At 47.8% G+C, this 105,483-nt stretch overlaps 3 protein-coding genes across 6 annotated transcripts; 2 read left to right on the top strand and 1 right to left on the bottom strand.

Annotated features, from left to right (window-relative positions):
- The first annotated feature begins 19,385 nt into the window (after positions 1–19,385).
- LOC126526291 (B9 domain-containing protein 1-like) lies at positions 19,386–105,107 on the top strand. Of its 4 annotated transcripts, none has more exons than XM_055068123.1 (8): positions 19,386–19,479; positions 60,269–60,418; positions 63,262–63,330; positions 79,459–79,570; positions 80,164–80,260; positions 93,555–93,685; positions 104,242–104,371; positions 104,652–105,107. In XM_055068123.1, coding segments are annotated over exons 2-8 (597 nt in total). In that variant the 5' UTR covers positions 19,386–19,479; positions 60,269–60,361; the 3' UTR covers positions 104,653–105,107. The 4 variants fall into 4 exon arrangements, with proteins under 4 accessions (XP_054924098.1, XP_054924097.1, XP_054924096.1 ...); XM_055068122.1 differs by lacking the exon at positions 19,386–19,479 and adding an exon at positions 55,569–55,648; XM_055068121.1 differs by lacking the exon at positions 19,386–19,479 and adding an exon at positions 55,591–55,746.
- LOC129381477 (uncharacterized) lies at positions 69,626–73,443 on the top strand. The gene is made up of 3 exons (XM_072290120.1): positions 69,626–69,857; positions 71,590–71,736; positions 72,001–73,443. Exons 1-3 carry the CDS (start codon positions 69,626–69,628, stop codon positions 72,798–72,800), a joined length of 1,179 nt encoding a protein of 392 aa, XP_072146221.1. The 3' UTR covers positions 72,801–73,443.
- On the bottom strand, positions 73,101–75,658 carry LOC126517657 (uncharacterized). The gene is made up of 3 exons (XM_050167453.3): positions 75,056–75,658; positions 74,255–74,821; positions 73,101–73,976 (listed from the first exon to the last, which is right to left on the bottom strand). Exons 1-3 carry the CDS (start codon positions 75,362–75,364, stop codon positions 73,101–73,103), a joined length of 1,752 nt encoding a protein of 583 aa, XP_050023410.3. The 5' UTR covers positions 75,365–75,658.
- Positions 105,108–105,483: the final 376 nt, after the last annotated feature.

The following is a 105,483-nucleotide window of genomic DNA, read 5'->3' as shown; positions in this document are numbered from 1 at the left end:
CTTTCCCACCTTCTTCTTTTGCCAAGTTGCTACAGAGTGGAACAACCTGGCCCACCAAATCAGCGTAATCATTTGACCTTGTGCTATAGTGAGCAATATGAGAGTAGCCCCGAGAGTAGCCAATATCATTTTCGCGGACCTTTTAGCAGCGCCTTAAAGGCTGCCGGGAGGGACCCCCTGGTGATCGTGGGCAATTGCAACGCCCGCAGCACACTCTGGGGATACGCGCGTGAAGAGAAACGTGGACGTAAGCTGGCGGAACGTATGTCCACGCTGGGCCTTACTCTCCACACCGACCCTGCCCACCCAACTGGCGTGGGTAACTCCGTGAACTGGGACACGTGCCTGGACGTTACCCTCACCAAAAACATTAAATATGCAGACTGGGTCAACACCGAGTAAACCCTCGGCAGCGACCACTGTATACTCAATACAACCATTCGCACCCATCCATTGGCAATACCTTTCGCACAGGCAAAATTACCCGATTGGATCAAATTCCGACAAACATACACCAACTCGGCCCCCATTCAGGAGCAAAGGTACCATGTCTCGTCCCAGCAATTCGTCTCCACCCTTCGCTCCGCGGAAACCCAAATTCAACTCTCAAAGGCGACCACGGAGGAGGACAACCACCTCCTTCACCTCTGGGACGCCCAACACAGCCTTGTGCGCTGATGGCTCCAGCAAAAGCACAATCGGAAATTCAAAATTCGCATCGCCGAGCTCAGCCAACGAGGGGCAGAGTACGCGGCCGGGCGACAAATATCCAGCCGGAGTACGTGGCGCCTCTCTCGCGTCCTTATCGACCCTACCCAAACTCGAGCAGAAACACAGAAACATCTCCAACGAGCGATTCACAGCTTCGATGGAGACATCTCAAAATTGGCATGCGAACTCCGAGATCAATACCTCTGTACACAGCAGGACGAGGGTCCGCGTGCTCGTATGAAGGTTCCGAGAACGCGGTGATGGACCAACCGTTTTAGCGACACAACCCTGGAGGCGGGCCTAGAAATAATGAAGCGAGGAATGGCACCAGGACGGGATAAAATCACAGTCATATTACTTGCCAATCTGCCCGACTCTACCTGCTCCACACTCCTCGCTTACACCAACTCCATTTGGATCGGGGAAACACCCCTCCCAATTTATTAGAAGATCACTCTGGTTACCTTCATTCCCAAAGCTGGTAAAGCCATTAACACAGACAACCTCCGCACCATTTCCCGTACTTTGTCTGTGGAAAAATAATGGAGACGATGGCGCGCGACAGGCTGTCTGAGTTTCTGGAGAACAAAACTGTTTTCGCAGACGCCATGTTCGGGGTCCGCCTACACCCGTCCGCACTGGATGACTTGCTTCAATTTGACTGAGAAATTTTCAATCCGTCGATTTTCCCCTCAGTGACAAAGTAGTACTCGCTTTGAATTTGAAGGGAGCCTTCGACAACATCACTACGAAATTATTCTAACACATCTTTCTCAAACGAATTTCGGCCAAAACACCTTCAACCACATTAGGCAATTTCTCACGGACTCACAGTCACACATTCGGTTTCAGGACACCGAACACGGCCCATACCAATTAGGCACGCGAGGAACCCCGCAGGGAGCGGTCGTCTCGCTCCTCCTGTTCAATATGGCAATGATGACCTTGCCAATGGCGATGACAATGATGATCCAGCACGCGCTGTATGTCGACGACGTCACCATCTCGGTAGGAGAAATGGAGTCCAACCTGCAGCAAGTGGCGGACATCGTGGACAACTATACGCCCGTCGCTGCGGCATTCAGTGCTCCGCGTCCAAATTTGAATTTGTGCACAGACGCCTCTCACCAAAGTGCACCACCAAAATCGACCTCTCCCTTAACAGTGGACCCATACCCGAACACGACGAGATCAGAGTACTGGGGCTATTTATTAACAAAAAAATCGCAGAGCGCACACAACATTGGCCGAATTACGAATGGTGGGGATCAGGTGGGCCGGAAGGTCCACCGGGTTTCGAACAAGTGCGAGGGGCTACGATGAAAAGGCGCCTTGCGGCCGGCGCATTCATTTGTAACCAGTCGAGTCCTATACTAGGCTCCATACCTCCACCTACGCAAATTTTACGAGAATGCACTCGAAGTCATTGTCCCTAAAACATACAAGCCTGCGCTCGACCTCCCGGTGAGTACGTCGAACGAGCGCCTCCTGGGTCTGGGGATGGTAAGCTCCTTTAAGGAGTTGCGAGAGACACTCTTGATGGACCAATACACGAGACTCTCTAAAACGCTGTCGTGTCGCCGCCTTCTTGCCCGACTACACATCCATCATTCAATACATACGGAAGAGCGCGTACATATCCCATCACAGTGGAGGTATGCCCTGCACGTGCGCCCTCTTCCGGTCAACATGACACGAGAGGACCATAGTGGCAGACACCTCGCTCAGGCGGAAGTTTTGGCTCGCCACTACGGACGCAAACACGGAGTCTTCAACGTGGACGCCTCCGGCCCGCACCATGGGGGTTGGTACAAGGCCGCAGTCGTCTACCAAAGCACTGCAGTAAACGGACTCACTTTCCATGCACGCACCATTACACACGAGGAGGTGGTTGCCATCGCGCTAGCCGCCTCAGATCAGCATTTGCGGGCCATAATCACCGACTCGAGGGGCGCCTGCCGCAATATTGAGCAGGGGTACCGCACTTCGCCTACAAAATTTTGCAAAACAGCGACTATCTCGGTGCCCCCTCTCACCGGACGATTATCTGCACTACGGCTCACACGGGCCTCCAGGGAAACGAGACGTCCGATGTCGTCGTCCACGCGCTCGCTTTCCGGGCACCACCCTCGTCCCCCACCGATACGGACCTCGAACCCAATCCCGCCTTTACTTTCAAAGAGAGCACTCAATTCTACCAATCCTGCCATGCCGTCAGGGGCGATATGATGGCGGCAAAATTGCGAATGAAGCGTCTGAAGTAGGAGCACAAACCTACGAAACTGCGCAATTCTTTGACGACGTTGGCTTACAGAACTCGGCGACGGCCCGACCGGGGAGAATTTCATCCTTGTATATGACGTAACCTTGAATTGTCAGCTACCGAGCACCAAATCGACACAGTTAGAAGCAAAAAACAACAACGTCGTCAAGATAACACAACCACGTGTGCCACTTCAAGCCGCGCAGAACAGTGTCCATCATGCGTTCAAAAGTTGTGGGCGCAATACCAAGCCGAAAAGGCATTACGTCAAATTTGTATAAGCCGTCGAGTGCTACAAAAGCTGTCTTCAGCCGATCGGCGTCTGCCGTGGGTACTTGCCAATAACCTGAACGCAAATCTAGAGATGAAAAAAATTTTGCGCCTTGTAGACTGCCAATCGCGTCGTCTATGTGAGTCCTTGCGAGTGATCTTGTTGAGGCGCCGGTAGTCCACATAGAGCCACACAGAACCATCTTTCTTCGTAACAAGGACGACAAGGGATGCCCAGGGAATGTTGGAAGGTCTTATCACCTTGCGGTGAAGCATGTCGTCGACTTGTTCATGAATTACACGACGTTCTGCAGGAGATACGCAATACGAACGTTGCCGCAATGGCGGTTGGGAGACAATGTTGATGCAATATGTAACATGAGGCACAAAGGCTGAGACCGCTGAACTGGTGTGAAGTCATCAGCAATAGATGAACTGAACACATCACTGGGTGATAGGTCACACGTAGAAACAGCCCTAAGCGCACTGGAACTAGCACAGTAATTGTCATCGGGCCCATCCATAACTTGCACGTCTTCGATCGCTTATACATTGCCAAGACGTTTCCCTCGGAGCAGCATCATGGGTGATGGGAACGCACTAGAAACGGAAATGGTGCTGTAGCCCTGTGAGATGTCCACTGTCAAAAGAAAGTAGCAGCAGACCTTTCCGAGTGAGAAAGTGGTCAGATGGAGACAGTGGTGCAACCACCTGTGATATTCCACTGCAGGACATGCACACAACCGTAAACACGTTGGGAAGAGCGTGGGTGTCGGCTTGGACAAGTATTTTCCTCGAAAGCGAAGAATTGTCGGTGAGTGGCAAATATAACAGCGAAGAGCGTTCTATTTCGTCCCGTGCGCAATGGATAACGGCAATGTGGCGCGAGAGAACATCGCAGTGGAGGATAACGCGATGAGAGCACGAGGAAAGGATGGTGGACTTTATGGCGTATAGAACGTCGTCAATGGCAACACGAGCAGTGCAAGCGGCCAAGGGGTGAATATGCTGAGCACTGCATGTGCGCAGGGATAGCTCAGAAAGCGGCGTCGTGACTTTCCGAAGTAAGCGGCAAAGCTTACCATCCATAACATATGCGGCGGCTGCCGAGTCCAACGAGTGCAGACGCGTGAACACCATCAACAAACACTTGGATTACGTTCGAGGGACTGTGTTAAGGACTTTGACAATTCGACGGTGTCGCAGCTCTTGCCTCTTGGACTGCGACGACTAGTTTTCCTCGTCCCGAGTTACGGGGCGAGGTCGTATCGGTGACAGAGACCGACGGTGATGACAGGCTAAAGGGACCCGCTTATGGAATGCCATCTGTAACATGAGATACACACTGTTTACCTACCTAGAGCACCCCACTCGGATAGGCAACAGCGTATCTCGTGACGCCTGCCCTGACCTTACCTTCGTGCGTAATACTGGCCCAGTCGTTGTGCACGGGCCTTTAGAGGAGCACCTTGGTAGTGACCACTACATTGTGGCGACCACCTTGTCATAACGGGGAGCGCAGGCCCGAGCGAAATGTGCGTATAACGGATTGGGCGAAATTCAGGGAACGTCGTCAGGACCCACCTGAGCTCCAAGGGTACGAACGCTGGCTTGACTCTCTCGCACAAGATCTAGAGGCCACCACGAGCACACTGCGCACCACAACCGAGACACCATACATAGACCCGCATTTACTTCATCTTTGGAACGCCCGCAGAGGGTCGACACGACGATGGAAACGACAACGTCTCAACCGCAAACTTAGGAAACGTATAGATCAAATTACACGGGAATCCCAGGAGTATGCAGAGATCCTTACGAAAAATAACTGGCGAAGATTTCGCGATCGCCTCTCAGGCACATTGAGCACAGCAAAAACGTGGTCGATTCTTCGCTCACTCACAGATCCCACCACAACAAAGGGAAAAACATTTCAACAGCTGCACACCCTAATCCACGAGTACAAGGACGATGTCTCGACACTCCTCAGAGAGCTAGAGAAGCATTTCATACCCACAGGCCCGCCGCCGCAGTACCCTGACTATCCTTATGTAGGCGAGACGAACGAATTGCTCGATGCAGACATCACATCTGACGAGGTGCGGGCGGTCCTACAAGACCTACGCCGCAACACGGCACCGGGAGCCGACCACATTCGATTCGCCACCCTTCGTAACCTCAGTGACAAGGATATTAACCACCTCACCCATATCTTCAATGATGGTTGGCGCAAGGGCATGCTTCCCCAAGCATGGCGATGCACCGACATCACACTGATGTCGGCGCGTCTGGGCAAGCCTGTTAAGGTTGAAAACTTCCGACCCATCTCCCTAACATCCTGCATCTCCCTAACATCCTCATGGAGCATGTACTTTTGCGGCGTCTGCAGCCCTTCCTCGAAGAAAAATCATTCTTTTCTAACTCTCAATTCGGATATCGGGCTCATCTATCGGCCAAAGATGTGCTTTTACAATTGCGGGATGAAGTCATAGGACCTCCGTCGTCCGCCCAAACGAGAGCACTCATCGCCTTAGACCTAAAAGGGGCATTCGATAATGTTGAACATGACCTTATCCTTCGCAATGTTGCACATTCACACTGTGGAATTCGTATGTACAACTATATCCGCGCATTTATTCGAGATCGCACAGCCACCGTAGGAATGGGACCGCATCGATCCGGTACGATTCGCCTTGTGGGACGTGGGACACCCCAGGGCTCAGTTCTTTCCCCTACTCTATTCAATATCGCGCTCGCAGGGCTCCCCCGACTATTCGACCAGATCCCTGATGTCACCCACGCTATTTATGCGGACGACATTACTATCTGGTCGACACGGGGTTCCGACGGAGCCATCCAGGACCGACTGCAGCAAGCAGTCGATACAGTTTCCGAGTACGCGAGAAAATGCGGCTTATGATGTGCTCCCGAAAAGTCGGAGCTCATAATAATTCGCCCCCGGGACCGTTCCTCTACTCCCCCTATCACTGTGCACGTGGATGGCACACTGATACCACAGGTTAATCGTGCTCGTATCCTCGGCCTACACGTCCAAGCGGATGGCAGGTCAAACTACACTGTTTCCCTTCTATCCAGACAGATTGAGCAAATTCTGGCCATGATCCGGAGGGTCTCCAACAGGCGCTCGGGACTTCGAAAAGAGGACCCGCTGCGCTTGGTGGAGGCATGCGTGATCAGCCGCCTTACATACCATCTCCCATTTCAGCGGTTGACCCAAGGGCAACAACTTCGCATAGACGCAATGATTCGCAAAGCGACGAAGCTGGCCCATGGCCTCCCGAATTATACTTCCACACGCCGTGTCCTTAACTTAGGGACACATAACACACTAGGCGAGCTGCTAGAGGCACATTGGGTCAGCCATCGCCAGCGCCTCCTACTCACTCCTACTGGCCGCCATCTTCTCACACGGCTAGGATACTCTGTCCCACCCCTTGAGTCTGAAACCCGTCCAACGATCTTGTCGTCAGCGATACGCCAAGCACTAAGTATTCATCCATTGCCACGTAATATGCACCCCGAGCATGACAAAGGGCGGCGCAAAGCCCGTGTACGATACATTGGCCGCATGCTTGCAAACATCCCGGAAACACATACTTTATACACGGACACATCACGCACTCAAGAGGGCTATACTTCGGTAGTTTTGCATGGCACCGAATACATGAGAGACTCTGCTGCAATGCGCGGAACAAATGCCGCTTACGGAGAAATTCTCGGTGTTGCTCTTGCAATTCGATACGCCATCCGTGTTCCTGAGGAAGTGTATATATTGACGGACTCGCAACAGGCATGCCGGGCGTTCCTATCAGGACATGGCATCCCGAGAGCGGCGGATCAAATTCTCAAACAGATCCCGCAAAATACACCAACCACACCTCCCCGCATCCACTTACTCTGGACCCCTGGTCATACCTCGCTGCCGGGTAACGAACGCGCACATGCGCTTGCCCGAAAAATTTCCCTCCGGGCGACTCGGCGTGGTGAGGCGATAGTTTGGAGTGGGCGATCCCTTGCTCCGTTACAAAGATATACTCCGTCATTATACACGCATTCGTCGCACCACGCCACACCACCGCCGTCTTTCTAGCGGGAGGAAGCAGTGGCATTACGCCATTTACAAACCGCAACTTTTCCAAATCTTGTCTCTCTCAATAAATTCTACCCACACTGTGATGCAGATCGTTGCCCTGACTGTGGCAGCTCGCCCACAATCTTCCACGTCACGATTGAGTGCACTGCAAACCTCTTTCCTCCCTTGCCAGCTCTCCTTTACCCCCTGCGCAACAAAGAGCTGTGGGACGATGCCCTCCGCGACGGACCTCCCGAGATTTTCCGAGCTGTGATACAACGGGCTCGAAACATCGCCGGAATCATCTTAGGGACCCTGGACTGAGGATTCCTCCTACACTGCTCTCGCCATTCAAATATTGTTAATAAAGATGTTTTACTCTCTCTCTCTCTCTCTCGGCGAACGGCGGGTGGTTGGCGTCGGGTGCAATGTCGGGGACATAGCCGACGGGAGGGAGTCGTAATATAGACCGCTTCGCGTGTCCACGGGAGAGCGGTAAGTAATTTAGCAGGAAGTAAACAAGATGCTCGCCAGAGGCATTGTTGAGCCCTCGTCTAGTCCTTGGGCGTCGCCGGTCGTGCTCGTCCAAAAGAAAGACGGCACGTGGCGTTTCTGCGTTCATTATCGCCACCTAAACTGAATCACTAAAAAGGACGTTTACCCTTTACCACGAATCGACGACGCTCTTGATTGTCTTCACGGTGCCAAATACTTTTCGCCCATCGACCTTCAATCTGGTTACAGGCAGATTTCCGTGGATGAGCAAGACCAAGAAAAGACCGCTTTTGTCATTCCAGATGGCCTCCACCGATTTAAGGTTATGCCGTTCGGTTTATGCAATGCCCCCGCCACGTTCAAACGGATGATGGACTCTCTGCTTAAAGGTTTCAAATGGTCAGCTTGCCTTTGTTACCTCGACGACGTCCTTGTGTTTTCTCCTACACTTGAGACGCACCTTGACGTCTTCCGCAAGGTTGGGCTCCAATGAAACTCATCGAAGTGCCACTTCGGGCGACGACAGATTACAGGGCTAGGCCATCTCGTTGATGCTTCCGGAGTACAACCCGACCCGGAGAAGGTTCGAGCAGTAACGGCTTTTCCTGTAGCTTAGTCTATAGAAAGACGTCCAGAGTTTTGTGGGGCTCTGTTCTTATTTCAGACAATTTGTGAAAGATTTCGCATCAATCGCTCGACCACTGACTGAACTTCTGAAGAAAGACGTGCCTTTTACGTGGGGTTCCCCTCAGGCTGCCACATTTTCACGCCTTATCACGATTCTCACCAATCCACCGGTCTTGGCCCACTTTGACCAGTCAGGCACCTACAGAGGTCCGAACCGATTCCAGTGCTTATGGGATCGGCGCCGTCTTATCGCAAAGCCAACACGGACACGACCGCGTTATAACCTACGCTAGCCGGCTCCTGACAACTGCAGAGCGCAACTATTCGATTACCGAGCGCGAATGTCTTGCTTTCGTCTGGCCTGTTTCAACGCCCCGCCCATATTTATATGGCAAGCCCTTCTCAGTAATGACCGACCATCATGAACTCTGTTGGCTTTCGTTGCTCAAGGATCCTACTGGCCGGCTCGGTCGTTGGGCCCTCCGTCTACAAGAATATCCCTACACAGTGACTTACAAGTCGGGACGCCAACACCAGGACGCAGATTGCCTCTCTCGCTATCCAGTCAAAGACGCGACCTCTACGTCTGATACTGACACCGACGCCTGTACTCTCCGTTTTTCCAATGATCCATGTCGCCGACGAGCAGCGCCGTGACCCGTCCTTGTGTATCATCATTGACCGCCTGGAATCGTCACTTCCCGACAGTTTCCTTCGCGTATTCAAACTTCAAGATGGCGTACTCTACCGCCACAACGTTCACCCCGACGGCCCTGCATTACTCCTTGTGATCCCTAAACACCTTCGCTCGGCTGTTCTCCACGAACTTCACAACCTCCCCCCTGCCGGTCACCTGGGTGTGCCACGTACTTACGACCAGATCCGCCGACGCTTCTTTTGGCCAGGGCTTTCTCGCTCCGTTCGAAGATATGTAGCTGCGTGTGAGAAATGCTACTGACGCAAAATACCATCGACGCTCCCTGCTGGGTACCTTCAACCACTCGACATTCCCGCGTAATCATTCTTTCCGGTTGGTTTGGACTTACTTGGCCCTTTTCCGTTTTCTACCTCTGGGAACAGGTGGATCGCTGTGGCCACGGATTACGCCATGCGCTACGCCATCACCCAAGCGCTTTCTACAAGCTGCGCCACAGATGTCGCCGATTTTCTTCTACGCGACGTGATTTTATTACATGGAGCTCCGCGACAACTTCTCACAGACCGTCGCCGGACATTCTTATCAAAAGTTATCGCGGACATCCTGCAGCCCTGTGCCACGAGCCACAAGCTATCCACGTCATACCATCCGCAAACAAATGACCTCACGGAGCGTCTCAATCGCACTGTCACAGACATGCTCGCGAAATATGTCTCTTCAGACCACACTGACTGGGACCTCGCTCTACCGTTTGTCACATTTGCTTATAATTCCTCGCGCCACGACACAGCCGGTTATTCCATATTTTTCCTTATGTTCGGCCGAGAACCAGTGCTGCCCGTCGACACAACCCTCCCTGTTCACGCGGCACCGACCAGAGAATATGCACTTGACGCCATCGCCCCTGTGCCCCCGCAAGGGAAATTGCCCGTGACCGCCTTCTGAAATCCCAAGAGAGTCAAAGGCGTTTGTACGACCGGCGACACCGAGACGTGCACTTCCCGCCTGGTTCTTTGGTGCTTCTATGGTGTCCGTCACGTCACGTCTGCCTGTCAGAAAAACTGCTGCCTCATTACACAGAAGGTGGAAGAGCTCATTTTTGAGCTCTTCCATCTGTTTGACAAGCTCTTCCAGGAAAGCCTCCATTTTCTGCAGCCTAGTATCGACACCACAGTGTGTACCGGTTGACTCGATTCCCTCTGCATTCTCATCCGTTCCCTCATCTGCCTTGAGGGACCCTCCGCGCACTGCCTGCTTTTCCGGCTTTCTTGCCATGTATTGCACGGCTTTTTCTGATGCAAATACTATAATAGTATAATAATGCAGAGCACGTGCCTTTGAAAAAACCAATACGCACAGGATCCAAATCCTCAAAATGTCGCAAAGCAACACTCACCACTGTTTCAAAAGCAATCAATGCCGCGGAGACCCAAGGTATGACACGCTGTCGCACGCACTCAACCACGAGGTCACGCTCTCACTTTCCAACCAAAACACGCACAGTAAAACAACTAATAGCTATTATTCTTGCCACCTCCAAGCTACCATTTAAAGGCTACAAACACTCAACGTCCCACCCGGCTGCACGTGTTGAAGCACGTGGCGCGAAAGGACGCTCTAACCATACTGCAAAACCAAATGTACACGAAACACACCCGCGCACACGAAATACAAGAGAAAAAAGAAGAAAAAGGGAAAAAAAGAAAATCACTCACTTAATATTTAAAGGGAAAGAAAATCAGCAAATCAAAAACAGAAGCAAGCTCAAAGCATGCACAAGAACATTGATTTCGTCGCCGCCACGGAGCCCCGAAAAGTACGTTCATTCGCCACAAAATCTCAAGTAAATACAGCGCCACCTAGCATGAACATATTTGTACATTTTTCACCTTGATCTTGTTCCATGTCTTATACATTTTACACAAAAGTGCCTTGAGAAACGTGGACATAAACAAGTGCAAGCAGTAAAGATAGATTGCCACCGCAAGATCGATTTTGCACAACTACATATCTCGGAAGCTCCTATGACGTGCAGGAGGCTTCATGCAAGAAATTTCGCACAAGAGACTTCACTCGCAAGCATTCACTCAAAGGCTTCCGAACCAGAGCAAACACTAAGCATAACTTTCTTGAGCAAGTTACAATGAATGATGGAGCGGAAATGCACAGGACGACAAAGATACACGTCATACACAGGCGCTCGGGTCCCTTGTTTCTGAAGCGCCAAAGTGGTTTTCATACTTGGAGAAGAACAAAACAAGAACCACACAATTCACGTACAAAAATGGGCACCCTAAAAAGAACTGCATTGGTTTGTTGTTGCCATCGTAAATTATGGCACTACCCTTAGTAATACCAGCTGTATTAACTATATGTCGTTCTGTTCTTCTCGCGCGCCTTTTCTCGTATTTTCTAAGAATGCATGTCATATTGACCGCAAACAAAGACAGAAACAGCGGAAGAGAACACAAAAACAACACGGGTTTTTGTGTTCTCTTCTGCTGTCCCCGGTATTTATTTGCGGTCAATATGATTTGCAGTAAACACCAACTAGGCCAAACTGAAGTTCTTCTGTTTCTAAGAATGGTTGTAGCGTATTGGCTTCCAAGCTGTGGCTTAGATTTGTTTCTTTTATTTTCTGCTCCCATCTTCTCATATTGAAGCTGCGTCTGTCTGACCAACGTGCTCTGAACAGCAGCTTACTGCACATAACATAAGTCACGCAAACAAGGTGCCCACGCCGATGGTTTTTCATACGCGATTCTCGCTTTCGGTCGGTCAACGGAAGAGATTACTTGTATCGAGAAAGTTCAGATACGAATGACCCCAACCAGTAGGATCCCCGTCGAAGCACCCCAATGCTCCGGTTTATTGCTTTTTATTGGATGGATGTATGCTGGATGGATGGTATGAGCGTCCCTTTTGGAATAGGGCGTTGGGTTGTGCCACCAAGCCATTGTTATGATATTGCCTTAAGTCCTCCGTATCTTCGTAAAAAACACAAAGAATTCTCTATCAACAAACTTTGAGCGCTCAGCGCTAGCACCATGTGTGTCACGTGCCGGCCCCTACAATCCCTTTTTCAAGATGACGCGCGACACTTGGGGCTGCACTCAACAGTTTTTTTCAAGTGAAGCCTCATCGGAGTGTTTATGACATTGCTGAACCTCGACACCTTTGCACGATGAGCTCAAGCAGGTTGTCCTCTTCTGACAAATTTCCGCCGGACCCAAGTACGTTGCTACTGGCGCGGTAGGGGTTGCTGTCTTGTTTTGCCTCCCATTCACTGCCTTGGTTCCCGAAGTCCCTGCAGCCCGTCGACTGTCACTGTAATCTTGTTAGAATGGCCCCTGGGATTTTCACTTGACCTAGTTCACCGCTGGCAGAAGCTTGTCTATCCAGAGATATTTCACTGGTTGGGTCAAGATGTCTTCGGTTGCGCTGGTTCGTACCATTCGAAGTCGAAACATACGAGCGCGGGCGATATGCACGGGACAACACAGTTTATTTCACGGACACAAACTTCCTCGACAGTCTCCAATTCTCGAAGAGCAGAAGCCGCATGTCTTCTCTTGTGCTCTTTTCACGTGTTTCTTCCATTCAGTTTCATCGCACTTGACAAATGCTAGAGCTGCTGACCAAGCAGGCTTAAGCCGCTTGAAGTCACCTGGACTAGTCTTCGACACGCGCCTACCCAAGAAAAGCTGCGTGCAGGGCTTTTTCTGTTGATGCATGGAGTGTCCCGATAGGACAAGAAGGCCAAGTAGAGATATTCAGCCTATTCGAGGAGGTCTCTGTCTGTCCTAATCTTACGTTTAACTTCACAATTCGACTGCGGAAAGACGGGGCTGATCAGGCGGAGATACAGGATTTTTTCACGAATAGGGAGGGGGGGGGGGGGGGCAGAGCGAAAAGGGTCTGACCATGAGATAGAGATTGATCATGATGACTGCATGGATATTTACGATCAGTAATAATAACAATGTTATTCGCACATTCCAGTCACCATTCTAACTACTGATTTGTTTTTAAACAAGAAGCGCTGGCATCCAAGCATGCCGCTTCACTTTGTGCTGACCTCGGGGCAACTGATTTCCTGAGTCATACGGAGACAGTAATGATATAGCTCTATGTCAGATTGCGCAGGATATTAAAGGAGCAAAAATATTTTAAACGCAGTGTATCCACCTACCGGCAGTTTGCGCTTTAGTATTGATGGATACGTACTTAATATACTGAACGTCAAACAGGATTTAAAACAAATAAACCATATGATGGCCGACTTGCGACATTAAGCACACTTTCTGTTAACGGAAATACAACTTACTTGCGGCATCAATAATAACAGAATCTTGCGTTAAACCTGACAGCTATGCCGGGCGCCATTCACCTAAGACAAACGCTGGCATGCAAATAAGCATTTCATTGATTTATTAGAAGAAGAAAGACACAAATCTTAAAGGAAATACATTTTAATGAAGGGGGGATGGGAAGGGTCAGGAAATCAGGTCTTCGCCCCTGAATCCGCCCATGTGGCTGCTAATCGTATGACGGAAACCATAGGAGAAGGTAAAGTGAGAAGGTGAAATCTTTGGCTACGAACTGAGGCCCGTTGTCACCGCGCACCAACTTTAAAATACCACAGCTTATGAACACGCTTATACAGGCTTATATGACTGCTGGTGGATTAGTAGAACGTAGGCTTATGACCTCAGAGAAATGTGACTTGTAGTCTACGATTAGCACGTACCTCTCGCCATATAAATAAAACAGCTGAATTCCAACGACTTCCCAAGGCTCTCATGTCGTTCCAGAAGCAAGCATGGGTTGTGCTAGCTAACTCCTGGTCTCGGCACATTTGGTACAATTCATCAGCAACGTTTCAGTTGGCAAATTTATGCCTCGCAATCAAACGTACTCCCTTGCCAGCGCCTTGTGAAGAAGTTGCAACATGGGATGCCGGTAAGATGCCGGAACCACGATGCGAGCACACTTCCGAGGAAGATCACAGATACTGAGATCTTCCTGGTTTTGCTAGGACTTCTTGACACGCATCGGCACATGGTGCTTTTTTCGCCAGCCTTTCATACAGTACCCTTGACGTAGGAGAGTACGCATTCGGGCTGGTTGGTTCATAATTAAGAGCAGATAACAGCGCTAAGCAACAGGACGAAGAGAGGGACACAGCGCTGTGGCCTGTTTCCCTCTCTTCGTCCTGTTTAGCGCTGTTTACTGCTCGTAGCCTTGAAGTAGGCTGCATTCCCCAACCGCTAGCTTGGGTCTTGAGAGAGAAACGTGGAGGGAAAGGTTTCACAACCGTATTACTGGAAGGACAATGTTCTGGTCAGGGTCTGGCCGAGTAGATTTCTTTGATTCTAGATCACTCAAATCTACAGAACAGCGTTACAGACAGACCGAGAAGGAGGCTTTAGCTGTTACCTGACTAGTCCGAAGACATTGTCCATGGTTTACACGTTTTCCACGGAACCGATCATCAGCCTTTGATGATCTGTGGTGTTTTATGGCGCAAGGGCCAGGTTTGGCTAAAGATCGCCAAGCCAATCGTAATGAGATCAAAGTGAGGCGATAAATTACGAGAAATGAATGTAACAGGACTGTAAAGGGGCCTAAAAGACGGTCACTGTAGAGTGTGTAAGAGGTACATGTAATAAAACTATGACAATGACTATGAAGCTTGCCAAGGGCGCGAAACATGCACAGTAAAAGAATTACAATGTGCTAAAATTGGTCATTTGGATAAAATTTCGAAAAGCACTACTGCCCTAACAGAGTCCTTGAAGTGCAAGGACATGAAGGCGTGTGCGGTACAAGGACTACTATCACAGCAGCATCCTCTAGAAAGAGGATGCGCTAGGATACTATTGGGCTCTTAACATGTAAAACCACATCATTCAAGAAACCTAGGACAGGTTTGGTGGTAAAAAGAAGTTCCTTACCAAGAAACATACCGGGATGGAGAGGGAGACAATACCGGTATGCTAGAGGAAAGTGTTTCCTTCTTTCTCTTTCGGCTTCCCGACACTCCGCGAGGGCGTGGAGGACGGGGAGCCTTTCACCACATCTACCACATGTAGGAGGTTCGTTGACATTAAGCAGAAAATTGTGAGTACCATATGTGTGTCCTATTCTGTGTCCACAGAATAGGACATCAGTCCGTCTTGTTATTGTAACGGGGGGCCAGAAACCTATCCTTTGCTGAATGAAATGCAGCTTATTATTAGTTTCGTTGTCCCACATGCATTGCCAGTAGCTTCGAAGTTTCGTTCGCAAAAGAGGCTTGAGATCGGCGGCAGGAATAGCAGTGGTGGAATTACCAGCTTGAGGTGTACGTAATTGATGTGGCCATTCGGTCGGCCAGCACATTACCTTCAATGCATCTATGACCAGGGACCCAGCATATTGTCACATGTCTACGAAACGAATAAATCTTGCACACGAGAGAGTAAAGCTCAATGAAAATATTATTTTTGTGTTTTCTTAAGGACATTGGTACTTTTACAACACTTAACGAGTCCTTGTATGTTATCGCTTTATCTAGTTTTAATTTCTTTATACGTTTTACCGCAGACAGTACTGCGTAGGCTTCTGCAGTAAAGATGCTTGTATGGGGGTTCAGTACAGCTGCTTCAGAGAAAGAGTGTCCAACAGTCGCGTGAGACACACCAACATGCGATTTTGACGCATCGGTGTAGAATTCCAAACAACAGTACTTCAGTTGGAGTTCATGGAAATGCATTCGTATTTCGAGCTCTGGTGCGTATTCTGTAACTCTTGCAAAATATATGTCAAATTCTATCACCTGCCAATCTCAAGGCGGTAGCTGCTTCGATGGAGGCATTAAGCGGTGTTCGAAGAGTGGGACATGCATTTCCACGCTAAGCTCCCTCACACGGAGTGAGAAAGGCTGTCTCACAGATGGTCGATTACGGAAAAGTGCAGTATATGTCGAATCGTTAATAGTTTCACAACACGGATGTTCAGGATTAGAGTGAACTTTGAGGAAATATGTAAAGCTGGTGTAAGATCTCTGCAGATTGAGTGACCACTCATTCGATTCTACATACAAGCTTTCAATGGGGCTAGTTCTGAATGCGCCTGTGGCCAGACGGATACCCAGGTGATGGACGGGATCCAGCATCTTTAGTGCACTCGGGGTGGCAGAGTTGTGTACTATGGCGCCATAGTCTAACCGTGATTGAATGAGGCTCTTATAAATATTCATTATACAATTCTTGTCACTACCCGATGTTGTGTGTGATAGTATTTTGAGTAAGTTAATTGTTTTTAAACATTTAGCTTTAAGATATATTATGTGTGGGATAAAAGTAAGCTTAGAGTCAAGTATTATACCTAGAAATTTCTGTTCTTTGTTGACAGGCATTTCTTGTCCACACAGTTCCATGCACGGGTCTGGAGCCAGGCCTCTCTTTCTTGTAAAGAGAACACACGTACGTTTGTGGGGGTTGATTTTAAACCCATTTTCGTCTGCCCACTTAGATATCCTGTTCAATCCCTGCTGTACCTGTCTTTCGCACACTGCAAGGTTACAGGATTTAAAACCTATTTGTATGTCATCTACGTAGACGGAATAAAATATAGCTGGTGGTATTGAAGCGCGGAGTGTGTTCATCTTAACTATAGATAGTGTGCAGCTGAGCACACCTCCCTGGGTTACACCAGTTCCCTGTATAAATGGACGTGAGAGTACATTCCCGACTTTCACGCGGAAGGTACGATTGGACAGATAACTTTCTATCAGGTTTAGCATATTGCCACGGATGCCCATTCCCGACAAGTCTCGCAAGATCCCGTACCGCCACGTTGTGTCGCACGCTTTCTCCATATCGAGGAACATCGATAAGAAAAACTGTTTGTGTACAAACGCGTCACGACTATTCCCCTCAATGCGCCCGAGATGGGCGGTTGTGGACCGACTCCTCTGAAGCCACACCGGTAGGGATCAAGTATTTTGTTCATTTCAAGGATATGTATGAGTCGCCGGTTAACCATTTTCTCAAACAGCTTACAAAGGCAACTCGTGAGAGCTACCGGGTGGTAGCTTGCCGCTGACGAAGGATCTTTACCTTGCTTCGAAACGGGGACCACGATCGCTTCTTTCCATGCAGGTGGAAGATATCCAGCAGCCCAAATAGTATTAAAAAAGTGCAAGTAGTGACAATTGTGTGTCAGTGTGTACGTTCTTAATCATGTCGTACGTTATTCTATCAGGTCCCGGTGCAGAGCTGTTGCATACGATCAAGCCAGCTCTCAGCTCGGCAATGCAGAAAGGACGGTTGTATGGTGCGTTTTGTGGGGATTTCCGCTCAAATACCTTACGCTCTTCTATTTGTCTGTACTTGACGAAGGATTTTGAGTAGTGGATTGAGCTTGACACATGCTCAAAGCGCTCCCCTAGTGTCTGCCTGTTCTCCTAGGGTATTCCCTTGATCGTTCACCAGAGGCAACGGATTTATTTGCTGCCCTTTTACCTTCCTTACGCCATTGCAAACTTTCGCCTCCTGTGTGTACGAAGTTATACCTGAAAGGAACCTCGCCCAGCTTTCTCTCTTCGCCTGACGTCGTATCCGCCTTCCCTGCGATCTTATGTGTTTAAATTCAATAAGGTTTTCTGTATTCGGTGATCTGCGGAATATGCTCCATGCCTTATTCTGCCTCTATCGCGCATCTCTACAGTTTTCATTCCACCAGGGAACACGTCTTTTATGTGAACCACCATTTGTTTGCGGGATAAACTTTTCAGCAGCATCAATAATAAGAGCAGTAAAATATGCGACAACATCATCTATAGTAATATTGTTTATAAAATCGGGTGATAACTGAGTTGATTCTTTAAAATGCTCCCAGTCAGCTGATGCTAATTTCCAAATGGGAAGACAGGGAGGGTTGTCATGCTGCGTTATTATGTTTATTGTTATAGAGAAGTGGTCACTTCCAAAAGGATTATTGATCACATTCCATTCCAGATGAGGCAGAAGAGAAGCAGAGCCTATGGCTAGGTCTATGGATGAATAAGAATTGTGTTGGATGCTGCAGTATGTTGGCTCCTTCTTATTAAACAGGCAGGCACCAGATGTAGGGATGAAATTATCAATGAGTCGCCCTCTTGCATCGCAACGCGCGTCTTCCATCAACGTGTTGTGGGCGTTAAAATCCCCCACAAGTATGTATGGTTCCGGTAGCTTCCGGTAGCTTATTTATGAGGTTATACAAATCGTGTTTTTTTTCGAGGTGATAGCTTGGGGGTATATATATGGAACAGGCAGTTACCAACTTATTGAAAATAATCCCTCTAATTGACACTGCCTCGAGGGGTGTCTGTAATGCCACCTGGCGACAAGTTACGGACTTGTCTGCAAGGATTGCTACACCGCCGGACGAGGTGTTAGCCTCATCACGGTCCTTGCGGAAGATGGTGTACTGGCGAAGAAAGTTTGTTTGTGTGCGTTTTAGATGTGTCTCTTGAACACACAGCAACTTTGGATTATGTTTGTGTAGGAGTTCTCTAATATCGTCAATGTTATGGAGAAGTCCTCTAACATGCCATTGTAGTTTTTGTGTATCCATTATGCTACTTGTGTTTAGTGCTGTGTGTTTAAGAGACGAGGATTAGCTCACGGGCCCTTTACAGGCGCCGTGACGGGAGTTTTGTCTTTTTCGGAGCGGTCGACAGATGCTCGGCGCTCCTTAGGCGCTGGTGGCGCCGGCTGGCAGGTCGTTGTGTCCATTGCCTATTGCGAGGCGCTGGACACGCGCTCTTCCAAACGCTTTGTTTGGCGTGAAGGCCTCGGCACGTTGGACGAGGCCTTTGAGGCCACTTGCCCGGAGGTGGATGGTCCCTTCTGCTGGGTTGGCGGAGCAGCGCTAGCTGCAACCGCCGCGGGGGCAGATGGCGTAACTGCCGACTCACTGCTTGTGGGTCGGACAGCCGCCGAAAGCCGTTGTGTCACTGCCCCCTGACGCGTCACATCGGTAAAGCGGTTCTTGGGCAGGTATGAAACCCGCCTGCGTGCCTCCTTGAAACTTATGTTTTCCTTGACTTTGATTGTAACAATTTCCTTTTCTTTTTTCAAGGATGGGCACAACCGCGAGTACGCGGTGTGCTCCCCATCACAGTTTACACAATGGAGAGTGTTCTCGCAAGCTTCAGAGGTGTGTTCATGGGCACTGCATTTTGCGCAGGTTTGGCGGCCCCGGCAGCTCTGCGAACTGTGGCCGAAACGTTGGCATTTGAAACATCTGAGGGGGTTGGACACATATGGCCTAACACGGAGCTTGATGTACCCGGCCTCGGTTGACTCGGGCAGGACACTCGAACCGAAGGTGATTATCAAGTGTTTGGTTTGGATTTCTTTGCCATCTCGCCTCATCTTAATTCTTTTCACATTTATAACATTCTGTTCACTGAAGCCCTCCAAGAGTTCAACCTTAGTGAGCTCCAGCGAATCATCATCCGAGACAACGCCGCGGGTGGTATTTATCGTGCGGTGCGGGGTTACTACTACTTGGGTCTCCCCAAATGATACTAGTTTAGGCCTTTTCTCAAATTGCTTCTGATCGCGGAGCTCCAAGATGAGGTCATCGCTAGCCATCCTCGACGCCTTATACCCTGGACCAAAAACTTCGGTACAAGGAATGGTGAGATTGTTCGCACTGGTTTAGCTGGTTTTTCAGAATGGATCAAGTGGATACGAGGGAAAGGTTCTTTTTGCCGACCAAAAATTGGAATACTTCATTGGAGTGCCCTCTTTTCTGAGGGCGATCAGGGAATGAGGGGTAGGAGTTAGCCATAAAGATGTGTGAGGTTTCGGCAGTAACGCCAGCCGCTCACCGTGGAGTCCTACAAGGGGACGCTGCAGGACCTGTGAAACACGGCCTGCAAACGCCTGCTGTACATTACCACTATAACCAAATATGATATAATCTAGGTTGGCTATTCACACAAGGTTAACCCTTGCTGCCTGGAAAAATTGGAAGTAAAGGGAAGCCAGAAGTAGACAGGAAAGGTGGAAAGTAAGGCAAAGACGAAGGTTGTAGGGAGAGAGAGACAGGAAAAGGCAACTACCAATTTCCCCCGGGTGGGTCAGTCCGGGGGTGCCGTCTACGTGAAGCAGAGGCCAAAGAGGTGTGTTGCCTCGGCCGGGGGGCCTTAAAGGTCCGAACACCCGGCATCGGCTCAACCCCCAGGATCCCCTTTTCCCTGGACACGGCTAAGCCGCGCACGGTTAGACGCGGGAGGGTCCAACCCTCGTGTGCTCGGGTACGTGGTGTCGCAACGCACCAAACGCCTGCTGACGCAGACGCCACTGCGGGGCATCAGCCTCTCGTCACACTGCTCGGCTCTATGGATGTGGCAGAGTGTCAAAGGTCCTCGAACTTGAAGCTTGCCTTGACGTAGTGCGCGAGAGCGTCTCAGCTGTGGCCGACTGCTTCCCGGTACGTAGAGCCCTCGGTAAGAGAAGCGCATGAGCTTCGAGCAAAAGCATTGAATTGTTGGTGGCAGCAGGTGTACATCCATAGAGCCCAGGAGTGCCACAAGAGGCTGATAATCGGTTTCGATGAAGAAATGAAAACGACCGCCGAACTACTGACATCGCTACGGCACCTATGTTAGACGCTATAGCCTGATTCACTTTGTCGTTCTGATTGTAACGCTGTTAAGTTGACATGGGCGACATTGAAGCAAAGGCAGCTGCTCGGCATTCACCAGAACGTTGCTCTTGCAGTAATAGAGCTCTCAAACCAAAAGACCTTGCATCAGCAGGCACAGCGGTCTTTTAGGCTGTGTTGTACTATGCGTTACAATGGTCTGCACGTAGCAACAGCTTTAGACTTTTGAACGTAGAGTGCTGATCAAGCCTTCACATCCAAGGGTAATCTTTGCAGAGCAAGGCGCGAATTGGAGATGTCATGGGAGACGTGCGGCAGAAAACATCTATTGTGACTGATGAGTCCCAGCAGACAACGAACTCCAGAGAGAACTTCAGGAGGTGGCATACGCTGCATTACTGCAATTTCGTTTGAACCTGGAGACATACCTAAAGCGCCGACAATGACGCCCAAAAACTGCACGCTGCTAGCCGCGGAACAGCATTTCTCCCGATTCAGCGAAGCGGCTGCCTTTGTAAGCCGAGCAATGACTTCCCACTGACGCTGGTTGTGTTCCTAGCGTGTTTTTCTGAAGACCAGTACATCGTAAATCATGTTCAGAACTACTGTTTGGCCATTAGGAACTCGAGACATCTGTTATGTCATCCACACGGGTGCTACCACAATCTCGAATGGCAGTCAGCGGAAGCAGTACTGTCTAAACAGGGTCATGAAGGTTGTGGGCTCTTGGGGCTCGGAGGAAAGCGGTTAAAACTTGAGGTTCCGTCCAACGTGAAAAAACTGGTTTCAGCCAGCATCCCAAGGCATCGTTCCGCGACAGGCAGGACATGACGTTCACGAAGGACCACCTGGTTAGACGCGCCAGATCTCCGCCGAGCCCACCGCTTTGGGTGCGGCGATCAGCGCAGAACACCAGTCCGTCGTGGTGTCGAGGGGGCGGATCATCCGAACAGCTGGTAGTTTGTCCCGGCAGCCTTTCACCGCGTTGTGAAGAGGGAGAGAAAGAGGGCGAGAGGCGCTGGTTTCGCATCTAATTACAGCAGGATTTTGTACACTTCAGGGAGCTTACCAAGCTCACTGAAAACGCCAGTGCCTAGGTGAAGGTTGCTGGAAGCTTACGGCCCCTCCGAAATGTAATACACCAAGTTGCAGACGCCCATGGCTTGTATGCATGGCCGGGAAGTTAAGAAACCGGACTGTCTGGCCTTAAAGGCCTAAAACAGCTGCGTGGTGTCCCATATCTTCCGAGTCCGAGCTACGTACGATGTTCCGAGAACTGAGAAGTGCTGCTTTGCACGACCCTTGAACTCTCCCTCGGGGTCTTGCAAATTAATTAGCACGCCAGGGGATGTGCTAGAGTTGACAAACTCTGGCGCCCGGGTCGACCACAAAGGAGGCAACTGTTGACGAGTATATCGATGAACTTGGCATTCCGGTGCGTCGCTTCACAGCATGAAGTTCGAGGGAGCTGGCAGAGTACTTTCATTTCTGCTTGTCGGTGACTGGTTTCATCTGATAGACAATCTCAAAGTAGCCGTCTTTGCCACTAAAGTTGCAAGTTACGCGACAAGCCATGCAATCACCGTGTCCATGCGATGCGTGGCCGCAATAGCCGCATGCATCCCTCTGCTGTGTTCCTAGAACATACTTCGTGCGACGAAAGCTAGTAGGGCCAACAACGAGCTGAGGTACATTTTTCATTGAACGTGTGTCACGGTCCTTATCGGCAACTTCGTCTTGGTGAGCATGTGTGAGCGTTTCCTGTAACGATAACTTCAGGTTACGACAAAGCTGGTCCGACAGCTTGCTGTTGCGCAGACCAACGAAGAAACTGTCACGAACAAATCTTTTTTACACTTCACGTGACCTGTAGTTGCAGCGCTTGACTTTTGTACGCAGTGCAAGAAAAAAAAAACTTCGCAGGCCCTTGATTGTGGTGATGGAAACGTGTCGATTCACAAGCTTCGTTCAGCGGTTGAGAAAAGGGATCGGTAAAGTCCTTTTTCACCGCCGACAACTCCTGAAAGGCGGCGTGTCCGAGTAGTGTAGGTGCGCGCAAGATTCTCGCTTGAGAGCCCGTGCCATAAAGCATAGGGCGTATTTGCACTTGGTGTTCCACGTCGTATAGCCCCGTGGTGAAGGGGTAGCTTTCATACTGCCGGAGCCACGATGACCAGTCTAGGCGTCACCGACGGTCGGCATCGATGACTGGACCCACAGGCGGATGCTTAAGCGATGGCGACGGTACAGCGCTGACGAAGCCAGATAGCGATGCTGGATCATCGTCGTCGTCGTCGTCGTCGTCGTCGTCACCATCATCATCATCATCATCATCATCATCATCATCAGCCTGTTTTATGTTCACTGCAGGACGAAGGCCTCGCCCTGCGATCTACAATTACCCCTGTCCTGCGCCAACCGATTCCAACCAGCGCCCACGAATTTACTAATTTCATCGCTCCACCTACTCTTCTGTCGTCCTCGATTGAGCTTTCCTTCTCTTGGTACCCATTCTGTAACCCTAATGGTCCAACGGTTGTCTAACCGGCGCATTACATGACCTGCCCAGCTCCATTTTTTTCTCTTGATGTCAATTAGAATATAGTCTATACCCGTTTGCTCTCTGATCCAAAGCGTCTATTTCTGTCTCTTAACGTTATACCTAGCAATTTGCGTTCCATCGCTCTTTGCGCGGTCCTTAACTTGTTCTCAAGCTTCTTTGTCAGTCTCCAAGTCTCTGCCCCATATATATGTCAGCACTGGTAAAGCGTTCTGTACTCCTTGATTACTTAATGCCTCTATGACTGTTGGTATCTCTACTGAATCAAATGCCTTTTCGTAATCTATGAAAGTAATACAGAGAGGCTTATGCTGTGCGGATTTCTCGATAGCGTGATTAATTACATGGATGTGATCCATTGTAGAGTATCCCTTCCTGAAGCCCGCCTGTTCCCTTGGTTGACTAAAGTCCAGTGTTGCCCTTATTCTATTGGTGATTATTTTGGTAAATATTTTATGTAATACTGGGAGTAGGCAAATGGGCCTATAATTTTTCAATTCTTCAACGTCTCCCTTTTTGTGGATTAGTATAATGTTTGCATTCTTCTAGTTTTCTGGGGCCCTTGCAGTCGATAGACATTTCGTATAAAGAGCCGCCAGTTTTCCAAGCATTATGCCTCCTCCATCTTTGATTAAATCGACTGTTATTCTATCTTCTCCTGCCGCTCTTCCTCGTTTCATTTCTTGCAACGCCCTTCTGACCTCATCGCTAGATATAGCACGAGTTCCTGTATCCTCTTCATTACTGTTGCTAATTGAGGTATCCTGACTCTTCTCGGTACTGTAGAGGTCAGTACAGAATTCGTCCGCTGCTCTTACTATATTTTCGGGATTGCTGGTGATATTGCTACACGCGTGCGGTATTTGATTGTGTGAACGAGGCGCGTGGGCGCCATCACTCGAGAAAAGAGGACGGACAAACTGGGCTCGCGCTGTGAATCTAACCGGTACTCGCTGCAACCGCTGTTGTAAATATAACCTGTAAATAGTTGCTCGTCTTACTGACTCGTCCTTCGCGTAACATTGTGGTGGAGGTGGAACTTTGCAAGTCCTCCGCACAGAGCTCCGAAGCGGCCGCACCGTCGTCTTCTCAGCTATGGCTTCCGATGGAACCACCCTGTTGCCACCTACACCTGCGGCGCCAACAATAACGTACGTTATGGTTACTAGTGTCCGTGATCCTGAGACATCCTCCGCCCAAAATGGCGTTGACGTCGACGACTGGCTCAGCATGTATGAGCGTGTTAGCCATAGTCTCCAGTGGGACCCTACCATCATGCTTGCCAATGTGATCTTTTATAGGGACGGGACACCACGTGTCTGGTTTCGCACCCAAGAGTTCGAGCTCTCCAGCTGGGACATTTTCAAAGAGCGGCTTCGCGACCTATTTGGGAACCCTTCAGGCCGCCAACAGGCTGCGCGAAAAGAGCTTGCCAGCCATGCCCAGTCGTCGACCGAATCATATGTCTCCTACATACAGGAAGTGCTCGCGCTTTGCCAGAAAGTCGACGAGCACATGACCGAGGTTGACAAGGTGGACCATATCCTTAAAAGCATCACGGACGACGCCTTCGATTTGCTCGTCTATCTCTTCTACAACGACGTTTCTACCGTCAACGCCATCGTCAAAGAATGCCGCCGCTTCGAGGTAGCCAAAAGCCACCGCGTCGTCCCACAGTTTTCCCGGCTCCCAAACAACCCTGCCACGTCATCTTGCTCCGCTCTTACCGCCACACGACCATTTCAAGAGAAGGCCACACTTATCGTTCGCCGTGAGATTGAAGCGGCGAGTCCGGCCCCCCTTCATCTACGACCCCCTAACTGTACCTTTGACCAAGCGGCACCCACTATTTCCGTTATTCAAGCAGTTGTGCGGCAAGAAATTGCAAACCTTGGCATCCCTACCGCCTGCTCTGTCTCCCGACCTAATTCGGCACCCATTCCCATGTCCACACCCTGTAATGACCGGTATTTCGCACCCAGACCACGCAGTCCTGCTGAATGGCGAACCCCAGACGACAAACCGAACTGCTTCCGCTGCCACTGCGTTGGTCATGTATCCCGCCACTGCCGCACCACTTGGATACCAACGTACTGGAGCTCATTCCCTGCTTTTCGCCCATACGCCGACGCTCGCCGTTATTCACCTCGCGGGGGGATTATGCTACACGCGTGCGTGCGTTATTTGATTGGTTGAACGAGGCGCGTGGGCACCATGACTCCAGAAAAGAGGAGGAAGAACAAACTTGGCACGCGCTGTGAATCTAACCGGTCAGCGCTGCAACCGCTGTTGTAATACAACCTGTAAATAGTTGCTAATCTTACTGACTCGTCCTTCGCGTAACATTATTACCTTGCTTATCTTTCAGTGCATCATCTTGATTTGTCCTACGCCAAGTTTTTTTCTCACTCATTTCAGGCTGCGTCCATTTTTTACCGCTTCTTGCATCTTTCTCCCGTTATAGTTTCGAATATCCCTTATTTTCGCCTTGTTGATCAGTTTTCACAGTTCCGCGAATTCTCTCTTGAGTTGGACATTTTCATTTTTTGTCGTTTCTTCATTAGGTCCTTTGCTACTTGGGAGAGCTTGCCTACTGGTTACATTGGTGCCTTGCCTCCCACTTCAATTGCTGCCTCTGAAGCCAACCTAGTTACGGTTTCATTCATTAGCTCTGTGCCATCATCATCTCTCTGTTCTAAGGCTGCATATTTATTTGCAAGTACCAGCCTGAATTTGTCTGCTTTTGCCCTTACTGCCTCTAGGTTGACTTGTTTCTTCTTGACGAATTTCGCTCTTTCTCTCTTCAAATTGAGATGAATCCTAGCCCTCACTAACCTATGATCACTGCACTTTACCCTACCTATCGCTATCCTACCTATCCTGAACTATGCTGGGATTATATATATGAAATCAGTTTCATTTCTTGTTCACCATTAGGGCTTTCCAAGGTCCACTTTCTGTTGCTACGCTTCCTGAAAAAGGTGTTCATTATTCGAAGCTTATTCCTTTCTGCGAATTCTACTAGCATCTCTCCTCTAGCGTTCCTAGAAACGACGCGGTAGTTGCCAATTGCTTGTTGACCAGCCTGCTTTTTCGTCGATTTTGCATTGAAGTCGACCATTACTACAGTATACTGAGTTTGCACTTTTGCCATCGCTAATTGAACATCTTCATAAAACTGATCTACTTCTTCATCATCGTGACTGGATGTTGGAGCGAAGGCTTGTGCTACCTTTGATCTATGCCTCTTATTAAGTTTGATTACGATTACAGCTACCCTCTCATTAATGCTGTAGAATTCGTCGATGTTGCCTGCTATTTCCTTATGGATTAGGAATACTACCCTGTATTGCTTCTTATCTAGGATACCTCTATAGCAGAGGACATGTCGGTTATTCAGCAATGTGTAAGCCTCACCAGTTCTAATCTCACTAAGGCTGGTGATATCGCAAACAATGTCTGATAATTCCTCAGATTCCTGCTAAGCTAGCCTCACTCGAGAGGGTTCGGGTGTTAAACGTTGCAAGGGTCACTTTCCATTGGCGGCCTGTCCGGATCCAGAGATTCTTAGCACGCTTTGCTGCGTTGCAGGTCTTACCGCCGCCTTGGTCAGGTGCTCAGCAGCTGCTGGGGACTGAGGGCCATAGGGTAATTGAGTGAGCCATTTGGGAGGGAATGGCGATGCTGGCTATTCCGGTAGTGCTATCGCAGTTCTGAGACCAGGTCAAGATACTTCTGGTCTGAAAGGCGCCAGTCAATATGATCCCGGGCGGAGCACCCTAGTGCTCCTGTGTATTGCCTTTCTGTGGAGCCCCCAGCGCAAATGTCATCTGTGCGACGGGTCGGTCACTACAATAAGTGTTAGTTTCCACGAAGCAGAGACATGGGGCTGATGTCGCATTTCTCGGCCATATTTGATTACAACGAAGGCGCCAAATAAAACAACGGACGAAGGAAGACGACACGAGAAAAGCACGTAGGCGCACTAACAACTGAGCGTTTTATTTCTTGACACAGGAATTTCACTCCTGGCCAGCTGCTTCCAAGAGTGAAAACAACATGAAAAAAACAGTGCCGTCATCTGCATCTCGCAGGTATTATGGAGATACGCATCACGCAGAAATCATGTATAACCAACTCGCCCACCAGCACGTGCCCGGCCATATTTGTTTAAATTATTCGACACCATGGCACCTTGTTATGTGTTCGACACCATGTTATATGTTCCACCAAAGTGGAACATAACATGCTGCTTTGGCTTCATAATCTCAATAACAAGTATATTCGCTGCCTACCATTTGGGAAAGTAAGCAAAACGAACCAAAAGAAGGCGTTGTCTTCAGCAGATGTATTAATACACTTTGACGGGAAAGCGTGTTTTCTTAACTTTTTCTACACTACTCGCGAAAGAGTCTATGCCACCCACAGATATTTGCACGCGGCAGTAGAATAAATCAGACTCATTTCTTTCGTTGCCTACTGGACGGCGCACTTATGTTAAACTGGCTGTATTAGGATTCCAACACAACGTTTCTGCACTGTTTCATTACTAAATTGCGGTTTTGTAGCCAACAGCCTCCGCCGATTGTGTCTCGCAGCACGCAATACACTGCAGTCTTTTGCATCACGAGTATTGTAAATTTTGTGACGACTCCTCAGGAAGCCGTCCGTACTAACAGACAATGATCTGGTGGGCTGGTTGGTTCGTCATACTAATGCAGCATTGCAGTAAGACATAAGATAAAGGACACAGGAAACGTGCAACAGAGATACCGCCTGCATTCGCTGTCAAGCGCGCATAATTTTAGTGCAGAAAAGAAAACATTCTGAATCCACCGAACACATCATTGCCTCCGGTATACGCATGCTCGATAATAAATACATTAACACATGCAGTGGCAACCAAATGCAAGCTCAATAAAAAGCACAACAAGCGATAGGCACATCAGACACGCAAAAGTCGCAAAAAATGCCGACAATTCAAATACTTGGGTAATTTCTTCACCACCTTCGGCGTGAAGGAACTCCCCCTGGAGCTCATCAGCGTCGCAGTGCTCGTCTTTGTCGTTGAATGGACTCAGTGCTGTCTCAAACAACCTCTGCAGCAGGTGGTCATAGGCTCGAGCGAGACGGTAGCCCTTCGTTGCAGGCATTGTGCCAAGAGCCAGGTTAAGCGGCTCTAGAGACTCGACGAAGATGAGTTTTGTTAGCTCGGCGCCGCAACCCTCCAGCTGACACGTGAAGCATGCAAAACCCGGCTTACTGGCACAATCGAAGCAACCCTCCTTAGAGTTAAACATGTTGGCAGTCCCTTTTCGATGAAGGCGAAATGCCTTCTGGAGCTTGGAGAGTAAGGACTCGTTCCTGTACGGAACGATGCCAGCGATGTTGGCGCTCATGCAGCCGTCTCTTACGACGCAGGGCTGAAGGTCTCCTTTGTCCAACGCCTGCTCCAGCTTTTCCAGTGTGTCCATCTGGTCAGGCGGAACGGTAACCGTCAGACGCGAAGTAAGCTCGCCGCGAAAGTAAACCGACAACGGAAGTATGGCCAGCATCCAAGCAGTCAAGGTGATCACGCGTGAAAGCCTAGGGCTGTGCCCGCGAGTTCTGGCATCTCCCATGGGCACTGTCGCAGAGTTGGCGAGAAAGGAAGCGATCAGAAACATTCCAGAGTCCAGGACTGGGTCCAGGCGAAACGCGCCGATATGGTAGTAGTCGCGCACACTCATTGCCAGCCACATGACGATCGTGACGGCCAGAAGAATACAAAACCCTTGTTTCGAATCCCGCAAAACCGCGAAAAAGGACACTTGTGCGCTGCGTAACTTCCTCATAGAATAGAACGTGTCGTGCGTGTACCTGATAGGACGAGCGTATGCGAAGATTTGCATAAGTTCCTCGTCTTGCTTCGAGAACGCCATGAGAATGTCCGCGTCTCCGTAAATTACTGCGGAGGCTGCTGCGTCCAAATGTTTACAGTGCTTGAAAGTGAGTGTCGCGTTGTAGCTACGAAGTGCTCGCAGTATTCCGCGAGCAAAGGGCGTGTAACAAGTGTGGCTTCCGGAATCCCTCACTACTCTTAGTGGCGTACAAGCGATAACTATGTGCTGTCCACTGAGCGCCGCTGACAACCGTTTCTGTTCGTCACTTTGGGGGAACCCGCGTTTTCTGAACAAGATACTCGCTCCTTCCAAAGGCACACATACTTCTCCGTTCGATGACAGCCCCGCCAAACTTCTGCAAGACGTAGACAATACGTACGGGGGCACCATATTTATGGCCTGCCGCATCGAATCGCCAACCCCCAAAATGACCCAGTCAGCCAGGTGTGTCCCGAGTACAGCCTTTTCTGGGAGCTGAGAACACAAATGCTCCTCGCCCAGACCACTCAGTAGCAATACAACCATCGAGACACCTTTAAAGAGGTTCTGTTTAGCCCATCTATAGAAATGCTCATCGGGATGAGACCAGAGCGTCCTCGCTTTCGGAAGAGTGCGTAAGAGAGGGTGCTCCAAGTTCTTGCGATGCTTGGTGCAGGCTAGAAACGTCACTTCATCGTGAAACCCCATCCAGTATTCTAAAGTGGCAGAACTGTTCTGAGCGATTCCACGCCTGTGAAAACTAGAGACTGTGACCGCTTCCCGAAACACTGCCCCTAGGAAACAGATCATGAATGTAGAGAAGTGCATTGTATCGTGACTGTATGGCACCAGTAGAAACAAGTTTCTTTGACGCAAGCTGTCGTTTTAGAAATGCGCCAAACACTGAGGAGCTTCGAAGAACGTACGACAATACGACGGCAAAAGGATTCAGAAACTACCAAAGCATGTCGCGCCACAAAAGTGTGAAAATGATTGATTTGTTGATTACATTTACTGCAATTCTACGCGAAATACTGAAAGATAAAATCGAAATGGTCTAAAGCTACTAGGTGACAAATATTGTACACTTAAAGCATATGACCCGAAATATTTTTCACACACCTTGTAGAACTCAAAACCGCACGGAAATGTACTTATAATCGTTCACAACAGCGTAAATAACCGTATACAATCAGCTTTTCAATGCAAATTTGTTACAAACATTCACGTCTCACGAAGCAGTAGCAAGATAATTGTTCTCTTTTTTATCCCGCGTGAGTCCTTCAACCCTGCAGTCACTTTGATAACGAATTCACCCACTCCACATAGCAGAGAAAGATCACCATATATTACTGATGCGTACACACATCAGAAGAAAAAAATCACTGATAAAGACATCCGAAGTAGCAAACCAAAGTTCGAGATGAAAATGTCCACTTATGAAAGTCACGTCCGCAGGAATTCAGTCGACATACTGAGAGGCTCTGAGGCGATCAAGTCGTCAATACAAATAAAATGAAAATTAGTTCGTTGTTACTTTTTGTAATGGCTTCGTTGCCATGGTTTCAACGTTCTCGAGATTCGCGTGTTCTGTTTTCTACATGCAAAAATAAGGATGCACAATAACACTTACAACAGTAAAAAGGACTCGTCCGTGTAATCATACGCTTGCGTCACCTGACGGTCCGCGCTTTCTTATGGGACATCCAATGGTCGCACTAGAGTGCTATTCAACAAGCATGAATAGGAGGCAATTATCGACGGGATTAGAAAGCGATGATGCGGTGGCTTCGCGTGCCTGTGTCGGCCCACCGTTTGAAATTTGCAAACTCGTCAATCGGGGCCTGCATTCATAAATTTCTGTGGAAAAGAGTAGTCCTCGTGGGGATAATTAGGCATAAGGGCATCCATAAAATTATTGAGAGTGCTTTCAAGCGTCGCTTGGGTTATTGCGACAACGTTGCAATTATCGCGTGTGTTGTAACGCTTTTCTGTCACGAAGCCACTCCCCCTCAACACTGCTGTTTTCATAAAAAGTGTCTGAATGCATTAAAAATACTGCGCATACCTGTGAAACTCGTAAACACGCACGCGCAAAAAAAAAGCGCTTAACGGATACACGCCTCATTGTCACATCATTTGGGGCAAGTTCGATTCAGCCAATCGCAAGAAAAACTGGTAAACGTGTGAACCCCATAAAATATGATCACGCAAAAGAAAGATAAATTACTGCGGCCTTTTCAAAAAATCAAATTATTGGGTTTTACGTGCCAAAACCACTTTCTGATTATGAGGCACGCCGTAGTGGAGGACTCCGGAAATTTTGACCACCTGGGGTTCTTTAACGTGCACCTAAATCTAAGTACACGGGTGTTTTCGCATTTCGCCCCCATCGAAATGCGGCCGCCGTGGCCGGGATTCAATCCCGCGACCTCATGCTCAGCAGCCTAACACCATAGCCACTGAGCAACCACGGCGGGTTACTGCGGCCTTTTATACACAACCAAGAAATGGTTGTTTGTGGGGAAGCAATTCGGCACGCCTTTAGGATAGAAGCTTGGCCTTGCAGGATGGCTTCTATTCCCGTTTAGAGTGCCACTCTTGCGCTCCTCAATATAAATGTTAGCCGCCTCAGAAATTCTCATCAGTCAATCATGACGGTCTGTCAATAAATGTGTCAAAGGTTTTTTAACTTTAATTAGTTAAAAGTTCCTTCAATGTAGATATTGGACAATTCAAGAATTTTATCTAAAGTGTTCCCTGAATCACAGAGTGCCTAAATTTTGAGTTAGCATATCATCAGTCATGTATCGCAATTGAATCAGTCACTTGAACTACACGCACTAGTGAATTATAGACTGCAGGTATTATCAGGAAGGAATTACATTTTGTTCACCTTTCCCAACAGAACGCAGGAAGTTGAACATTCCTTCAAACATGTTTCAGTAAATTACTCAGGTGTAGCAAAACTCAGCGCAACGAAGGGAAACGACACCATATCGACTAAGCAAAGGATTAAATTAATGCCCATGGTTTCTTTCCTGCCACTACTGGGTACATTTAGTCGCGTAGACAGACGGGCACTCTGTGAATCAAAGGGTTAAATGTGAACTTTATGCTTGTTTTTTTTTTACTCAGGATCAAAATAAACCGGGGAGTTGCTGTCGCCGTTTGCTGACCACGGCTACCCCTGTTCACTTGGTTAAAAATATCTGAAAAAAATAACAATAAGAATGAATCATTGTATTAAGTCACACGTAAATAAATAATAAAAATGTGGAATATGAACACAAAATGTAAAAGCTAATAGTCTATATCGAAAACTGAACTTTACATCTTTTCGTGATGTGTTTTTACAGCAAAGTTCAGAGTTGTGAAGTTTATAAATAAATTCTCCTAAATTTCCTCATTTTAGCTAGCATTGACGAAGTGGTTCTGCGGAAACACGCAAGGTGGAGAGAAGTAATTAATAAAGGGAAAATCAGACATCCACCCGTTCGTAGCAATAGCTACAAAGGAAACCTATACACGGGTTACTCGAAAGAAAAGCCTCAGAGTTGAAGAAAAATTCGTGTTGGTCCGGGACTCGAACCCGGGACCACCGCCTTTCCAGGGCCGCCACTCTACCATCTGAGCTAACGAGGCGACTAGCAGATGGTGGGGCGAAGTCGAATTTGTCGACAACACGAAGCAAAGGCAAGTGTTTGACAAATTGATTGTCTAAATCGTTACTGTGCTCCAACAGAAACCAGACGAATACGCTTTCCTTAACTTCAAAGACAAGTCGTCTATGCTTCGTTTCAATCTGCTTCGTCACTCGAAACATCAGCAACACCGGTTAGATGTTTCCGATGACCCATCTTGGTTAACTGCTCGAACAAAGACATAGCGTGGTGCGGATAAGAACAAGTGAAGGCTGAGCTGGACTGAGTGCTAAAAGCGTCGTAGTTTTGTTTCAGTTGGCGTAAGTGCATAACGCCCAGCGTCTTCCGCTCGACAGGGATTTCTATGAATCCAAATAAGAAAGCCCAGTGATTCACTGTCTCTATAACTAGAAAGATCAAATTAACGTCGCTTGAGTATAGCATTATTATTTTATCACTCAGGTAATTCGCTATAAATCATAATCGCAGCACTCAGAACCCATTCATGTACTCGATCGTATAATGCGCATCCACGCTGCGACATGCTTGACATCACGCTAATACACGCATGCAGTTCGCTACGTGAAAGTACTAGCTGCTCAGAGTTCAAAAAGAACTGACTTGACTTTTTTATTCCATTTTTTTCACGTGAAATGATTTTAAACAGGTCAAAGGGGGTTGCTTGCTAAAACATATTGTTGGAATCTCGGCGCTGACTCCCGTTATTGCAATCGCACCGCTAGCACGAGCTGTTGCAAATGGGTCGCAAGCCCCAAGGGTAGCGTTGGCCTGGCGGCCTGGGGCACAACTGGAAGCATCCGAAGGTCCCGGCAAAGCATGAGTCGACTGGTAACAGAACAACTTGTTTATTCTAGCATCGCAAAAGAGCGGGCGGTCAGGTCGACCGAAGTGGAGAGACGGGAGAGCACGTTACTCTACAGAAGAAATCGGAGCCTCCCTCTTGGCGTCCGGGGGCAGCTGCTCTTATACTCTCGGAGTTGAGGGCAAGAGGAAGGCCTCGTGACGAGGCCACGTGACGGCGGGGCACGGACAGGCTGAGAGACACGTTGAGACGAGTGGAGTGACGCATCCGCCGGGCTGGCGCCGGACAGACCTCCTCGCTTCACACTTGGGGAGTTCCTCTCCCCGGCTGGCGCGCTTTCACAAGCGTGGGCACCACTATGCACACACACACACACACGCACACTTGAAGACACGTGGCATCGAAACATGCCTGGACGCGCTTGGCGGGGAGGCTGAACGGGCCAAAATGTCCGCCGCTTTGAGCGAAGCCCCGGCGTCCGTTGCCTCCGCGCCGGCTATACCGCGCGTTGTAGGCGAAAAGTAACAGACCGCCCCGCCGGGGGAAGGAGATCCCGATGGTCAGGGGACTGCATCCGCTGTCCGGAGGGATGTCGCTCGATGATGCTCATAACCGAAGTCGGGCGTCCTTCGGCGTTTCTTGAGCGCAGCGCACAGAGAAGGCCGCGTTCTCTCGTTCAGGTTCACACAGGACACTGCAAAGTGACTTCGGGAGAGTTGACAGTTTTGTTCTTGTTCCCGGCAAGCGTTAGAACTACGCCGAAACTCAACCGCTCAGTCAGCAAGCACGAAACAACCCTCACTAAGCCATGCCAGGCTCTTTCCCCTTTTATACTACTGCCTAGTTCCTTACAGTAGTCTAGCAGCACTCAGAACGCGTCCACAAATTGGAAAATTGCACTAGAAAGCACGTCATCACTTTGAAACAATAAACAAAAGCAATATGTTAAAAATCCTGCCTCAGGAAGAAAAACATCAGTAACAAATAACTTTGAGGCTGATTCTTACGTTAAGGGCTTCGACTTAAGCCATCGACGTTACCGTTGAGACTCCCCTTTTTGTAACGCACCTCAAAGGAATATTGTTGCAAAGCGAGGCTCCAGCGCAGGAGGCGGCCATTTTTGGGAGAGATGGTCTGCAGCCATTGGAGAGGGCAGTGATCCGTCTCAATGATAAACCTCGAGCCGGCTAGGTAGCATGACAATTTCTGAACGGCCCACACGAGACACGCACACTCTTTCTCGGTGGCGCTGTACGCCTGCTCACGACTGGTCAGCCTACGACTAGCATACAGGACGGGGTGTTCCACTTCTCCATTTTCCCGTTGGCACAGTACAACGCCCATGCCTCGCTCACTAGCATCGAACTGAACAACGAACCCTTTTGTGTAGTCTGGCGATCGTAGCACAGGCTGGCTTGTTAGGGCGCTCTTTAGGGCGCTAAAAGCTCTTTCCTTTGTCTCGTCCCAGACGACTGTTTGGGGCTCTGTTTTTCTTAGAGCATCCGTCAGGGGAGCCGCGATATCAGAGTACCTGGGGATGTACCTCTGATAGTAGCCGGCGACACCTAAGAACGACCGAATATCGGTCTTCGTGCGCGGTTGCGGGAAGTCTCGCACAGCGGCCACCTTTATTTCAGAGGGGCGGCGACGACCCCGTCCAATCACGTGACCGAGGTAGACAACCTCGGCCTGTGCTAACTGGCACTTGGGAGCCTTGACTGTCAAGCCCGCATCGCGCAGGCGGGTTAGCACTGCCCGCAAGTGGGCCATATGCTCAGGCCAGGATGCGGAGAATATCGCTACGTCGTCTAGATACGGTAAAGCGAATTCTTGCTGTCCCCGCAACACTTTATCCATGAGGCTTGAAAAGCAGTATGGCGCGTTCTTCAAACCAAAACTCAAACTTTTAGGACGGAATGTCCCCATTGGTGAAATGAACGCCGCATACCTACTAGCCTCTTCTGTAAGTGGAACCTGCCAATAACCCCTGACAAGATCTAGGGTGGAAATAAACTGAGCGCTACTCACTCTCTCAAGGCGCTCCTCGATGTTAGGGATCGGATAAATTTGATCCTTAGTGATGGAATTAAGCCTGCGGTAGTCGACGCAAGGACGAGGTTCCTTGCCCGGTACCTCAACTAAAATCAAAGGGGAGGTATAATCACTCTCACCCGCCTCAATAACACCGAGCTGTAGCATTTTCTTTACCTCAGCCTCCATAATATCGCTCTGGCGGGGTGACACCCGGTACGCCTTGGATCGTACTGGCTCTGGGGAGGTAAGTTCTATGTCATGAGTAAGGACAGAAGTCCTACCAGGCCTCTCAGAGAACAGACCTTGAAACTCTTGTAAGAGCTGGTGTAGTTCGGTTTTCTGCTCAGGCGACAGCGATGCTTTACTGATTAAGTCACTAATGACTTGATCGGTGTCTTTCCTGTTCGTCACTGAGCCTAGTCCCGGAAGCTCGACCGGAAGCTCTTCGGGAACGTTTACCATCATGCACACCACTGCTTCCCGTCGTTTATAGGGTTTGAGCAGATTACAGTCGTAAACTTGCTGTGCTTTCCGCTTTCCTGGCAGACTCACCACGTAGTTAACGTCCGACAGTTTTTGAACAATCCGTGCTGGGCCCTCCCACTGCACGTCGAGTTTGTTCTTAAGCGACGTGCGCAATATCATGACCTCATCGCCCACCTCAAAATGACGGGCCCTGGCTGTCCGATCATAATAAACCTTGGCCCTCTGCTGGGCCTTTGCCATTGCTTCACCTGACAACTCCTGTGCCCTTCTTAAGCGTTCGAGGAGCCTAAGCACGTACTCCACCACGACTGGGTCGTCGCCCCTGCCTTCCCACGATTCTCGAAGCATGCGAAGCGGAGACCGCAGCGAGCGACCGTACACCAGCTCAGCTGGCGAAAACCCCGTAGCCGCATGCGGCGCGGTCCTTAATGCAAACATCACCCCACCCAGACACAGCTCCCAGTCAGTTTGTTGTTCAAAACACAATGCTCTCAACACGCGCTTCATGACGGAGTGGAGCTTCTCAACGGAATTCGACTGTGGGTGGTACACTGAGCTGTGTAACAGCTTTACCCCGCACCTTTCGAGAAAGGCTGTCGTCAAAGCGCTAGTAAACACTGTGCCCTGATCTGATTGGATTTCCGCAGGAAAACCAACTCGCGCAAATATCGACAGTAGTGCATTGACTATCTCAACTGAGCTGAGTTCTTTAAGCGGCACTGCTTCAGGGAACTTTGTCGCTGGGCAGATCACAGTCAAAATGTGTCTGTACCCCGTGGCTGTTACCGGCAGAGGTCCCACTGTATCAATAACGAGCCGTCTAAAAGGCTCCGTAATGATAGGTACCAACTTCAACGGCACCCTCGATTTGTGCCCTGGTTTGCCCACCCGCTGACAGGTGTCGCATGTCCTCACAATGTGGTCTGCGTCCCGAAAACACCCTGGCCAATAGTACTCTTGCAAGAGACGGTCCTTAGTTTTCTTAACTCCTAGGTGTCCGGACCACGAACCCCCATGCGACAAGCGCAACAGATCCTGACGGTAGCACTGAGGCACGATCAGCTGATCGAACTCCACTCCCCTGCGGTCTAGATACTTCCGGTACAGGACCCCACCTCTTTCCACAAAGCGAGCATTTTTCTTGGCGATACCTTCCTTGACAATGCAGCGTATGTTTTCTAGGCTGCCATCCTTCTTTTGCTGGGCTATCAAAGCTGCCCGGCTGACTTTTAGCAACCTATTAAGTCCGTCTGACGTAGGCGCGATGAGCAAATCTGCAGATAGCTCTTCTAACTTTACCGTGTCAGGCATTTCCTCTCCAGTATCTGGTGCCTTCAACGCTACAGGCTCAATTTTATTCAGTTCGGACGTGCTCTGAATATCAGTTTGCTGCGCCTCTGATCCTTTCTCATTGTTCGACAACGTCGGCCCCGCAACTACCGCCTTTGCAGCGAGCTCCCGAACCTTCGATCTGGTTAAGGCCTGAACGCTAGCCTCACCAAACAAAAGCCCTTTCTCGCGCAGGAGGTGATCGGACCTGTTCGAAAATAGGTACGGGTACTGGGGGGGGGGCAGCATAGATGACACTGCGGCCTCCGTCTCAAGCGCTCCGAAAGGTCCTTCAATAAGCACTTTTGCTACGGGCAGACGCACGCTATGAGCTTCCACGGCTTGCTTGATCCATGCGCACTCGCCGGTGAACATATCGGGTTCTACGTAAGAGGGGTGAACTACATCCATCGTAGCTGCGGAATCGCGAAGCACTCGGCACTCTTTCCCGTTCACGAGGAGGTCTCGCATATAAGGCTCGAGAAGCTTCATGTTCTCGTCAGTGCTGCATAATGACAAAAACACGACTTTTGTTTTTGTTTCCGGACACTGCGCCGAAAAGTGACCCGGCTTCTGGCACGTATAACAAACGCGCGCTTGCCTCGTCTCGAACCGCTTTCTGCGTTCGGCTTCGGCTGCCGCCGTCTCCTTAGGTTCGGTCGGACTGCTTTCACTCGCATCCGCACTACGTGTGTTCCCCCTTGCTCTCATGGGTGTGAACTTCGGCCTCTCAAACTTGGAGCCAAATTCACCCTTTTGACCGTCCTTAGCTCCGCGAGCCCGACGCGTCACAAACTCCTCGGCTAGCTCAGCGGCTCTAGCCACCGTACTAACGTCTGGCCTATCCAAGACCCAGTACCGCACGTTCTCAGGTAACCGACTATAAAACTGTTCTAGCCCGAAACACTGCAGAACTTTCTCGTGGTCACCAAAGGCTTTCTCTTCTTTGAGCCACTCCTGCATGTTTGACATAAGCCTGTAGGCGAACTCTGTATATGACTCACTTCTGCCTTTCTCATTTTCCCGAAACTTCCGACGGAACGCCTCCGCTGACAGCCTGTACTTTTTTTTAGCAGACTCGATTTCACTTTGTCGAAATCCTCTGCCTCCTCTCTATTCAAGCGAGCTACTACGTCGGCTGCCTCGCCGGGTAACAAAGTGAGCAAGCGCTGTGGCCACGTTTCCCGAGAGAACCCCTGCCTCTCGCACGTTCGCTCAAAGTTAACCAGGAACAAACCAATGTCCTCTCCAAGCTTAAACGGCCGCATCAGGTCAGTCATTTTGAACGATACTCGTTCTCCTGCACCGTGTGCCTGACTTCCATTACGAGCGCGTTCCATCTCTATCTCGAGACGCTTCATTTCCAAAGCGTGTTGACGGTCGCGCTCCTCTTTTTCTTTCTCTTTTAGCTCTTTTTGCGTCTTCCTCTCCTCAATGGTCTCAAGGCATTCCGACAGCTCGTCATCCTCAGCTTCTAACTCAAGAATAGCCCTTAGCAGTTCTGGTTTTCTGAGTTTGTCTGAGACATCCAGACCCAACTCTCTTGCAAGCTCCAGCAATTTCGGTTTGCGCAACGACTTCAAATCCATGGCTGCTCTGAATGCTGCTTTCTCTACTGCCTACTATTGTCTTGCCGCAAACTAACCCGGCAGCAACGACAACCACAATTACCAGCTCTGTTTCTGACACTAACAAAAGCCTGGCGAAACTCAGAAGAAGAAAGTCCCGCACTCACCAAACCTCGCAGCCAAGAATTCAGCGCAGTCGTTCCGCTGCAGGCAACCAGTCATCACACAGGGCTCGTTGCACTGCTCCCGGATGGTCGTTGTGCTGCTCAGCCTACAGTCAACCGCATATCTTCGCTGCTGGCCTCCGTTGTCGCGATCTCACCGCTACCAGCCAGTTGTTGGAATCTCGGCGCTGACTCCCGTTATTGCAATCGCACCGCTAGCACGAGTTGTTGCAAATGGGTCGCAAGCCCCAAGGGTAGCGTTGGCCTGGCGGCCTGGGGCACAACTGGAAGCATCCGAAGGTCCCGGCAAAGCATGAGTCGACTGGTAACAGAACAACTTGTTTATTCTAGCATCGCAAAAGAGCGGGCGGTCAGGTCGACCGAAGTGGAGAGACGGGAGAGCACGTTACTCTACAGAAGAAATCGGAGCCTCTCTCTTGGCGTCCGGGGGCAGCTGCTCTTATACTCTCGGAGTTGAGGGCATGAGGAAGGCCTCGTGACGAGGCCACGTGACGGCGGGGCACGGACAGGCTGAGAGACACGTTGAGACGAGTGGAGTGACGCATCCGCCGGGCTGGCGCCGGACAGACCTCCTCGCTTCACACTTGGGGAGTTCCTCTCCCCGGCTGGCGCGCTTTGACAAGCGTGGGCACCACAATGCACACACACACACACGCACACTTGAAGACACGTGGCATCGAAACGTGCCTGGACGAGATTGGTGGGGAGGCGTATCGGCGGCGCTGAACGGGCCAAAATATCCGCCGCTTTGAACGAAGCCCCGGCGTCCGTTGCCTCCGCGCCGGCTATACCGCGCGTTGTAGGCGAAACGTAACAATATGTAAAGAAAACGTGTTATTGCATTGTCTTTGCAACCTTATTAACCGCGTTCCTTATATTGGTATCCTCGTGTAGAGCCGGGGTCGCGAAGTTTTTGGCGAGGGGGCCGCAATGGCCACCCGTGGTGATGTCGAGGGCATGACAATAAATAATGAAAGAAATAATAATTAAAATCAATCTGTAAACAAAAATTACGCTACGCGTCGTAGACTCGAAGCTTTATACGAATGATTCGACGTGTTTTTTTTTTTATTTTACTAAATTTTAGCTTACTAGTTGCGTTCACGTTCTCGCGTAATATCCCCAGAACGAGCGAAATAATTATTTTCTGATAATTTCATTTTTATGGCAAAGCCTCCGTCATCGTCGTCGTCATCGTCATCATCATCTTTATCATCATCATCATCAGCAGCAGCAGCAGCAGCAGCAGCAGCAGCCTATTTATTTCTGCTACAGGACGAAGGCCTCTCCCTGCGATCTCCAATCACCCCTGTCCTGCGCCAACCGATTCCAGCTAGCACTCACAAATTTCCTAATTTCGTCGCACCACCTAGTCTTCTGCCGTCCTCTACTGCTCTTCTCTTCTCTTGGTACCCACTCTGTCACCCTAATGGTCCAACAGTTATCTAATATGCGCATTAAATGACCTGCTCAGTGCCATTTTTCCTGATGATGTCTATAAAAATATCGTCTATACCCGTTTCCTATCTGACCCAAACCGCTCTCTTTCTGTCTCTTAAAGTTATGCCTAGCATTCTTCGTTCCATTACTCATTGCGCAGTCCTTAAATTGTTCTCAAGCTTCTTTGTCAGTCTCCGAGTCTCTGCGCCATATCTCAGCACCGGTAAATTGCACTGATTGCATACTTTCCTTTTCAATGATAACGGCAAGCTCCCAGTCAGGAGCTCACGATGTCTGCCGTATGTGATCCAACCCATTTTTATTCTTCTGTGAATTTCCTTCTCATGGCCAGGGTTCCCTGTGATTAGTTGACCAATATAAACGTACTCCTCCACAGACTCTACAGGCTGACGCGATCTTGAACTCTTGTTCCCTTGCCCAGTTATTTATCATTATCTTTGTCTTCTGCATATTAATCTTCAGCCCCACTCTTACATTCTCCCTGTTAAGGTCCTTAATCATTTGTTGTAACTCGTCTGCAGTATTGCTGAGCAGAACAATGTCATCCGCAAACCGAAGGTTGGTGAGGTATTCGCCGTCGATCCTTACTCCTAAACCTTCCAGTTTAATAGCTTGAATACTTCTTCCAAACACGCAGTGAATATCATTGGAGAGATTGCGTCTCCTTGTCTGACCACTTTCTTCATAGGTAGCTTCCTACTTGTCTTGTATAGAATTAAGGTGGCTGTGAGATTTTCCAGAGTAGTTATGGAAGCGGTCTGTACTCCTTGATTACGCAATGCCTCTATGGCTGCTGGTATCTCAACTGAATCAAATGCTTTTTCGTAATCTATGAAAGCCATATAGAGAGGCTTATTGTACTCTGCGGATTTCTCGATAACCTGATTAATGACATGGATGTGATCCATTGTAGAGTATCCTTTCCTGACGCCAGCCTGCTCCCTTGGTTGACTAAAGTCCAAAGTTGCCCTTATTCTATTGGAGATTATTTTGGTAAATATATTATATAATTCTGGGAGTAGGCTAATGGGCCTATAATTTTTGAATTCTTTAACGTCACCCTTTTGTGGATTAGTATAATGCTTGCATTCTTCCAGTTTTCTAGGACCCATGCAGTCGATAGACACTTCGTATAGAGAGCCACCGGTTTTCCTGACATTATGTCTCTTCCATCTTTGATTAAATCGACTGTTATTCGATCCTATCCTGCCGCTTTCCCCCGTTTCACGCCTTGCAAGGCCCTTCTTACCTCATCTCTATTTATAGTAGGAGTTTCTGCATACTGTTCATTATTGTTTCGAATAGAGTACTCCTGAGCCTACTGGGTACTGTACAGGTCAGGCATAATAATTTGATATACACTCGAGGTGGTAAATAAGGTTATTCCCGTCTTCAGATAAAAAGCAGTTTCTTTGCTTGTTCGCAGTTATTCTATCTTCACCAAGCAGACATCTACAATACGTTAAAGTGGTCTAGGAACCATCGCCGTTCAAGCAAGGGCACTTTCTTTTGCTGGTGTGTCGTTACCGCTACAGCTATGTATTTCTACGACTTCGCGTTGACTTTTATCCACAGTGTTTACGTTTCAATAGCGTACATAGAAACGGAGGCCAGTAGGTGTAGTAGTGTCAAGACTAAAACACACAAAGGACGGAGAGAAAGCATATTTAGCGCCAGCGACCAAGGACAGAAGGGAGACGACGCCACAATGCGCTAACTTCAACAACTTTATTTTCAAGAAAGAACCACCTGTTTAACCGCTATTAACCACCTATTAGACTGTGTTCTCGTAACCTGTCATTAAGACGCCTTCCTGTCTGTCCGATGTACATCTTCCCACAAGACAGCGGAAGCTCGTAAACAACAGCTTCTATGCAACCCACTAGTGCTTTACGATGATTCGTAGAGCTTCCGACAGCTGGCTTACGGTACGGGTCCGCTAACCGACATATTTTCGCGATTTTTTCTGGCCGTGAATATGTGCCGCTCTATACAGATAGGGCACTCCCCTATCTGCATGGTATGGTATGGTATGAAGAACTTTATTTGGTCCTGAAGGTCAACCCTAGGTTGACGCGGGCCGCTCCCACGTTGGGACTGTCAGGCCGAGCCCTTCAGCCACATCGCGGGCCTTCTGGACTGCCCGTAATTGGTTGCCCGTAATTGGTGCAGCAAAAATGCTGCACAGTGATTCACTGTGCAGCATTTGCCGCCACCATTCTTGTTCCTTGTCACAGTCTGTGAAGGCCGCGGGGCACTGCCAAAGCATGTGGTCATCTGCATAGAACGGCACATATTCACCAGCTGTGAAATGATGACGCCGCCCCAAAACATCCAACAAGGACAGGCAACTGCAAAGCGAACCCCACAACACGGCTCTGCGCAAAAGAGGACGTATCTTCGACCTCACTTTAGACTTGCTAGGCTTCAAAGAAAACATAAGCGCACAAACAAAAAAAATGCTGCATTAAGCTAATACCATTTGGAAGGAATTTCGTGCTGACAAATTGCGCATTCATAGAGGGAGTCCTGCTAAATGAGAGGGGATCTTCTTGGCTTAACAAAATTAACAATGCCAACCCCAAAATTTAGGCGGGCTCCCTAAACGCAGAATTCAAATTAACCTGCTCAAACCATCCGCATTGCTATGCAACTTTCCTTTCTTATATCTAACGGAGAAGTTGTACTCTTGGAGAGTGAGGCTCCATCGGAGCAAGCGGCCATTTTTGTGTGACATTTGATTGAGCCACGTCAGAGGACAGTGGTCGGTCTCGAAAATGAACCTCGCTCCGTAGAAGTAACACGACAACTTCTGGGCTGCCCAAACTAAACAAGCGCATTCCTTCTCTGAAGCGCTGTATGCTTCCTCTCTTACATTTAGTTTACGGCTGGCATAGAGGATAAGATGCTCCTTGTTATCGTCGCCGACCTGACTAAGTACCACGCCCATACCTCTGTCGCTTGCGTCGCATTGAACTATGAATTCCTTTATGTAGTCTGGCGCGCGAAGCACAGGACGAGAAACCAATAGCGTTTTCAAACTTTGGAAAGCGTTCTCTTTGTCCTTATCCCAGTGTACGCTACTCGGTGCTCCCTTTCGGAAGGCGTCAGTTAATGGACTTGCCATTTGCGAGTAATTCGTAATGTACCGTTGATAGTGCCCCACAAGTCCCAAAAATGAACGAAGGTCCGTTTTCGTGCGCAGCTGAGAAAATTCTCCAACCGTAGCTATTTTCAGCTCGGCCGGCCGCCTCGTGCCCTGGCCGACAACATGGCCCAGATAAGTAGCCTGTGAACAACCAAATCTACACTTTTCCGCTTTCATCGTTAAGCCGGCTTCTCTCAACCGTGAGAACACCTGTTTGAGGTGCGATACGTGTTGTTCCCAATTGTACAAAAAAATGCTAAATCATCAAGATATGGCAAGGCGAACTCCTGCAAATCTTTTAAGACAATATCCATTAACTTAGAGAAGCTAAACGGTGCGTTCTTCAGCCCGAAGCTGAGTGCGAGAGGGCGAAAAGTGCCTACAGGTGAGATGAATGCGGCATAGCGGCTGTCACTTCCTGAAAGGGGAACTTGCCAGTACCCCCGCACGAGATCTATAGTTGAAATGTATTTAGCAGCGCTAACTCTTTCAATTCGTTGCTCAATGTTGGGTATCGGGTACAGCTAATCCCTAGTGATGACATTTAACTTCTTGTAGTCAACACACGGACGAGGGTCCTTGTTATGGGTTTCTACCAGTATTAGCGGAGACATGTAGTCACCCTCAGCAGGCTCAATAACTCCCAACTCTAGCATGCGCTGTATTTCTGCCTCCATAATTTTTCTCTGTCGTGGAGACACCCTGTAAGGCTTTGATCTTGCGGGTTCAGTTGATGCCAGCTCTATTTCATGCGCTATTAGTTTGGTTCTACCTGGCCGATCGCTGAATCTGTCGAGATATTCCCCTAACAGCCCTTTCAGCTCATCTAGCTGCTCAGGTCTAAGAGCGTGCAAGCTTCCCAATTGTTCTACTACTTCTCCTAGGCTGATTTCAGAGTTGGAGGTCACCTTATACTCATTAAACTTGGTACTAGTGCCATCCTGCTCTTTGATGGTACAGTTAACGACTCCGCTCCGCTCTACGTACGGCTTCATCAAATTTCAGTGGTATATCCTCACCTCCTTCCTGCGACCAGGCATTTTCAGAGCATAGTTAGTTTCTGAAAGATTGTGCAACACTTTAACGGGCTCGTCCCAGTGAACTTCAAGCTTGCTTTTTCTTGAAGGTTTGAGGATCATTACCGAGTCTCCGGCGTTAAACGTACGAAGCCTCGCATTCTTATCGTTATAGAACTTGGCGTTCTTTTGAGCTACTCCCATGTTCTTTTCGACTAGTTCTTGGGTCGCACTTATCCGTTCCAGTAGGTTTAGCACGTATTCTACCACTGTTGGACTCTCTCCTCTTTCCTCCCACATCTCTCTTAACATTCTCAGTGGAGAACGGAGTGTCCTCCCATCAGTGGCGTAGCTAGGTCATCTGGCACCCGGGGCCCTTAGCTCTTCTGTCACCCCCCCCCCCCCCCCGGGTGTAGTCGAGGAAGGCTAGGATATCGACAATTTTCGGGTGTCTTCAGACGTATGTGATACCCCTCCCCCTACTGGCACCGTGCACCCGGGGCCACGCCCCCCCCCCCCCCCCCCCGTTGCTACGCCACTGCCTCCCATACACAATTCTGCTGGCGAGAACCCTGTAGCCTCATGGGCAACCGTTCGCAAAGCAAACAAAGCGGCAGGAAGGCAATTCTCCCAGTCCTCCTTGCGCTCGTAACAAAGCGCTCGCAAAACTCGCTGAAAGGGAAACTGAAGCGCTTTTAAATTTCCATGAATTGCTGGGGTTGGGAAGAGCAGACCTATTCATTTACGGTTCTGAAATATTTTTTTTGTATTGTCAATATAAGGGGCAGAAATCGCTTTCTAAATCCCCCCCGCGGACACGCCCCCATCGCTTCCCGGAGCGCCGGGTGAGGTGGTTGCCAGAGGAGAGAACCGGCGAGAATGACGTCACTCGCGGGGACCGTACAGCCGGACCGCCGTGCTGGCATGTGCTGGCAAGTTTCTTCCCGTCCTGCGCTTTACTAAACGACGCTACGAGAGATTTGCCGCCGCTGACGTTTGTTTTCTTTTGCGATTTTCGTGAACTGGTGCTTCCTTTCTGTGCTGCGTGAGTGCCTACAACCAAGGGCGCCTAACCTGCCCTCGTTCTGTGCACATTCGGCTGTGCGAAAACAGACGGCCGAGACGATGTGGTGTTTCACATGTTCCCGAAGGACAAGAAACTTGCAGCGCAGTGGGTCCGTGCGGTGAGGAGAGATAATTTCGTGCCGACGAAATCAACTGTGCTGTGCTCGGAGCATTTCCGCGACAGTGGTTATCATCGGAGCTTGACAGCGATGCGGGCACTCGGTATTCCAATTGAATCGGCGCGTCTGAAGCCCGGCGTTGTTCCGTCTATATTCTCCCACAATACAAACACCTCGCCACCTCCAAGAGCGGCCTTTGCCAAAAGGAGAAATGTTGAGGTAAGGATTTTAATGTGCACACGGGCAATGTTTTAAACAGATGATCACCTGAGTGTCGAACAAACGGCCTTACAGCGGCCTTTGACGAAGCGAGGTGGAGGCACAGCCGGGAATATGCACGTGCGTGCAAAGTGCTTGCCATTTTCATCCTGTTTTTCCACTCCGCATTGTCATGGAACACTGTACTACGGCTGTTTGTTCGGTGCTGTTTTGATACGGTGAAATAACTGGCCGGGGGTATGCTTGCGCATTCAGTGATATTTGCTATTCGTCCGACCACGCGGTGCCCGCAGATTTAGCTGTTCAGCATTCGTGTTCAAATCGCACGACATAAGGCGTTACGGTAATATTTTGATGCTTGCGTTAGAGTAGTTGAACTCGTCGTGTGAAAACTTCGTCCCGTTGATTTTGCACTCACAGCTTGCTACCAGCAGCGATATGCCGCAAAAACGAGCGTCGGCACAGCCGCGCCCATGGCAAGGTGAACGGGCTCAAATAAGGAAGTAACGTTGTGAGGTATTGAACTTGTCAGCATTCGACGTTGTCTAGCCCAATACAGGTATCGCTTCTGGACAAAAAATATTTTCTTGCCTTTGTACCTAGAGAACTAGCTATGTATCAGGCATGACAAAATAATTATTTGAAAGTAATTATATTACATTACTCATTACTTTCTTATTACAATCATCGATATGAATTACATTACCGATTACCGCTTTCCAAAATGGTATTACTTTACGATTGCTTCCAAAAAGTTTTCATGCATACAAGAAGCAAAAAGCAAAGTTTAAAGGGACGCCAACCTTTCTTCAAGGTAACGTACACTTTCCAACATTTCATGCCCTCCCCCCCCCCCCATGTTCCTCCACAACACCTCGCGACACTACCAATGTTGTGGCACCGTACACAACTTACTCGTGCATATTTAATGCAATTAATAAATTACTTCAGCCATGAAATTAGACACCAAATAATTCACATGGCTAAATCACTAGACAACTAATCCATCACATAAATTACTGAAAAAGTATATCAATTACTGGAAGTAATATAACTGTTGTCATGTTTGCTGATATGCATGATATGCTGAAATTCATGACATCCATGCCTTGCACTCTTTCAGGTTCTAGCAGAGCACCTAGAGAACCGAGCCCCTGATGAACCTGTTCCATTACCATCACCAATCGAAGAGTTTGAAGCAGCCAGTGTGACACAGGCAGATAATGTTGAAGAGCTTGAAGTGGCCAAACGCGGCACTTATGTTCGCGATCGTGTACCAACATGCAAAAAACAACGGAACTTTAGACAAGCAGCGGCAAGGTGCTTGACATCGCGTAATTGCACCCGTGTTTACAATCTAATGAGAAGTTAGTGCTTCGGCATTCTTCCAGCAGCAAGTTCCCAGTGACACTTTAGCGCATTTTTTCTCCCGTCATTGGAAAGTGCAGCTAAATGAAAAAAAATACGTACCAGCTAAGATTTCCAACGCGCGAGAAGGTGCACACATCGCTCTCGCTGTAGGCACACTCAACATCGTCGTTGCCGCCATCGTTTTCCGTATCAGCTGTCGGTTCGAACATGTACGGCGAAAACACAAGCTGTCCGAGACAGCAAGAACGTTCCATAATGCTTACAACTCAGCCATAGAATAAAGAACAACTTTGACTCAGCTATGAAGCCAGAACAGAACAGCGTGCTATGCTCTGAAGCGGCGGCGCCGACCGGCGACTGCCGCGAATGACGTCACAGCGGCCCCGACCAATCACGGGCAACAGCGGCGTTCGCGCGATGCCCTGAGGCGCTGGTGCGCGTTTTCTTGGAAAAACAGCCGTTTGCGTTTGTTTCCGCCCTTTTTGAACCAGATATTCGTGTTCAGGGGACTTAAAACTGTAGAATGCAGCAGAGAACTAATTTTTTTTTTCGAAAATTGTTTCAGCTTCCCTTTAAACACTGAATGCCACCTCTCTACACTATTTGACTGAGGGTGATAGACGGAACTGTGCATCAACTTTACCCCGCACTTTTGCAAGAATGTGGAAGTCAGTGCGCTGGTGAATACTGACCCTTGATCCGCCTGAATTTCGTCTGGTAACCCAACTCGTGCGAATACTGTCAAAAGCGCGTCTACTACTTCAGTGGAGCTGAGCTCTTTCAGAGGGATTGCTTCTGGAAACGTTGTAGCCGGACACAGCATGGTAAACAAGTACCTGTAACCCGACTTTCTCTTTGGTAGAGGCCCTACCATGTCTATCACAAGTCGTCTGAAAGGTTCTGTTATTATTATTCTGTTCTGTTGCTCTGTTGTTATTACTATTCTGCTCTGGTGTTACTACCTTTAGTGGAGCTCTCCATGTTTCTCCTGGTTTACCCGAGCGCTGGTAGGCGTCGCATGATTTTACAAAGTTTTCTACGTCTTCGAAATAGCCAGGCCAGTAGTATTCCATAAGCAATCTTTCCTTTGGTTTGTTTCTGCCTAGGTGGCCAGACCACCCATTTCCATGACAGAGACTCAAAAGGTCCCCCCTGTACTTAGTAGGTACCACTAACTGAACTAGAATCCTACCCTTTCGGTTTCCTTAGTGCCGATACAACAATCCTCCTCTCTCTTGTATCGTCACGTTGCGCCTAGCAACGCCTTCTTTAGCTGTGCGATGTAATTTAGCTAAGATGTCATCCTTCTTTTGCTCGGCTGCCAGTGACTCTCTGTCACAAGTAAGAGCTGATCAAAGTTCTTTGAGGAAGGTGATAGTAACGACCCTGTCTCGCTTGCGGGTGCGTCAGCTAGCTCTTTTTGCAGGCGTGAACTTTGACACCCTAGGGATCCGCTCTCATTGAGCTGGTCAGCTGGCAGGCTTTCCTCAACAGTTCTTTCGTCCCTCGAGCCTAGCTCGGATTCGGTTATTGAAGTTATCTCTTTTGCTACTTCCGCTGAAGCAGCTTTTGCATTTTCAGCCGAAAGCGACGCGATTTTCCGATCTTGGTGTCGCGTCAACGCTTGTACTACGCCCTCTCCCAGTTTAAGCTCTTTGTCCCGCAGTAACTGATCCGAACGATTCGAAAAAAATGTAAGATTATTGCAGCGACAAAAATTTGGTAACTGCAGCCTCTGTCACTAGCTCCTCGAACGGTCCACTGATATTTACTTTGGCCATGGGCAGACACACGCTGTGTTCTTGTACAACCTGTTTGATCCATGCTACTTCTCCCGTGAAGTCATCTACCGTCACGTAAGACAGATGGACAATGTCCATAGTGGCGGAACTGTCTCGCAGCACCCGGCAACGTTTACCATTACCTTCCAGGTCGTCAAGATATGGGCTTAACAGTTGCGTATTCTCGTCTTTTTCATCCACGTAGGAGAAAACTACGCTGGGCTTCCCGCAGTTTACCGCGATATGTCCGAGTTTGTGGCACTTATAGCAGCGGATCGGTCTAACAGATTCGAACTTTTTTTCTGCTCTTTTTGTGGGGTTTCCCCGTTTGATTTTTCCTCGCTCTTTTCTGGGGGCTTTTCCTCCACGTCTACAGGCTCCGGTCGTCTAGTCTGCGAACGCTTTTTGAACGGAAATGGTTTCCGCGGTCCATTTCGACCGTCCCAGTTTCCGTCCTCGGCGTTCAACTTTCTACGCGTTGCGCACTCTTCAGCTAATTCAGCCGCCCTTTCCACAGCGTTAACATTCCCTCTGTCTTGCACCCACAGTTTCACAGCTGGGGGGATGCTTTTGTGAAACTGCTCTAGACACATGCATTTGATGATCACGTCTCTGCTCTCATACGCTTCCGCACTTTTCAACCATTCGACTAGGTTGCCCTTTAAGCTATATGCAAAATCCGGATATCCCTCGCTATCCTTCTTGCCTGTGCTTCTAAACCTCTGCCGAAAAGCTTCGGCTGAAAGGCGCTACTTGTTCAAAAGATTAGCCTTAACCTTTGCATAATCATTTGCATCCGGTGCACTGAGTCTGGCAATCACTTCCGCACCCTTACACGCCAACATAGACAGCAACCACTGTGGCCATCTACTCGGACCGAAGTTCATCTTCTTGCAAGTCCTTTCAAAATTTCCTAGGAACAAGCCTATGTCATTTCGTACCTCAAATGGCTTTAACAGCCTGTCCATGCGGCATGATTCTGCCTCACTTGATCGTCCCAGAGCCCCTTCACCTCCTTGAGACAACTCCAAACGTTTGCTTTCAAGTTCAAGTTGCATTTTTCTTAACTCGCTATCTTTCTCGCGGTCCTCTCTCTCTCTGTTCCGTTCTTCTCTGCTCCGTCCTTCTCTCTCTCTATCCCATTTCTCTCTTTTCTTAAAAAGTTTCAACCTCATTTCAATGTCTTCCTCACTGGCCTGTTCGGAAATTAGCTGCAATAATTCCGATTTTAGCATTTCCTTGCGTATCTCTAGGCCCAGTTCCTCACCAACAATCAACAATTCGTCTCTCAGCAGTGTCCTTAACTCCATGATTGCTGCTTTACTGCCTTGATCCTGCTCGGTAAACCTACCTAGGAAAACACAACCTAGCTAACAATCAATAATCTAGCTTCCCTACTGTTCTAAACAGAACAACCACAAAATGAAGCCTAGAGAGTCAAAGCAAGAACCAAGCACTCACCGCAGGCACAGCGCCACGTCCCAAAGTCCGTGTCGCTGCTGTCAGCCAGTTGTAATGGTTGGGGTCGGGCATGAAATAGATGGTAGCTGGCCCATGCCGTCGTCAAACTTATCCACGCTGAGGACGTTGTTGAAGGGAGAGACTTGTTCTCATCGAGAACGAGGAACATGGGTTTATTTACAGTATTTACATGAGAACGTTACAGTTCATCAGTCTAAGATGACTGAAAGAGGAATGCATACTCAGCAGCCGCACCACAGCTGCTTATAAACACTCTGTCTTCTTTTGATCCCTAGGTGAGGGAAAAATGGCCGTTGAACCTGCTACCAACTCGGAGCGTTCAAAGTCATCGTAGGCGACCCGCCTTTGAGGGGAGGGGGGTTCACAGACACACATTCCGCACAGTTTTCACTGACCACGCCGAAGTGAGTGGGTTCTCGGAGACACGGTGCTTGACCCGAGCAGGCGCCTTTTAAACCCAGAGCTGACTTCGCACAGTGGCCACCGCAGCTGTCCATTATCAGGCGTCTTCAAAGCCCCGTGAGAACGCAACGCAAAGCATCTCCTTCCAGGAATTCCCCCTGCTTCAATCGAACCGTGAAGGCGTTGGCGATTCTACTAACAATACTTGGTCCGCCGAGCGCGTTTAGTCATAGCGGCGCCACGAGGGAGGGGGTGTTGACGTGGCATATCGTCGTATCATTAGTAGTAGCATTATTACAGTTGTATCAGTAGTAGCATTATTATAGTATTGTAGTATTTGCAAAAAGCCGTGCAATACATGGCGAGAAAGCCGTGAAAGCACGCAGTGCGCGGGGGGTCCTTCAAGGCAGATGAGGAGACGGATGAGAATGGAGAGGGCATCGAATCAACCGACACACAATGCGATGTCAATACTAGGCTGCAGAAAATGGAAGCTTTCCAGGAAGAGCTTCTCAAACAGGTGCAAGAGCTCCAAAATGAGCTAAACAGGGAGCGTGATGCACGAAAGATAGTTGAAAAGAGACTTGAAGCAGCCGAGGAAAAGCTGAACAGGGCTGCTATCGTGAACGAGAATGTGCGTGACAATGGAACGCAGACCCCCGACGCGACAAGAGAGGGAGTGTCAGCAAAGTACGTGGAATGCGTGCAGCGTGATGAAGGGTTAGCTGGAACCTACCTTGAGGCCGCCGCGTGGAAAAAGCAGGAGCCCAGGGGACAATGCCCCTTGTCGAGTTCGAATCACACAGAAAAGGACAAAGGGAAGCAGGGAGAGGTAGGAGAAAGTGAAAGGGTGATTATCGCCGGTGACTCAAACCTGGCTAGGTGCTCAAAAGCAATTGTGGAGAGGGCGAAAGACGATAAAATAGCGGCGGTAGGGACATTTCCAGAGCGGACACTGGGTTCTGTGATGGAGCGAGAAAAGAAAAGCTCGCGCAAAATGCCCACGTGCGCAACCTTGTCATAGTAGCAAGTGGGCTAAATGACGTCCTAAACAAGAAAGGGGCAGGACTAGCCCAGCGCTTGGCGAAGTGGGTGGACGACATGCGCGAGCTATCCCCTGGTGTCCAGATCGTGGTGTGCACGGTGCCGGAGGTGCATGTACGTGACAGTCACGTACAAAGAGCCGTAGTGGCTGCTAATGAGGCGATATGGAAAATAAGCCGAGAGAAAGGCTTCGAGGTTGTCGAAGTAAACAGGGAAGTGAGAAGGTGTGGTGATATTAAACGAGGCGGGATCCACTTCAACTACAGGCTGGCACGAGAAGTGGGCTGGTGCGGCGGTCGAATTGCCGGTTCCGCATTTCCAGTGTCTTCTCGATGCTCGTCGCCTCACGAAGAAACTCGTCGGCGGTCTTCGGTAGACTTCTTACCATTCCGGCGAAAAGTTCCTTCTTTACACCACGCATCAGTAGGCGGACTTCTTTCTCCTCGGACATTTCCGGGTCGGCGTGGCGGAACAGACGGCTCATTTCCTCAGTGAAGATCGCGATCGTCTCATTCGGCAGCTGCGCTCTGGTCTCCAGTAGAGCTTGGGCTCGCTCTTTTCGCAAGGCGGTTGTAAATGTTTGCAGGAAGCCGCTTCGGAACAGGTCCCACGTCGTCAAGGTGGCTTCTCGATTCTCGAACCACGTCTTGGCGGCGTCTTCCAACGCAAAATAGACATGTCGCAGCTTGTCGTCGCTTTCCCAGCTGTTAAACGTAGCGATCCTCTCATACGTCTCCAGCCAGCTTTCTGGGTCCTCAAATGTGGAACCACGGAACGTCGGTGGTTCCTTGGGCTGCTGAAGAATTATTGGGGCCGCTGCGGCTGCCATTGGGGATGTATTCTTGGTCGTTTCTGGACGATCTTCTTGGACTGTCTTCTTGGTCGTATCTGGTAGAAGACCGTGTTCCGGGGGCAGCTGCTGTAGCCGGCGGCTTGCTCGATGTTCCGGGACGACGTTGGTGTTGTCTTTTCGGTCCGGGCTTGGATTACGGCTTGTCGGGGGCGTCCGGTACATGAACGTAAAGCACCTCCACCAGATGTCACGTGGTGGTGACGTTGAAGAACACAGTAGCAATACTGTGAATGACAAAATTAACTTTTATTGGGCGAACCTGTGCCCACAAAACAGGCTACAATTATAGCACAACGATAGCGGCGAACACGGTCGGCGATCGTCGAAATTCTGATCAACGGGTCAAGCGCGTCGGCTTTTATACATCAATCGTCGAATGTTCCAGACTAATCGCTGGGACCCGGGCGTCTTCCACAAAGTTCTACATTATTCGCGTCGCACACACATGCAATCAGTTTTCACAAGGTTCGGTCACAGACAGCAGATGCGACCATCGATAAGATTCCAGAAACTTCCGATACATGCAGGCGCGTCCTGCGCCGTGCGATAACATTTGTTAGGCGGTGAAACGTGTCGCGAGATAAAGACAAGTACACGTGTCAATATGAATAGGATTCTGGGATTTCTTCGTTTCCCTTGACAGAAAGCTCGCCTTCCCGGATGGCGTTCGCAGCAAACATTTCTAGCAACACTTTCATGAGAGCCCGCCTAACAACTGATTTCATTTCTGTTGTGATTTTTGCCACGCATATTAGGGCTCCCGAAGAGCAGCGTGAACACAACGAGCGGTGACGAGAACAACGTCAATACGCACAATGGCGTCGTTCTCAGGTTAGGCAGGACGCAACGGTTCCTGCCCATAGCACAGTTCCTGTATTGATTTAACTTAATCTACGAATCTCTCCAAAGTAGCAACGGAAAACCTCAGTATTTACCACAGCGATCACAAAGAAGTTATCAATAGCGTTTCATAGAAATAATGCTTTGGTAAAGTACATTTAATTGTCTTGCTGTCAATCATTACACGTAGTGCATTGCTCCATCGTTGAAGGCTACGTCACATTGGTCTACCGGATCCTGTGAAACAATAGCTTCGCTGGCCCACCACCTTGACAGCGTGGATTACAGACCACTTTCTTTAAGAAAACGCGGTTTTATGCACTGAAGCACAAAAGTAATTGCAACGCCAATGCATTTTGCCATCAGACACTCTGACTATATTTATATCGAAACTGGTGTACTCCTTAGAATTTGTTTCATATATTGTAACAATCCGTTACAATGAGCATTTTCATGATGCATTAGCTAGTATTGTATTAGCAGAAATATTATGAATGTACTCCTAATCAAAACAATGGTAGTAATTTTGTGTTTATTTATTTCCTGCATTAGCTAACATTTTATTAGCAGGAACATTGTAAATGTACTGCTGGTCACGTTTTGATATAAATTTTTGTACTTAATTATTCAGTATTGGATATTTTTACTCACACAGTACCCACTGCCCTCTTTAATGCCCATGGGGCCATGAGGACAAGTGAAATAAAGAAACGAATAAATAAATAAATAAATAAATAAATAAATAAAGTGGGCACGCCTTGGGAACTTACAGGCTACCATTGGTAAATTGAAATATGCACCGTAAATTAAATAAAATTTTAATTAGTTTAATTGTGTTATACAATCATGCATTTGTATTTTCTGTAGAAGTAATTGTCGCCTCAACTAGTAGTTTACCTCAAGTGTTAGAATTCTGCAATCTCTACCACAGGCATTTTTTCTTAATTTGGTGCAGGTAGAAAAAAAAAAGCATCTGCTATTATGTCCTTTCTTAGGCATCTACTAATTCTGGTACAGTTTCCGCGATGGCCCTTCCTCATTGCTTTACCTGTTACCGACTTTCTGGCCGCTGCACGAATTATCTAGCTAGTTACTTGACTAGCTTAAGTACTGCTCTCGATGTTCCTTTTGATAATACTGTTATTTTTATAGTAATTATGAATAAATCCCACTCATGCTGGTTCAGTGGCCACGATGTTCTGCTGCTGTAAAGAAATGATCGTTTACCGAGATTTGACTTAACGCTGAAAACCTCGAGTGTTTGAAAATATCTCCAAACCCTCCTGCGCAGCGTCACTCAAACACCCTGTATTTCATTGTGACGCTGCGCTACCACGAACCAATCCGTTATTTTCATATCCCAAACGCGCGCAACCAAAACGCACGTATTGGATCAATAATTTCGGACACGATCGCCAGATGGCGGAAGCGCATCAAACGCCGAGAGCGCAGCCCTCCTCCCCGCGGTCTACCGCAGACCGTTTCTATGGCGACGCGATTGTTGTGTGCGTCTGCCATTCGCACGTTGTCCGCGCCGTGTGACGGGACGGTTAGCGGTGGCAGCGTCATTCCCATCTGGCAGCTGAAAGCGGTGAGCGGCCAACGAACAGCATTCAATGCCCTCGTTGAAACGCGGACAGGGTAGGATTTGCATGCCGTTAGCAACACGATTTCGGCATGGCCAAGTTGGTGAGACGTTGCTTTCTATTTGGCGTGTGTGTGTGAGCTTTTCTATGGGACGGAACTGAACGCACGAGGTGACGTCGATTTATATATCGCTGTTCAGCTGTAAACGCTGTAAACGTTTAGTATTCCTAAGAACCACAGAGTGATGAACACGTCTGAGAGTGTACGGGCGAGAACGGTATACTGTCTAGGAAGACTTGACAGTATACGGGTCTTCGCGCGGAAAGTGGCAATTGGTTGTATACAAAAAATGAAAGGAAGGTAAATAAGCTACTGCTGACTACTCTGTAACTGTCTATCACAATTTTCTGACAGGGAAGGAAGTTGTAGGAGGCGGCGCGGAGAGGTAGCCGCCGTGGCCGCGGTTTATTTCGGCCGGCCAGCCGTGGTGCAGCAGGATCTCGGCCTATGCCGATACCGCGGCCGAGCGCGCCAGCGTGTGATCGCGCTACGTGCACGTGAGCCGTCTTCTTCATCGGCTGTGGAGGCGGTAGTCGCGCCGCTGCAGAAGTGAAAGGGCCGTTCGAAAGAATGGCAGGCAGGATAAAAACTCCAGGTGTTTCCAGATAACGCATAAAAATTAAGATGCAGGAAAATCAGTTCTGCCCCCAGGACTTGGCAACGTTAAAGAAAGTTCACGTAAGGAAAAAAAGAATCGTCATCCACCTCGTCATCCACCAGGAATGTTGGGGGAACAAAAAGTTAACCGGGAAATCAATTTACATAACGTACACAATCCACAACGACAAGTGCACGGTGGGCCGGCCAGACACTGCATCGTTGTTTTCTTCAGCACTGAGCCGCTCGTGCTCTTGTTCCTCAATGACACGCAGAGCACTTTAACAATTTCTTGTCATTTTACTAGAATATGCCATTTCATTCTTTCGTTCCATTGTCAATGTCTGCTCAATGCACCCACCATTTTCAGATGAGCTATTTTCTTCAGCAGCACGTGATTGGCGGTTGACGGCATGCCTTTCTATAAGACAGTTCGTGAGATTCTTTTGTTGGTGCAGTTCTCGAGACAGTTCTGCAAACAGATGCTTCGCCAACTACAATGAGCCCTAATGACTCTAAATGACTCTAACCATACATCATCGCATTCTTACTTTCCAGTTACGCAATTCACTCTTCTGCTCACTATCCCAATTATTTAGCTGCTGCAAAATAACACGTGTCTCTGTACTTTCACAATTAAACCATGAAGTGCTTTGATAACAATACCAAACAAGAACTTTTTACGATCAACGCAGGAACCACGGAGCGAATGGAACGGACAAAGCGCTATTCGTGTTATGCTGTACCGACATGCTTTACATTTTGCCCTTTCAGGAACCTGCATAAAATATTTCCTTCCAATATCCGCTCCTTATCTTCTAACTAAACACTGCTTCCAAGGTAAGGCTGTAACTCAGTTTCATAAAATTAAAAGCGCTAAATGAGTTTACCGCTGGCTCAGGCACGTACCCAGGATTTTTTTTCGGGGGGGGCCCACCACCTCCATCATCATCATCATCATCATCATCAGCCTGTTTTATGTCCACTGCAGGACGAAGGCCTCTCCCTGCGATCTCCAATTACCCCTGTCCTGCGCCAACCGATTCCAACTAGCGCCCGCGAATTTCCTAATTTCATCGCTCCACCTAGTGTTTTGTCGTCCTCGATTGCGTTTCCCTTCTCTTGGTACCCATTCTGTAACCCTAATGGTCCAACGGTTATCTAACCGGCGCATTACATGACCTGCCCAGCTACATTTTTTCCTCTTGATGTCAATTAGAATATCGTCTATACCCGTTCGCTCTCTGATCCAAACCGCTCTCTTTCTCTCTCAACGTTATGCCTAGCAATCTTCGTTCGATCGCTCTTTGCGCGGTCCTTAACTTGCTCTGAAGACTCTGCCCCATATGCCAGCACTGGCAAAATGCACTGATTGCACGCCTTACTTTTCAATAATAATGGTAAGCTTCCAGTCAGGAGCTGGCAATGTCTGCCGTATGCGATCCAACCTATTTCTATTCTTCTGTGAATTTCCTTCTCATGATCAGGGTTCCCTGTGATTAATTGACCTAGGTAAACGTACTCCTTCACAGTCTCTAGTGGCCGACTGGCGATCCTGATCTCTTGTTCCTTTGCCCGGCTATTTATCATTATCTTAATCTTCTGCATATTAATATTCAACCCCACTCTTACACTCTCTTTGTTAAGGTCGGCAATCATTTTTTGTAACTCGTCTGCATTTTTGTTGAATAGAACAATGTCATCGGCAAACCGAAGGTTGCTGAGATATTTGCCGTCGATCTTTACCCCTAAGCCTTCCCAGTTTAATAGCTTGAATTCTAAGCACGCAGTGAATAGCTTTGGAGAAATTCTGTCTCCCTGTCTGACCCCTTTCTCTATAGGTATCTCCCTGCTTTTCTTGTGTAGAATTAAGGTAGCTGTAGAAGCTCTGTAGATATTCTTACGCGAAGGACGAGTCAGTAAGACGAGAAACTATTTACAGATTACATTTACAACAACGGTTGCAGCGCTGACCGGTTAGATTCACAGCGCGAGCCCAGTTCGTTCTTCTTCCTCTTTTCTGGAGTGTTGGCGCCTACGCGCCTCGTTCAAACAAACAAATACCACACGCACGTAGCAATATTTTCCAAGCTTTTTACGTAAGCGTCCTGTACTCCTTGATTACGTAGTGCCTCTACGATTGCTGGTATCTCTACTGAGTCAAATGCATTTTCGTAATCTATATAAGCCACATAGAGAGGCTTATTGTACTCTGCAGATTTCGCGATAACCTGATTGATGACATGGGTGTGATCCATTGTAAAGTATCTCTTCCTAAAGCCAGCCTGCTCCCTTGGTTGACAAAATCCAGTGCTGCCCTTATTCTATTGGAGATTATTTTGGTAATTATTTTATATAATACTGGGAGCAAGCTAAGGGTCCCATAATTTTTCAATTTTTTAACGTCTCCTTTTTTGTAGAATAATAGAATGTCAACATTCTTGCAGTTTTCTGGGACCCTTGCAGTCGATAGACACTTCGTATAAAGAGCCGCCAGTTTTCCAAGCATTATGTCTCCTCCATCTTTGATTAAATCGACTGTTATTCCACCTTCTCCTCCCGCTCTTCATCGTTTCATGTCTTGCAGGGCCCTTCTGACCTCATCGCTAGTTATAGGAGAGTTTCTGTATCCTGTTCATTACTGTGTCTAAGTGAGGTATCGTGACTCCTCTGGGTACTGTATACAGGTCAGCTTAGAATTTTTCCGCTGCTTTTACTATATCTTCGAGATTGCTGATGATATTATCCTTCTTATCTTTTAGTGCATATATCATGGTTTGTCCTATGCCAGGTTTCTTTTTTTACTGATTTAAGGCTGCGTTCATTTTTTACGGCTTCTTCAGTCTTTCTCATGTTATAGTTTCGAATATCAGTTATTTTCGCCTTGTTGATCAGTTTTGAGAGTTCCGCGAATTGCGTAACGCTGTGCGGCCGCCAGTCCCATACAACCGCGTAGAGCGCAGGAATCTGCGATTCTAGACGTACTGCCCTCACGGCGAAATGTTAGAAAAACACCCACATAAGCACAGCAGAGAAGCGGCTACGTGAGGCGGTTCGACCGATAACTGTAGAAGCGTCATTCAAAACAAGTAATTGTTCTCCACTTCCGGCGGCGTTTTCTCTATTTCCTTTTTAAATAAAAAGATGTTGATCCATAAATATTGTCATAAACAACTGTTAACCTTTTTATTATTCGCTTTTCCTCGCAGTTTGGTTGTTGCCTTGGCTCTCTCCCTTAGTAAACCGCTTAATTTCTCAACTCCTTGCGATTTTTGTTTCCAGTTGCCAATTTTGCACGAAAAGTGCTATACAATTAGGGAAAAACAGACGAGGTAACGGGCAACAGTCATCTTGCTTATGGGTTTAAGGGTTATTGCAGGGTTTCATGATGGACGCTCTTTCACATAATTTTCTTTCCCACCTTATCTAACCCATATCACGTGTATATGGTTCCGGGCAGCGCTTCCGGCGCATCTGCCAGCGTCGCGGCGAGCCGTAACTCAAGGAAATAATGAAGCAAAGGGATAAGTTAAACGCAACTGGCGTTTTCTTGACTTCTTTCTTGCCACTTGACTTCGGGGGGGGGCCCGGGCCCCCCCGGGCCCCCCCTTGGGTACGTGCCTGCGCTGGCTGTTAATTCATCATTAGTGTTGTCTTCTTAGCTTTCGTAAGTTTCTCTCCTTGCCGCCTCACGTGAGTTCTGCGCATGCTTGCACCGTCTACTCTGTCAACCACCCTCACGGCTATTCCCGAGGCACTAATAATCCTTTGCGAGCTCTGCCGGTTTAACGCATACGTCACAGTTACATCATTATTCGACGGTTCGTTCAGAGATTCTCTCTCGAGTGCAACAAATGCTCCTCTTGGTACAGGCTTTTAAACATTTAGCAGCAGCAGTGCTTTTGACATCAACATTCCCAAACAAAGTTGCATTTATATATACTTTCTTAACTCACTTTGGTTTCAGGATTGTTTCGCTACGTATAAAGTTACTCGGAGCAGCGTCTGACAGCCTATATTTAAAGGCATTCCGATCTGTACGGCCCGAGACAGTACCGAAATGGAAGCAAACGCTGTCTTCATGCTGAGCGTCAACGGGCAGATAGAATCGGCTCAGGTAGGTACTTTCAAGTTATTTCTTTATGTGGGATTCTGTACGGATGGCGCATGCAGAATTTTCTATACATAAGAGGGCCAGGTGTACATGACTCTTATAGCGGAACCCTGACGGACCTCCGTTCAAATTTAGTGCCGAGGTAGCACTTTCTATGGTTTTAATATATAATGCCATGTTTGGAAGCAGCACTTGCCAGCTTCGCTCTAATACCAAAGTATGCGTCGTCTGGAGTGACGGCACACAAAAACCCGAGGGCACCTAAGCACTTCTTTTCTGTTGGGAATTCGAAACCGGTAATGTCTAATTGAACGCCACTGAGCGGTCCTTCGAGCTTCGACCTTCGATCCTGCGGTGCCAATGCCGCCAATGTCCTGCACGCCCAGAGACCGAGGAGGCCGCAGCGGCCACCAAGGACGCGGGCAGGCGCGAGCCGCACGTGTCGAGGCGAGCTCTTGACGTGGCGTCGCAGCTAATGGCAATGGGAACTTAGGCGCCGTTTTGCTGCTACAGACGACAGGTTTCGGGTGTTTCTCTCAATTGGCCATTTGATGCGTTCACATGAAAAAAATATATTGACCTTACCGCAATTAGTATCCTCGTATAGACCGTTTTTTCGTAGGCGCCGCCATATTGTGAACGCAGTAGCGCCGCCTATGAGCAGCGCCATACTGGCTTGGGTGAAAGCGGTCTTTTGCATGGCAGGTATACGCTCGGCGGTAGGTTTTGGCGTTTGTTTTCGCGGTCGTGCGGTCTATTTAGTATGACGTGCGTCTTCTACGTGGTAAACGGTTCTGTGAGACGTGCCGAAGTGGTTTAAGGCGTCATGGCCGGAATTTCTGCTGGCGTTGAGCTGGACGGAACACGCAGCGCGATGGTGTGCGCGCATATTTGAGCCTACAATCAGCTTCGGAGATCAGTTGTGTATTTCTGAATGTTCCAATCACTAATGTGACCTTATTTCAGTATTATCCTCTTTTTATAAGTTGCGGTTTATGAGCCATGAAACACGCGACGATCTTAACAGCGTGGGTACCATTCTGCTACGATAGGAGCTGTGCTGTTATACTTTGACAAGCGTTCAAACTGTTCGCTGCAGGTTACATTGCGGGACTACTTGGTTGGATGGATGAGGCTTCCACCCATGAATAAAATAGTTTTGGCTAGTAAGAGCAGCATACCTTAGAGTCTGAATTAAGGTTGTCCAGCAAAGCGACCGTTTACGAACTGCGCGAGCGTCCTAAGCAGTATAGGTGCTGGATTACAGATATCTTTGTTCTATATAGCGCATGGTCCAAGCATACGGCATCAGCGGTTATATATTTAGAAACGTTGTACGGCGTTAACCCATTTTCTCTTGCTTTTTAGAGAAAGAGGATAATAACAGATTTTTTTTTTCGGTTGTGTTCGTTCACTTCTCTACGACGCGCTCACACGTATTACGGAAATTTTGCGCTCAAAAATAGCCATCGTATTCTTTTTATGCGAACCCTCTCATATATTATGGCTGTATACAGGCCAAAAAGGCAATGCCGAAGCACACCGCTTATGTATGTATCGTGCTGGCTCACCAACCGCAGTGATCGCTGTGTTGAGCAGCGCCATGGGCCTCATGCAGCAAAGCTAGCGTAGACATATGGTAATTTCAAGCATACTAGACTTAAAATGCGGGAGGACGATGCCAGTGTATCACAAATATTTGATAGCGCCTGCCGCTCAGATGTTTTGTGGTTGCCTTAGGTTGGCTGTGCACGAGCATGCGCTCTTATGTTTTATGTTTTACTGCCTACGCCAATCGATCAGACAGTGAGCTGATTTACCATTTAATGCTGGCAATACAGAGACGCTGGTTTTCTTTGTTGAATTAAAATCGATATAAGCAAAATAGTAAACAACACATACACGCACCGCGACTGATAATGTGCGTACACCGCGGCTGATTATGCGCGTCACATTTTTGCGCCCTCAAGACATTTTTCTGCCTACAGTATAGCTACTGATGCACCGAAAGGCTTCCCTGATGACCTTATATGAACGAACATGGCGTAAATTTCACAAAGTTAGATATAAAACATATCGAAATCGTTCCGCAGCACGTGACAGCAATACTTTCAAGCAGCGCCGCGCCGGATCGCCCAAGCCAGAGAGGAGGAAAGGCTCTCCCCGCGCCCTATCCTCCTCGCCCGATGAAACGGTCTATATGGAGCGTAGTATAAAAGAACATTAGCTGCAACATAAAGGTGGCGCCATCTGTCACCGCCATGGTGTAACGGCGCCTGTCATTGCAGCGGTGAAAGATGGCGCAACTAAAGCCGCTCAATCAGCTTACGATGGAGGGCTTTAGGCGTAACTATACTATTGAACCAAAATCAACAGTTTACTGATTGCCATCGCCACAGAACGACGTGCACTTGGAATATTTAAAGTTAACCGAACAACGGTGTACACTATGAATAACGTAACAAACTAAACCCACTGCCCATCTGGAAGAAATTTGGGCGGCAACGAGCCAACAGTTTAGCCAGAGCAGACAAGTACACCTGGCGTTCTTATATTTATGCAACACTCAGTACATATTGGGCCAACGATCGGAACAACGTTGGTAAAAAATGTTTCACACTGGTTTGCCAGGTGGCCAGAATCCTTATACGTGTGCATAAAATATAGTCTCTGTCAGCTTGCTACCTTTCGTCCTCAATCAGTCTCACATAAAAGCAACCGCCTCGCCCAATCTTCCCCTTAAAGCCATATCGAGACGCCTTTGTGATTAAGGGGATATGTGGTAGTTGGTGACACATCGGGGACATTGTGTTCTGTTATTTTGTCTGTTTTATTCCTTCTTGCAGTGCACGGGATTTGACGATATCTACTGCAAGTACTGTTTCGTACATGGAGCAGACTGGGTTGTCGCAGCGGTAAGAATGTTGCCGTTAATATGGGTAACTAGAACATTATGCTGCTTTACAGCGAAGCTGTATACCTCTACCGTCCAAACAAATTGTTGTGTCGTTGTAAGCAAAAAACTCCCCATACGGGGGCCGATCCCGAAGATAGTGCAATGCCGGGTCCACCCACGATGGAGGTGAAGCAGGCGTTAAGCACTCCCCATACGTGGGCCGATCCCGAAGACAGTGCAATGCCGGGCCGACCCGCGGCGGAGGTGAAACAGACGCTATAAGCACTCCCCATATGTGGGCCGATCCCGAAGATAGTGAAATTCCTAGCCGACCGGGGCGGAGGTGAAGCAGGCGTTAAGCACCCCCCATACATGGGCCTGCCACACTGATCTCGGGGCCGTGCGAATGTTGGGAGAGATGGAGTCGTGAGACGCAGGCGAGCATAGCAAACAGACTTTACTAAGAACAAACTCAAAATAAAACACAGTCAAAATGGAACTCAAAACTCAATTGACAAAGATAAAACCACACTTGCGCAGCCTACATATGCCCTTATCCTCCCCTACGTTCGACCTTAGCGCGTTCCGTGCGAAAGTCCGGCAACCCTGGCCTATGGCTGCACGCTAACAAAAAGGCACGCTCTTACAAAGTTCCCATGTCGCACGTAATTCCAAGTCCGATGTGCGCCGGCTCTTGATCCCAGTCGGTGCTCCTGCCGACTTGCAAACTTTGTTGTCGTGGCATCGACCGGCCAGCTCCTCCGTCTCGGATGTCGGTGCCCCGAACTATGTCGGTGACATGGCACTCCGGCCTTCCTGGTTAGGCCTACCGCCGGGCTCCGCCGCTACCTCTCCGAGTGCCGGCTGGACGCCCCGGGAACTACTGTCCGTGCTGGTCTGCCGAAGAAGGGGGATCCAATTCCTGGAGTGCCCGGCACTGCCGTGGGAGGCTGCAGCAAGTCCAGGGAGCCTCGCTCGAACGTTGCCGAGGTCGACGGCCACACCCTGGGTCGCCAGCGTCACGGGCCAGTACGAACCTCCATGGCTCCCGTCGCCAGTGCGAAGCTGGCGCTCCAGCCTTCTTGTCCCATGGCCACGTCCATAATCCCAGCTTGGCGCCGCTTCTCCTCCGATCACACCTCGGATCACGCGCCTTGAGGGCTCGTGCCGTTCGGACCGGTCGGCACACATCGTCCTCTTCTTTTCTTTTTGTGTTCCATGCCTCTTACATATGAGATAGGCCACCTTTTCAGGAGTTTCTTTCCTAAAAACTGCCTTCTGTCGGTATTCATGGTGGCGAGTTTGACTCTCCCGCTCTGACTTGGGTGCTTTTCCTCGCGTCGTCGTGGCTCACAACACATCACCACAGTCGCACACGTTTCACCACATGCACAGTTCACAACGTTGGCGAGTTCATTGTTCTCACCACTTTACACATGTACACTCAATCGTCCGCGTTACACTCTTGACATTTCATCACTCCAATGCTCTACTCATGAAATCCGACCTACTACTATTATAGCTCACACCGCACTACTCCTGTCCGCCCTGGGAGGTCTGCAAACACTTCCTCGAACTTATGAATCAACTCCCTTAACTCCTGTACTTGTATTGCCGCTAGGGCTTTGTTCAACCTAACCCTCTCTACCCCCAAGGTCTTCTCACTAATATAAGTGTGCACCTCCCCGCGGTCTTTCTCATCGGCAATCTCCATGCAAACTCTAGACTTCTTGTCGTTCTTCCCCCTTTCCATCTCCTTTCTCTGTTCATACTTTTTTACACTTCCCCTAGCCACTGTCTTCTGACATACGTCACATGATTTGACATACCGTTTCATGTCGCTCTGCACCCCGATCCAAAAGAACTCTTGTGTGACCCTTTCTAGCGTGTTCTTTATTCTTTGATGACCTGCGGTTACACTGTTGTGCCCTATCTTTAGTACTGTGTCCCTCAGCTCTTTCGGGACCATCAACTGTAGTACTTCCCTACCTGAGCTAAACACACACTTCCTGTATAGTAGGTTGTTCTTCTTTACAATCTCCACTACTGTTCTGCTCCTTTTCCTACGCATCATTTCTCCGACCTTTAGTTCACACTTTCCTATTGATTCGTCCTTGTTCAGTAGTTCCTTAAATTCTGCAGCGGTAATATTTAATCCCTTAATGGCTGAGACCTGCAACGCTGTCAGAGGTTTGGTGCCACTACTGCTTGCTCACGTTTGTACTGCAGCCTTTTGCGTCCCCTCTTTTTGCGCTTCTGAGCGTCCTTTCGCTTCCACGTCCTTCCCTTTCCTCTTCCAACTTGGGTCTGGGTCATCTGCCTTCCTCACCCCAGGTACATTTCCCACAATCAAATCATAAAGAGGGCCCTCCACACATCTAGCTGTGACTAGCCCTGTAAAAAGGTGTCGATATTTGAATCCGTGCCTCTGGAAGATATTAAATGGGTTTATCTACCAAGATTACTGGCTTAAAGTACCCGGTCATGCTTTCTGGGGGCACTAGATCCCTCCTCACTAAAATGGTATTGGCTGCCGTGTCTCTCAAGACCATAGCCTTGCGTCTTTCTACCTCGCCTTCCACTACAGGCATGTCCTGCTCTATCTGCCCATCCTCTCTTGACGTCATGATACATGCCATCTTATCCACGGCTCCAGTCCTGCATTCGTCTGCCTTGTGACCTTTCTTTTGGCACAACTGGCGAACCACCAGTAGGGCTCCGCCGCTACCTCTCTGAGTGCCGGCGGGACGCCCCGGGGACTACCGTCCGTGCTGGTCTGCCGAAGAAGGGGGATCCAACTCCTGGAGTGCCCTTGTTACTGCCGTGGGAGGCTGCAGCAGGTTCAGGGGACCTCGCTCGAACGTCGCCGAGTACGACGGCCACACCCTGGGTCGCCAGCGTCACGGGCTAGTACGAACCTCCATGGCTCCTGTCGCCAGTGCGAAGCTGGCGCTCCAACCTTCTTGTCCCAGAGCCACGTCCATAATCCCAGCTTGGCGCCGCTTCTCCTCCGATCGCACCTCGGGTCACGCGCCTTGAGGGCTCGTGCCATTCGGACCGGTCGGCGCACACCGTCCTCTTCTTTTCTTTTTGTGTCCAATGGCTCTTACATATGACAGGGCCGATCCCGAAGATAGTTTAATACCGGCCCAACCCGCGGCGGATGTGAAGCAGGCGTTAAGCACTCGCCATACGTGGGCCGATCCCGAAGATAGTGCCATGCCGGGCCGACCCGCGGCGAAGGTGCAGTTCACCATTAAGGGGCCCACATACACAGCTTCGCTGGTCATCTTTCATCACAGAGTGGAAGGGCGCTGCGTTTTTTTTCTCCTATCGATCTGGAAAAGGTAGTTTTGCTCCGAGGCAGTGAATACGGATTTCATTGGTCGATCTGGGGCGAGTTCACGTTTTCCACTGGCCGTTTCGGATCAACTCACTCCGGGCCGGATCGCTCTCACTTCCTCCGCTACCGAGGCGCGGATTTGGGGGTAAATAAGATGCGAACAACAAGCGTAAGACAGCGGACATAAGGAACTATAATATGGATAGAATTGAACAGGCTCTCAGGAACGGAGGAAGCCTAAAAGCAGTACAGAAGAAATTAGGAATAGGCAAGAATCAGATGTGTGCGTTAAGAGACAAAGCCGGCAATATCGTTACTAATATGGATGAGATAGTTCAAGTGGCTGAAGAGTTTTATAGAGATTTATACAGTACCAGTTACACCCACGACGATAAGGTGAGAGAGAATAGTCTAGAGGAACTTGAAATCCCACAAGTAACACCGGAAGAGGTAAAGAACGCCTTGGGAGCTATGCAAAGGGGGAAGGCAGCTGGGGAGGATCAGGTAACAGCAGATTTGTTGAAGGATGGTGGGAACACTGTCCTAGAAAGGTTGGCCGCCCTATATACACAATGCCTCATGACCTCGAACGTACCGGAATCTTGGAAGAACGCTAACATAATCCTAATCCATAAGAAAGGGGACGCCAAAGACTTGAAAAATTATAGACCGATCAGCTTACTGTCCGTTGCCTACAAAGTATTTACTAAGGTAATCGCAAATAGAATCAGGAATACCTTAGACTTCTGTCAACCAAAGGACCAGGCAGGATTCCGTAAAGGCTACTCAACAATAGACCATATTCACACTATCAATCAGGTGATAGAGAAATGTGCGGAATATAACCAACCCTTATATATAGCCTTCATTGATTACGAAAAAGCATTTGATTCAGTCGAAACCTCAGCAGTCATGGAGGCACTACGGAATCAGGGTGTAGATGAGCCATATGTAAAGATACTGGAAGCTATCTATAGCGGTTCCACAGCCACCGTAATCCTCCACAAAGAAAGCAACAAAATCCGAATAAAGAAAGGCGTCAGACAGGGAGATACGATATCTGCAATGCTATTCACAGCATGTTTACAGGAGGTATTCAGAGACCTGGAGTGGGAAGAATTGGGGATAAAAGTTGATGGAATACCTTAGCAACTTGCGATTCGCTGATGATATTGCCTTGCTTAGTAACTCAGGAGACCAATTGCAATGCATGCTCACTGACCTGGAGAGGCAAAGCAGAAGGGTGGGTCTGAAAATTAATCTACAGAAAACTAAAGTAATGTTTAACAGTCTCGGAAGCGAACAGCAGTTTACGATAGGTAGCGAGGCACTGGAAGTGGTAAGGGAATACATCTACTTAGGGCAGGTAGTGACCACGGATCCGGATCATGAGACTGAAATAACCAGAAGAATAAGAATGGGCTGGGGGGCTTTTGGCAGGCATTCTCAAGTCATGAACAGCAGGTTGCCACTATCCCTCAAGAGGAAAGTGTATAACAGCTGTGTCTTACCAGTACTCACCTACGGGGCAGAAACCTGGAGGCTTACGAAAAGGGTTCTGCTTAAATTGAGGACGACGCAACGAGCCATGGAAAGAAGAATGATAGGTGTAACGTTAAGGGATAAGAAAAGAGCAGATTGGGTGAGGGAACAAACGCGGGTAAATGACATCTTAGTTGAAATCAAGAAAAATAAATGGGCATGGGCCGGACATGTAATGAGGAGGGAAGATAACCGATGGTCATTAAGGGTTACGGACTGGATTCCAAGGGAAGGAAAGCGTAGTAGGGGGCGGCAGAAAGTTAAGTGGGCGGATGACATTAAGACATTTGCAGGGACAACATGGCCACAATTAGTACATGACCGGGTTAGTTGGAGAAGTATGGGAGAGGCCTTTGCCCTGCAGTGGGCGTAACTAGGCTGATGATGATGATGATGAAGATGCGAAGCACATGTCACCTTCGCTCACTGTGGGACGGCAAATTTGGTTTTCATGGAAGTAAAAAGAGCGGAAGTCGGCTTGTGTGATCTGTGCGCACCGACTTCCGCTATGACCCACGTGGAGTACGTTTGCTCTCCGCTTGCAGGTTCGGAGTGGTGAAATCCGAGCGCTCGCTAAAGTCGGATACAACTGAAGTCTGCAGTGAAGCCCCGCCGACGCCCTCATAACCGCCAGCCACTGTTTCTTCGCGAGGCTGCAAATAGTTCGTACTTCAAACTTTCCCTGTTACCTAAATAGCGCGGTAACCGCAAAAATAAAATTATAAGCGCGTAATGTTGTATGTTTTCAGTCGTCTATTATAGCGTAACGGTGAAAGCTGAGTGCTTTGTTTAGCTGAAATAAAAGGCTTGCTTCGCTGCAACTATTAATTGTGAAGCTTCACTTCAATTGGCTGTGAAGTTTCACCAATGAAAGAGGCTTAGCAGTGAAATAAACTGTACCTCGGACCTTTGAAGAGTGAAATGCTCAGACTCCATACAGTTTGTCCATGTTTGCTGCACACTTCGTCGCTTTCGCCCGATGAATGGGCTCTTCAAGAACAGCAGACGCTCCGGAGGTATCAAGTACGACGCCATTTTGAAACAGCCGCATGCTACGATTTTGTTCGCTTCTGTGATTGGCTGACGGAGTAACAACCCTTTGCGGTCTGTGGGCTTTGCTTGCCAACTGCTGTTTTTTCAAGTTGTATCCTACTATAGGGAGTATGCACTGAAACTCGGCCGCAATGTGGCGCTGCGGTTCCCCGAGCCCGGCGCCATGTTTGTGGTTGTGCCGCAGCAGCCGACGCATGCTTGCAGCTGTGTTCCGTAAGTGTTGTGTGGTGTTCCCTAGCATTTAGGTTTCTCGTGTGTTGCATGTGGCGTTGGTTGTTTGCAATACTGCTGCGTTGGAAGCTTCCTCTACGGATACACGCTGTAAAGACTTGGAAAAGTGCCCACACCGGAGCACGTTGTTGCGCGCCGAGCCGCAATGGTGAACTGCGCCGTCTACGGTTGTTCCAACCGGTCAAAAAACAAACCCAACGATGAGAACTTTCAACCGCTGGGCTTCTATGTCGTGCCCAAAGTCAAAGAAGGACAGTGTCTTAGGACAGCTGAGCTGTCTTCAAGGCGCAGAGCTCTGTGGCTGAGCAGAATTCGTCGCAAAGACCTGGACGAATTGGCGACGCATTACCGAGTTTGCGGGGCGCATTTCATCACAGGTAAGCACGGCAGCGGCATTAAAGCTTAGTTTTTTAGCGCAATTCTTTGCATGCAGCTCTGTAACGTACCAGTGGGCTATATTTTTCAGGACGACCAGCTTATTTGATGGATGAGGCTAATCCCGACTGGGCGCCGAGCCTCAATCTCGGCTACAAGTCCACGACGCACGCTTGAAGAAGCGCAAGCGACAGGTGCAAATTAATTTTGTACGCAGTCAAACAAGTGATTATGAACTAATCGAACTAATTTTTTACAGGTATATGCGACTCAAGCAACGAAGGCGCGCGAGTTCTGCAGCCAACGCCTTTGAATTAAGGCAGCGACCGGAGAGCGCGAGCACGAACGCGGCGCCCATCGCTGCAGGAACGGCGGCCGAGGAGATTTCTTTCAGTACGAAGGCGTCACTTCACACTTACATTCTTCTACTTTAATTTGCATATTGCACTGGACCAACCTTAAGCTGTCCATTATTGAACCTTGTGTACTGCGTCTGTGTAATTTAATATACGCGAGCCAGCACGCATTTACTGCAGTGCACAACATTAAAAAAAAAAGGGGGGGGGGGCGAGGGTGCCGGGGGCAACGTCCAGTTTACGCTCTTGCTTTCACATAAATTACAGTGTTCATTTCTTGTGCAGGTGACGAAGAATCCCCCTCATCAGAACAAACTGCAATGCAACACCTTGTAGGCCATGCATGTAAGCTAAGTAAACATTTATGCATTCGTACTTAAGAGAGTATGGAGCTCTGGAGCATGGCAATTGCTCATTTAGGCTTCTGTGTTATGTGCGCAAGGACGTTTGTCTTTGAATTCTCACAGCTGATCGAATACTGCGTTTGAAGCTGTTAACAGTAACGGTGCATGCAGATGCAACACAAAATAATTTGTAAATGGAGAAACCATTTAGTCAGCCCGTTAAGACTTGCGCACGCAAGCAAAGTGTTTTGTTGCGAAGGTTCCACTGAAGACTGCTTTTTTTCAACTAGTTTGTTTCCTTTCTGCGTGCTTTCATTTTGCAGCTCCCGAGGAGCCTTCATGCTTGGAATGTCCAGTTCTACAAGAAAATCTAGCCACAGCTCAGTGCCACCTGCAAGCGGATCTGCAGAATAACCAAGCTTCTGCATGCAAGTATCGCACAGTTTTGTTTCTAGGGCTTGCAAATCCTGTGTTCCTGCATGTCCTGATTTTGGCCGAAGCGGTGTGAGCAGACGTAAAGTCTTCAATGTACTTGATTAAAACACAATCCTTTAAGCTGGAAATGTTTCAAATATTTAACAAAAATTATATTGTTGGTGTGGAAAAAACACAGGGAATGCGGGAGATGGAAATTCAACACGATGAACAAAACAGGATGAAATCAGGAGCCATTTCGACAAGTGGACTTGTCTTCTTCAAGGCAACATATCACTTTTAGAAAGGCAAGTCCACATGTCGGCACATTGGCTCCGGCTTTCATCTTGTTCTCGTTTTGCTTATTGTTGGTGTAGGTGCGATATGTGCAGTACAATCTGACCATTATGGGTGTGAAAATTAGGGATGCGGTTTCTTTTGCACTGAAAGCTAATCGTATAACAAACAGTTCAGTCTGACAGGCAGATTCAAGGTCATTATTTATTACAATAATAAAAATCCTCATGTAAAGGTGCTGAAACAAGTAACATCATTATACATTGTGTTGACACCAGTGCTTTCCCTTCATATGGTCATCACACATTCAATTTATCATGCAGGCATGATAGACAAAGAGGTGACAGCTGACCTGCTGTCAGCCCACATCTCTTCACTGGAGGAAGAAAACCACCGCCTTCAGCATGACCTGGATATTGCACGCAGTCGCCTGGCAAAGGCAGCCCCTGGAGACAGGGATGTGCTCCGCAGCAACCCAGACATGGTTGTTTTTTACACAGGGCTGCCAAATTATGCAGTTTTGGAGGCTGTTTACATCTTAGTTGAGCCTCATGTAAGGCATACATTACGAAACCGCCTGAGCAAATTTCAGGAAATGGTCGTTTTCCTAATGAGGTTGCGGCTTAACGTCCCGTTACAAGATCTTGCATACAGGTATTTTATTCTGGGCAACAGCCATACCTATATTCATTTGTAACATTAAGGTTCCTGCACTACGCAGAACTGCAGTTGAGCATGCAATAGCCATTTTGTGCTGGTGAACTTTATTGCATTAGCTTCAATAACACTTACTAAAGCACATAACAACTCAGCAGTTTTATCTTACAGGTTTGGCATTCACCAGTCAACCGTAACGAGGACAGTAGAAAGGTGGCTTGATGCTGCTTACATTAGGCTCAGCAGTCTGATCAAATGGCCAGAACGTGAAGATCTTCAAAGAACGATGCCAATGGCATTCCAAGAAACATTTGGCAAGAAAGTAGCTGTGATTCTGGATTGTTTTGAAGTCTTTGTGGACAGACCTTCAGCCATAGAACCTAGATCATTAACATGGTCTACGTACAAGCATGCAAACACCGTGAAGTACTTAATTGGCATCGCTCCACAAGGTGTAATTACGTACATATCAAGAGGGTGGGGTGGGCGTACCAGTGACAAAATGCTGACAGAATCGTGTGGCATTCTTAGCAACCTGCTACCTGGCGACTCTGTGCTGGCTGACAGGGGTTTCTTGATCTCTGATGCCGTGGGCATGTGTGGAGCGAAGCTGGAAATCCCAGCCTTCACTAAAGGGAAGCCGCAGCTTACTGCATACTCTGTTGAGGCAACACGTAGGCTAGCAAATGTTAGGATTCATGTTGAAAGAGTTATTGGGTTAGTCAGGAACAAGTACTCCATTCTCAAAAGCACTCTTCCCACTGAATTTTTGGAGCCGAAGGTGCTTAACGGCATAAAAGTCAGCGCACTTGACAAGGTTGTATTTGTGTGTGCCGCACTTACCAACCTGTGCGACTCTGTTGTACCATTTGACTGACATGTGTCCTTAGTGCAAAGCATCTAGTAAATGTACAGTACTTTTTTTACACCCGCCGTGGTTGCTCAGTGGCTATGGTGTTAGGCTGCTGAGCACAAGGTCGCGGGATCGAATCCCGGCCACGGCGGCCGCATTTCGATGGGGGCGAAATGCGAAAACACCCGTGTGCTTAGATTTAGGTGCACGTTAAAGAACCCCAGGTGGTCGAAATTTCCGGAGTCCTCCACTACAGCGTGCCTCATAATCAGAAAGTGGTTTTGGCACGTAAAACCCCATAATAAGATAATAAGAATACTTTTTTTACGACTTCTTGCAGTCATTACAAAACCATTTCCGCGATTTAGGTGCCCTCTTCAAATTAACACACTGAAAGTGAAACCATTGTCGACTGCAATGCTTCCCATCACACCTAATCATGTCTCCATATTCTGGCTGCTGACAGTGGCAATATTTATCATCCTGACTGCCTGCACTTTGCTCCACTACTACTTCTTCAGCAGCAGTGGTCCAATAACGGAAACAAAGTTCAGGCAGGAGAACTCGTTCAAAATACAATGCACACTTATCCACAATTTCGTTGCAGAACTCCTTATCAAACATTACTCTTTCAATAAAAATATCTTTCTGTGTCCATACTACAAAATCGCAGTAGTTTCTTTTGCAGACAAACATCTGCATCATTACTTGCTTGAAGTAATGATGGTTTCTCAATAACTTTGCATCATTGCCATCAACTACAAGATAAGATCGTTGCCGCTCTGGAATTTCGCAAATAAGTGCATCTTTTGCAGAGTATGGACATTTTATCTTCAGAAGGCCGTCTCCACAACAATTGCAATGTACAAGGCCATCAGGAGTTGCAGCCAGAAATGGTCGCTCTATGCTTATGTGGAGGCCAGACATTTCACACTTAAAGCCTAGATGGTGCTTCTGCATTGCCTCTATGTAAGCTGCCCTCCCAGCAGCTTCTTTCTTCTTTCCCCACTGAGTTGCTGCAGTCTGGAATTTGCAGTCCTCTGGGTAGCACAGTCTCTTCAGCAGGCTCTTTGAAGGCTTGATCAATGAAGTTGCAAATACCGCTCCTGCATTTGAAGCTGTGATGCGTCCAGTCCGAAATAAATGCCACTTCTCGGATGCAGATTGGGCCTTTGTCTGCTTCTCGATCAGTACACACACCTGCAGGAAATTGCAATTCATGTGCAAACAAACACAAATATTTATCCTTTCGATTGTTTTTTAGTTTTGCTGTAATGCTTTAAGGATGTTGTAGATTCATGACAATATTGCATACATTTGAAAAGTGCCCAGGCAGCATGTGCAGGTTTAGCATAAATTATAATTGTGAACAGATGCTGACACATGGATGCACGGCACATTACAACAACAACCTGCACAATTAGTTTTTTTGGCAAGGTATGGCTGTAAGCAAGCTACAAAGAGACGAAGAAACTTACATCAGGCTCAATTGAGAGGTCCTGCAAGACATTACGGCATTCTGCCTGTACATCCTCCAAGGAAATTGGGCACTGCTTCCTTTGCAGATTGCGGAGGAGGAGCTTAGGGTACTTCAAGCCCAAGGGAATGTAGGGGTCAGCAAATTTTTGGGCAAGCGAGAGAAGTGCTGGCCTACCCTCAGATTTACTCAATGACGAGAAAAACTTTAACATCTCGTCCTCTCTCGGCTTGGGCATTTCAACACTTGGTGGGTCGCGGGGGGCAGCCTCAGTGTCGTCCAGGCGGCGTTTTTTCATTGCGGAAGACGCGAAGTCCATCTCTGCCACCGGTCGGCATTCCAGACTGACGAGATGAGGCGGTAGCCATGCATTTTGCCCATCTGTGCATGATTGACCATCCCGGCGTGTCACAACAGCCTCCAAATAAAAGAGCACTGCACCAACGTGTGAGCACGCCTCCCCGAGGCCGGCCATGCACGTACAGTGCGCGCACAAAACTTCCCCGTCAGCTTTAATCAACAGCCACGGCAGCAGCAGCTTATCTCTGAACGCCTGAGAGTGGCGGACCTGCGCAGGGAGAAAAGATACATCACAGTGTTTAGCTTACGCGATTAGACACTGTGAACACGAAATCAGGCGTATGAAGCACGAACAACATTACAGCAACTTCACCGACGATCTAGCGACAAGTGCGACGGACTGGGCGCCACATACATTGCTTGCTCCATCGCTATATTTCTGGACGACTGAAAAAATGCCCCAAGCCGCTGACATGCGGTACATTATATAAGTACAGCCTACCTTTCCAACGACGACGACGTTGCCATCACGAACTTTCACTCTTGGTGGCTCCACGAGACCACTGGTGACGTAATTATGAGCCTCCAGGGATTTATAGCTCTTTAGCTGATCCCGCGTCACGAAGCTCGTCCCGTGGACTAGATAGTCTCTGATGTCCGCACGGTCGACACTTGGATAAAAAGCAACATCGTTCGTAAAGTGGTCATCGGACAGCGCCAACGGGTCATCTCCGCCGCATTTCGCGATTTTGATGATGTATCTGCTGCGCTCGGGGTCAGGCAGCGACTTTGCGTAGTCGCTGAGTTGCATGTTACACTGCAGTCGCGCCGAATGAGACGTACACAGCAGCTTTTTGTCGCGCAACAACGTGCTCCGGTGTGGGCACTTTTCCAAGTCTTTACAGCGTGTATCCGTAGAGGAAGCTTCCAACGCAGCAGTATTGCAAACAACCAACGCCACATGCAACACACGAGAAACCTAAATGCTAGGGAACACCACACAACACTTACGGAACACAGCTGCAAGCATGCGTCGGCTGCTGCGGCACAACCACAAACATGGCGCCGGGCTCGGGGAACCGCAGCGCCACATTGCGGCCGAGTTTCAGTGCATACTCCCTATAGCTAGTTAACTTTTATGTCGCCCTTATATGAGTGCGTTGCGCAGTGGAACACTTCGAAAGAAAGCCTTGGCGTTGCGGCGTTTTTCACTGCTGAAATTGCTGTAGAACGCAATATTTGTAGGAATTTTCTGCGATATATTAAGCAAAACAAGCGTTCCACGCCTTCGGATACAGTTATCTGACGGTGCAAAACGTTTCCACCAATGTTTGAACAAGATTGAAAAAAAAACTGGATTTCCGTAATATAGCCGCGTATATATGCACAAATCAAGTGACAGTTAGCAATATTCCTAGGCTTGTGTGTTATGGATAGGTAGCCACGTTGTCTTCTCGCCTTGCAAACATTGTTACCCTAAAAAATGAAAGTCCAGAAATTATTACTAAAGATTTCTAGTGCGTCCAGTATTCCGGCAAGGGCCGGCGGTTAGCGCGGCTGAGCGCGAGTGTAAACGTGAGCGTATAGATTGGTGGCGCCACCTGGAGGCGCCAAGCTCAACCAGACAAGCACAAAGCCAAGTACATTTTTCTTCGCTACATGACGTCAATTTCTGACAGCGGCGTAATGTGTTCACGATTACACCGCTGCCGATAATTTCCACCAGCAAGGAGGAATATACTTGGTTACTGTAATATTGGTTCTACGTTCCTCTGATGGCACACTGCACCACCAGGTGGCTGCACCACTCCAACCGCTCACGTTTACGGCCCGCGTCTGTGCGAATACCGGAGACGCTAAAACTCCTTAATAGAGAATTTTTACACCAAAAATTTACGCCATCAGCGAAGTAGAATCCACTTGGTAACTGCAGTAATAGCTTCGCGTTTGTCTGGTTGAGCTCTGCACCACCAGGTGGCTGCACCACGCAGGCTATTCTAGGGTGCCTCGGTGCACTCACTCGCCTCCGCGCATCGAGGCACTCTAGGCTACTCTAAGGTGTCTCAATGTCCGCCTTGCCCGCAGCTCGGCGGGGGAGGAGTGCGCATTGAGGCACTCTACGGCACTTACGTTTACGCCCCCACCCATGGCAAACCACCCAAACTTCCCATATTTGCTGGTACATCGGACAAGTTAAAACTCTTTATTATGAGCTTTATCACGTCTTTTAATTTTTAATATTTTCTTTCTACTATGTCTCCCAGAAAATCTTCTAATCTTCCCCCTTTTCTATGTAGAAAAATGCGGCAGTGATCACAGATTTTAGCGTATGCCAATTAACATAAAACATGACTACACCCGCCTAAAGAAGGCAATGTTGCACAAGGACGCATATATGAAGCAGTTCAATAATTGCGAAGCTGCGATTTTCGGACCCGCAAATCAATTCAAAATAAAATATTCCTCCCTTGTAAGTTTATGTGAGACTCCAAGGTTAAATGATTAACACAATACACCAGGTTATCGAGATAGTGTACCAGTCACTATGGTGTCTAAAAAAAAGCCGCAATTTCACCCGAAAGGCGAAGCATCAGCTGCGTTAGCAAATTAGTGAACAGCTGTACGAAATAAGGATAGCAATTTCGTCAGCCGCATAAGCTTGTAAACATAGGCACACTAATTAAGTTAACAAGCATGGTGTCACGCGCGCACAAGCAGACATGAACACATCTGACTCGATTACCGCGAAAAGGCGCTGTCAAAACGCTAGCGTGGGTAAACGCGGCAGCAGCAGCGAGCGAAATGACATTCGTGCGGTGTATCGCTTCAACGATAAGTGAGTGCCGAGAACACACAGCACGCACAAAGCTACGAGACGCCGACGCACCTAGACTCTGCCCCCAACACTGATCGCTCACAAGATACGGCCGGGTGAGCGCGCGCAGCCGCCACCTGCGCACTTGCAGCCAGAGTAGAACGCCGCCCCCCCCCCCCCCACCACCCCACTTTCCCCTCCTCTCCCACAGCCTCGCAACGTTGGGTGCCTCGCGCATGGCGGGAGACATTGCGCTTTGATTTCATCTTTTTCGCGCGGGCGAGATAGAGCCGCGATCGCCGACTCACACTCCTTTGCTCGCACATACAGCCTATGGCGCGCGGCGATGATGTTATCGCCCTTGGACATTATGCGGAACCTCACTGCGACGCCGACGGCGGAAATGTGCTGGGAGTGTCCCTATATAATTTCTATCGCAATAAAATCCAATTTTTCTTGCATAGAAGTTGCCCTATGCTGAAGAAATGGAGCAAACAAGGTTCACTAGCCATCTGACTCATTAACGGTTCGTTGTAAAAATAACTAAATGCTGCAACATATTTTTCTGAACGTAGGTTCTTACCTTTTTTGAAAGGCAGAAAAGATGAAAGTCTTCAGCTTATGTGCCGCTCAGTGCTAACGGGATGTCTACCACGCTCGCATCACGTATGTCCTCGTGGTAGACTTTTCTCGCCAATTATACTGACAATTATCGAACATCCACACCGTACAAAGCCTAATGATTCACTCGGCAGCACAGCATAGGATAACATCTTTGTATCTCTCTCTTATCCCGATCATGAGACTGAAATAATCAGAAGAATAAGAATAGGCTGGGGTGCGTTTGGCAGGCATTGTCAGATCATGAACAGCAGGTTGCCATCATCCCTGAAGAGAAAAGTGTACAAAAGCGGTGTCTTACCAGTACTCACCTACGGGGCAGAAACCTGGAGGCTTACGAAAAGGGTTCTACTTAAATTGAGGACGACGGAACGAGCTATGGAAAGAAGAATGGTAGGTATAACTTTAAGGGATAACAGAGCTGGTTGGGTGAGGGAACAAACGCGAGTGAATGACATCTTAGTTGAAATCAAGAAAAAGAAATGGGCAGGGCATGTAATGAGGAGGGAAGATAACCGATGGTCATTAAGGGTTATGGCCTGGATTCCAAGAGAAGGGAAGCGTAGCAAGGGGCGGCAGTAAGTTAGGTGGACGGATGAGATTAAGAAGTTTGCAGGAACAACACGGCCACAATTAGCACATGACCGGGGTAGTTGGAGAAGTATGGGAGAGGCCTTTGCCCCGCAGTGGGCGTAGCCAGGTTGATGACGATGATCTCTGTCCTTCTCTCTCATTCTATTTCACTGTTGTCTTTCTGTTCTCGAGCCTTCCAGCGTTCCCCAGTGTAGGGTAGCAAACCTCCTTGTTTCTTTCATCTATTTTTATTTCTCTCTCTCTCTCGCTCTGTGGGAATTTAATTTTCGCTATGAAGAAATTACTTGTAACAGTTTCGGGCAGCAGCTCTTGATGAGACTCAACAGGAGGCACAATTTTTGATATATTTAACAGTGTATCTCATGCATACCGACCGCAGCGCCCTAGACTTAACATGTTCCAAACCATAAAAGCAAGGATATATCTTCTGGCATCGGCAGGCTTCCTTGTTGTGTTGTTTTTCTGGCGCCACATTGGTTTCATTATTAAAAGCAGGAGCCAACTTCTTTGAATAAAAGTGACTGGAGTGAATATTGTCTGTTTTCACCAATGTTTTGTGTTTTGAGAAATTTCCCGACAGTTGCGTACTATCATAATTGTTGCTGGTGGTAGACGCTGTGACTTAGTTTACAATTATATTGTTGAGGAGGCGGAGGCTGATAGAACTGCAGATAAGTAAATCAGTCATGGTAATTGCTTCTTAAAGACCCATAACAATAAATTTTTGTACTGCCTGACGCCCTAGACACTTTCAGTTTTGTAGAAGGGGCTCGTTTGTCAACATGTAGGACTGGTGAAGAAATAAATAATCTTTCCTAATAGTTGTTGAACTTCATATGACGTGTCTCACTAAGTTGTGCTTGCTCTTTACCCAGGGTGTCGAGGAGGGTATATCACAGGTGGCGAGAAAAAGCCGTGATGCACGCCGCCATTTTGTCTGGAACTTCCCCATCGAGATCACCTACAAGAGCTCCAACGTTTCGGGCTGTAAGTAGAGGGACTAAGGGCTCATTCACACCGGCGACTTGAGGAGGTCGCGCGACCATTTGCGACTCGCGATCAAAAAGCGACCGAACGCGACTGATGTTCACACCGGCAAGCCCGGCTGAGCGAGACCCGCAAGTCGCGGTCCCGGAGATTATCGTTCTCAGCGAGAACTCTCGGAATCTACGCGGAATTTGCTGCGACGCGGGAGTAGGCCGGATGTAGACACATGAAAGATCACTTCCGGTGCGCCGCTGATTGGTTTATCAGTTTTGTGACCACGGTCGCGCGACTGAAGAATCGCGCAGAGAGCGACTGGCCCAATATGGTCGCTTTTCGAGAAAAGCGACCGTTTGCGACCATTTGCGACCAACTTGGTCGCGCGATCACTGTCAGTCGCCGGTGTGAATGAGCCCTAAGAGCTGCTGGATTAGTTAGTTCACGATGAAAGCTTAAGAATGGTGAAAAAAAAATACGGACGCGAAAAACAGGATAGCCGCCATTCCTGTCCCGTGAAATCGTTCTTTCCACAGGATTCAATCATGCAGTGCAAGTGAGCGGGACGACGCCTTTATTTCTTGTCCATCGCTCCGCAGGGCCACAGCTATGCCTGGCAGTGTACGGCTTGGACGCCTTCGCTAACGACGTCGTCCGTGGTTACGGCGCTGTGCACGTGCCTCCCATCGCCGGAACGTAAGTGCCAGCCATTGCCACGTGGTAGTGGTGGTCGAGAGAGAGAGAAAAGAAAATTGATGCAGATCCCACGGGAATCGATGTAAGCGAAGCTTTGTCTGCTGTTTGCGTTCATCGAGATTATTTGGCGGTGATACATTGACGGCGAACGACAGTCGTGACGGGATGTGAAATGTTACCTTGCCTGCTCCACTTGTGTTTGTTGTTCTTGCTTCGCTCGACCCTTTCTGCGAGCTTTCGTCTCGTCGGCACTAAGTGCACGCTTCGGCGCCATTCTGCGTTGTAGAGTTGTAGCTCACAAAACTGCCTGCTCTCCCTCTATTTTCTCGGTGAAATTCCCCCACCTCCTCCCAGTACTGTGGTTGCTGTTGCGGGTGAGCACGGAGGCAAGCGCGGCAGCTCCTGCACAGCATTCGAGAGGGCTCACGCCTAGTTATGTGCCCAGAGGGCATTGTGCGGATGCGACGCGGCGTAGATCTTGACACGAGCTTCTCTGGTCGTCGTTCCTTTGTGCCGCACTCCTGTCGTGCACTAACGCGACAGCGTTAAGGACCCCGTGTCACAGAAAATCCGGTGTCGTCGCCGCGGGCGACGCTTGGCGAATAGTCATTCTGAACCACAACCGTGCAGGCCTTCCACGTGGCGCATACCTTGTCTTACATTCTTTACGAAGTTATTCCTCGGAATTTTGAGAATTACAGCTCCCAAACAAATGCCAGGGAAGAAAACACCGACAGCGCATGCCTTTTATGTTTTTGTGACATGGCCACGTCTCGACCACTTCCCGACGCGGCCGGGGTTAGCGGCGTGGCGGATAGCAGCAGCCGCAACAGCAGTGGGAAAGTCGAAGAGGAAAAGGAAGCTTCGCCTTGATAAAAACTGCGAGTCATGACATTAACTTTTTATTGGGCGAACTTGTGGCAAGAAAAGCAAGTGAAGCTTAATGCATAATGATACAGGCGATCCCAACCGCCGGTCGTCCGCAATCTCATCCAGGGGTCCAGTGCGTCGGCTGTTTCCACATGACTCCACATAGGTTCGAGCGAGCTTTCCAGAATGTACAACAATGTCCCCGTCGCGCATGCAGTCTGAGTAGAGAAGGTTCCCTCTCTTTATAATCAGCGACAGCGCTCGAGAGAGTTCTGATGCATGGACCCGTGTCTCGCGCTCGGCGACAACATCATAGAGGTGCTTGGCTAGGGAAAAGCGATAAAAGAATTATACGCGTGCCACTATTTACCTGTTCGGTTTCTTTTTAACTTTAAATGAATTCTGGGGTTTTACGTGCCCGATATTTCGAGGCACGCCTTAGTGCCGGACCCCGGCTTAGTTTCGACTACCTGCAGTTCTTTGACGTGCCCCCAGTGCAAGCTACGCGGGCATCTTTGCATATCGCCCCATCTAAATGCGGCCACCGCTGCCGAGGTTTGATGAACCCCCGGAAGGGGAACGCAAGTTTTGGTTTCAAGGAACATGCGCGCCCCAAGCGGTTGCCGGACATCCCAACTTATCTTTTTTATTCCTCTTTTTGTGAATTTTAAATCTGCAGAAGCGCGGGAAGTAGTTGTCTTCGCGCGTCCGTCGTGCTTACCGCCGCTCATCCTTGCCACTCGCTTAGCGATATCACAAGTCGGATCGCACTTGGTCATCTGCTTCGGTTGTCGTCCTAAGTATGAAGATGGGAAAGATAAGACAGATAAGCTTGATAAGGCGTGCAACGAATGGAAGACGCAGGAAACCAGGTCAACAAAGCATTAGATGCATGCAGATGGCTAATTCGCGGCATCACATGTGTTGCGCGGCTCTGTGGTGTTCTCACACGGGTAATTCCAGTTCTGCGAAGTTTTTCACGTTTCCTAATGAGAGCAGGTAAGCACAAGTATTTCACTTTATTTTCGGAGCAGGTATTCATTTTGCATGAGTAAACCAGTTCTGTGCAAGCCTGAGTGGACTGACATAGGAGCAGTGCCGCTCCACCCATTCGTCATGATGGCAGCCCATCTGCTGTCGGTCAAGTACTAGTACTGAATGGCTTGAGTACGTGTTTGTGGGACTATACATTCTGTGCGTCCTTTACTTTCTCGACACATACAGCCAAGGCTAAATTAAAAAAAAAGAAAGACACAGCCGTGATGTTTTATGAAATTTCAAGAGCAATGACCGCAAAAGGATGCACCCACAATTTCTTGTTGGGTTTTGATGCACCGTTACCGAGATATAATACTGAAGAAGGTTTAAGCTCTTTATTTTACCAAAATTTTGAAGCGTAGACGGTGCCATACGCTCAGTTACCTTGCTTTAGGCTCAGCTTCGGTGTGTACAAGTTTTTGAGTGCCTGTATTATAGATGAGGCGCAATGTTATTTGTGTTGCCGGGAAGATGTATTTAATAATACAAGTATTACAAGTATAGACTATTTAATGCTAATTAAGTACGAACTGGTAATCCCCCTTGCGATGAAGGGCGTTATTAAGCTTATTTTAATGAATGGTTGGTTCATTGCGTTGCTGTTGTGTCACAATGGTGTCCTAATACTAAGGGTGCTTTTCTGTATACAGGAATATGACGCAAAATATGACGCCAAGCAGCTTACATGCGCTTGTACGCACTATAGAAATATGCTCCCTCATTCGGCATGTAGTTCAAATAATGAAATCAATTATAGGCTACTTCTGGTTCATGCAGATGCATGTAGCCAGTTTAAAATTTTGCGGGCCCTTACTTCTCATACTCTCAATGAAATATATGTGTTGTACTCTACCTTCTTTCTGTAAGCCACAAAATGTGTCGCCATAGTAAAATACGTGATAGTCAAGTTCCGTGTGATTAGCCCGTCATGGTTAATTTTCGCATTGGTTTGGATCTTCTGGAATCTATGTTCGCTCATTATGTACAAATTTCATTTGTGAATAAAAATTATATTATGGGGTTTTACATGCCAAAACCGCTTTCTGATTATGAGGCACGCCGTAGTGGGGGACTCCGAAAATTTGGACCACCTGGGGTTCTTTAACGATTACCTGAATCTAAGCACACGGGTGCTTTCGCATATCGCCCCCATCTAAATATGGCCGCTGTGGGCACGATTCGATCCCGCGACCTTGTGCTTAGTAGCCCAACACGATAGCCACTAAACAATCACGGAGGGCGCGAATGAAAATTGCTTCTGTAGGTTGACTTTCGCACTGCATGGAGGTCAGTCTCTTTAGAGTAGATAATGCGTGAAAAAAGCGTTCAACTTTTAGTTTTGTTGAGTTTCGGCTGACTGGGAAATCGGCCAATTTTAGTTGATCCTCTTCACAACACACAAACAAACAAGCCCACTATATCTGTGGGCTTGTTGAACTGTAGCCATAAACGTAACCACAAGTTAGGAATTTTAAAGCGACAACTTTCGCGAAATGACAAAACGTAATATATTACCTGCAAATATTGGTAGTTAACGGTGGCTTGCTATATAAATAAGTTTTATTATAATTGCTTGGCACGGTGTGTACGAGCGCTGTCCCAGTGCTTTAAAATGGGAATAGAAGATTCCAACGCAAACGTGGCAGAAAGAAAAAAACGCTTCGTAAACACGGCGCACTTCAACGGGTTCTGCTCTGCGATTTGGAAAATAACGCCGCGCGGCCGGCAGAGTGGAGAAATTATCCGTTACAGTACGGGTACAATGGATACGTCGCAATTCGCATCCCACACAAGCCTTAGTGGATGCAGCGAGCCATAACAAACCTTCGCGTCCACTTCAACTGGCCCCCACCTCTCCGGAGACAAGGCTCCTCGCAAAAAAAGAACACCTTCGGCGCGCCACGCGAGCACTTCTCCCACCGTGTGGCACCGACCTGCCTGGCGGCCTAGCGCGCTGGGAAGAGGTCTTGTTACGAAGGTTACGCCTCCGTGTCACCCTCACTCCTGCGATAACCTGGTCGTGGTCGGCACAATACCGTGCCTCCATCAGCGATTCCTGCCCCTTCTGTCCCGCTCCTGTCTGCGAGGTGGACACTGGGCACCTCCTCTGGACTTGCCCTTCCCTACATGCCCTCCGCCAGAAACACCTGCTTCGATGTGGACCACCCCCAGGTCGGCCGCCAGATGTCGAAAGTTGGATCTTGGGGCCCCACCACCGGGCATTGCTGGACTTTCTCCGTGAATCCGGAGTGCATCTACATGTTTAAATATTTCTTTATGCCAGAAGGCACGCTGTCGCAATAAAAAAAAAAAGACCTGCAAGGGAGCGCGAAACACCCAACACCCTCTAGAGGTGTTGACGCAGCCCGCTTGCATGCAAAGTGGGAATGGAAGGCTTCGCGGCAAGCCTCCTCCTTCCTGCGGCGGGCCCTCTCCCTCTACCTTCTGGCCGCGTCAGTGACGTCATGGATGCACTGTTTTGTTTGTGTGTTATTTCCAGTTGGATATCCGGCAACCGCCAGTGGTGAAAGCGGCGCTGCCACCGCGTGTCAGCAAGAGCTTGGTGGCGATAGCAACAGCTTGGTGGCGCAACCCAACGCCCCATTCCAAAGGGGACGCTCATAAGATCCATCCATCCATCCATCCATCCATCCGGCATTTGAGAGGAGTCCCTCCCTTGGGCCCGAGTGTCCCAAGGGAGCGAGTTTCCGCACCCTGATTTGATCCCGTGTGCTCGGGCTTAGCGGCGCAACGCCGAAGGCATTACGCCGCTACGGCGGGTTTCTTGTATTTGTTTTCTCTTTTTTTAGACGAACAAGTACATAGCTCGGCGCAACGCTAGGTTTGCGTCGAAAAGTCCTTCATTCCGAACTCTCAATGCAAGAGCTTGTAAACCCGCATTGCTGCTCAAGCTACCTTTGAATAACCTGTTGAAATGCAGGTGACCAGTGGACGCGCCCACCTCTATAATTAATACCAGAAAAAAAAATCAGTGCCCTTGCACTCTGTGATGAAGGATGACCAGCGAAGCGGTGCTTGTGGGCCCCTTGATGGCGAACTGCACCTCCGCCGCGAGTCTGCCAGGTATTGCACCATCTTCGGGATCGCAGCAGGTATGGAAAATGCTTAACGCCTGCTTCACCTCTGCTGCGGGTCGGCCCGGCATTTCACTACCTTGGGGATCGGCCCACGTATGGGGAGTGCTTAACGCCTGCTTCACCGCCCCAGCGGGTCAGCCCGGCGTTGCACTACCTTTAGGATCGCCCCACGTATGGGGAGTTCTTAACGCCTGCTTCACTTACGCCTCCGGTCGGTCCGGCGTTGCACTACCTTCGGTATCGCCCCGCGTATGGGGAGTTCTTAACGCCTGCTTCACTTACACCTCCGGTTGGTCCGGCGTTGCACTACCTTCCGGATCGGCCCACGTATGGGGAGTGCTTAACGCCTGCTTCACCTCCGCCCCTGGTGGGCCCGGCATTGCACAACTTCGGGATTAGCCGACGTATGAAAAATTGTTGGTCTACGCGGGGACGGGATCCGAAGAGGTGTGGCAAACAAAACGTGTGAAAAAAAACTGGAAGTGCAATACATGCAAACATGGCCACACTGTGGAAGATGGAAGTGAGAAGCTTAGTGCAGAAAAGGAAGTGTTAACACGTTTGCTCAAAATTGAGGCTAAACTTGACGCTCTCCAAACCTTGCCCAAAAGAATTAATGAATTAGAAGCCTCAGTGCAGCTTATCTCAGATAAGTTTGACGAATTTCAAAACCGGCTGACTGATCAAGAAAAAAACACCAAAGAACTTTGTCAGCGTGTAGACAAACTTGAGAAGGCGGACTCGGCAAATGAAATTGCTCACCTAAAGCGTGAAGTCGAAAGCTTAGAGTGGCGAAGTCGCCGCTTAAATCTTGAAATACATGGCGTTTCTGAGTCCGTCGATGAGGACCTACTAGAAAAGATAAACGAAGTGGCTACCAAACTGAATGTACCGCATGTAACAAGGAAGGATATAGCTGCCGTGCATAGGCTGCCAGCGAAGGCCGACAAAACGCCAGCTATTATCACTCGCTTTTTGAGGCAAGAGGACCGTGACACTTGGCTGGCAAACAGACATTTGCTGCAAAAAGAGAAAAGCTTGTTTATCTGCGAAAATATCACGCGGCTCTCCCGCACATTGCTAACCTCGACAAAAGAATGGGCAAAAAAGAATGGCTACGCATACGTTTGGCATGCTAACGGAAAAGTTCTGCTGCGGAAGCAGACCGGCGACCCCGCTTTCGTCATTCGCAGTGAGCAGGATTTTATCAACTTGCAGTAACGTGCTCTTGTAGCACCCACGATGTGGGCGTTCTTTGTGTTCTTTAGTGCAAGATGACGCACTCATGTTTTGACGTTCCTTGTGAACCTGCTTTCTTAAAAAAAAGACACACTTTCTTTGTTTCATCTTAACGCTAGGAGCTTAAAAACTAAACTTGATGAGGTAGACTTATTTCTAAATGACCTTAACTATTCTTTTGACATTCTTTGTTTCACTGAAACGTGGTTTTCCTCTGATGATGAGTGTGCTTTTCTTGATGGTTACGACTGCATATCCGTATGTCGCGCTTTCAAACGTGGTGGTGGTAGTGCGATGTATATTCGCTCACACTTCAAGTACAATGCACTCACAGAATATAATATTATAAATGAAAACATTGAATGTGTCGTTGTACAACTTTATGACATCCTGCTAGGAGTGTTTTATCGCCCGCCATCTGGATCCTTGAACCATTTCTTGAACTGTATGGAAGAACTGTTTGAACTAAGTCTTGAGTTAAAACTACAGTGTGCTTTTGTTGGCGATTTTAATCTCAATGTTTCATCAGATACCTCCGGCTATTCGCGCCTACAAGAGCTGTTTGTGTCATACGCGTGCTGTAACTTAATAGATATGCCAACTAGGATTACTCCTACCTCTCAAAGTATTTTAGACCTTTGCATTACAAGCTTTCCGCCTGACGTTGTCAAATCGGGTGTATTGAAGTGCGATTTAAGTGACCATTTGCCAATCTACTGCATTTTACCTCACAAAAGGCCTAATTCAAATAAGCAACCAGTTTTTATCCGCCATTACTCTGGAAAAAATATCAGCAAATTCAAATATCTTCTCTCAAATCAAAGGTGGGACTCCATTTTAATGGAAACAGATGCAAATAAAGCGTACGAGGCTTTTCTTTCCTGCTTTATGGCTGCATACGAGAAGTGTTTTCCCCTCGAGCTATGGGTAAAACGAAAAAAGATAAGGAAGCCTTGGATCACTCATGAACTGCATATGAGAATCAAACAAAAAAACAGGCTGTTTGAAAAATTCCTGAATACCAAGCATGAAAATGACTTTACACTGTTTAAAAAATTTCGAAACAAATTAAATGCAGATATTAGAAAATCAAGATTTGAATACTACATAACAAAGTTTGCAGACATTACGGGTAACTCACGGCTAATGTGGCAAACCGTGAGGGAGGTACTCTCGAAAAATTTCCAGCACAAAAAGGTTCCGTATCAAAACGATGCTATGACTGACAACGAAGTCGCAAATTTATTTAATGACCATTTCATTGCAGTCGGATCATGCGATGGGAATTCAGTTGATTCACCGTGCGAGCAGTTCATTGCATCAAACGCCGCAAACACATTGTTTTTAGCACCCACTGACGAACGTGAAGTGCTAGATATTATTCTGACACTAAAAAATGGCTGTGCTCCAGGAGCAGATGAAATTAAACCGAAACCTCTAAAGGCTGTAGGTGAAATAATCAGTTGTCCGCTCTCTCACATTTGCAACATTATTTTATCTACAGGAGTTTTTCCGCAGAAAATGAAACTGGCCAAAGTGACTGTTGTGCACAAGGGTGGCCCAGCGAACGAACTAACAAATTATAGGCCTATATCAGTACTACCAGTATTTGCAAAGGTAGCCGAACAGGTTATAAACAAAAGATTCGTCCGTTTTCTCACCGCGCAAAATATTATAGCCGATGAGCAATTTGGCTTTAGGAAAGATAGATCAGCCGAAACCGCACTCCTTGGGATAAAGGAAAAAATTCTAAACAACATTGAAGAAAAGGCACACACCCTGGGAATTTTCCTCGACTTCAGAAAGGCATTCGACTGTGTTCAGCACGATGTTCTAATAAGAAAGCTTCCACTTTACGGATTCCGTGGCGTGTCGTTGACCTTAATTGAGAGCTATTTAACGTCAAGAGAGCAGTTTACTGTCATAAATGCTGCAGCCTCACACGTAAAAACAATAAAATATGGTGTGCCTCAGGGATCTATTCTCGGACCTGTACTCTTTATTTTATACCTGAATGATATTGTGAATATACCAGGCAGCGAAAACCTAGTGTTGTACGCTGATGACACTAATGTCTTTTTCTCAGGTATTGACCCCTATGCGCTCGAAAGAAAGGCTAACTATTGGTTGACCGGCTTGAGTACATGGTTAAAACTAAACAAGATGCAATTAAATACTAGTAAGACCAAATACATTCTCTTCAGAGCAAAAGGTGTAAAAGCTCCTGACAACCTAAACTTAAACTTTGAAAACACTCAGCTGAAACAGTGCTCGCAAATTCGTTTTCTAGGTGTTCTGTTTCAAGAAAATCTCTCATGGAATTCGCATGTTGATCAGCTTCGAAGTGATCTTTGTCGGGCGGTTGGCATTTTAAACAAATTGAGATATCTCCCGGCGTCCATAAAACGGCAAATATACTATTCATTAATACATTCCCGTTTAAGCTACTGTTCCCTTGTATGGTTAACGACGACAAAAACAAATCGAGATTCCCTCTTTGCAATTCAAAAGCGGGCGTTACGAGCTATTGGGAAAATACAATTATTGCGCAGCTGCTGGCCCTTGTTTAGGTCTTATGGAATACTAGAAATAAGTAAACTGCACACATACAAATTATGTCTGGAAATATTACGCCAGTACAAACTAGACAAAATAACCTTCGAAACCACCTATCACACTAAACTTAGCACATACGAACTTAGGAAACAATGTATGGAAACACCTCGTGTACGCACTAATTACGGTTTTCAGAGGTTAGGATGGCAAATTCCTGACTTAATTAATCAATACCCTATTATTCTGGATACTGTACGCAACACTCCCTCTATACGTAAATACAAAATGTTAATTAAAGCAATGCTCATAAATGAACCTTAAAGGTGAAAACTGAACGTATACCTATCACTAGTGTGTTTTGTAAATACTGCTATGGTCGAATTGTGTTTTGAAGTATGCTGTTTGTTTTTCCGCCGAAAGCCTGTGTTTTGTAAGGATGTCTTATGTATTGTGTAAAAAATATTGAATGTGTGTTCTATTATGTAATGCTCTTTCTTGATTTTTGTAGCCTGTGGTGCCGCCTGTCATCCGGGTGGCGTGGCCTCGTCAGGCAAAGTATGCCTTTTGCCACGTCACCCTGGACAACCTTTTCGTTGTCTTAAATAAATTCTGACTGACTGACTGACTGACCAGATCCTAGCCATAAACAGCTTTGCTTTAAAAGTTAACGGCAGAACTCATCTTACGATGGCTATGGACGGTAATGCGGATAACAATTGAGCAATGTCGCGACAGACCATGTTCCCGAAGTCCCGTTTATTTATGACACGTAGTGGTAATCTAATACTTTCGCTGATTTGGTGATGCCACATACTCTGATATGGTCCCCCTTTCCTATGGCACCCGTTAAGGTCGTCCATGAGCATGGATGCATAACGATGACTATGACGCTGACGTAGTAACGATAAACTGAGGAAGAAGGAATAGTATAACTGGAACGACCAAGGCGTGTAATGGCCATGACGTGACCACAATGAGATCTCGATTGCTAATTTAGGACGATGGTATAACAACAACGTGAAGGCGACGACATAAGCACAATGAAATTACGATGATGACAGTATGGTGACGGTGACACTATGATACCAACCGGATGAAGAAGCGGGAAAGACAACGACCGCACGACTGAGACGGCATCAGGACGATGGTGCGATAACGGATGCACGGCAGCTTGCGTCTGTGTGACGACGACGCATTGACGGCGATGCCATGACAACGACGGTGTAATCACGGTTGAATGGCTACAGCATGATGACGCTAGAATGACGAACTGGGAATGACGTTGATGGATCGACTAAGGTTCTATGACGACGACTGTATGGGCAAAATGGGATCACGTTGCTGAAGTGATGACAAGACAAAAATGATCGTGCGACGACGACGACGACCTGATGACAGTCGTGGGAAGACGATGGCGTGACGACCGCATGACGAGTGTCGGATGACAAAGTTGGAATGACTACGACGCAATGACAACGACGGCATCACGACCCTGAACATACACCTAGTGACCCAAACTATTTGGACCCCTTGGTCGGTGTGACAAAGACAGCATGACGAGTCAGATATCGAAGCTTGAAGACGATTGAACGACCACAACGGCATCACGTGCACGGATACATACCTACCGGCCCAAGCTATTAGACAATTTGGGCGAATGGGTTGGCGTAGAAGTCGTTAACGACGACGGAATGACGAGCGTATGATCACGAGGCTGGAATGAGGACACTGGGACGACACCGACGGGATCGAGACCAGGAGCACATACCTAGAGGCCCAAGCAGGTAGAGGAATGGGGCCACTGGGTTGGCGTAAGAGGATGGATAGACAGATAATAATAATAATAATAGTAATAATAATAATAATAATAATAATAATAATAATAATAATAATAATAATAAATTTATTGGTAAACATACAGAAAATTACATGTGCGTAATATACATAAAGAGGTCCCATAGTCAAAGACTGTATCGGGACCTTCTGCTAATGACACTTATAATGCTATACGATGTTTAAAACAACCGTAGTACAAGGGAGAGCTAAGAGTAATATCAAAACATGTTTATAGAATATGAGTAATAAGAACACTTGTTAACAGCGTGACAATATAAAGAAACGATAAAAATAGGAGAAAAGACATGCACAGTATCAGTCTAGTATTTAATAATAATGCTTTTAGTTCTCTTTTAAATTGGTATAAATTAATGCATTTTTGATTATATGTGGCAGAGTATTCCAAAGCCACATCGAGAAAAACTCCGCACTCTGTTTACCATAGTTAGTTCGCACCTTAGGTAGACGGAAATTATTATTGACTGCGAATCTAGTGTTACTATGAGCTATCCGATCACAAGGTGAGAAGCAGATCGATCGTAGGTCCTTAGTCATATATTTGCAGAATAAAATCCGTAGATTATATTTGATGAGTTCTGAAATGGTTAGGATGTTGTTTTCATGTACGGATTTTCTATTTGCAAAGCGTGAACTGCTTGTAATAATTCTCATGGATGGGTTATGGATTACCTGGAGGGATGCCGGGAATATATATATATATATATATATATATATATATATGTATGTATGTATGTATGTGTGTGTGTGTGTGTGTGTGTGGCGGAAGCTGCTGAATTAGGCAAGTAATGCTGTTCACATTAATGCTATCTCTTAATAGTATTCGTGTAAAGAGAAGCAGTGCTGTGACGCTGGATAAAACAGCGCCTGCTTTGTGTTTACTATTAAGTACAGGCAGCGAACAACGTGAAAATGCACCGAATATCCTTATTGAAGATCGTCATCAGCCGTTTGGAATAATAATCATTGGCTGTCAAAATACATTGTTATTAATAAGTACTGAGAGATTGCAAATTCTACATTTTTGATCACATAATTATCGAGCACGCAAGCAATAATCCAAACAACCAAGCGCAATTAACTCTTTCAAGTTCTCGATTGACGTTACACGCCATAACAGCTAGGGTTCAACTTCCTGCCTCGGTAGCTGCATTGGCAGAAAGCGATAGACACATTAGTTTTTGCGTCATTCTAGTAACCACAAATGACGGTAACTCTGACGGAGCCTTCCGTTACACGAGATTATTAAAGGGATGCTAAAGGGAAACATTATCTCAATTTATACTGACGAAATATTATTTCGGCACTGTGCTTTCATTGATTTTGTAATAACAACTTGATTAGTAGAAGAAAAAAGTGAAAGCCAAAGTTTGTTTTGAATTTCGCACCTAAACCACACCACTGGTACGTCAGTGTGACGTGACGCAAATCACAAATATATTTCGCGTTTGGCCGTTGTAGCGTTGCAATTGTTCATGACATTTTCAAGATTTGGTCTTTGGGCTCTCATGGAGCACAGTGTAGTCCATTTACACAGAGATAAAGTTAGCTAGGCCTGAGCGGACGCCGTCGACATCCGTGACGTCACAGAAGGGTTGGTGCAGGTGCCATCCGTTTTAATTCGAAAGCATTATATGTCCCATGAAGCAGAAAAGCCGGCGCTGTACGCAACGACTGCTACCAAAGAGCAATATAACATCAACTGCGTCTTGCATGAAGTCAGTAGTAAAAGAAAAGATAGTAATTGGTTTAGCAACATTATTCAGTAGTAATTATGGGTCACTAATGTGAGTTAAAAGAAATTAAGTTTAATTAAAGTGAAATACAGGGAATTAAAGTTGGAACAAGTTAGAGTAAGGTGACTTCAAAATAGAGCTAGATGGATTAAAGTTGATAAGGTGGATTAAGCTTGGTAGAAATTAGAGCAAGGTGGATTAAGGTAAAGTTGGAAAGGACGCGTAACAATGCATGACTTCGCGTATCACGCCCACATGTTAATTGGAAGTGAAGCTTATTCTGAGACGCTTATGTATGACGTCACGTCACTAGTCATGTCATGACGTCGCATCAAGCCACCTCACGCCATGCGCTACCATTGGTCCACGTGCAGCATCATACGATGCAACGTGTGCACACATGTATTGCACATGTTGGGAAATGGTAGTAGTGAAGAGGAGGAAGCGTCGCTACTGTATACAAATGCCACGGCATGCGGCTTCATCAGTCGGCCAGATGTGTTTTGGTTGGCAAAAAAAAAAAAAATCTTTTATTGTGATATCTTAGAGACGTCCTGATATTTTCGCATTCAGATGACTTAAGAATAATTAAGTGACTGTCAATGTTTTTGTTCTTGTGTTGTTTTTGGGTTATCAAGCCAGTTGTCACTGTAAGATTGGCTTTCTTTTTGCATTGTAGGAAGGTAAGTTGCTAGTCATGGCTCAACATTTCCTGTAGTGTTCCTTTAAGCAGAAGCGTAGCTTTCAAATGCTTCAAATCAATCGGCTTGCATGGCTGGCGGTGGTGCCCGTAACCTGAGCGCGGTTTCCTCACTGCAGTGATTGGCGTAACTCCAGCACTGCCAAGCCCCAGTCCCCTGTCTCTCAGTGCAAAACTCGATTGTCGTCTCTGTCTCATTACAGGCATCGCAAGAGTGTCGCCTTATTCGTGCCGGATTCGTCGTCGACGATGCACAAGTTGACCAGCTGGTTGACGGGACGACGACCCGAGTTCGTCGACCCCAAAGTGGTGGCTCGCGGCGAGGGGCGAGAAGGTACCGCCGATATCATTTTTAATTTTTCTGCTTTTATCTGCCTGTGAGAATAAGCAGCGCCAGCGGCGTCGTTATCTGTTCCGCTTTCATGGTTCTTGCGGAATCAAAGAAACAGAAACATAATACTGAACCGATTACTTTTAAAGAATAGCTTTCTTTGGCTGTTCAACCAACTTTGCAGTTTGTCAGTTTCTAATCATTTATGGTCAACTTGGAGCAGTGGATATCGCTAGTTGTCACAAGAAATAAATTAAAATACGAAATAAAGATGTCCGACGGTGGCTAGCCATTAGACCGGGGGCGCATGCCTCAAAAGGCAGAAGAATAAACTCGTGCAAGCCAGCCCTAGAGACGTGTAGTACACTATTGTAGGCAAGGTCAATACACGTGGTCGCGAAGTCGAGGGTGAAATGTGGTTCCAAATCAGCGACATCAATTACGGTCGTGCGATTGAAGCGCGACTACATCTCGCGGAACAAAACATTAGTTGATGAAAATTAAGCATCCAATACGTCACCAATGCAAACATTTGAAAAAGTACAGACAATGTAATTAGAATAAGAAAATGTAAAGTCGCAGGCAGTTTTCTTGCAGCCACGAATAATTATGAGTACTTGACTGTGCAGGATTGCTTAAGTTTGATCGAGGCGATGTGCTGAAATATTCTGAGTTTGTATTACCGTATTTAGCATTGTACTTCCTTATTGTAATTTCCTTATGCGTAGCCATGAAAGGTAATTAAAATATATATGGTATAACCTTTTAAGATTCGATCAGTAACTTTATTTTATGCCTGCCTTTTCACTAACTGTTAAGTTTTTGTATGTATTCAGTAATATAAGAAAAACTACAGGTGGCACGCGTGTTGTGTTAATGAAGAATAAAGTGTGGCTTTTGTGAATTATTTCAATGCAATGCTGACTTTATCTTAACGCCAAAATAACATATGTGTGTTTTTACTACGGACATGCGCATATGGTACTTAGTTAAAAATCTGGGTGAGCCCATTCCTATGTACCAGTGTAATGCGTGCCGTTATAGAATGAGCTCTATATATACAGATGGGTGTATCTAGGTTACATTGCGACGCGATGTTACGGCAAATATTCTCAATTATGCCTCACTTGTGCTGTTCTGTGCTTTGTATATGTGATGTGATGTTAGCTGGCTCAATAGACGACTTGGCCAACAAGTGTCGAACGGCAAATTGTTTTTATTTTTCCGGCGAGTAGTTGGCCCTGCGAAATGTAGCTGGCGCTGCCATGCATCCACCAGCCAGTGAGCAATAAAACAATAACAGTGAAGGCGAAGAGAAATGCAGCCATAATGAAGCACAGAGCACTATGGGGATACAATAGGTATGAGGTGCCCCGAGGTATGTGAAAAGGTGTAATGGTTCCAGGACTTACTTTTGGAAATGCGGTTGTTTGCTTTAAATCAGGGGTACAATCAGGGCTCGATGGGAACCAAATGTCAGTGGGTTGCCTCGCATTGGGCGCTCACGGGAAGACTACAAATGAAGCTGTGCAGGCTGATACGGGCTGGACTAGTTTTGAAATCAGGGGAGCTCGCAGTAAAATTGAGTATGAAGAACGATTGAGGAATATGGAAGGAAGTAAATGGGCTGGGAGAGTGTTGAGGTATCTGTAGAGGAAAAACATTGATTCGCAGTGGAGGAAAAGAACTAGGAAGCTTACCAGCAAGTATGCGCCCTGTAGGGTGGGCAACACAGCAACAAAGAACGTCAAGCGGAAAGTCAGAGAGACTGAAATAATCTCATGGGTGGCGGCACTGGAAAAGGAACCTGCCATGAGTAAGTACTTAAGAGGGAAAAACGAGATCAGGAAAGAAACAAATTATGCTAACTCAGAGGGAAGCTCATTACGTTTCGGGGCAAGATCGGGATGCCTTAGAACAGGCACCTATAAAGCGAGATATAAGAAGGAAGAAGTATGTGCTTGCTGCGGTAAAGCTAGGAAAACTATGGAGCATGTTTTATTAGAATGTGAAGGCGTCTACCCAGCGGTCGATTTAGGCACCACTGGCCTCCTTGGAGCGCTTGGGTTCAGCGCGAGCAGTGTAAAAGTAAACATATCCGCAGTAGGGATTAGTAAGCGGCGATTGGAGGATAGGTGGAAGAAAAGTAGGGAAACGACAAAAAACGGAGACGTACAAAAGCACAGTTATCAATAGGGGATCAGAAAATTTGGTTGTGGGAGTTCATAGTGTTTATTTTTTTCTTTTTTATTGTTGAACCTAAGTAGGACATTAGGCAGTATAATAGCAAAAGCTTGGTGGCGCAACCCACCGCCCCCTTCCTAAGGGGACGCTCATAACATTCATCCATCCACCCAAGCCGCCATTGCAGGACGTATGGACTTCTAAGGCGTCTTGGCTACCATGTGTTCATATACCTTGTACTAGGCGCGTAGGAACAGTTACTAATTTAAAAAAAGTTGTAGTTTCGCCAGAAAGGCAAAGCATCGATTGCGATAGCAAATCAGTAGCCATCTATACGAAGGATAGTAAATTTATCGGGCGTATAAACTTGGAAACATTCGCTTACTATCTGAATTAACAAGCGAGGTGTCAACGTGCACAAGTAAACACGAATACATCACACTCCACGAGCGCGGACAGTCGCTGTAAAAACGCTGGTATAAGCAAGCACGGCAGCAGCAGCGAGCGAAGTGACCTTCGTGCTTTCTATCGTTTCAACGCAAGAGCAGAGAGAATACAGCCCGCGTAAAGGTATGAGCCATCTGCAGATCCCTTTCAAGATACGGCGCGCGCGACGGCGCGGTTGCACAAAGTACGCACTTGGCGGAGCCGAAGGCGCCTCCCTTCCCTCCCTCGCGACCTCCCCGCTTTCCTGCCTATAACGTGTGAGGTTGAGCCGCGATCGTCAGTTCACCTTGCGCCCGGTCGCGAAATGTGCAGTTGCTACTACAGTCACTGCAAAAAATTTCAGAGTACCGCATTCGTTTTCCCCGCGCCGCCGACGCGTTCATTGGCCCAACCGTACCACGTGACTTTGGGGTGCCATATACCTTCCGAGCGCCGGGCGGGCCGGCTGAGTTAGAGCGCAGGCAGCGCAGGTTCCCAATGTTTTTTTTGTGTGTTCCGATTGTCGCGCTCGCGTTTGAATGCAAGGAAATCATGCCTGGCTGCTGCGCTTTCGGATGCAGCAACCGAGCCGAGTCTGGAAAGACTTTTTTCTCGATTCCGACCGGGAAAAATTGTTCTGCGTGGTTGCACAGAATCGGCCGGGAGAACTTCAAACCTACAAAAAACACCCGCGTGTGCGAGGTATAAGTACACCTTGCTTGTGCTTTTCGGCACTGTTTTAGAAGATATTTAAGCGAAGTGCACGCGGTGTTAGCGATGCTACGAAAATAGGAGTCCGTTGCAGGGATCGTTCGCGTCTTGCACGCTTGACGCGGGTACACATGTACGCGTTTGTTGCTCAACACACGCGGTTATTCCGTGCTCGTGGCACGCGAAGGCACACTTGTCGCGCGAGAATTCCGCATCCTCACGTGCACCAGGTACTCGCATGATTTCTCCGCGCGCGTGAGCGCGCTCTCGCCTCGAGTCACTCGACCCATATGGCACTTGTTTTTCGCAGATCGTGACGATCGCAGTCAATAAAAACATGGTCAATACGAGGTCCATAATGCTTCCTTTTTTCCTCTTATCCTTTGCTCATTTATACATACGCATTTCGAGCTTGAAACCAATATCCAGGTGATATTCACAACACATGCTTCAAATCTTGAGCTTGTAAGCCGAGCACATGCAATGAACTGAAGTCAGCATACATATGTTTTATGTTGAAATGCTACGGTGCATACCCAAATAATGTTGTGCTTGATGCATAACAAGAAATACAAAACAACAGAACACCCAGCAGCTTTAGTTGCACTCTCTCACTATGCATGCTACATAAACCGCTCTAAAAGCGCAAGAATTTTATACATCGCCCATGCAACTTAGAAACTGTGTCACCAGCGGGCGTTCCTGCTTTTTTTTTTTTTTTTTTACACAGGCAGCAAATCTTGGCAGTCTAAGAAAACAGTCAAAAATAAGTTGAGAAGAGTAGCCGCTCATGAACGCACTAGACAGCCGCGTTCATAAATCGCAATGTAGCAAACTCTCGCTCATTATCCGTGTCCAGAAGTACATATAGGTTGCTGTAATCACGCAAATGGCTCATATTGGCCTTCCACAAGATTTACTGCGCAAAATGGTCATCGAAGTTGGTTTTTACACCTGCTGTGCACCGATCGTCTTACGATCACGGCCAAATACCGGTGCGCACACGGCAGTCGCAGTGTGTCGTGCGTATACGGCGGACGAAGTCGCCCGGCAGAGTCGAGAACGCGCGGTGTCCGTTTACAAACTAAATTTAATGTATCCGATTTAGCTTGTGAAATTATACAATGAACGTACGTGCCTGTGACACTGTCAGGTGTTAGTTTCGTCCTGCTTGGAAACATTCAATAGAAGCCGACGGCGGTCCACGATGTTCATGCCCAAAAGCACAAGCTTGCCTCATTCCGAATCGAAGTGACGAAATGTTTCCTTCGTAGCTCGCTCCGCGGAAGTGGAAAAAAAAAAACGCGTGCATAAGCTCCCGATAGCAGCGCTAAGCTGCTGCCCACAATCGAAGCACAGTTCCAGCAGTAAACACGATCGGCGTGCAAAACAACCGTCGCCTGCATTACTTCGCACAAAATAACATTTTACTTTCGTTCTTAGCAACCATTATCTCCTGGCACAAAGTATTTGTACTTCAGTAAACACTCAACCCGATGTGTCACCGAATATCAATCTCTCCCAACACGGCAGCCTTCCCGCGACGCAGTCGGCTTGGAAGGTATATGGCGGTGGCCGCTCAGTGTTGCCAGTCAAATCCCGACCTTTGCGGTACTCTGACATTTTTTCCAGTGACTCTACGGGAGGAAACTTCAAAGCGCCGCCTTGCGTACATTTCTTTTCGTAAATTAGAAAGACGCCGTTAGAATTCTTTATTGTGTGAAAAGGCATTATACTTGATTACAATAGAAATGCAACAGCGAAAAGTGAATAACGTTGCAGGAAGTTTGCAATGTTCAAGCAATATTATTTCGTACAAACGCGTTCTTTTAAAAAATGATGGCCCCAAACACAAATGCCAACACCCCCGAGAGCGATGCGAATACTATGAGCACGCGTTATGAACAAAAGATTTTCATGGCGCCAAACGACGAGGAAAATGTGGCCATACGCATTCCTCTCGGCTGCCATTGCATATGGCTGCTCATTATCATAATTCGCGCGGCTCGTCGCACCACAAATTATGGCGGAAAATCTCGGCCACATTCGCACGTCACGCATCGTCACGCATCGTCAAAATGACGTTTACGAAATTTACGAATTGAAGTTTACGTTTATGAATTGACGTTTACGATTGGCTGAAATTCCTTCGGCCAATCAGCAAGATGGCATGGCGCATATCTTGGATTGCCACCACATATTCGCGAAATTGCAGATGCATTACACTGGCTTCTGTGCGCTACCGCTCACATTCTTTTTGAAGCGCTAACGTCGCAATATAGCTGCCAAGGACTAAAAAAATGTATTATTCCATAAAATTTGCAGCTCCACGTCACGTTTCGTCATCTTGATGAAAACGCGAAATTGAATTTTGTAAGACTTCCCTTTCCCTGCACAAATTTCAAAGCATGTGACCTCTCGACAGCCAATCAGAGAGTAAACATGGCGGATAATGACGGCCGTGCAGCCGCCATGCGTGTCGAGAATAGCGCCCCAAGTTTAGCGAGCCATCAAAATCAGCGCAGCACTGCGCGATAAGGAAACTACTGAAACATAAAAGCGCGGGTGGCGCAGAGTATAGCGAAAACGAAACCTTTCCACCGCCCGCGTCGTTGTCAAGGGTAAAATAAAATAGCAGTGGACAAGTAGCATTTTCGTCCTAAATTGCAATACAATGATGTTTTTATGACGATTGGTTCAGTACTAGTCACAGAATTTAACTGAGGAGTGCTTTGGTCATAATGCAAAAAAGAAGTGATGCGTGCAGACAGGACAGAAGAGTAGAGAAGTGGACAGCAGAAAGCAGTAATAGCAAAAAAAGAGTAGTGGCTATTCCGTACACTCATCCAGTGTCGCACAGGCTTTAAAAAGTCGCAAGTAGATATGATGTGAATATTGCTTTCACTGCTCCCAATAAGCTAGGTAAGATATGCGCTGCCGTACACAGGAAAAAGGAGCAGGTAAAAGGTAAAAAAAGAGCAGATATTTGTCCAGTGAAGCACAATAAGAACAACAGTTTTACTGCCTGTCGCATGGGTGCGGTTTATAAAATTCGCCTTAGCTGTGGCCAGTGCTACGTAGGGCAAACGGGACGGTGTATCAATCAGAGGCTAATGGAACATAAAAGGTCGTTAACCGGTGGATCGCCCTCTAATCTTTCCCTGCATTGCCAAGATTGTAACTGCACGCCAGAGTTAGATGAATGCGCGATATTGTACAGGCATAAGAATGAAGATACGCGTCTTATGGTAGAGGCATGGCATATATAGCTATAATGGTGGAAGTGCATGCGTGAGTCAGCCTTCGATTACTTGACATAAGGAAGAGATTAAGGGCCTTAACAGTTATCTCTCACGTAGACCGGCACTTGTACCCGGCTGACACGTGATGATACCATTCCTGAGCTTGCGCAGATGACTTTTGTGTCTTCTTCCTTTTTTCGCCTCAGTGCTCCCTTCAGTTGATAGTCGGCGTTCGTGTTGTCCACTTCTCTACTCTTGTGTCCTTGTCTGCACGCCTCACGTAATGAATCCTTACCAACTAGCTCAGCTTTCTGTCGTTCTGTGCTTTGGTCATCGGACCCTTGAATACCCCGGGGGAGACTCTCGTGTCTTGCATTTACCTCAATGCCTCGATTTCCAAGGCTCTGTTCACGGTGATACGGACGCTTTATAGATTTTCGAGCACTAATCTATCACGTTACCTTGACCTAATATTTGCCTTTAGTCTCCCTTTAAGCAGAGGCTACAAGCGCTCAGCAAAGCGAAGCGAACAATTCGTACATTCATCGAAACGCCCCATGCAACACACAGAACAGCATACGTTTCAATGAAGAACACGCTCAAAACAAGCATCCAGACCATCAACAAAACACTGCTTACGCCCCTCGGAAGTACGCCACGGCCGAGGATGCTTGCCAAGCGAGAAAACAGGTGCGACGTGCGAAGCAGCGGGGGCAAGCCGTTCGAGCGCGAGTGCTGCTTTCCCCCGCTGAGAGGACGCGACGTGATCTCGTTCGGCTTGTGTCACGCATTTGTAACACTTAGTGGCGACAAGCTTGCGGTACATTTAGGTAGTGCATTAAGTGCGCGCATGTGTCGTTGAGGAGGATCGACCTAAAGCGGTACACGTGTACTGCACACTGCCGCTCGTTATGTCTCGCAAGAAGTCTGACCTCGATAGCGTAACGCATTACCAGGTGTGCAGCAGGCTTTCGCCTTCGCGTGTTACAGGAGTGCGGTCGAACTTTTTGTTCGCTATTGAATATCCATTTGACTATAACACGCCCCTGCAATATTTAATCAATGTACGATTCTGTAAATATGCTCGGACATTTTTGAATATACAGCTTTCGCCGTTGACATTTTTGGCGTTTACATTTGTGTATTTCAGCAGTTACTATTACTGGTTGTACCAGGTATTTAACAATACACATTCTTATTCAATTCAATTCACTTTATTTTAACACCAAAATGTGTTGTGTCATAGTCATTGTGTCACCATAGTCATTAAAATTATAAAAGCGTTTTACATTAAAATCTCAATATGGTGATATATTCTTACTATGTGCCTATCAGTTCTCATATCGTCTTCATAAACACCTATTTTCCCAGTTCCGCAGTTTCGTTCAGAGGTAACAGCTTTGTTCGGAAAGCAGACGAAACACAACCAGTCGTATACTCTTCTCCAACGGGCCACAGTGACTATTCTACTATTAGACGTCCTCTGTGGCAAAATGGCCGCGAGAGAGGGTACTTGGTGGCTGCTCATATTATCTGCTTGTGCTTTGCATGAAAACACGGAGGTATGAAAAGACGGACAGACTAATAGCGCCCGCCATTCGTTTGTCAGGGGTCACAGGGAACGCCCGTTCCCTCAGGATCCTCTAGTGACCATGATGAAGTGGAAACAACTATCGTAAACACACACACACACACACACACACACACACACACACACACACACACACACACACACACACACACATATATATATATATATATATATATATATATATATATATATATGGTGTCCAAGCTAACTTAGACCAAGATTTTAAAAATACGCAAGAGCTCTAGAGAAATCGTACCGACTGCATAGTAGCCGTAGTCGTATGTACTTACGGCCAGTATTTTTTTCATCACGAAGTATTACTTAATTAATTACTTTTCATTAGAAGAAGAAGAAGAAACTTTAGTAAAGAATAGTACGGCAGTTCTTGTGGTGGCCTCAGGTGACGGCTCGAAGTTCTGGGACTCGAGCGGCATCTTCGGCTTGCCGGACGGCCCAGAGCTGGTCTGCCAGCTCTGAACTTCTGATAGCCGCCTCCCAGCGGCGGCGACGCCTACGGAGAAGGTCCCCGGCGGCTCCCGCATCCGGGGCGTCGTCGGGAAGAACGGAGCTCGAGCCTTGTCCTACTCTGGCAACTGCCGCGATTGTGGACGCGTCGCCAACGGAGCTGCTTTGATTACCGTTGTTGCCGGCACACTCCCAGAGCATGTGTCGCAGCGTTGCTCTGTGTCCGCATGTTTTACACGCGTCTGTTGGATACAAACGCGGATAGCAGTGGTGTAAGATAGCGGTGCTAGGGTAGGTGTGTGTCTGGAGCAAGCGTAAAGTTACGGCCTCGTTCCTGTTCAATTTATCGTGCGGTGGCGGGAATGTGCGTCTTTCGAGTCTGTAGTGTTGGGTGAGGTCTCTGAACGTGGTTAGGCGATCGCCCCACGCCCAGTGTGTTTCTTGTTGCTGTGTTTCTGTTGTAGTGTCCCGATCCGGCAGATCCGATGCCCCGCTCTCGGGGGCGGCGACCACATAATCAGCGGCGGCTCGGCGTGTGAGACCTCGAGCCGTGGCGTGGGCCGCCTCGTTTCCCGCGTGCGGAACATCGGTGTGTGCCGGGGTCCAGGAGGAAGACCGTAGAATTTTGGGGTTGCGAGGGCGATGACGAGTCGCCGTCGTCAGAAATTTGGAGTATGCGGGCCGCTTCCCGCGAGACACGACCGCGCGCGAAGCCGCGGATTGCCGCCTGCGAGTCGCTGATCACGATCGCAGCGTTCGGCACCGCGACGAGTGCTAGGGCTATCGCGGCTTCTTCGGCAGTGAACTTTTTAATTATTGTTTGAATCGCAAACATATCAATTACAAAGATGTTGGGCACCTCAAATAACCTACGAATCAAGGATTTGTTTAGTGCTTAGCTTTGCCTCGTTGGTTTTTTGCAAGAAAAAACAAAAGCGCGCGAGACATCCAAAATACGAAATAGATAGGCGCTCGCGCGCCGCTGCTCAAGCGCTCCCAAGCGAATAGCCACGGATACACGGCTTTGCTAGCGGCGGCAGCTCGATACACGGCTTCACGCTATGTGATGGTCGCGGTAACCAACAGAACACGCCGCTGGCGCATTGATAAGCGTTACGGAGCCTTGTACGATGCGGCGATAAGAGAATGCAGCCGTGTATCTTACAATGGTTGCTTGTAAGCGGTCGAGTAGCGGCGTGCGAGTGCGCGTCTATTTCGTATTTCGCGTATTTCGCGGGCTTTTGTTTTTTTTTTTCTTGGAAAAAACAGCCAGGACCTTTCAGCACGATATAAATGCTTTATTCGGAGGTTATATAAGGTGCTCTACAACTTTGTAATTGATATGTTTGCGATTCAAAGCAGTAATTAAAAAGTTCACTAATTACACGTAATTGATTAAGTAACACTTCGTGATTAAAAAAATGCTAATCGTAAGTACATATGACTACGGCTACTATGCAGTCGGTACAATTTCTCTAGAACTCTTGTATCTTTAATATCTTTTCCTAGTTAGCTGGGGCACCCTGTATATATATGCACACACACATATATACACAGGGTGTCTCAGCCAGCTTTAGCCAGAGTACATGCGGATGCACTCTAAGACGACGCGACCAAATGCATGTTGCTGACTATTGTATGCAGTAAGTCACACTATATTGTGTATTCTGCTTAAGTGCATAATTATAGTAAATATTAATTAACCAACTTCTGAGGTAACGAAGTTATGCAATAAATTCCAAGTAGAATGTTGTAGAGCGCATTGCACAACGTGTATATATATATATATATATATATATATATATATATATATATATATATATACGTTTTGGGTAGCCAAGCCCATCCGAAGCAGATGGGCTATATCAACATGCATGCCAAGCATATACTTGGTGTCACAATCTAGACATTTAGACAAGCCACTTCTCTCTTTGATGCAGTTACGAGAACGACATCAAACGGGACGGTGATCGTGACGTTCAACGTCGTCACTAAGGACATGAAAAAGTTCGGCTACAGCGTTGGGAGCACCGGCTCTACGCAAAACTTTAATGTTGGCCTGCCTTTCTGGTAAGCTCTTGAACGACTGTGATACGCGGGCTGCTTGCAGTAGGAGGAAGCAGTCAGCGAGCAAAGAAAACTTACGAATGCTAATTTTAGAGGTGTCTGTAGGGACCAATGAACAAAGTGACTTCGTGAAAGTGTATTTCCAAGAAGAAGCAAATACGTCAATTTCGAAAGAATGCATGAATCATGCAAAAGGAGTATTCTCTTGCATGTGAAAACATGCTGCTTGATTGGTTTGTATGTGTTTAATATGCCTTGGACTAACAAATCGGCTTTCTTTCAGATGCTGAAATTCGACACGATTACAGACTACTTGAAGACGTACAAAGCTGAAGCGCTAACATCTGTTTAATACATTTTTTTTTTGTAATTACGGAAGAAAGAAGCCGCACGATATTTCACAGGCGAAGCACCGCCGGCCAAGATAAGTGGTCGCTGGCGGTAAGCCGTAGGCATTGCGCTCTTACACTGCGAAATATCATAAGAAAGAATTCAATTGAGCTCAAAATGCACATGCAGAAAGGAGCTATCTGTGGTAAGTTGGTCAAGAAGCACCAAGGCATAAGTACTTCACAAAGATGACAGGAATATTTCAGTGGAAATCGAGCAGCAATACCATATGCAGCAGCTGACAGCAACCTTCACCGGGATTTACCTGTTTTATAACACATTTGCCAAGCAACCACAGTGTCTATGTCATTAGACGAAACGAATAAAGCTGTCAAAAAAGCACTTTCATGTAATCATTCTGATAAAACAGAGCGTGATTTAACCCTGCAACGAACGAGGCGAGGCGGAAACTTCGTGCTTAAAAAAACAATAACAGTTCTGTGTGAACCACGTGACGACATATCCAGGACCACCTGTTCAGGCCGGAAGAGTTCGAAACTATTGAGGTACAACTAGCCAAAGCGGGGTTTACGGCCTCTGCCAGACACACACCCCGGAAAAAATGCGGGTGCCAGACCAGGGTCACGTCTGTACCCGGTTTCTTCACCGGTTGAGTCTCCGGCGGTGGGCTTCAAACGAACCACTTCCCGCAGCCGAGGCGGACGCCCTAACCATTAAATCACGGCTGCGGTTTCTGCGTGAAGCAACTAGCAGTTAAGAGTGCT

This window comes from Dermacentor andersoni, chromosome 8, assembly GCF_023375885.2.
Source record: "Dermacentor andersoni chromosome 8, qqDerAnde1_hic_scaffold, whole genome shotgun sequence".
Classification (NCBI taxonomy): Eukaryota; Metazoa; Arthropoda; class Arachnida; order Ixodida; family Ixodidae; genus Dermacentor; species Dermacentor andersoni.
Note: the sequence above shows the minus strand (reverse complement) of the source record. Positions and strands in the feature narration are given on the sequence as shown.

Bases quoted from the DNA above. Each gene is read 5' to 3' on its own strand.
- LOC126526291 (XM_055068123.1), top strand. From the start codon at position 60,362: ATGGAAGCAAACGCTGTCTTCATGCTGAGCGTCAACGGGCAGATAGAA. The intron at 63,331-79,458 runs GTAAGAATGTTG...CTCTTTACCCAG, and splicing joins CAGACTGGGTTGTCGCAGCG to GGTGTCGAGGAGGGTATATC. The intron at 79,571-80,163 runs GTAAGTAGAGGG...ATCGCTCCGCAG, and splicing joins GAGCTCCAACGTTTCGGGCT to GGCCACAGCTATGCCTGGCA.
- LOC126517657 (XM_050167453.3), bottom strand. From the start codon at position 75,364: ATGCAACTCAGCGACTACGCAAAGTCGCTGCCTGACCCCGAGCGCAGC. The intron at 74,822-75,055 runs GTAGGCTGTACT...CTCCCTGCGCAG, and splicing joins ACGTCGTCGTCGTTGGAAAG to GTCCGCCACTCTCAGGCGTT. The intron at 73,977-74,254 runs GTAAGTTTCTTC...AATTTCCTGCAG, and splicing joins ACCTCTCAATTGAGCCTGAT to GTGTGTGTACTGATCGAGAA.
- LOC129381477 (XM_072290120.1), top strand. From the start codon at position 69,626: ATGGTGAACTGCGCCGTCTACGGTTGTTCCAACCGGTCAAAAAACAAA. The intron at 69,858-71,589 runs GTAAGCACGGCA...TTTATCATGCAG, and splicing joins CGGGGCGCATTTCATCACAG to GCATGATAGACAAAGAGGTG. The intron at 71,737-72,000 runs GCAACCCAGACA...ACTGCAGTTGAG, and splicing joins AGACAGGGATGTGCTCCGCA to CATGCAATAGCCATTTTGTG.